This window comes from Podarcis tiliguerta, assembly GCF_965153285.1.
Source record: "Podarcis tiliguerta genome assembly, chromosome: 14".
NCBI classification, from domain to species: domain Eukaryota; kingdom Metazoa; phylum Chordata; class Lepidosauria; order Squamata; family Lacertidae; genus Podarcis; species Podarcis tiliguerta.
This window is the reverse complement of record NC_139547.1, coordinates 34,937,550-35,051,337: the sequence shown is the minus strand read 5'-3', so window position 1 is coordinate 35,051,337 and position 113,788 is coordinate 34,937,550. Positions and strand designations below refer to the sequence as shown.

Below are 113,788 nucleotides of genomic sequence, written 5' to 3'. Positions count from 1 at the left end.
GACAGTTAAATGCTACACAGAAATTCAAGAGCCAAAAGCCCTTTTTTAATGGATTCATAGAATTGTAGCGTTGGAAAGGTCCCCAAGGGTTATCTAGTCCAACCCCCCACAATGCAGGATTCTTCTGCCCAGCATGGAGCTTGAATCCGTAACCCTGAGATTAAGAGTCTCATGCTCTACCAACTGAGCTATCCCATGGAGTCTTGTGTGAAAACCTCATAGGCCAAATTTAACTCAAAGGCACAGGAACCCTTGCAAGTTGGCATCCTTGCTTATCCCCCACTTTGCTGGCTTTTTAAACCTCTTCTGCTCCTGTGCATACATTTAAATGCAATCCCGTGGTGAGAAATTTCTTTGGCAAATTTCTACAGACCAGACTGCTGTTGTTGCTGCTGCTAAAAGCAGAAGAGCAGGCCATTTCATTTTCTGGTCAGATGGCAACAATGGGGCATTGCATGGCAGCCTTCCCCAACCTCATGCTTTCCAGGGCTGGTGGGACTTGCAGTCCAAAATAGGGCACCAAATTGTGGAAAGAAGGCTCTCCACCCTGGTTTTGACACTTGAGCTGCATATTTTTGGGACCCACCTTCTTTCTGTGATTGTAAGGACCTGGCACACACGGTTCCTCATCTGCTTTTTTCCCCTTGACAGCTTGCCAAACACAGCACCCTGAGAGAGCTTTTGTGGAAGAACACCGCCAGTACAAATCTGTTTACAAGGACAGCAGTGCTGCTTAGTGAAATTCTGACACCTTGGGCACAGGGAGGGGGCAGCCACCAGGATTGGCAGAGAGGCAAAGAGAGGAGAGAAGGCTGGCGTGCCTGGCAAGTGTGAAGGATTTAATTTGGAGGCGTGAGTGGCTGCATCTGGAACTTACCAGGAGGAAGAAAAAAGAGAAGAGGCCCTGGGAAATGTACTGGAAAAGGGGCTATTAGCTATGAGGGCTATGCTCTTGCCTCCACAGCTGGAGGCAGCAATCTTTCTGAATATCAGTTGCGGGAAACCACAGGAAGGGCGAGCGTTGCTCTTGTGCTCAAACCTTGCCTGTTGGCATCTGGTTGGCTACTGTGAGAATAGGATGCTGGACTAGGTGGGTCACTGGCCTGATAAAGCAAGCTCTTCTTATCTTGTGAAGCGCCCTGAGATCTTCAGATGAAGGGCAGTATATACCGTACTTTTCCATGTATAAGACAAGGTTTACCCCCCTTAAAAATCATGCAAAGAAGTGGAGTTCGTCTTATACATGGGTAGCATAGGGTGGACGTTTGAATGGTTTCTCCTGCGGCTGTCAACAGCTATTGTGCGTGTTATTGGTTGCTGCCTCAATGGGTAGAATTGATTGGCCTACGCTGCAGCAATTGGGCGGGTGATTGGCAAGTTCTCTTGGTGAGGGGACAGACCGGAGATGGATTTTGCGATGCATTTGTTGCATCCCCCCCTGAAAAAAAAGCTCAACAACCCTTGGTGATCCCCCCCCCAAAAAAACTCATTAACTCTGGGCCATTCTCTGGGGGGGGGGGGGAAGCACAACAACTTTTTGCCATCTCCTCCCATTTTCTGAAAATTCGGTCCCCAAAAATAGGGGGCATCTTATACATGGGGGCATCTTATAGGTGGAAAGGTACGGTAATTCTTCTTCTTCTTCTTCTTCTTCTTCTTCATCTTCATCATCATCATCATCTTATGGAATAAAAGAATTTTTAAAAGCATTGCTTATCAGATCCTAATAAATCAGTTCAGAAGCATCTGGCTGCATCATTGCAAGGCCCAGGTTACTGACCGTTCTTTTCCTGACCCCACTTGAGACAGCATGCATGGTGGGAGAAAAGAGAGGAGATGTTTTGACATTTAGAATTACGAAGGAAGTGCATTTAGGTTTCACTGAGATTGCTGTGTGTACGTGCAGATTCAGTCAGGGGTGGAGGAGAAATTCAATTCATTTTACATTTAACGATGAACTTACTGAATTAGCAGATTGTGAAACAAGATGGGAACAAAAATTCAGCCGTCCTTTGAAATTCACACTTTTTCAGTTTTTGCAATGAAGTGCTCGGATAGCTTAGTCAGTAGAGCATAAGACTCTTAATCTCAGGGTTGTGGGTTTGAGCCCCACGTTCAGCAAAAGATTCCTGAATTGCAGCAAGTTGGACTCGTGACCCCTTCCAGCTCTACAATTCAACAATTCTATGATTCAGGTAATGAGTACAAAAATGCACTTACTAGGGTAAAGCGTACATAAAAGGGCATATGCTGGTGAAAATAACTCACATAAATGCATTCTTTTTAGGAAAACTACATTGCAAAATTGTCTGCATGAGGCAAAATTACATACAAAAATGTGTCTATTAGGAGAAATTCACACTCGGGGTGCAACATGGAGATGTCATAGAAGAAGAAGAGTTTGGATTTGATATCCCGCTTTATCACTACCCGAAGGAGTCTCAAAGTGGCTAACATTCTCCTTTCCCCTCCTCCCCCACAACAAACACTCTGTGAGGTGCGTGGGGCTGAGAGACTTCAGAGAAGTGTGACTGGCCCAAGGTCACTCAGCAGCTGCATGTGGAGGAGCAGAGACGTGAACCCAGTTCCCCAGATTACGAATCTACCACTCTTAACCACTACACCACACTGTCATAGGACACTTTGGTGCTCACAGGTTCCATGTTACTAACCTCAGCATTAAAGGTACCCCTAAACAGAGGTCCATCCTCTGTATATTGGGACATGTGGCTACCCTAATTCCTAGTTTTCTGTGTAGTGGAATCTTTAGTCTTATGGGACATTTAATGGAAGCCCTGCTTCTTGTTTGTGGTGGTGCTGGCCAGATGCAGCTTTGCCATGTCACTGAAAGACCAGCGTTCCTATCCTATTGTGGGAAAGACCAGCGTTCCTATCCCTCACGAGCCCCAATGGCTCGCTACCATTTCTCTGCCTAACCTACCTCACAGGGTTGTTACATTGTTTCCTCAAAGGAAAGGTGGGTGAAAATCAAAGCTGTAAATCAAAATGCTTTCATTTCATAAAATATATATGCCACCAGATTGTAAAAAAACATTTTCATTAAGATCATAATGACACGAATGAGGTGAATGATCAAGCAGAGGCTAGGTACTTCTGTCCTTTCCTTTGATGGGGTTTCTACTTCATGCTAACAGTTTAAATGGCGAGCCTTCATTGCAATATGGTTTTCACTTCTAAATTAAAAGCTAAGGCTTGCGTTTCAGCCAGCCAAAGATCTTTTGTTAAGGCTCAAGGTATTTTTCAAGTTGGTGATGTGGCCTCTTTCTCTGTCATTGTTATTATAGTGAGAGCCTTTGAAGCAGAGGTTTTTAGCTGTCACCTGTGTTTGCAGTGGCTTACCACAGGATCTAGTTTCGCAACGAATAATGTTTTGATAAACAAGTCTCTTCTCCAAACATTTGAAGATGGAGAAACTGGGCTGGAGGTTACTTCAGTTTGAGTGCAGGGAGCGGTCAGCCTTTATGTCAACTGACCTCAGGATCCAGCAGGAATTTCCATCATCTCCCAGCCCTCCATTACCACGGCCAGAAAATATTGCATCTATTATTTTGCTATTAGAGAAGAGTGAGAAGCAGACCTGCTCCACCTGGCGGTGAACAGAACTCTTGCATGTGATAGAACCATTAAGAAAAAGATGCTCCATTTGTGGGAAGGTATCTTTCGCTTGTTGAAACTTAAACTCAGGATCATGCAGCACAAAGGTGGGGAACTTTTTTCAGTTCAAGCTCCAGATTCCATTCTGAGAAACCTTCCAGTAGCCACATTTATCAACTTGTAAAATACACTGAGCTTTAACAAAGGATCTTCAGATGCCTATCATATCTCCGCTCAGTCTTCTCTTTATCGGGAAAAACATACCCATCTCCTTCAAGGCTTGGTTTCCAGACCCTTGGTCATCTTCATTGCCCTCCTCTGCACATATTCCAGCTTGTCAACATCCTTCTTATCACCAGTCCTGCTTTGATAAGACAAGAAAAACTTGGTGGAGCAGACCAGTGGTCCATCTATTCCAGCATCCTGTTCTCACAGCGGCCATATAGTAGATTTCCTTGTTTTTTTCTAAGAACTTGTTATGTACTGAGTTGAATAGGATCCAAACTGCAGCAGTCTGATTGGTCCTAGAACAATAGGATCCAAATTGCAGCAGTCTGATTGGTCCTAGAACAATAGGATTCAGAATGCAGCAGTCTGATTGGTCCTAGAACAATGCAGCAGTATGATTGGTTGGCAGGAACCACCCAATCCAGCTCCAGATATAAGTGAATCCACAACCTGATTGGCTTACAGTAGAATTCCAGAATTAGCCAATCATGTGCAGCCCATTGTGTAAATAATGTATATAAAGCAGATACCTTGAGGGGACATTCATTCATTCCTCCTCACCACCATGAGCTGAATAAAGAGCATGAAATCACTTTGAGACTCTGAGTATATTTCAGAACTGTTCAGGAATCATGGCTGACTGGAATGTGTTTTTGTGCTCTGATGGTGACTCTTGCTTGTCTGATTGGAGGGCAGAGAATTGTGTTTGTGTGTGTGCATGTAGAAACTAGCTTACTATACAAAAATGAAGTTGATGGTCATAGGGGTCAGCAAGCTTTTTCAGCAGGGGGCCGGTCCACAGTCCCTCAGACCTTGTGGGGGGCTGGACTATATTGGGGGGGGAATGAATTCCTATGCCCCACAAATAACCCAGAGATGCATTTTAAATAAAAGCACACATTTTACACATGTAAAAACATGCTGATTCCAGATTTAGAAGATGATTGGGCCAGATCCGGCCGCTGGGCCTTAGTTTGCCTACCCATGATCATAACTCTATCTACTTCTGGCCCCACCCACCACTAGCATGTGGCCCCTAAAAGGTTGTCCAGAAAGGAATGCGTCTGTCAGGCTGTAGAAGGTTTCCCACTCCCGATGGAGGTGCATAATAACATTAAAATAGAGGTACTTCGATGAATCAGGAACTGGCAAGATGCCCAGTATTTATTTAGGCCAAGTGTACTCTGAATTTGGAAACCGCCAGCCAATTGCCTAAAACAATGAGAAGGTACAAAATGGAAGTGAAAGCAGACCCCATGAGGAAAGGATGGCGTAACAGCGACATAAACATGGAAGCACCATCCCCTGTAGGAAGGAGGAGAAATGGCAGCAGGACCAAAACCAGAAGAGAAGAAAGCAGGAGCACATCAAACAAATACTCTGTGAGGTAAAAAGCCCCAGGCCTAGATAGTTTTGCTGGGGAGATTTACAAGCCACATCAGGCTGCTCTGTCCCCTCACTTTGTGCCTCCTTTGGATAATCTACTTAATAGCAGTTCTGCCCGAGGTGAATGCCTTCAAGCCAGGCTCAGGGTGTTAGCCAAGCCAGAGCAAAGAGCCCACCTGGGTTCAGCTACTGATTCATTGCTCTGCAGTGCCTGCATCCCTAAACTCACTTAACCTCAGAGTAAACCCCATTGGAATCCACAGGATTTACTGATGAATAGACAAGATTAAGCTTGTGTAAATCAAGACACAAAGCTCTTCTCTCCTGGCCGTCCACAGATATCTCCTTGTGTCAAGGAAGATGAAACAGAATTTATACTGTTTGCTTCAACCAGGGTCACCACCAGTAGCACCATCAGGGAAGGACTTTAGGGCAAACGCCTTGAGGAAAAGCACAAGAGGCCTCTCAAGTATAATGGGTTTTACTATTTAAAGAACCCTCTTCTATACAACTACTTAAGTGTGAAGTAAAAAAACCCACACACAACCTAACCTGTCCCCTGTTTCCTGGCCATCCTCCTTTTTTTTTTTTTTGGTCCCTTTGCCTGGAAAATTACCGTATTTTTCGCCCATAGGACGCATCTAGTTTTTTGGGGGGGAAATAAAGAGAAAAAAAATTATTTCCCCCCCAGGTGCGGGGCTGGGGCAGGGGAAGCCCAAGCTTCCCCCGACCCCAGCCCCCAGAACAGGCTGCTATCCGCTAGCCGTGGGAGAGCCGCGTGACTTCGGGTGGCTCTTCCACGGCTAGCGGAGTGCTGCACGAAGCCCGAAGCTTGGGGCGTGCTGAGCTCAGCACGCCCCAAGCTTCTGGGTGCCGGCAAGCTCTCCGCTAGCAGCGGAGAGCTTCCTGAAGCCTGCATTCGCCCCATAGGACGCACACACATTTCCCCTTCATTTTTGGAGGGGGAAAAGTGTGTCCTATAGGGCGAAAAATACGGTAACCATCTTGGATAGTTTGTCACTAGGTGGCGCAAGTTGCATATAGGTGGAGTCAGGCGTTTCCTGTCAGTGTTCTGGAGACAATGAAGTTATTGTGTTAGCTTCTTGATCAGTGTATCCTGCAAGCCTTCCATGAAAACCACTCTATGACTAAGCTGGCACCCTCCATCTTGGATGGGGCTGGTGGGAATTGTAGTCGAAAACGCCTGGAGGGCACCAGCTTGGCATAGGCTGCTCTATGTGTTCTTGGGTTGAAGCCTGTAGCTGAGAGGTAGAGCATCTGCTTTGCATGCAGAAGGTCCCAGGGTCTATCCTCAACACTCCAGGTAGGGTTGGCAATGCCTCTTGTCTGAAATAATGCACTGCCGTTCAGTGTGGACAATAATGAGATAGATGGAGCAAGGGTCTGATTCAGTATCGTGCTGCTTCCTATGTTTGGGGGAAAGACTGGATCTCGGTCTTAAGGTTTGTGGTCGATGCCCATCCATGTCACGAGCTTCCCCTGCTGAGCCTTAAGACATTTAAGGTTGTGGCCCATCTTGCATTATTTTGGGAGTTGTGGACAAAGGCAAGATGCTTCCTTCTCTCACCAGCAGCCTGGTTTGCATGGGGAACGTTCCCCAATTGTTGTGCTTTGCAGAGGAGGATGAAGATGATAAATTTAGCCTGCATCTTTCCAGGGAAGATGTGCCAATGAATGAAACATGATGGGTATCAGCTTTCCTCGTGGCAAACGTGTGCCGGTATAAATAGAAAGTGCAGGGGTGCTGAGGAGAGGAGCTGCCAATTTAGGCATTCAGCCGTGGAAAGGTGGGAGTATAGAGCAGCAACAAAGGAACACAGGAAGATGTCTTATGATGAGTCCACCTAGCTCAGTATTGCCTACACTGACTGGCAGCAGCTCTCCAGGTATTCTAACAGGGCTTTCTCCCAGCTCCAGCCTGGAGATGCTGTGGATTGAATTGGGGACCTTCAGCTTGCATCTCAGGTGCTCTGCCACTGAGCTATGACCCTCCCAGTTTATGTGCCCTTTGTTTTTTGTATACAGTGGTACTTCGGTTTAAGAACTTAATTCGTTCTGGAGGTCCGTTCTTAACCTGAAGCTTTTCTTAACCTGAAGCACCACTTTAGCTAATGCGGTCTCCTGCTGCCGCTGCGCCACTGCTGTGCAATTTCTGTTCTCATCCTGAAGCAAAGTTCTTAACCCGAGGTACTATTTCTGGGTTAGTTGAGTCTGTAACCTGAAGTGTCTGTAACCTGAGGTACCACTGTACTGGTTTCACTCATATCCACATTATTTGGGCATCCTAATGTAATATGTTCTCTTTTTTGGGGGTACATTTTTTGATCTGTATCCAGATCAAGGGAAGTAATAGTACCATTCTATTCTGCCTTGATCAGACCATACCTGGAATATGAGGTCCAATTCTGGGCACCACAGTCTAAGAGGGATGTTGACAAGCTGGAAGGTGTGCAGAGGAGGGCAACCAAGAGGATCAAGGGTCTGGAAACTAAGCCTTACGAGGAGTGCTTGAAGGAGCTGGATGTGTCTAGCCTGGAAAAGAGGAGTCTGAGAGGAGATATGATAGCCATCTTCAAACATCTTAAGGGCTGTCACATGGAGGAGGGAACATGCTTGTTTTCTCCTGCTCTTGAGGGTAAGACTCGAGGCAACGGCTTCAAGTTACAAGAAAGGAGATTCCCACTAAACATTCGAAAAAACTTTATGACAGTAAGAGCTGTTTGGCAGTGGAACAGACTCCCGCAAGAGGTGGTGGACTCTCCTTCCTTGGAGGTTTTTAAGCAGTGGTTGGATGGCCATGTGTCACAGATGCTTTAGTTGAGATTCCTGCATTGCAGAGAGTTGATCTAGAGGATCCTTGGGGCGAAAATGCAAAAAGAAGGAATTCCTGCCCTGTCCTTACAATACCGTATGCTTCAGCTTTCAGCTCTCTGCCTGTTCCAAATTGGCTTCTCTTCATTATCCATCCTCATGGCTACTGAAGGTTCTACCTCCGCTGTTGAAGGCAATAATACTTTTGAGTACCAGTTGCTGAAACTGCAGGGGGAGAGAGGGCTCTTGTGCTCAGGTCCTGCTTGAGAGTTTTCCACAGGGATCTGGTTGGCTAGATGAGAACAGAATTGCAGAATTGATGAGTTACACAGAATTGATGAGTTACGTTTTGGAGGGTGGCTCTGAGGGAAAGTTTGGAAAAATGAGCTTCAGTAATTCTAAAGAGAGTGTGGAGTACGCTTTGGATTATTTTCTGGCCTATAAGTTGAAATATGGAGTCTGGGCAAGCGTGCTGAAGAGGAAAAAAGGGGACGTTGGGGAAAAAGCTCTCTGGGACTCCATTTCAGGCTGGAAAAAGAACTTGCAGACAGCCCAGGGAGATGATTTGAAAGCCTCGGACATAAGAGAACCGGGATGAGAGAACTATCTTGTTGACAGGAAAGACTCTAGAATTTGTAAAAAGGATTGGCAGAACCTGGAACCGGGGGGAAGAGATGGTGGGATAAATTGGGAATCTTTTAAGTAATATTTTACCGTAACATTGTTTGATTAAGAACCTTTGGGAGATGGTGGAGGGATGTTATCTGGTTCTAGTGAAATAAGATAAAGAATTAAGACTCTAGGATATAAGGGTATATGATATTAGGATTTAAGAGTATAAGATTTAAGGTTATTTCTTTCTTTTTCTTTGCTATCTAGTGAATTAGGGTTTGGATAATCTCATTATTTTTTTTAGAGGTTTATCTACTTGGTGATGTTGATGAGGAAATAAGGTTTAAAGAGACTAAGGTAAATAAGTATAAACAGTGAAAGTTGGAAGGAATTTGTTGACTCGATTAACAACTGGAATACAAAGAGGGAGGTGGGAGGAAGCCGAGAAAGTAAGTTATGAAAGATGGATTTGGAAAGGTGGAATTCTTCTTTGTTTTATTTTGAATGTTTTTGTTTTTTGCCTAATTTTTGGTGTTGGTGGGATCGGGAAGGGGGTTTTTTATTATGTATTGTGGGGTATTTTTTTTCTTTTTTTCTTTTTTTCTTTCTTTTCATCATTTCTACCTTTTTGTTTTTGCAGTTTGGCTTTTGTATTTGTGGAAAACTTAATAAATATTATTTAAAACAAACCAAAAAAAGAGAACAGGATGCTGAACTAGATGTGCCACTGGCCTGATCCAGGATGTCGTCCTCACGTTCTTGTGTTCTCATTTATTTCAACATTCGCCATCCTCATTCTGTTTGTACTGCACTGTTCCTTCCAAAAGGAAGCCCAGGCAGCCATCATTTTTACAAAAAACAAATGCAGAAGCAAAAGCCAAAAAGGATGAAGCTTTGGGAGGAAAAGCTGTGACTTAGTGGTATGTAAAAGACATTAGGTTCAACCCCCGGCCTCGCCTGGTATTGGCTAGGAGAGATCCCTGTCTGAAACCCTGGAGATCAGCTGCCAATTAGTGTGGACAGTGTTGGACTAGATGGGCCAATGGCCTGGTTCTTAGGTTCCTTGCCTGACAATTCCTGCCTTTCCCAACCCAGTGCCCTCCAAATGTTGTTGGACTCCAATTCCTGTCAGCCCCAATCAGCACAGCCAATGATCAGGGATGATGGGAATTGTAGTCCAAAAAATGCTTGGAGGGCACCAGGTTTGGTAGGTCTGACCAGCAGCAGCTCTGCAGGGCAATAGTGCTTCCCATTAATTGCTACCTGGTTGTTATTTTTAATTTGGGAAATGCCAGGAACGGAACCTGGGATTTTCTGCCTGCAAAGCAGGTGCCTCCTCACCAACTCTGCCAGCCCATTCCCTCCTTATAATTGCCTATCCACAGCATTGTTCATTGTGTCTGAGTTGTAGTAGCTGTTATCTTGTGCAATATTAAATACCAGTGTAATCTGTTGGTTGCTGGGTCTTTCCCCCTCTCAATGGGAAACTGTTACAGCAAGTTTACTTAAGGCACACCCTGTTTCAGATATGCATTGTGTACAGGGGCGGGGGAAAGCCTCAGCCTTTGCAAGAGTCTCAAGCTGCAATGAGGTTTGTCTAATTGCGCAAAGGAGAGGATTTGTCCCAAAGGAAGCAGGTGGCAACTTGGAACAGAATGTGCAGTAGCATGGCAAAGTATCCTACTTTCTAGAGAACTGAAGGCAGTGAGCAGACAGTCCCTTCTTGGAAGGCATCCTCTCCGGAAGAGGTGTCCGGTCCGAGTCAGTTAAAAGATAAAAGGGTAATAAGAACAGAGGGAGGCCTGTGATTCACCCATCAACAGCTTTACACCTGGGCAGGAGAATAAGCAGGTGCACAGGGGCACTGCCTGTCCCACTAGGGCAAGATGTATTATATTTCTGTTTAAATTAATTATTTCTAATTGTGTGTGTGTGTGTGTGTGTGTGTGTGTGTGTGGAGGTGTATTTACATAGTGTGGATGTGTGCTTTATGTATGCATTGCACATATACTTCCAATGCACGTTATGAACATACTTTTTAATGCATACTAATTAGGATATGTGCGAAACATGCTGCTATTTGGAATTCTTACTAACTTTTCAGCTTTAAGTGAGACTATCATAATAAGGCATCAAGGCCAATATCCTGATACTTATAAAACAAAACAAATCTGTTGTAAAATATTGCTACCCCCTCCCAACCCCCAAAATACTTATTATTTAAGAAAAAGAGACAAGAAGAGCTTGCATAGCATGGAATTTGCCTTTTCCACAGTGGCTGCACACCGGGTCAACATCTTCATTGAGCTATCCACTATGACCCTCAGGTCTCGTTCCTCATGGGGTCTGAACTGGCAGTGAAATTAAGGGTTTGGTTTTTGTCCCCCCCCCCCCCCAGTGCATCACCTTTACACTTGGCAACTGGATATTGAGGGGAGTTACCCTTGCTTTTAGGGATGGAGATGAAATCAGAAGCATAGTACTGTACACGGTCAATTCTTAGTGCTCACACTTACTACACCTTTCCAGAGATGTTACGATTGCTGTTAAGAAGCGCAATCCATTTCTCAGCAGCGACAGTCGAGAGCAGAGAGGATGCAGTAGCAGCCGGAGAACATTTGACTTGCTAAACAGAGCCCAAAATAGAGACATCTGAAGGGGAGAGGCTGCTTTTTATAGCTGCATATCAATTTGGAGAGAAGCTGCTTCAGTTGAGCATGGCTCCCCTACAGACACAGAAACAAGGGGCAGCTTTTCCAGGGCACAGGGCTGTTACCAGAGGAAGGCATTCAGGGACATTCAGGCCTGTCCTGCCCTAACCGAGTACCTTTGACAACAGCAGAGTGTACAAAAAACCCCACCTGTTTGTGAAGCTTTTCAGAGCAGACCGTGGTTCTCTGCACCATTGGTGCGATGTTAAAAGCAGGGACAGGTTGGAAAGTTGGCAATCTCAAGGGCTGTCACAAGCACAATTATTCCATCTTACCCTCTCCTGCATTAAATCACTGCACTGTAAATCAGAGAAAGGAATTTTAAAGGTTATATCTTGATTCATGGCAATAGGCCACAAATATTTCAGTCGTAATAAATGTGTTCGGTTCTTGAAGGTGCCACAGGATTCTTTTTTTTGTTTTGGCTGCAACATTCATGGGCTCCTCAGTTCCATCAGGATGTGGAATGACTGGAGGAGGAGGAGGAGGAGGAGGAGGAGGAGGAGGAAGGAACAGGTGTGGGAGGTGCTGGAAGGCTGGCACCCAAGGAGGGAGGGAGGAGGTCCCCCCCCCCTGTCCCACTCAGAGAGAGGGAAGGAGATCTGCTGGCTCTCCCTTTCACCCCTCCTGTGAAGTGCAGAATCTTATCAGAGAAGGGAGAGGACTTCCATGATTAGTTCATGTTTTGGGGAAACCTTGCTACCTTGCCCGCCTATACACAGTCACCTTCTGTAGATAAGAAAGAGCGAAGGCATGCCCTGGTCATGACCAGACTCTTTCTGCATGCTGCTTTGCAAAAGCATGCACCTCTGAGGCAGATCCACAGGAAGAAATCATTAGGTGCAAAGGGTGGCATCCAGAATTCCATCCAAATACAGGGGAATGAAACAGTTGCATACAAGCCGGCCAGCTGTCTCTCTCTCCTCCCTCTGCCACTACAGATACCCGGGTTAGACAAAAGGAGAGTCTGCTGGGGGCAACCGGTGGGGATGTTTCTCTGTGCTGGTACAAGAATATTGAGACTCAAGCTCCAGGGGTGAATGCGAATTGAAAAGCTTGTATGTAGTCAATCAGAGCCCAGGCTGTTTTATTAACCCTCCTTGATTGCAAACATCAAGTTTTAGAGCCTGTGATCTTGGGCTGAATTTAAGTGAGAAGCAGCTTTGGAAAAAAAAGCAATAGGCCATGAAGATGCTCCAAGGCTCTGTCTGTGTTTACAAAAATACTTAAATACTGTTGTATCATAAAAAATACATCATGGTAGTTTACAAAAATTTAAAAACATAAAACCAAACAATAAAATAAAGCAAAAATAAGTTAAAAATGAAACCTCTATAGACCATTGCGGGTTAATTGTCTGCACAGGCCTGGCAGAATAGAAAAGTTTTCAGCCGGCATTTGAAAGCTGACACAGAAGGTACCCCACTGAATCTCTAGTAGCAGGGCGTTCCACAGGACTGGGACAATGACACCAAAGGCTTGGTTTCTTGTTGTCATCAAACGAGCCTCACCAACTCGGGGGACAATCAAAGTCACTCCTGCAGATGATCTCAGTGATCGAGCTGGAATATAAGGTTTCGGGCGTTTCCTGAGGTATCCTGCACCCATGTTGTCCTGGGCTTTGTATATCAATAGAAGAACTTTGAGTCTGGCTCGGCAGCAGATGGTCAGCCAGTGCGGCTTAAAAGGTGCCATTTAAAAGGCACTTAGCACATCAGCCGCCGGGCCCAGGAGGATCTGCTCCTTCTCTCCCGGAAGGGAACACGGAAAGCTTCTTCTTCTGTTCAGTCTCGGTTATTTAATTATGTCAGCTCATTTGTATTCAGATCACAACAGAAGAAGGGAAGAGAAATTGAGTAGAGAACAGTTTTTTCACCCTTTCTCATAACATGAGGCAACTTACAGGCAAGGAAGGTGGATGTTGGAGAACTGGAGACAGGCAAATGGGAAGATTTCTTCCTGTGATGCATCATTAAGGTATGGCATTCATTCCCACAAGAGGCAGTGATAACTACCAACCTGCATGGCTTTAAAGGAGGATTAGGCAAATTCTTGGAAGACACGGTTATCAGTGGCCACTAAACAGGACAGCTATGTTGTACTTCCATGGCTGGAGGCCATATGCCTCTGAGCACCAGTTGCTGGAAATTGCAGGAGGGGAGAGTGCTCTTGTACTATGGTCCTCCTTGCAGGTTTTCTACAGGCCTTTGGTTGGCCACTATGAGAATAGAATGTTGCTTTAGATGGGCCTCGTTTGGTCTTATCCAGCAGGCTCTTCTACTACCAGTTCAGGCCAGTGGCCCAACTAGTCCAACCTATTGTTCTTCTCATTCTGTTTCTGGAGTCCACCTCTCATCAGCCCCAGCATGAAGGACCAAGGGTCAGGTGTGATGGGAGGGAATCAGAGTGCAGCAGCATCTGGAGGGCTCACCAGTTTCAACGGGCGATGCCAGGGATGGATCTGGGTACCATCTGCATGCAAAGCATGTACTCTTCCAATGAACTCTTGACTCCAAAGGATGAATATAAGAAGTCAGAGTGGTGTAGGAGTTACAGTGTTGGACTAGGACCTGGGAGACCAGAGTTATTACCCACCTTGGTCAAAGAGCTCTCTGGATGATCTTGGGCCAGGCACTGCCTCCCAGCCTCACCTACCTCACAGGGTAAAGGTAAAGGTAAAGGGACGCCTGACCATTAGGTCCAATCGTGACCAACTCTGGGGTTGCGGCACTCATCTCACTTTATTGGCCAAGGGAGCCGGCGTACAGCTTCTGGGTCATGTGGCCAGCACAACTAATCTGCTTCTGGCGAACCAGAGCAGTGCACGGAAACACCGTTTACCTTCCTGCCGGAGCGGTACATATTTATCTACTTGCACTTTGACGTGCTTTTGAACTGCTTTTGATCAGAAGGTTGGCAGCAGCAGGGACCGAGCAATGGGAGCTCACCCTGTCACAGGGATTCGAACCACCAACCTTCTGATCGGCAAGTCCTAGGCTCTGTGGTTTAACCCACAGCACCACATGTGATTAAATGTGGAACGGGATAACCACGTATGCCATCTTGAGATCCTTGGAAGAAAAGGTGAGATATAAATGAAACCAACCAACCATGTCTATCAAGGGACACTGGCAGAAGTCTTTTTTCATATTTGGAAGAAGGCATGCATAGAGTATTTGGGTGTCAGAGACCAGGCTGAGGAGAGCTACCTTGATGAGAAATGGTGGGGGCTTCCCCCTCCCCCTCCCCCTGCTCCTGACCAGAATCCTGAAGCTGCCCAGGAGCAGTGGAGCAGTATAGATTGGGAGCGATGGTTTGCAGAGGGGAATAGTTCTGAAGACAACAGCTGGGCAGAACTGAGTGGGGAATAGCTAGGGCAGGCTTCCTCAAACTTGGCCCTCCAGATGTTTTTGGCCTATAACTCCCATGATCCATTGCTAGCAGGACCAGTGGTCAGGGATGATGGGAATAGTAGTCTCAAAACATCTGGAGGACCAAGTTTGAGGAAGCCTGAGCTAGGAGAAGAAGAACAGGGAGAGAGAGAGACTCCCTTTTGCTGGAAAGTGTTCCACAGATCAGTCCAAGGTCAAGGAGAGCAGATAAGGCCCAATTGTTGTGAGATCAGGTTGCCAGACAAGGAAATGATGGGGGTGGCTTGGGGAGAAGTGGGTGGAAACCTTAATTGGGAGCACCTTTCCTCTGAGAATGGAGTCTTTGTTCTTTTGCTGTGAACATTAAAAATCTCTTTAACTGGTAAGGGACTATTTTTGCTTTGTTCCGCTCATCCACGGCCAAAGGGAGGGAGGAAGCCGTTTTCCCGAAGCCTGACATTGGACAAGGGAAGTGGTCCTATATGGAGTCAGGCCATTGGACGGAGGCAGTCTTTCTGATCACCTGATAACAGCCACCCTGAGATCCACAGATGAAGGGCAGTATACAAGAGGAGAACCTTTTTAATGTCTCACTGGGCATATGGCCAAATAATTTCCAGGCACCGGTGCCAGATTCCAATCATCCCTTTAAAAAGAGAAAGTTTAAGTAAAATTATTTGCACTATTCAGTTTAAAAAATATATATTTACAAATCCACACATCACATCATCATACAATACATAGCCAGAACAATGCAGTGCATAGCATTTTACTACATGTTGGAAGTGGAAATTCAAAAGCACACTAAATCCATCCACTACGCAATGACCATCAGTGACTGCTTAGCAGGGGAGGTCTCTCAGTAATAAATGTAACTTGAAAGTTTTTATTGAGAGGTGGTGGTTGCACTATAAGGCCGACTCTGGGGTTGCAGCACTCATCTCGCTTTATTGGCCGAGGGAGCCGGTGTACAGCTTCCGGGTCATGTGGCCAGCATGACTAAGCCGCTTCTGGTGAACCAGAGCAGTGCACGGAAACGCCAGTTACCGTCCCGCCTGAGCAGTACCTATTTATCTACTTGCACTTTGACGTGCTTTCGAACTGCTAGGTTGGCAGGAGCAGGGACCAAGCAACGGGAGCTCACCGCCTCGCGGGGATTTGAACCGCTGACCTTCTGAACACCACAAAAGGCAAGAAGAAGTCTCATGTACCTGCAACCTGGTCCCTCCTGCTTTCACCCCTCGTTACCCTATCCCTTGGCATAATTTTTTCAACTAGGGCGAGAGGCCAGACTTTGGACCATCATGCCTGCAAGGAGAACTATGTGGAGAATTGTCAAAGATGCGCTATCTCTTGCCAGGCAGCTGCAAGATTAGTACAAGATTAGAACTTCGTGCAATAAGGCATTCACACTTTCCAGAAGTATTGCGAGAAGGGCTAAACTGAGGTCAGGGCAGATAAATCTGGTTAACAATTGTTGCAATCTCCTGAAATACTCGAACCCACCACACCTGTACCACAGGCCAGGACCACCTGGAACATCATGCCAACCTGGTTGCGCTCTCTCCAAAAGAGCATACTCTGAGCTGGATTCATGTGACAGAACTTAAGAGATGGTAGACCATTTAAAGGCTTGTCCCTTGCGGTCTCACCGAGATCCAATTTCCTTGGGCGTTTCAACTGCATTACGTTCCATGCATTCTCAGGAATTTTTCTTCCTAGATCCCCTTCCCTTAATCTATATTCATATGCCATAGATAAAAGGGCTTGATGAAGCACTGTTAGCGCACCTTTCAAATTTGGACCTGCAGCAGTGTTCAGAAAAAGCTAAGCTCCCTGGATGCAGCTCTCTAGAGTGAACTTTGCAAAGGTCCGTCTCTTGATTAATTGCAGTCGGTTATGACACATTCTGGGACACGGGGGGCGCTGTAGGTTAAACCACAGAGCCTAGGACTTGCCGATCAGAAGGTCGGTGGTTCGAATCCCCGCGACAGGGTGAGCTCCCATTGTTCGGTCCCTGCTTCTGCCAACCTAGCAGTTCGAAAGCACGTCAAAGTACAAGTAGATAAATAGGCGGGAAGGTAAATGGCGTTTCCGTGCACTGCTCTGGTTTGCCAGAAGCGGCTTAGTCATGCTGGCCACATGACCCAGAAGCTCTACCCCGGCTCCCTTGGCCAATAAAGCGAGATGAGAGCCGCAACCCCAGAGTCGGTCACGACTGGACCTAATGGCCAGGGGTCCCTTTACCTTTACCTTTACGATACGTTCTCTCCAGCGTAGCTCTCAACTGAATGCTACCTAGGAACTGACCAGCCGCAAACAAGTCATTTATGCTCTGCAGCCCCTTTGTCTTCCCCCCTCCCTCCCTCTCTCTGTCTTGCTGTGCTTTCGTCTAAGATCTCGAAACACTGGTGAAACTAGAAGTGCAGCAGTGGCAACAGGATGGTACCAGATGTGTGCCAACTTCTGCCAAGTTTTCAACGTCATTCTCAAAAATGGATTCAGGACCTCTTTACATTTGCCTGAAGAAATCATTCTTAGCTAAACGTAAAGAGGTCCTGAATCCACTTTTCAGACAACATTGGCCTGGAGGGCCATCTTAGCACAATTAAAGCAAGACCCAGGGTCTACCTCTACTCCCCTATGGGATGCAAATTAATTGCCACAACTGGCATGGATCATGGTTTACTTATAAATTTAGAATCATGGGTCACTGGCAGCCCTCATACTATACAGAATCCTTTTGCTGACTGTGCCTATTATTAACAGGGCTGTTTGCAGTATAAAAACATAAAAATACACCACATAATAGCAAACAAAACAATACCCCTGCCCAGTTCAAAAGGCCACAGATTTTATTATTTTCTTAGCTAAAATCCTGGGATACAAGGAATGTTTGAATAAGAGCTCTGTTGCCCCACCCCCAGCAATTAAAGAAAGCTTGGTAGATTAATCAAATTAATTCTGAATAATCAACTGGGAGGAAAAAACATTAGTTTTGGAAGAAAAACACATACAGCCTTTGTTCTTAGACACCGGATGCGTGTGTTGCAGGGAGAGGTAAAGTAAGCTGTGTTTGTGCAAATAGTATCATACGCATCACCACCTTCGTACAAAGGTGAAATATTAGTTCCTCTTGCCAAGGTGCCAGATTCAGCTGTGATAGGATTCTGCACCCGGTGCCCTTCTCAGTTTTTTCACGCCCAAGTTCTTCTTCCCCTTCCTGCAAACACCTCCCTTCCTCTTACCAGATAGCTGCCTTATTGGGGGGGGGGGGGGAGGGAAGCAGCTGATACAGAATCACTGACCCGGCTTTTACAAACCCTTTCTCTTTCCACGAAGAAACTCTCAGCAAGACTTGGCAGGATATCTCTAATAGCTGCACATAAAACATATAAAATGATGTGCTGTGGTGTTTGCTCCGTCAGGAAGCAGGGTTCGGCAGGAGAGGTTCAATCCATGCATGGAATAGTTCTAAAATGAAAACTAGTATTAAAAAGAGATGAACAAACAAAAACCACCCAATAAAAGAATCCAGCAAAGTCTTGGGGTGGCCTCTCTGTCTTACACATTATGAACGCCATCGACATTCCTAAGCGGTTTCGGTCCTACCCAGGTGAGCCCGCTTAAGCTGGTGTGGTAAAGAAAACCATTTTGGTGGAGAAGACGAGGTCCACAATGTAGGCAATGAGGTTGAAGATGGTCAGAAAGGTCACCCCGAGCTTATTGTTCCATTTGATACACTGCGGGTTAGTCCTGAAACATGTCGAAGGCCTAGAGGAACCCTCGAAGGCATATATGGGCCATACAACGGCCGCCGTGAGGTACAGGAGCACAGCCAAGCTGTTAAAGCCCACCAGAGATTTCTCCAAGGGGATGGGCAGGGTGGCAAGGCAACGGCCGATGGTGAGGATGACAATGAGCAACGTGACGATGAAGCAGATGCAGTAGACAGCCAGGCACCACTGCAGGCCGGGCTTCTCTGCATAGATTTGGTAGCTGGCCACCAAGGAGAAGATGAGGCAAGCCAGGTAGGTCTCAAAGACTTTCAGGAGGCCGGGGATGGTGGACAGGAAGGTGCTGACTTCTCCGACTTTGGCCTGGGTCAGTCTCACTTCGATGGCGTAGGTGATGAAGCAGAGGCAAGACGCGGCAGTGGCGATCCCTTCATAGCTGCAGTCACCCGTGCACCGGTCCGGGATGAAGACCGACGGGTACAGGATGGAGGTGGTGAAGATCATGAGAGCAGCCAACATGGAGAAGGCAGAGGTGAAGTCCTGCCAGGACAGAGGCAGCGACTGGGCCATGCCGATGAACTCGACGACCACAACGAAGACGGAGAGGCTGAAACAGAAGCACCAGGTAAACATGGACCAGGCGCCTTCAGAGCCAGCATAGTTCCTGTGGACAGACACCAAGCTGAAGGCCGTGCAAGAGAAGAAGATCTCAAATATCCGGACAATCCCCAGCGGAGAGATCAGCGACCTGGCATTGAGTGTCGGCATGGCACGCCCGACGCAGAAGAGCTGGCCCACCAAGCGTGTTGACACACGGCCAAGGAGACGGCGGAAAGAAAGAGCTTTGCTTGGCGTGGGGGCAAGGCTGCAAAGCTGGTGACGGAGCGCAGCATGTGTGTGCGTGTGGCACCAAGTCTGGGTGCAGCCTCGAGGAGCCGGAACACCCAGCTGGAGTGGATGGGCTTGGCTATCCCTCCTTCCAGGGGGAGGGAACCTGGCGGTGCAATGGGCAAAACAACCTGAGTCTCGCAGCTCCTGAGTGAAAGGTCTCTGCTGAAATCGGAGGGAGAAGCCAGGAAGCCCTAGAAGAACAGCCGCAGCATTATTCCTGCAATGTCGCGTCTACTTAACTTTCCAAAAAATGAAAACAATGACACCAAAACAAAAGCTGTCTCTCAAAGCAGAAAGCAGTTCCTGGAAGATGATGGCATCATAGGGTGTGTCAGGCTAAGAGAAAGCCCCAGGGCAGGCCAGGAGGAGGAGGGAGAGCGGTTGGATCTCTGAGCCCTCGGTTTTATACTTCTCTGGCTCAGAGCAGGAAACCTGTTCAGGAAGTGAGAGGCAGGTGGATGATTAATGACAGAGGATTAAAAAGTAACCGTGTCCAAGCCCTCATTTCCTAGCTGGTTGTGTGCTTTACCCAGGGCTTTTTTTAAAGACGGAACTCAGTGTCGGCACCTCTCAGGTGGGCGCCATTGCCATTATAAGAAAACAAGAGAGGAATTCATGGTGACTTATGGTCTAGAAAAATAGCACTGGGTTTACTTGCCCCCACCCCAGGACTATAGGTAACAAGGGATTTCTGCAGGTGAAACTGGGAACAATCCACATCTAAAACTATGGGATTTTTGTTGTTGTTGTTACAGTGGTGGCTCAGAGTAGGTTTCTAACCAATGAAGATGTAAAGAAAAAGCAACCAGGTGTTCTGCTCCGCAATAAGTATACCTGCTTCTGCCTTCTAGTCAATAAGGCAAAAGCACTGGAGTGACAGACGCACCTTTGGGCACTTTTGAAATTTGATTAGAAGCACATTCTAGGGAAAAAATGCAATAAATTCAGGAACTTTGAAAATGGGGATATATGTTGGCTTTGCAGGTTTGCAAGATTCTCGTCAATCAGGTTTGCTAGAGCTAACATAATGCACCAGTGTGTGCATGCTTATGTTCACTTTCATCGTACAGATGCATTATTGCAAAATTGCAAAAAATAAAATAAAATGGAACAATAGCTGTGCTTCTGTGAGAAACATTTCATGCACAGTGGCTTTTTTCTTTCTTTCCTGCATACAGGTTGGAGTCTAACAATATCTGGAGGGCTACAGGCCCCGCCAGCCCTGGTTTAGTGGAATATCTAATCTCATATACTGGATCTCGGCTTGCTTATTGCAAAACAGACGAAACTCCAATGCATTATCTGAACGTTCAGTTATTTAGGAACACCACACCCAAAACATGCAAAATAGGGCCATTGATTTCCATGAGATATAGTTAACATAAAACAGAGACAATCTCTGCTAAAGAGGCACAATTGACACTTCTGCTGTGCCCATTGCAGTCTCACGGGACAAGATCAACTTCTTGTTCCCCATATATTGCTCCACTGATAAGATAGGTTTTAATTTGCACAAGCCACGAGTCTTGGCAAAATGTGTACAAAGTACAAACATGCTACAAATGCAGCTAAGCAGTACAAGGGGGAAAAAATAATGAGACTATTTAAAATGTAGGGAGCACCACCAGGACGCTTATTTTAATGGCAGTTCCTAAAATCTTTGTAGTCTTTGGTGCCACCAACTTCCCTTGCTCCATATACCCCCCTGCAACTTTGTGGCTGAGACCATTTGCACTTTGGCTGGGTCTGCGAGCCAAGGTAGGAAGAGCACACATCACACAAAGGCCTCCATTACCAGGACAGCTCAGTCCAAAGGTGTGTTGTTTTTTTTGCAAGGCCTTTGGAAGGAAAACGAAGAGCCTTTGGACAAATCAAAGCTGGGAGGGAATCCAGCACCTGGGATGGTCCAGACTCAGCCCCAAAGACTCCTTTGTTCTCAGAGCAAATGGGGTGACTTGCAATTGCCAAGACCAGGTCTGGCAAAACAAAGACACCAGTTTATTCTACGTGATTCAAAATACACCCTGAAATTGCAAACAAAACAAATTGAAAAGATTAAGGTAGTTCCAAATTAGTAATAATTAAGGGACACTGTTCTTGGATCCTCTCTATAACTTTTTTAACAACAACAAAAACAATAGTAGCAGCAGTAGGTTACTCGCTTAAATATTGCACCATGAACATAAAAGGCACACATTTTAATGGCCCCCCAGAATTCGATGTCCGGGTGCCCAGCACCCCTTGCACCTCCGGGTAAAGACGGCCCTGCTGCCAAATATTCCCCGATTTCAGTACAGTAGTACCTTGGGTTAAGTACTTAATTCGTTCCGGAGGTCCATTCTTAACCTGAAACTGTTCTTAACCTGAAGCACCACTTTATCTAATGGGGCCTCCTGCTGCTGCCGCGCTGCTGGAGCACGATTTCTGTTCTCATCCTGAAGCAAAGTTCTTAACCTGAAGCACTATTTCTGGGTTAGCGGAGTCTGTAACCTGAAGCGTATGTAACCTGAAGCGTATGTAACCTGAAGTACCACTGTATTGTGCTATGTACTGCTGTCTCTTTGAGTGTAATACTGAACCAACATACCTGCCTACACTGTCTGATTTCTTGGGGGACGTGTGGCTGTGGGCTGTCATGATGAGCTCATGTCCTTCAAAATCACACCACCAGGCCACTGGTCCTGGGTGAAACAGCCCCTCTGTAAAGTAGGAGACACAGCCACCTTTCGTGAGAATAAATATTTAAACTACACTCCCTCTTTGGTTATTTAACTTATACAGTGGTACCTTGGGTTAAGTACTTAATTCGTTCTGGAGGTCCCTTCTTAACCTGAAACTGTTCTTAACCTGAAGCACCACTTTAGTTAATGGGGCCTCCCGCTGCTGCGTTGCCACCGGAGAACGATTTCTGTTCTCATCCTAAAGCAAAGTTCTTAACCTGAAGCACTATTTCTGGGTTAGTGGAGTCTGTAACCTGAAGCGTATGTAACCCAAGGTACCACTGTATTTGCTTCAAAAGCAGCATGTTTGACGTAGTCGTAGAAATGGAGGCCTGTGTGGGGTTATTTTTTCTGTTTCCCATCATGCCGTTATTCCTCTGATTACAGACTCTTGTTGACACCATCTTCCTTTATGGCTGCCCTCATTTGCCCTCTTCTTTTAACTTCCAAGTTGGCTGTGGGACCCACTCTGTGGATTTGTTTATGAAAGTTTAAGAAAGACCTAATCTCATAGCTCAACTATTGTTTGTAGCAACACATTTCATTGGATTCAACAGCAAAGTACACTTCTGAGCAATTGTCACCCCCCTTCCAAACCACCCCTCCCCATGCCACGAGAAGGGGGATGGGCAATGCCACTGAGAACAGGCACTTGCGGGGAAGTGGCTGTCAATGCTTTTCATCTGGAGAGAGAGGGTGAGGTGGAGCAGTTAGGGTGCAAAGCCTGACATGGAGAGACCAAGGTTCAAATCCCCAATCGGCTGTGAAGCAACCAGTGGACAATCATTAACTACCTTGCAAGGTTGTTGTGAAGAGGAAACCATACACGGTACCCTGAGCAAATTTCTTACTATGCAAATAATGGGTTTTTAAAATGTTTGTACCTTTGAATAAAAAGGGATCTCATTTTATAGACACGCCTCCCTTCCAGGAGGTCTTGGAAATGGGTCCGTTTTCTTCTTGCTGATCTCCCTTTTTGGCTCAGATCCAGCAAAATCAGAACTCCAACCCTTAGCTGAGGCTCAGAGAGGAATCCCAGCTGCTTTGCCTTGATGGATGCATCTGTGGATACAATTTCTAGCCATAACAACTCAGGCTGTCCCCCAACCCCACCCCTTTCTCTGTGCTGACACCCCCCTCTCCAGCCACTGCAGAAAAACAAACTGAAAACATTTGCACAAAGCATGATGTAATCTTTTAGGCTATGTATTGAGCAAGCTCCTTGAAGTCACTGGTAGGTCTCTGGATGTCTCCCAGATGCCGTGGATGTCCAAGGGATCTGTCCATGGAATGAAGGAAGTCAGTGCAGGCCAAAAACCCGAGGCCAAAGGAGAAATGTGGGTGGAAATTTGTGGGGGTTTCAACATGGGACTGCCTGACTCACCAAGAAAGAAGTTCCACAGAGTGGAGGATTTTATTTTGGAGTTGAGTTGCACTGGCTGATGAATAGAAACTCTTGAATCTGAGGCTGTTGAACAGAAAATCCTAGAGGATCATATCACCCCACCAGGATCTGTCAGACCACAGCCCGGACCCTCACAGGCACCCTTCTCTGAGCAACCAGACCCTTCCCAATGCTCACAACCAGTGCAGGCAGTGCAGCAGAAGGAAGGCTGTGGAACACAGGAATGCCCATCTTCAGGTCAGAGGCTCTGAAGTCATGGACCAGGGGATGGAGCCTGCAGGACAGAGACTGGAGGCAGAGGCTTAAAGGGTCTTGGTTGACTCTCAACCATTGTCAGAGCAAGTGGCTCACTCGGAGCTGTCCGTGGTCCTTCAGTTTTGCCTCCACCATTCACCCATTATTGTGTTGATAGCAGTAGACCAGGGGTCGGCAACCTAAGGCCCATGGGCCACAAGCGGCCCATGGGGGTCGTTTAACCAGCCCATGAGCTGCCCCCGAACCGAGCCGCCTACTCGGTGAGTCCCCGCGCGCTGAGCTAAAGCGGTGCAGTGCGGCACAGGGACTCGCTACTGCATCACCGGAAATAGTGTCTGTGCAGATGCTGGAAATCGTGTCTGTGCAGACGCCGGAAAGAGCGCCCGCGTGATCTGGCTCACGGAGAGATCTCCGCTGGAGTGAACCAGCCCAGGCGAGGTAAACCTTGCTGACCCCTGCAGTAGACCTCTCTTTCATTGCCTAACAACCTTGTACCTGGCAGTGATTGGGATGTCTAAGAAACCAACAAAATTAGAAGGTTCAGCATGCCATATTGATTCACAATGGCATCCAACAGAGATGGGAACCTACTCCTCAGGAACCATAGTGAAAAATTTACTTTTTTCACCACTATCACCAGAGAACAACAGGAGAGGGAGACATTTGGCTGCCTGAGCAAATGCTGTCCAGTTGGTGCCTACTCAGCCTCCCCCATTCAACTCCCTATGGTGGATCAGCAGCTAAGGATAGGCAAATATGTCCACTGAGCGTTTCTCTCTGTTTCGTCTTCTTCCAGTCTTAAGTCCAGTTCTCCCCATTTGCACATCATTTCCCAACTTTATTTAACATCCTCATGAAAATTCATCAGCATTTTGTGCAAATTTCTCCTAGCATATCTCTTGGCAAAATTCTGACTATTCTGCACATTTTGTCAAATAACGTGCCCCAATATAATGCATTTTTAACCCCCCCCCCCCCAGGAATATATGCACTCATATGCACTTTAGTATATAATATGCATTTTTGTGCACAGTACTTGGCTGGTGAACTGCATTGCAAAATTTGGAGACGCGTCAGTTCTGAGGGGTGGCTGTGTACTGAAAGTGTGAATTAAATGGGTTTGCCTTTAAATGCAAACTGAATCCAATTTCTTCCCTTACCTGCCCCTCCTCTCTACCCCCCACAATCCCCCTCAGCACAACTTCCTTCCAGTACATGAGGGAACAAGACCGAACCCGAGAACCTGTAGAAGCATCTGTGCCACTGCTACAATTTTGCTGTGGCAGCAAAAACTGTTTGAAGCTTAAACCCATTCAGCAGGTACCCAGAGAATCACAGAATTGTAGAGTTGGAAGGGACCACGAGGGTCATCTAGTCCAACCCCCTGCAATGCAGGAATATTTTGCCCAATATGGGGTTCAAACCCACGACCCTGAGATTAACCATCTCATGCTCTACCAACTGAGCTACTCGATATCACCTGGCTTTCTTTCTTAAGTGGGCAGGTGGCACGGGGGCCTGTAGTGGACAGCAGCAGCAACTGGGGTGGGGGAACAGCCTTGTGGGGCAGCCAATAGTAAAAAGTGTGTGCATGATCTGCCACCTCTCCTGCTGCCCTGCTTGAACCAAACATCTTATACTGGCTCACTGAAAGGCAAGCCCTGAGCCGAGAGAGGTCCCCAGCTTCACCCTCGAGAAGGACTCAAAGCAACCAGGCAAAACAAAACCAAAGAACCCAACAACCTTCTACAGTTGCTCTTTAATGGATTAACTGGAGAAGCACAATCTGCCCACAGGCCCCCTGCCCAAGAGTATAAAAGTAGAAGGATGAAAACGTGAGCCTGGGCAGGCTGACCTCCTTCCAGGAGATGGCGCTGTTCTCCTGTACTGCTCCTGCTTCAACAAGGGACCAGCTGGAAAATGGTCTTCTCTTAATTCCCAACCCCAGACTCTTCTCTGGGGCAAGAAATATGAAGAGGGAGTTTTGCTCCAATCAGCACAGATGCTTTTATTGTACAAGCCAGTTACTGGCCTCTTGGCTTGATGCAGATCAAATGATGCCCCCTCCTTGGTTCTGACAAACTGAGGGTGGTCCAAAGAGCCAGTCTGAAGTCCTGCACTGGAACACTGGGAGGCGGAAACTTCTCCAGAAGATTCTCTTTGCTTTTGCATGTGGGCTATGACAGTTGCTAGAACCCCAGCCTGGGAGGGTCTGAAATGGGGCTCCCTCTTTGCCCTCAGGGATGGTGGGCTTAACCTTTCATGCATTATGGGCCCTTCAAAAAGCTCTCTGCTACCGGCCTTCCCCCCTCCCCGCGCCCCCTCTGCCAACCAACGAATACGAAGGGGAACTGTCCTAGTATTGCCAGCGTATTGGAGATAAAAATGTCATAGAAGAAACGCACATGGGTGTGGTGTCATTTAAGGTTTAAGGAAAGAAATTGGCCGGCTCTGCCAGGGCCTGTTGGGACAAGTGGGTTGCCTGCCAGAGCAGTGGAGTCTGGAAGGGGGCAAGGACAGCCTCAACAGGCGGCAAGGCTGTCTCCCCAAGGCCACATGCACTGCTTGGCTCAGAAGCAGAGGCTGAGCCAAGGCAAAGGACGGTGTCCCACGTGAGATGCCAAGGGTAGAGAGGCGGAAGGTGGGCTGCTGGGCTCTCTCGCCCTCCCAGTGTCCTTCTGCTCTGAGGTGTGAGGCTGAGCAGGAGGCAGACGGAAAGGAAGGGGCAGGAAGGCGCCCGGCAGCCAAGTTGAGATTTCCCAGTCAAGAGCTGCTTCTTGTGCTCAGAGGAGATGGGGGCTCAGGAACTCTGCTCCAGCTGTTCCCGGAAGAGGGGGTTCGGGGGGAGGGAGAGGGGAATCAGTCCACTGAAGCTATTGGTGGAGGGTGTCTGTTGAGGGTGGAGAGGAGGAAGAGGGGCCAGGCTGTCCCTGCAGCTCAAAGTTGGCTCTCCAACTCCCCATTGAGGCAGCTCAGGGCCAGCTGCTTGCCGCCCGTGGCCAGGAGGTTGTTCTCGTTGAGGCGCTGGGCGCGGTACTGCTCGTAATGGACGCTGTGGGTGATGTCCTTGAGGTCCTGCAGGTGGGATCTGGGAAGGGAGAGGAAAAGAGGCAGGTGAAGTTGGAGCCGCCTGGCGGGTCAAGGTTTCCAATGACCCTTCCCTCCTGGCCAGATAGATGGATGGGGAGGGTGCTTCTTACAGAATCACAGAATCATAGAACTGTAGAGTTGGAAGGGACCCTGAGGATCATCTAGCCAACCCCCTGCAATGCAGGAATATGCAGCTCGTCCATACAGGGATCGAACCTGCAACCTTGAGTGTTATCAGCACCATGGTCTAACCAACTGAGCTATCCAGGCTCATTCTTCTTCTTCCTCCTCCTCCTTCCCCATCTGTCAGACCCTCTGTCCTGAACCCAACAAAGAAGGTCTACAATGGTCACATTCCTGTTCCAGACTCCTGGAGAGCCCTGAGAAAACATGGTCATCTTGGTTGACCCCTTCTATGCCCATTCAACCCTTTTGATCTGCAGAGCTGATCCTTTGGTGCAGTGACACCTGTATCTTTGGAATTCCCTGCCCATTGGTATGAGCCAAGTTGTTTTTGGCAACTGCTAAAAACTTTGTTGTTGTTGTTGAAGGAAGCATACCAAGGCATGGACACTTTGACCTGTATATTAATAGGCCATGCTGTTTTATGAGACAGGGGTACCTTGGGTTAAGTACTTAATTTGTTCCGGAGGTCCGTTCTTAACCTGAAACTGTTCTTAACCTGAAGCACCACTTTAGCTAATGGGGTCTCCTGCTGCCGCTGCGCCACTGCTGTGTGATTTCTGTTCTCATCCTGAAGCAAAGTTCTTAACCCGAGGTACTATTTCTGGGCTAACGGAGTCTGTAACCTGAAGCGTATGTAACCCGAGGTACCACTGTACAGTCAAACCGCGGTTGTCGAATGTAATCCATTCCAGAAGACCATTTGAATTCCAAAACATTCAACAACCAAGGATCAAAGGGCGGTCAGCAAAGTCAATGGAGGAAAAAAGAAAAAAACTCCCCGGAAGTCGTTCGGCTTCTGAATAATGTTTGAAAACCAGAACATTTACTTCCAAGGTTTTGGTGTTCGAGAGCCGAAATGTTCCAAAACGGAGCCTTTTGGGAACCGAGGTTTGACTGTATACATATTTAAAACTGCTGGTTTTATTTACATATTTCACCCCCATTGCCCTGTCAGGCAGACATGCTCAAAAGCTTCCACAGGGAGCCCTTCCTTCAAAGTAAAAAGAGTAGTAAGACTTCCAACTCCCACAACTCACCGGATGAGGAGGTCCCGCAGCAGAGGAAACTCACAGTGGGCCGGGTTTTCCACTGAAAGGAAAGCGCAGATGACAGCTGAACATTTTCAGGGACAGCGAGGCCAATGTGTCAGAAGGGGACAAGGATGGACTGAGCCAGGTGTCTCTGCTGCTCGCCCCACCCAAAGCTTGAAAGAGCAGTCCCATGCCATCTCATAGCAGACTTCCCTAAGCAGGGGCTCCAGATGTTTGTGGCCTACAACTCCCATCATTCCCAGCCAGCATGTCCATTTTGGAGTACAACTCCCATGAGGCCCAAACAGCATGGGCTGATGGGAGTTGTAGTCCAAGACAGCTGGGTTGAGGAAGGCTGCCTTGTAGGAACATGAGCTAAGAAGAGCCTTGCTGGATCAGACAAAGTGTCCCTCTCCCCTGCTTTCAGAATCACCCCCAGCTCTCCAGCTGCTGAGCCGGGTCTAATCGGGAGATCATAATGCAATGCTTTGGAACAGGGGTCAGCAAACTGACCTTGTGGGGGGGGGGCAGACTATATTTTGGAAAAAAAAATGAACAAATTCCTATGCCCCACAAATAACCCAGAGATGCATTTTAAATAAAAGGACACATTCTCCTCATGTAAAAGCACCAGGCAGGCCCCACAAATAACTAAGAGATGCATTTTAAATAAAAGGGCACATTCTACTCATGTAAAAACTCGCTGATTCCCGGACCGTCTGCAGGCCGGATTTAGAAGGCGATTGGGCTGGATCCGGCCCCCCGGCCTTAGTTTGCCTACCCATGCTTTGGAAGGTCCAGGCTCCCTAGAGGTACGCCTGCAAGGAGACTGCTGAACACCAGAGGGCAGTAGATTTCTAAATACAAGCCAGTGGAGAGTGTTTGTGGTGGTGTTGAGGGATGGGGAGAGGCAGCTGGAAAGTATGAAGGCAGTTCTGGTCAGGAACTTCACTTAGCCCTTAAGATACTCCTTAGGATACTCCTCTGCAAGCCACAGCAGAGCTGGGCCAGTCCCTGAGCCCCGATCCCCACTAGTGGCACACTGGGAAATCAGCAGAGCAAGCTCAGATGCCACCACCCAAACGATGAGGCCTGCAGTGTAGAACCCACAACTGCAACTTTTAGCAAGTTAAAACTAAACTTGGTGAAGCAACACCAAAATTTAACCTGGTGGACCGACAACATGTCTGCAACTCAGTGGCAGATGACATGCTTGGCATGGTCACAGGAACCTATACAGGATCAGACCAATTGGCCTCTCTCTGTCTATACTGTCTACACTGACTGGAAGCATCTTCCCAGGGTTTCAGGCAGGGGACATTCCCAGCCCTACCTGGAGTTGCCGGGGATTGAACCTGAGGCCTTCTGTCTGCAAGGCAGATGCTCTACCGGTGAGCTATGGCCCTTCCCCAGAATTCTCGCAATCTGTGCAACTCTTCAAGGCATGAGCCCTCCAAGGCAAAGGAAGCTGCCTTAGAGCAACACTCCATCTAGCTCAGTGTTGTCCTCACAGACTGGCAGGGGCGTTCTGGGATTTCAGACTGAGGGCATTCCTAGCCTTACCTGGAGATGCTGGGAACTGAACCCAACACTTCCTTTGTGCAAGCCATATGTTCTGTCACTGAGCTGTGGCCTTTCCCCTTGGATCTCTAGGTAGGGAGATCTCACTCCTTGGGGCCACCAGGTAGGAACGGGAAAGACCCTGGAGAAATTCTGGTGAACTGCTGTCACTCAGGACTCATGCGTAGAAATCACGAATCCAACCACTTTTGCTTTCACCCCACTGCTTCTCCCCAGAAAACCTGCTCTTTAGCGCTAAATCAGAGCAAACATCAATCTGGAGAAAACCTGGCTGACATTTGCTCCAATTCAGCAGTAAAGATTGGCTTCCCAGGAGAAAAATAAAATGGACCCCTGACCATTAGGTCCAGTCGTGGCCGACTCTGGGGTTGTGGCACTCATCTCGCTTTCTTGGCCGAGGGAGCCGGCATACAGCTTCCGGGTCATGTGGCCAGCATGATTAAGCCGCTTCTGGCAAACCAGAGCAGCGCACGGTAACACTGTTTTCCTTCCCACCGGAGTGGTGCCTATTTATCTACTTGCACTTTGATGTGCTTTTGAACTGCTAGGTTGGCAGGAGCAGGGACCGAGCAACGGGAGCTCACCCCTTTGCGGGGATTCGAACCGCCGACCTTCTGATCAGCAAGTCCTAGGCTCTGTGGTTTAACCCACAGCGCCACCCGCGTCCCTATCCCAGGGGGAAAGCAGGGGGTAAATGCAGGTGTGGGTCAGCCCTTAGTGTTGACAATACTGAACGAGATAGACCAATGGCTTGACTTGGTACTATAAGGGAGCTTCCTATGTCCCTGTGGATTGCAATGCATTCTGCGTGGGGCTGCCCTTGAAGATGGTTTGGAAAACTTCCACTGGGGCAGAATCTGTCAGCTAGAACAGTTTTGGGGGCGAGGCATTTGGGTCAGATCACAGTATTGCAAGCCAGTCAACAGGATCTAGCGCTATTGCAGGCAGTTCACACAAGCATTTATTTCGATGTGCCAAACAAGATTAATTTGGGGCGAGGTTTCTGGGCGTCTCTGGGAAACAGGGGTGCTTCCGTGCACGAGAGCACGGCACTCTGACAATACAGCTCAAAGGCAGGAAAAAACTTCCCCTGCTTGATTCTTGTTCCCCCAAAGCACCTCTCCCTCTGCTTTTGGCCAGCATCCCCCCCCCCCCAGGTGGGAGTACCAGGACTATCCTGGCCCATGGATGGGGCAGATTGCTGCTGTCAGTGTGGAATGCACCGTGGGGTGGTGGGGAGGAGAGTGGAAAGCCATGCTCTGCAGGTTGAACTCTGCGCCTAAGATTAGAGAGGAAGCAGAGCAAGACTCCCCCAGATGCCTCTCTCCTGGGTGAGCAGTTGGCAGGAGGACCCAAAGCCGCAGAAGCTGTCTTATACCAAGCCAGAGCATTGGGCCGTCTAGCTCAGTATATTCCTTACACTGACTGGGAGCAGCTCTGCAGGGTTTTAGGCAGGGGGTTTCTCTCTCCCTTCCCCAGCCCTACCTGGAGATGCTGGGGATTGCACCTGGGACCTCCTGCAGGTAAAGCAGATGCTTTGGCACTGAGCTATATGATCCTTCCTTGGAAGTAAGTTTCTAGTCCTCATGATCTGGACTAAAGAGCTGATTTAAATAGGAACATAGGAAGCTGCCCTTATGCTGAGTCAGAACATTGGTCCTCCTAGCTCAGTATTGTCTATACCAGGGGTCAGCAAACTTTTTCAGCAGGGGGCCGGTCCCCTGTCCCTCAGACCTTGTGGGGGGCTGGACTATATTTTGAAAAATAGAAATGAACGAATTCCTATGCCCCACAAATAACCCAAAGATGCATTTTAAATAAAAGGGCACATTCTACTCATGTAAAAACAGGCTGATTCCTGGACCATCTGTGGCCAGATTGAGAAGGCAATTGAGCCGGATCCGGTCCCCGGGCCTTAGGTTGCCTACCCATGGTCATACTGACTGACAGCAGCTCTCCAGAATTTCAGGAAGCAGTCCCTCCCAGCCCTACCTGGAGAGCCTGGGGATTGAACCTGGGACCTTCTGCATGTAAAGTAAGATGCTCTACCACTGAACTACAGCCCTTCCCTCCAACGTGGACAAGTTCTCCTCCAGGGCTTCCCCAGTCCAGAAGGGTTTACCTTCGATGATCCCCCACTTGGTCTTGCGGCCCAGGACTTTCTTCCCGTTCACCTGGTGCTCCTTGTCGGCTCCCACCACAGCAAAGGGGATTTTCTCCTGATTAAGAGAATGAGAGGGGCATCAGTCCAGGGAAAAACAAGGGTGTTCCCCCCCACCCCCTTCTTGGAAAGCACTTGAAGTGGAAAAAGTGTAGATGCTGTTAAAGGAGCAGAACACCATCTTCCCTGCCTTGTTAGTGAACAACTGGTACTTGCAGACTGTGGATGGTGCCGATAATGGGTTGGTTCCATTATCTTTGCGTTGTTTTTTTTAAGCAATACAGTGGTGCCCCACAAGACGAATGCCTCGCAAGACGAAAAACTCGCTAGACGAAAGAGTTTTCCGTTTTTTGAGTCGTTCCGCAAGACGAATTTCCCTATGGGCTTGCTTCGCAAGACGAAACGTCTTGCGAGTTCTTGCAAGTTTGTTTCCTTTTTCTTAAAGCCGCTAAGCCGTTAATAGCCGCTAAGCCGCTAATAGCCGTGCTTCGCAAGACGAAAAAACCGCAAGACGAAGAGACTCGCAGAACGGATTAATTTTGTCTTGTGAGGCACCACTGTATGTAATTTTTGTGAAATGAAATAAATAATAATAAATAAATTAGTGCAACATGGCTAGCACCACCACCACGCCTAAACACTAGGTTTTTGTTTTTTTTAAGAACACAGAACTCCAGCTGAACTAAAGCACACGTCCATTTCCTACTGGAATCCTCAAAAATGGTTTTTTTTTAAAAAAAACAATTTCTTTTCTTTTAATTTGCTTTTGGAGGGACACTTCAAAGCCTGGGCCCTCTGATAGACCTCAAGGCAACCAATGTTTCCCTCCTTCTGTTTACCGAACTGCCTTTATCCTGGATGAGACCCGGCCAATCAGGGATTGAGTCGTTGATAGGGAGTGTGTCAGAATACCACACAATCCTTTACATTTTGCTTTCACTGAGAGCAAACTGAATGTATCTGAGAGTGAGGACCCTGCTCCCTAGACTTGGTCTATGAATAATCCCAGTCAATCAGAGATCACATAGCAAAAGGAAGTAGGCCGCAATGCTATATAGCCAATCAGAATGGCCATGTTTGAAGGCACATAATGCTGATTCAAACAGAGGGCACTGTTTTCCGAAAAGGCAAATATTTCAAACGCAATATTATAAAAGAAACAAATCACCTGTTTTTATGTGTGTGTGTGTGTGTGTGTGTGTGTGTGTATAAAGAGACAAGAGAGAATACAGTCGTACCTTGGTTTTCAAACAGCTTAGTTCCCGAACGTTTTGGCTCCCGAACATTGCAAACTCGGAAGTGACTATTCTGGTTTGCGAACTATTTTTGGAATCAGAGCTTTCTGCAGCCAATCAGAAGCCGCGCTTTGGTTTTCAAACATTTTGAAAGTTGAACAGACTTCCGGAACGGATTCTGTTCGACTTCCAAGGTATGGCTGTAGTGTCAACAATGTATTAAAGAGAAAAAGCACAAAGCAACTCTTAGTCAATTTCTCCCTTTCTAGATTGCCACCACTTACCCGTATTTTGTCGTTCAAAAGCCTGTCATCGGGGTCACTATCCAAGTCCTCTTGGGGGTAAACGTGGATTCCGTGGGCCTTCAAGTCATCCTGAATCTGCAAAGAGAAAAGTTTTTGGCACTGAGACCAGAACTCCTCCTTGCTGACTTGGAAATGTACCTTCTTCATGGCCAGGGCAAAGGAAAGTTTGCGAGCAAAGCAAATTCAAGCCCAGTGTGTGGGGATACTCATGAGGAGCCTGCAGGGTGCCAGGGTCTCTCTCCCGCTTTCCGCCTTGACTTTGCACCACTTTGCACAAACAGCAGAGGAGCTCCTTCTGGCTTGCACCATGTCAGAGTGCAGGTGGGCAAAGAGATGCTTGCTGAGGGCTACAGACACTTGAGGGTTTCGTTCCACCTGCATTTTAAAGCAAACTAACATGTTTTCACATTACCTGGACTGACATGCAGATCGGAAGGGCCGTCAGGGACCGTGAGCAGGGCTGCCGAGAGTGGACTTGGGTGCCAGTGAAAAAATGTTTTTGGCCCCCCCAGCAAGAGTGGACCAGCTAAAAATCTTTACATAGGATATAAAATCAAAGTGTGACCTTGATTTTATGTCAACAATAAATACGACAATGTTCATACTTGCTGAGACTATTACGACCGTAACAACTAATATAAGTGAGATATACCCACACGATTGTTGCTGAACTAAGGATGCACTTCAAACATTACCCTTGTGTGTGTAACACAACATGTGTCTCACACAACAACTTGGTTGTACAGTATTCACATGGTGTTCTCTTACAAAAACACACAAATGCAACTGCAGCATTGTACTGTCAAAGTGCAGAAGCGAATGTTTAGTCAGAAATGCCATTATTTGGAATTGGGTATGCGTTGAACATGAAATATATATTTTGTTAAGAATGAAATGACTGTGTCATGTACTGTCCCTGGAAAGGGCAGGGCAAAAGGTTAAGTGTGGATTTAAGTCCAGTTTTGCAATTAAGCTGTCTATAGATCTTTCTAACTAAATTAAAAAAAAAAAAACAGCGCAATTCTAATCATGGGTGCTTCCAGACCATCGATATTTTGGGGGAAGGATTCATCACATAATAGCAAAGTCAGGCTGCACAATTAGCAGATGATTGGGAGGTCTTGCACCACAAACCCACTTCCTGAAAAAGGTCAGACTTTGCATAGTAAGGAGAGCGACGGAAAGCTGCCCCGGGAAGCATGTGGGATAACATTTGCTTTGACACAACGTAGTCTAACCACCCTGCAAACAGACCAGAATGGGAATTCATTAAAAAGCCAATGCTCTCTTATCTCCCTACAAGCAAATCAGGATGAATGATCAATAAATAGGTGGTCTGGAAGCACCCTTGTGTCTACTGAGATGCAAATCCCATTGGATTCAATGGGGCTTACTCCCAGATATACAGGGCTAGGATTGCAACCCAAATTTGAGGAAACTTTGCCACTGCCTCCTGCTGCCACCAATGCTCTTCTTACCCTCCGTTTGAACTCTGCGCGTTCCTCTAAGGTCAGAGTGTCGGCCTTGGCGATCACAGGCACAACGTTGGTGATCTTGCTGAGCCGCCTCATGAACTCCAGATCCAAGGGGCGCAACCTGACGGGAGAGATACAGGAAGTCTCTTGCAGCAGTGCTGTAAAGGGCCAGCTCAAGACGTTACATTCTATTGCCATATTGACTGCATTTATATATATTGATATATTTATTGCATTTATAGTGCACTTGAACCGTGATCTCCTCCCTAACCACTTCACTTCCACTGGCTCATTTTGCAGCCTGGGGTGATGGGGAATATGCTCCCCACCTCCAACCAATTCATGCAATGAAACTGACTAGGCTAAGCACTTGAAAACTGCTCTGCTGGATCAGACCAAAGACTCATCTTGTTCAGGGTCCTGTTTTGAGCATCAACGGAGGATCACACTCCTTGCACCTGAAGAAGTGGGGCTCTGCTCTTTGAAAGTTTACACATGATAACATTCCTCAGTTCTACAATACTCCTTGATTATAATGCCCTATAGAAGTTACCCCTTAAAAATAAAATAAAATAAAATAATTGCAAGTTTAACCTAACAAAAAAAGGGGGGAAAAGGAAAAATAAACCATCAGCCCACATTAATAATACAATGGCCATCAATAAATCTATCTCAGTAGATATTAGCTATCCAAATGTCCCAATAAATATTAAAACAAATTTGATGTTGGAATATGTTTAATTGTAGGAGAGGCAGTAAGGTCCTTCAACCCTGCATAATTGATGGTGGGTATTAGTCCTTCTAGGCTTGAAGTATAAGGTCAGATCCTTACCATACAATTACCACACTTTGAGAGTCATGTCTTCCCCCCTGAGAATCCTGGGAACTGTAGTTTGTTGAGGGTGCTGAGAGCTGCAATTCCTCTCCCAGAGCTACAATTCCCAGAGTGGTTAAACCACCAATCCTTCTTCCCCAGCAACTCTGGGAATTGCAGCTCCATGAGGGGAATTGGGGTCTCCTTAAGAGCAATCACCACCTTTAATAAACTACAGTTCCCAGGATTCTCTGGGGGAAGCCAGAGTGGTATGATACTACTTTAAATACATTATGCGGATGGAGCCAATGTCTCGGCTGCCAGAAAGGCTCAGAAGCTTCCCATCTTGCTTGCGGAAAGATTTATAGGATGCTGGGAGTGTGTTTGTGGCATGTTACCTGGTCTTACTACCCAGCCACCCCATTACTTGAGGAAGCTGAAAGTTTCCATCACACTCACAGGGTCTGTTGTGTCATTTAATCCAAGTATTTAAGTCTGAAGTTGCTTTGACTCGGCGAAATCTCCCTGCCAGCCCAAGAGAGATTATTCTGTCCGTTTGTGTGCAAAAGCCCACGTGTTGAGAAACTGGAGATCCATTTTCTGGCAAACAACTAAACAAGAGTGGCTGCTACTGATGGGATTTATTAGGAAAAGCGCCACTTTCTGCTTCTGAGCTGCGGCTTAATCTGAAGGTGGATAAATCAAGACGGGCTGCATGCTTTTCTTCAATCGCGACCATTTGCTAATCAGTGTTCTCTGAACGGATTGCTCTTTCCCGTAAACTCATGTAACTAATTTTAATGGGGAGCCTAAAATTGCCGAAGAATTGATGCTTTTGAATTATGGTGCTGGAGGAGACTCTTGAGAGTCCCATGGACTGCAAGAAAATCAAACCTCTCCATTCTGAAGGAAATCAGCCCTGAGTGCTCACTGGAAGGACAGATCCTAAAGCTGAGGCTCCAATACTTTGGCCACCTCATGAGAAGAGAAGACTCCCTGGAAAAGACCCTGATGTTGGGAAAGATGGAGGGCACAAGGAGAAGGGGACGACAGAGGACGAGATGGTTGGATAGTGTTCGCGAAGCTACCAGCATGAGTCTGACCAAACTGCAGGAGGCAGTGGAAGACAGAAGTGCTTGGCGTGCTCTCGTCCATGGGGTCACAGGAGACGGACACAACTAAACGACTAAACAAAAACAACAAAAATCTGATACAGAAGGTCTTGCCACTGACACAGAAGAGTCAGCCTTGACTCCTTCCCAATATCATGCTATGAAGAAATCTGAGCAAGGGCTTCTTTGTACCATTGGAAGCCTCAGTCTACTGGCCTGCATGCTTGGTGTTTGCAAAAGAGTTGTGCCCTGGGCTCTTGCGATCTAAGGCAAGGGGTGGCAGGGGGCCTTTGGAATTGGGAGCGTGGAAGGCAGGGAGCCCAACAATAGGTGCAGCCAGAGCCAATGACAGGTGGAGCCAACTAATTCTAGTTTGGCCCCTGTTCATGTCACTCCTGATGAACTCTACAAGGGCAACAACCAAGACTGAGAAAGGAAGCAGCCAAGGCTGTAAATGAGCAGGAAGGGAGGTGAAGGCTGGCTGAAGGCAGACTGAGGTTGGTGGGGCATTAGGAAACAGGCCAGTCTCCGCAGGGCAGGGATGAGGAACTGGATCCGGCTACTGGGCTGGTCCCTCCCCTCCTCGAACCCTGCAGGTCCCTCTGGTAGGTAGCCACCCACCTGCCAATCGCCTGATGTCATCAAGTGTTTTTCCTTCCTCCTGCATGGTTTATTTTATTAAAGTTTTTCTTGATTTACAAGAGTGTGTGCAATGTCTCTCTCTCGCATCCCCCCCCCCATGTAATATTTTTACAAATCAGTTTCATTTGTTGACACAGCCAACCACAAATGAACAACCACACCCTAGGCCAACCCCAACCTTTCTCACCACCAAAGGAACACAAGTGAACTCCAAAGAACCTGCACAAGCAACGCTGACACCAAACCAAACCCTACATATAGTAAGTAAAATAGAAACATCGCCACCCGACCTCACCCCCACCCATCTTTCCCCCCTCCACCTCTTTCCTCCTTTTCTTCCTCCTGCATGGTTTGAAATCAAACTGTGTGGGGATCTGTGGATACTGCTGATCACCTCATCATGGCGCTTGCAAACCCCGCTTTTGGCAGGAAGCCACATTCTGACAGAAGCAAGGGGCCCACAGCACAGAGAAGGCACAACGTCTCATTGGAATCACCTCTAGAGAAAACCTAAGCTTTGGAGTGTGGCGGCAGCTGGCTGCAGGGCGTTCAGTGGGGCTGTGCTGGGAGGAATGGCCATTTATTTTGCCCCCCAGCCAGTGATGAGGTCATGGGAAGCTCAAGACCCATTACTATTTTTGTAGTAGGATCCCTGTCTCCAGTGCCCCAGAGCTGCCCAATCAGCATGAAAGGAGGGCTTCTTCTTCTTTTTTTTTTTAGCCACTGAGAAGAAGTCATGTCAACCTTTGTGCTGATGAGAGCCAATCAGAGTGAAAGGAGTTGATTTGGTCACAGCGGATTGGCTCCTAGGGTCACTCTGGAGAAGCTGTCAGGAAGAACGCCAAGGAGTTGTCCTGTATGCTCCAAAGCCAAGCACTTAGGGACACTGAAAACACAAGGGGTGCTCCAGATTCAAGACCACAGTGTGCATGTTCTGTTTCATACAACAGAACATCAAAGTCGCGCCGAAAGAAGATATCGGAGCACTCCAAATCAGTTGCCCATGCAGGTGCTGAAAGGCAACTGTTATGTACTGAGTTGAATGGGATCCAAAAGGCAGCAGTCTGATTGGTCCTAGAACAAAAGGATTAAGAATGCAGCAGTCTGATTTGTCCTAGAACAATAGGGTCCAGAATGCAGCAGTCTGATTGGTCCTAGAACAATAGGGTCCAGAATGCAGCAGTCTGATTGGTCCACAGGAGCCACCCAATCCAGCTCCAGGTGGAAGTGAATCCGCAACCTGATTGGCCTACAGGTGAATCCCGGAATCAGCCAACCATGTGGGGCCCATTGTGTAAATAATGTATATAAAGCAGACATTCTGGGGGAACTTCCATTCCTCCTCACCACTATGAGCTGAATAAAGAGCATGAAATCCACTCTCGACTCCGAGTACATTTCAGCAACACACGGAGATCTGCACTGATTGTTGCAATGCATCCCTCATGGCTATTATTTAATAATTATGTAATTATTATATAATCTTAGAAGGGGCATGCTGTGAGGGGGCATGGCTGTGACTATCAGAAGTACACATCCTTCTGGATTTGCCACTACACCACGGCTCTCAGACCACGCCCACTGCAAGAGCAAGGTGTCCTGGGAGCGTTCTCACCTCCCTCAGTGACTGAGAGCACTCCCTGCCCCACCCTCCAGCAGCCCACTCCTCTCTCTCGGAAGCCAATGGATTCTTGGCCTCAATGCAACTTTCTCCTCCCACCTATGCTGGGTGGAGCAGGGAGAATGGCGAAGAAGCAGCTGTGGGACAGATGTTGGGAAAGGAGCGATGGGGCCAACGGTACCCACACACGGAGGGAGAGGAGGGGATGGGGGACAAGGAGCCTGGCAGACATTTTTATGAGTTTGTTTTAACTGAAAGTGACAGGCATTCCTGGCAGGTACGAAGGTATGCCCAAGTCAGCCCCGGGGGTGCTTCTCTGTGGTGCCCGCAGGCTCAGCTGATGGACATTATTATGATTATTTATTATATTTCCTGCAATTATTATTTTTTTTGCACCAAGGGGTCTCAAAGCAACTTACAGAATGGAAGTAGAAAAAGCAAAGACTTTCAAACCAGACACACCAAGGGGCAGGGTGAGGCCTAATATAAATTTCCAAGAGCAGAATTCATAGTGTCTACACTGTGTTTTTTCTCGACTCAGGGGGCAAATGGGGAAGCTGTGGCCTTGCAAATACCCACCAGCCCCAGCCAGCATCGCCGGAGACAGGCTCCCACAACCTCTGGAGGGCCCCAGGACCCCAGTCGTGCCCTACACTCTGTTGCAAGGAAAGTGACAACACATGCAAGATGTTACCTGAACCGATGGAGGGTGGGTGTGAGAGACAGAAAGGCAGCCTACTCTTCCCTGGCTGACTCCTTCCTGAGTAACTTTGTCTGTGGGTTTTCTCTCGGGCTTTTCATATTCTTGCCATGGGCCATCCTTTTGTTAACCTCTTGACTCCATGACGGCTACATGTAAGCTTGTGGTTGCTTGCTACGAGTACTAAGACTTAAGTTTCTTTATCCTTAAGGAATAACATCAACTCCTGATAGCCGGAACATGGGAAGTCATTCAAAAATATCCGATTAATTGGCTTTTTTGATTGTATTATGATTTGGTATTGTATTCACGTGGCCTCCGTTGGATTTTTATTAATGAAAAATAAATTATTATTTTTTTAAAAAGTTTCTTTATCCTTTCCACCAGCTGTTTTTACTAAACTACTTATTTATCTTCTCTCTCTCTCTCTCTAATTCCAACACACCCAAGTATGCCTGATGATAACGAAATAAGAGTATCTTTAATGCAAGATCTTCACCATCATAGATAAAGTGGGTGAGGTCAGGGAGAAAACGATGACTCTTATCACCTGTACTCCCGCCTGCAAGAAGGGCTTACCAGTGGCCCGTAGGTGGCACAAAATATACACAGGCGTGGACTCGGGTGTCGGGGATCTTCCGTTTGCGGTTGATGAGGATCTCTTCTCTCAGGTATCGCTCGTACTGGTCGTTGATATATTCGATGATTGGGTCCCAGCTATGAGGAAGGAGAGAGGGTGATTCTTATGCTCAAAGGAAATGCTCAATTGGGTCCCAGCTATGAGGAAGGAGAGAGGGTGATTCTTATGCTCAAAGGAAATGCTCAAAGTCGCTCCTCTCTTAGCATGTGAGAGAGGAAAACCATGTCTGGGAACTCTGGAGGAAGGAGAACAGGCAGTGGTGTGGGGAATGATTTGGAGGAGAGAAACTCTGCAGTATAAATGAGGTTAAGCACACCCTTCCGCCATCATCTCTCTGTTCAGAACAGGGGTCAGCAACCTTTTTCAGCTGTGGGCCAGTCCACTGTCCCTCAGACCATGTGGTGGGCCGGACTATATTTTGAAGAGAAAAAGAACAAATTCTTATGCCCCACAAATAATCCAGAGATTCATTTCAAATAAAAGCACACATTCTCCTCATGTAAAAACACCAGGCAGGCCCCACAAATAACCCAGAGATGCATTTTAAATAAAAGCGCACATTCTACTCATGTAAAAACATGCTGATTCCTGGACTATCCGCGGGCCGGATTGAGAAGGCTACTGGGCCGCATATGGCCCATGAGCCTTAGGTTGCCTACCCCTGGTTCAGAATCACCCCTAAGAAAAGAAAGTTTCACATGCACATATCCCCGTAGCAACAGTTTTGGAGTAGAAGGCTCTGGTTTGTGCATTTACTCAGAAATCAGGTGTGTTGTGCTCACACAGTGGCAAATTCAGGTTGTATGGCTCTAGTCAATTGGGAAGACTTGTGCATCTGCACCCCCCCCAAAAAAGATGGGACTTTGTGCACTAAGGAAAGTGGGGGGGGGGATGCACTGGAAAGTGTGTGATGATGACACTTGCTTGAGGCAATGCTGTATTACAAAGAAATCTGAACGAATGCTCAAAAATAGCGGACAGCGTCCCATCTCCCTGGAAACAAACCAGGAAGAATGTTTGATAAACAGTTTGTCCGGAAGCAAACCCCAATTTATAAAAGGCAAACATAGAAGTCCCACCAATGTTTCACCACCACCTTAGAAACACTTTTAACGGTTGTGTTGTTTCCACTCCTAGTGCAGCCCCTTTCCCCAAGAGAGAGAAGTGAAGCAGCAATCAGGTCTCTCTCATACCAGTTTTGATTGTTAATCTGATCCCCAAATCCTGGCGTGTCTGTCACCGTCAGCTTCATCTTCACACCCTTCTCTTCAACAACTGTTGGGAAACAGAGCGAAACGGTGTTAGTTCACTGCCTCCGAGAGGCCCTTCTCATCCCAAAGGAAAGCTCGCCCGCTTCCTTCTCGCAAAATGTGGCGAACTGAAGTTAAAATTTGGAATATGAAAAACAGAGAGCAAAACTGATGGATTTATCCTGCCTTCTCTCACACAGAGGTCTCTCTCACATACACGCCTTCCATAGAGCTGCTCAGAGACTCTCTGCGCCACCCTCATGTCCTCTTCCCCTCCCTCCCTCGAGTAAGAGAGGATTCTTCCCTGTTTTGCCTGCCCAACTTGACTGCAGACACTTTGGGCTCGCCTAAACCTGTTCCGTGCCTAGAAAACATCGGACTGAGTGGTTTTCTGCTTGTCCTTTGCTTTTTATAGTTTACAGCATAAATAAATTTTGTTTTTGTTGTTGTTTTAAAAAAATAAGAAGACAGGTTTGCATGAGATGCACATGTGCTAATTTATATGCACAGATGCAAAGGAGGCATAGAATTTAAACAGAGCGGCAATTCATCTCACCAGAACAGCCAGGTGACCCTGTCTTCCTTCTCTCATGCTAATCAATTCCATCAGCTTATGTGCTTTCCAAATTTTTGTTAGCCATTATTTCACTGTTGGTGGCGACCTACCCCCCCCCCCATTTTGCACCACAAGTATGTGAGCAGCTGCTATTAAATTCCACATTAAGTCTTTATGTTTTATTTGTGGATCTAACTAGCCTAATAAAATTACCAGGGAATCCAATGTAAGATGTTATTAATGACTTTTGTCTTTACTACCTCTCCCTAAAAGACTGATTTATTCATTGCATTGCATTTTACTCAGAATATTTATACAATGGCCTTCAGCAGAGCTTCTAAGACTGAGATGGGGTTCTCAGGGCTAGGAGACAAATGTGGCCCCAAAGGCCTTTCCATCTGGTCCCAGCATTCAAAACTCCCATTGTTCTAGGTGCGTTTTGCGACAGGGAATTTCCTTAATGCAAGCAGTATCTGAGCTCTGGGCGTAGTGCAGTGGTACCTTGGTTTAAGAAGAGCTTAGTTTATGAATGTTATGTACTGAGTTGAATAGGATCCAAACTGCAGCAGTCTGATTGGTCCTAGAACAATAGGATCCAAATCGCAGCAGTCTGATTGGTCCTAGAACAATAGGATTCAGAATGCATCAGTCTGATTGGTCCTAGAACAATGCAGCAGTCTGATTGGTTGGCAGGAAACACCCAATCATGCTCCAGAGATAAGTGAATCCACAACCTGATTGGCTTACAGTAGAATTCCAGAATTAGCCAATCATGTGCAGCCCATTGTGTAAATAATGTATATAAAGCAGATACTTTGAGGGGACATTCATTCATTCCTCCTCACCACTATGAGCTGAATAAAGAGCATGAAATCACTTTGCGACTCTGAGTATATTTCACTGGCGACGAAGGTGGGATCCCGCTGAGCTGACTGCCACACACCGCACCGCAGCACCGCCACCTGCCGCACCGCTGCCTCGCACCGTGTATCCAGGCTTCAGCTCCGGGACACAAGGAACTCAGAATGGCAACCGACAGCAGCTTCTCGCCGTTCAACCCAGCATCTGGAGACTGGGAAGCGTACGCCTCTCGTTTCACCTTCCTCCTAGAAGCCAAAGGGGTCACCGATGAAGAAGACGCCAAGAAGAGGGCAATATTCTTCAGCGTCTGCGGAGAGGAGACGTTTGAAATCGCCCGGGCTCTCCTTGCGCCTGAAGACGTCGCTACAGTTCCATACAAAACAATAATGGAGCAGCTGAAGGGGCACTTTTCGCCACAGCCCTCAGTGGTGGCTCGCCGAAACGCCTTCTACGCAAAGCGGCAAGCCCCTGGGGAAACCATAACTGGGTTTGTGACCTCTCTCCGCCAAGCCGCCCGGTTCTGCAACTTCTCAGAGCTGGAGAACATGCTTCGTGACCGCCTCGTCGGTGGCCTGAGGGATGAGAAGCTGCAACGACGCCTCTACGCTAAGAAGAACCTAACGTTCCAGGTCGCTCTGGAGGAGGCCCTGGCAACGGAAGCTGCGGAGAAGTCGACGCAAGAGGCACGGCCGAGCCAGCCATCCCAACCGAGGGTCCACCACGAAGACCTCACCGACGACTCAGGATCCAACAGGGAGGAGGTGCACCGAGTACAGCAGCGCACTCAAGCAGCCCACATACCACAGCTGCCTCGACGAGAAGGAGGGAACTGCGCTAGCTGTGGAGAAAGTCACGAGAGGAGGACCTGCCGTTTCCGCAATGCAGAGTGCAGGCAGTGCAGAAAATCGGGGCACATCGCCCGGGTGTGTCGGGCTCGGCCCACCCGACGCCAGGCATCAGATGACCAATCCAAGAGCCCCAGGTCCCGGGGCCCAACGCACCAAGGCAACTCAACGGAGCTCACGGACTTCCAGGTATACCAGTTGCCCCACCCCAACGTAGAGAAAATTTATGTAGAGGTACAGATAGAGGGGGCCCCATGCCGCATGGAGCTTGACACGGGTTCAAATCTATCCATAATCTCGGCAAGGACGTTAAGGAAACTGTGTCCTACTGGGGGTCCCAAACTCAGGCCGGCCCCATTCACCCTCCGGGACTTCCAGAAACGTAAGGTCCCCACAATGGGGGTGGGGACCTTCAGGGTGCAATACCGAGGGCGGACGCGGCAACTGGACTTGCTTGTGGTCAAGGGCCCCTACATTAGCTTACTGGGATTGGCATGGTTTGGACCACTGGGGCTAGCCGTCACCGGGGTGAACAACACTAGCTTACAAGTGGACGTGGACGCCATATGCAAGGAATTTCCGGGGGTTTTTGATGGGAAATTGGGACAGTATACGGGCCCCCCCATTGCTCTACAGCTTGACCCCGCAGTACGACCAGTCAGGCTCAAGGCCCGCCGGGTCCCGTTCGCCCTGAAACCCCGTATAGACGAGGAATTGGACCGGCTCGTGGAGCAAGGAGTGCTGGAGCCGGTGCCTAATGCCCCCTGGGAAACCCCAATCGTCACACCCGTCAAGCCTAATGGTTCGGTCCGCATCTGCGCAGACTACAAATGTACCATAAACAAGGCCCTCACGGCCCATGCATACCCAGTGCCAGTGGTCAGCCATGTCCTTGCCACCCTGGCTGGGTCGAAAATTTTTGGCAAGCTGGACTTGGCCCAAGCATATCAACAGCTACCAGTGGATGAGGCCACAGCAGAGGCACAGACGATTGTGACGCACAGAGGAGCGTTCAGGGTAAAGCGGCTGCAATTCGGCGTCAGCGTGGCACCAGGCATATTCCAGAACCTGATGGACTCTCTCCTTAAAGGAATTCCTGGAGTCACCCCCTTCTTCGATGATGTGTTGATTGCCGGGCCCACACCAGAGGAGTTTGAGGACCGCCTCCGCACCGTTCTGCACCGTTTCCAGACGGCGGGTCTCAAGGTGAAGCGGGAAAAATGTCTACTAGGAGTGCCTCAGGTGGACTTTCTGGGATTTATGGTGGACGCAGAAGGGGTACACCCGACTGGGGACAAGGTACGGGCCATTTGTGATGCCCCAGCGCCCAAGAACAAGACTGAACTTCAGGCCTTCTTGGGACTATTGAACTTTTACCATTCCTTCCTTCCCCACAAAGCGGCGGTAGCAGAACCCCTACACAGACTTCTGGACAAGCGGGCCCCTTGGGTGTGGGGCCAGCGCCAGGAGGCTGCATTCCAGGCAGTCAAGGACTTGCTTGTCTCAAACTCGGTCTTGGCACACTTCGACGAGAGGCTGCCGGTGGTGCTAGCATGCGACGCCTCACCCTATGGCATTGGCGCGGTCCTGGGACACCAACTCCCGGATGGAAGAGAGGTACCAGTAGCATACTTTTCCCAGACACTCAGCGCAACCGAACGGAACTACTCACAAATAGACAAGGAGGGGCTGGCAATTGTGAAGGGAGTAAAAAAATTCCATGATTTCTTGTACGGGCGGCCCTTCACCGTGGTGACTGACCACAAGCCGCCGCTTGGCTTGTTTGCCCCTGAAAAGCAGACCCCCCAAGTGCTGTCTCCTCGCGTCCTCAGGTGGTCAATTTTCCTTGCCAGCTACCAGTACGCACTGATTCACCGACCTGGGAAGGCGATGGGCCATGCGGACGCCCTCAGCAGGCTACCACTACCGGAAACAGGCCCCGACCCAGCACCTGCACAAGAGGTTATGAGCCTGGAGCTGCTTCCCGACCGCCCCATTCAGGCACAAGAAGTTGCACACCATTCCAAGAAAGACAGGGTCATCTCCCGGGTCCTGGACTGGGTGTGGAGGGGATGGCCCAGCAACAGCCCTGGGCCAGAAACCCGCAAACATGAACTGTCGGCCCACAAGGGGTGCCTGTTATGGGGAAGCAGGGTCGTTGTTCCCCAGCCCCTCCGCAAAAGGGTCCTCACAGCCCTACACGAGACACACCCAGGGGTAGTAAGAATGAAGGCCCTGGCCAGGAGTTATGTGTGGTGGCCGGGGATCGACGGAGAGATAGAGGCCTGGGTCAAACACTGCCAGGCCTGCCAAGAATCCCGCCCAGATCCCCCAAGGGCCCCAGTCCAGTCCTGGGAGTCCGCCCGAGCACCATGGTCACGCCTGCATGTGGACTTCGCTGGCCCCTTTCAGGGGAAAACATTCTTCATAGTGGTGGACTCCTACACCAAATGGCTGGAAGTCGCACTGGTACCGTCCACTTCTACATCCGCAGCCATCCGGGTACTACGCAGGCTGTTTGCAACCCACGGGCTCCCTGACACTCTCGTCTCAGACAACGGGACTGCATTCACGTCAGGAGAATTCCAAACCTTCACAGCGCAGAACGCCATCCGCCACATCCGTTCGGCGCCATTCCACCCTGCCACCAATGGCCAAGCAGAACGCATGGTGCGGACCACCAAGGACACCCTTCGCCGCATGACGCAAGGGGATTGGGAGTACCGTCTTGCCACATTCCTCCTAGCACAGCACAGCACCCCCAGCTCAACGACTGGCCGGAGCCCCGCTGAACTACTAATGGGTCGGCGCCTTGCAATCAGATTGGACCGCCTTCACCCCGATAGAGCTCAGGATGAAGTAGTGGTGGGGGAAGGCAGGAACCCCCGGACCTTCGAGGCCCAAGACCCAGTGTACGCAAAGAATTTTGGGGCAGGCCCAGCATGGGTACCCGCCACAGTCACCAGGGTCACTGGCCCCGTGTCATACGAGGTCCTAACGGATGGGGGGCAATGCTGGCGCCGCCACTGCGACCAGATACGGCGGCGATTCCCGGGAGAAAACCAGGAGGAGGAAAGGTCAGAGGAGTCCCAAGGGAACAGAGCGGCAGTGAGGCCCATAGAGCAGGAGGGGCCAGCAGGAGAGGCAGAATCAGTAAATACAGAGAGGACCCGCGAGGCCGAAAGGACACCGGAACCAGAACCACGACTGAGCGAGCTGGTTGCGCCAGACCAAACAGGCCCATCACAGCCAGCATCCTTGGAACACGAGCCAGAACCTGAACCCCGGACCAGGGAACACCACAGGCCGCAACGCACACGTAGGCCGCCGGCGTACCTCGAGGACTATGAATGTGACCTCCCGGGCAGGACTGGAACTTAGAGGGGAGGGGTGTTATGTACTGAGTTGAATAGGATCCAAACTGCAGCAGTCTGATTGGTCCTAGAACAATAGGATCCAAATCGCAGCAGTCTGATTGGTCCTAGAACAATAGGATTCAGAATGCATCAGTCTGATTGGTCCTAGAACAATGCAGCAGTCTGATTGGTTGGCAGGAAACACCCAATCATGCTCCAGAGATAAGTGAATCCACAACCTGATTGGCTTACAGTAGAATTCCAGAATTAGCCAATCATGTGCAGCCCATTGTGTAAATAATGTATATAAAGCAGATACTTTGAGGGGACATTCATTCATTCCTCCTCACCACTATGAGCTGAATAAAGAGCATGAAATCACTTTGCGACTCTGAGTATATTTCAATGAACAAGTTGAATTAAGAACGCTGCGAACCTGGAAGTAGGTGTTTTGGTTTGTGAACTTTGCCTTGGAAACATGTTTCGCTTCCTGTTGAGTGTGTTCCGTTTGTAAATTGAGTCCCCCGCTGCTATGGGAAAGCACGCCTTGGTTTAAGAACGCTTTGGTTTAAGAATGGACTTCCGGAACGGATTAAGTTCGTAAACCAAGGTGCCACTGTACTGCGCCTAAGATTTCAGATTAAAAGTGCCACTGTGTGAAGGAAAGAAGGACCTTTTTCTGCCTCCCCACTTCCAGCTGCTCTCTGAAGACTGGAGGGAGACCCTCTTAAGAATATTAGGGGCGTAGGCAGGGGAAATATGGCTTTGTATTTTGCAGGCTTAAGATGAGGACTAGACCATGTGAAAAATGAACATAATATTTTAGCTGCAGTTCATTCATTTTCAGCTTAGTATTCTTATTATAAAAAAGCGCGCCTAGACAATCCGTTGTTGTGCCCATAACCTTGGTTTAAGGTGCCATTTAGCTCCTTGTTTTCATCTCTCAGCTTCTAACACTTTCTGGCCCTCAGAGCTCTCCTTAGGCCACGCCCCTCCTAAGCCACACCCCTCAAGGCTTGATTGGCACCCCCCAAAAAATCCTCAAGTGATTTTGCTAGGCTGGAACGTGTCCTTGAACCCTGAGAGTTATTCTTGCTTGCCTCAATGGAGGACAGAGAAGGGGGAGTGTGAAATGTGAACTAGCCTAGTGTAAAAAAAGGTGAAAAATTATGGGAATGAGGGCTGATAGTAGGACAAAAGGAGCCACACTAGGTAAATTATGAGTTCATTAGGATTGTGGCTGGCAAGTACAGGAGAGAAGGGGAAGCAGATGTTTCCCTCAGAACACTGAAAGTGCAAAAGAGGAGGCAGTGTGGTATACTGGTCACAGTGTTGGACTAGGAACTGGGAGTAAAGGTAAAAGGTAAAGGTACCCCTGCCTGTACGGGCCAGTCTTGACAGACTCTAGGGTTGTGCGCCCATCTCACTCAAGAGGCCGGGGGCCAGCGCTGTCCGCAGACACTTCCGGGTCATGTGGCCAGCGTGACATCACTGCTCTGGCGAGCCAGAGCCGCACACGGAAACGCCGTTTACCTTCCCGCTAGTAAGCGGTCCCTATTTATCTACTTGCACCCGAGAGTGCTTTCGAACTGCTAGGTTGGCAGGCGCTGGGACCGAGCGACGGGAGCGCACCCCGCCGCGGGGATTCGAACCGCTGACCTTTCGATCGGCAAGCCCTAGGCGCTGAGGCTTTAACCCACAGCGCCACCCACGTCCCTATAGGAACTGGGAGACCAGGGTTCAAATCCACACTCAGCCATGAAGCTCACTGTGTGATCTTGAGCCAGTCACACACTCTCAGCCTGCGTCACAGGGTCGTTAGGAAGATAAAATGGGAAGGGGGAGATTCATGGATGCTGGCTTGAGTTCCTTGGAAGGGAGGTGCGATATAAATGTAATAACGATAATAATTCCGCCAGGGTCCTCACCGCGAGTGACGGAGAGCAGCTGCAAGGTCTTGGGAATGCATTCCTCGTAACCGGAGCCTGTCGGTTTCCGGCTGACCTTGGATTTGAAGAGCGTGTTCACCATGGTGGACTTGCCGAGGCCACTTTGACCTGCGGGTAAAAGGGGAGAGGAAGAGAAAGCCGTGAAACCAAACCTAATACATTGGCAGCCTTCAGATCTCAGAAGGGCTCTTGCACGGGAGAAGATGGAACAAGCATGTTCTTCATTGCTCCAGGGAGGCGGGATTAGAGCAGAGATGGCTAAGAGACCAATTTCAGTGAAATCAGAGACCCTTATTCGCCTCCCAGAGCGACAATCCCCCAGAAACTCTGGAAATTGTAGCTCTCTGAGAGGAACAGAGGAGTCTCCTTAAAACTCTCAGCTCCCTTAACAAACTACAGCTCCCATAATTCTTTGGGGGAGGCCCCGGCTGCTTAAAATGGCATCATAGGGCTTTAAATGTTTGGCGTGGGTGTGGCCTTGCTTGTCTTGGGCTCTGGCTCCACCTAGTGTTGATCTCCCTGCCGTCTGCCCTACAAGTCTCAACTGGCACATTTCAAGGGCAAGGAGCCACAGGGATGAACAGAAAACTGTAAGCTATGGGGCACAATCCCATCCGGCCAGGACCCCAGGGAGACCTCCTTGGAGGAAGACCCATGAGAAGAACCTGGGTACCAGGAAAAACCCGCTGCAGTCCTAAGGCAACTTGGAGTACTTTGGCCAACCTGCTGCCCTCCAGATGTTGTTGGACTACAACTCCCATAATCCCTTGCCATTGGTCATGCTGGCTGGGGCTAATCAGATGGAGTCCAGCATCTGGAGTGCCACAACTTCAGGGACACTAGTCTAATGGGCATCTTGTCTGCCCCCCTGATGACACCTTCAAATACATACCAAAACCCTGATATGTCTTTGTTATGTACTGAAGTTCTCACCCTGGGCCAGCAGGGGGATACTGTAGATAGTTATGCAAATGAAGGATCGAAAGTGACGTTCAGTGATTGGATAGTTTGTATGCAAATGAAGGATCGAAAGTGACGTTCAGTGATTGGATAGAAAATGGCAACAGTTACATTGTTCTGGAGCTCTATATAAGCAGGCTGACTGAGCTCCTCAGTCAGTTCTGTTCCAGCTTACAAATAAAGAGCTGCTTTGGAAGAATCGCTGTGTCGTCTGCTATGTCTACCCTCAACTTAACAGTCTTGACCCTTGATTTCCGCCATGGCCCCGACTTCAAAAGTTGAAGGAAATTAACAGCGGCAAAAAGCTGGGTCTTCTGCCTCATTCTGTGACCCTGATCCAAATCCCTCATTTCTCCACAGCTGCTTTTGGGGGACCTGGCTGGCTGAGACTGTGCCCCATAGTTTACAGTTTTCTGTTCATCCCCGTGGCTCCTTGCCTTTGAAATGTGCTGGTTTTATCATCATGTCTTATCACCACCACCATCATCATTCTGTTATTCCATTGCACATATCTGTGTAGGAGGAAGGAAGCTCTGGAATGATGTCAAAACATCTTTCATCAAGTGGAAGGGAAAGGGAGGAGAATCTCCCATTAGTTTGCCTGATGATGGATGCAGTGGAACCCAGAAGCTTGCATACTCTGCAACCAACCTCAGCTGTTCACACCTAAGATGCTAAAATGTTACTACAAATGTTTGAGAGCCATCTTTATCAACTATGCATGAAACACAACGGCGTTGCTGGTTTTGTCTCTCTCACTTCTTTTAAAAACCCAAATGTTGACTGGGCCTCTCCTTGTCTCTTGTTTACTTCAAGCTCTCCCTGGAGAGGGCTTATCTGGCTTGATAGGGCTTTCCTCTCCCTGTCACAGGCAGCTCCAATCTGCACCCCCATGCTGCCCCCTCCACAAGCACAAACACACCCCTTTTAAGTTCAAAAATGTCAAGCTTCTCCGCACGGAAAAAAAATGTTTCCCAGGATTGATTGAAACCAGATGTGCAGCCTCCAGAAAGGGTCGGAGGAGTCACAGCTGGAACAGCTTTTTGCTTTCCTGGTCCTCTATTCCAATTGCCCATCGTGGCTGGATTGCTTTGGCATGGCAGGAAGGGCGCTTGGGCAGACGTCCAGCCGTGATGCCCTACTGATGGGGCAAGGACAAGATCAGGACAGAGAGGGGGTGAAGGAAGAGGCTCCCTCTTTTAGTTATGATGGGGAAGAACTGTGGCAGAGCATCTCTCAGTTCCCAGCATCTCCACATTAAGACTGGGAGAGACTCTTGTCTGAAACCCTGAAGAGTCACTGCCAGCAAGAGTAGTTCAGAGGTGGGGAACTTTAGCCATTCAGTCTAATTCGGCCGAGCATGGGTCCCAGTTTGGCCCAGGAAGTCACCCCCCAAACCCGCGCCCAAGAGCTGCCTCAAGGTGTGCTACTGACTGTCCATTGGCAAGTGTTATGTACTGTTGAATAAGATACAAAATGCAGCAGTCTGACTGGTCCTAGAACAATAGGATTCAGAATGCAGCAGTCTGATTGGTCCTAGAACAATGCAGCAGTATGATTGGTCTGCAGGAGCCACCCAATCCAGCTCCAGATGGAAGTGAATCCACAACCTGATTGGCCTACAGGAGAATTCCGGAATTAGCCAATCACGTGCAGCCCTCACGTGTAAATAATGTATATAAAGCAGATACTTTGGGGAAACATTCATTCCTCCTCACCACTATGAGCTGAATAAAGAGCATGAAATCCACTCTCGACTCTGAGTATATGAGGCTGTCACTACCCATAAGCTGACTGGCACTGAGAGTACACCTGTGGGGACTGGCTGTATGTACTGTGGAGCTTGCCTAGGGGAACCCAATAGCACAGCCAACCCCCGCAGAAAGCAGGTGGGAAGTTATTGCTGATCAGCCGATAGGCAGCAACTTCAACCCTTCAGTATTTTGTAGGAGGGATTCAAGCACATCCTGGAAATTTAGGTTTCTGAAACTAAAGTGGACTAATGTGCTGGTGCAACAAACCCACTTGACAACAGGCTTTTTGCAGTTAGGAAAGTGATGGTGAAAAGGAATGAAAATTGTGGGATGAACAAACAATTAAGAAGAAGATGCATTGTCGCTACCCAAGCAAATCAGGGTGAATTCAAGATGAATGCTCGTTGGCATGTAACCACCCTGTAAATAAATCAGAAGGAATGCGCCATGAAGACTGGATATAGACTAACCCGGGTGTATGTTTTGTGGAAGCAAATCAGGATGGATGCTCACTAAACAGGTCATCTGGAGAGTTGCTGGATAAGATCCAGAGGTGGTGTTGCCAGAGCTCTTTTCTTGTTGTGCCTTGCTGCAAATTGTGTGGATCTTTATTTATTTATTTTGGACATGGTTGTTTCTCATCTACATTTCTCCCACAGATGGAATGGTTGGTCTGGCTCTTAGATACTTTACCCTTCTTGGGAGAACTTTTAAATGAACAGGTGTGTTTATTAGGCAGTGCGGCAAAACTTCCTTCCTTCCTTCCTTCCTTCCTTCCTTCCTTCCTTCCTTCCTCTCTCTGCCTAACGTTAGGGCCAGTCCTGGGAAAGAGGGTGGCCCAGTGAAATGACTATAAGGTCCTTTAGGCAGCAAAATGTCTTGGGCTGGCCTTGCCTGCCTTGCCTGTTCCCCTGTTTCGGTGGGGTTGGTCAGGGAGGAGATCAGGGAGCCATGATGGAAATCCTCTTTAACCCCTTTCTGGCTTTCTGGGGTTTTGCTAGGTGTTCCCTGCACAGGTCCATGTCTCCTTTTGCAACCCTAAGAATGTGTGCACGTTTAAAAAAGTTGAAATTCTTTGAAAGTTGGAATCTGCCATTTTTCTGCGCTGATTCATGGGGCAGATGCCCACAGCCAAGGGGATGTTTCAGTGGTGAATGTGTGTCCTTTCCTCATCCTCTGTGGGATCAAAGAGATGATGCACACCTGTCCTAACTCATGAGCGAGGCATATATTCTTCCTAGCCAACCCCCTCTTATCCACTAGGGCCTACAGCCCCTGGCATCTCAGGCCCATCTATTTAGCAAGACAGCCAAGAGCCAAACCCATTTGTCTTGTAGCTGAAGTCCTTCCTCCTGGAAAAAAAAAAATCTCTCGAAAGCGTCTGTCTCCTTGCACCTGTTCTATCAGTTCCTCCTGGACAGGGAAATCCATGATGGGGATTTATCTGACATCTTGCGTGCTGCAGCATTTGCTCAGCACGTCTTCTTCTTCTTCTTTTTTAAAAAAATATCTTATCCCCATAATCCTCCCGACTTTCTTCCCTCGAGGATGTTTCAGGCCCCAAACAAAATCATTATTCTTATTTGGGATTTGCTTTTTTGGCATCTCTGTACTGGCTTCTGGCTTTTGATCTGGAAATATTTATTGCTGAGCGCATCGCAGGGTTGTGGTGGAGGGTGTGTGTGTGTGTGTGTGTCTTTGGAGGAGCACTCTGGACAAAGCCTTTGTCTGCATGGAGGCCAAGGAGAAGAAATTCCAGGAGGCTGGATGGTGGGAAAGGGCACGAGGTTGCTAGGAAAGAGTTAGAGGGTTTGCACGGCAGGCGAGGAGTCCCAGGGAAAAAAAATACACAAAAAGCCTCAGAGCGTCTCCCCCTCCCCACTAACCCAAAGGACGCTGCAGAACGCCAGCTGCAACACTAAAGGTAGTTCAAAGCTTCCATATTTGAGGGTAGCGACTCATGGCCTCTGGGGTAGCACAATGAAAGGGACTAGCAGCTTCTATGAAAGGGAACCGGACTATGTCCTCTCCAGATTCTGCCCTCCATCCATTTTTAGTGAGTGTTTTCTGCAACAAGCCACTTACGCAATAATAGTGATAGATTTATACTGGGCCATGGGGTGTATGGGGTGTTAGGGGAGGGGTAGTACCTCTGGTGGGTGACACGTCATGCTCCTCCTGGGGTAATTTGTTCACCTTTGGTCACCCCACCCAGGACTTAGCTCTCACTTGAAGCTGTCAGCATGTGACAGAGGCCACACCCTGGGAGACAGCTTTGACTGGCTGGCCAAACTAGGTGAGGGTAGCCGATGGGGCTCAACCTTGCAGGACATCTTGGGGAGAAGAAAAGGCCCAGGAGTAATCCCTACACAAATACCTGCCAAAGGTATTGCTCTGCTTTCCTTTGGACAACATCAGCAAGGCCAAAAGGGAGCCCAGGACCTCCATGCATGCTGCCCAGGCTTGTGTGCCAGGGAAGTCACTTTGGTGCTGTAAATGCAAAGTTCGACTTCACCCCCAGAGGCACGCTCCATTGTCTTTCGAGATAGATGGATGCCAACAAAAAAATTATTGTGCATTTTAAGACTCAGAGAAGTGCACATTTTTAAGGAGGGTTGTGTTCTGGTTCACATACCTTTTCTGGAACGTGCAAATTAGGTGGGTTCACCTTGAAATGCGAGCTGAATCAATTTTCTTCTGCTCCCTATTCCCAGACAAAGCCCCCTCCCCCTTTTTATCCTCCCTTTGGCTTTCTCCCAAATGCTGGTCTCTTCTTTATTCATCCTTTCACACATGAGCTCAGCTTTACAGCTGCAGGCACTCGGCCTGCCCTTTGCCCAGTTGCATCTCCAGGGATGCCAAATTCTGCCGTGTCAACAGATTTGCTGGGGAGGCCTGGAGACGGTGACCATGACGTGGGCAGAGGAGAAAGACGGTGCCTCCATTTCCTTGCCCACGCTCTCCCCTGCTGAGGGGAAACTACGAGGAAACTCAGCCTCCTGAGCTCTCGACACCTGTGATGCTCTAAAAGCCTTCCAGGGGAGGAAGTTCACAACACAGCCTTCATCCTGGCTTCAAGAGAGGGTTGGCTGTGGGTCCTGTGTTATGGAGCACAGCCCTCTATTTGAAGGCCTCCTGAAATGCTGCCTGGTCCAAGTCTGCCTTAAAGATCAGGCACTCGAAGAAGAAGAAGAAAATGAGTTTGGATTTGATATCCCGCTTTATCACTACCCGAAGGAGTCTCAAAGCGGCTAACATTCTTCTTTCCCTTCCTCCCCCACAACAAACACTCTGTGAGGTGAGTGGGGCTGAGAGATGTCAGAGAAGTGTGACTAGCCCAAGGTCACCCAGCAGCTGCATGTGGAGGAGCGGGGAAGCGAACCCTGTTCACCAGATTATGAGTCCACCGCTCTTAACCACTACACCACAAGTCACTTATCCACAGCATCTGGACCACAGACTTAGCAACTGCAAAGGTTCCCTGATCACAGTCTTTCCTCCTAAGATGAAATGCATTGCATTTCTATTTAAAGGGTGATAATTATTTCTAAATATGCACCCCCCCCCTCTCTCTGTGTGTTTTTAAAGACTTCCAGAATACAGGGAGGCTCTTCTAAGGAGAAAGAAGCTCTGGCATATATCTTAGGAATTAAGCCCTGTATCACCCCGACGCCAGGCCTTCCCATCTGACGAAGCCTGAGGGTGGCTCACAGCACCTGCTACTCACCTACAACCATGATGTTGAATTCGAAGCCAGTCTTCATGGTCTTGATCCGCATCTGGTCCATCACGGCCTCGATCCCCACATAGCCAAAGAGCTTCTGGTCTCCTGTGCTAACGGAAGGGCCATCCCGGGATAGCTGCTCTCTTGCCGGCTGCTCCTCCATGCTCCTCCGCTGAGGCTCAGGGCTACTCTCTGAAAGCGGAAGAGAGAAGGGAAACCTGAACCAGATACTCCAGGTGGGACAGAAGTTCCTCCACGCGACTTACTCTTCCCCTTCTTCTCGATCCGGTTGCCCTGCTGTACTTCTGAGAATGAGTATTGTGCACAGAACAGAAAGTCAGTTTAACTGACCAAAGTGCTTTATTTCTCTCAGTCCCTCAAAACAGAGGGGTCTGTGAGCCACCAGAGGTCTGTGAGCTTCATTCAGGCAGTCCATGGCGTGTCAACAGCAAGTATTCATATTTATTTCTATCTGTATTCCAAATGCTTTCTTTTGTTTCCTATATTGTATTTTATTGCACTACAGCGCAAATTGGAATACAATGCAAGAAAGAAAAGAAGCAACATGGATACAATTATACAATTAAACATCGCACAGCACATTGCAGGCAAATAATAAAGAGGCCCGACAAGACCGCCTGCAATTTTCTCGTGGTCCGTATGTGTGCGCGCATATGTGTGAGGTTTTTTGGGAACTATTGTCCTAAAAGAAGCAGGGGTGCAGCTTTCAAGGAGACAGGGAGCCCAATGCTGAGCCTGGGCTGCCTACTCTTCCTATGTTCACCTACGGAACTCAAGGCCACAATACGAGGTGATGGCCGCCAGCTGAAATGCTGTTCAAAGGGATTCAAATTCACGGAGGAGGAGGTTGAGGCTACATGCTGATGGCTGCTGGACACAATGGCAACAGGGAACCTCCGTGTTTGGGGTAGTCTATCTCTGAATATCTCTGAATGAGGGATGCGGGTGGCACTGTGGGTTAAACCACAGAGCCTAGGACTTGCTGATCAGAAGGTTGGCGGTTCGAATCCCCGCAATGGGGTGAGCTCCCGTTGCTCGGTCCCTGCTCCTGCCAACCTAGCAGTTTGAAAGCACATCAAAGTGCAAGTAGATACATAGGTACCGCTCCGGTGGGAAGGTAAACGGCGTTTCCGTGCGCTGCTCTGGTTCGCCAGAAGCGGCTTAGTCATGCTGGCCACATGACCTGGAAGCTGTATGCTGGCTCCCTCGGCCAATAAAGCGAGATGAGCACCGCAACCCCAGAGTTGGCCACGACTGGACCTATTGGTCAGGGGTCCCTTTACCTATCTCTGAATATCTGCTAGTGGGGAGCAACAGCTGGAGAAGGCCTTCTTGCCCTTTTCATGCACTTCCCAAAGGCATCAGGTTGGCAAGCACAGGAATCAGGGGCGCTGGACTTTGGTCTGTAGCCAGCAGGGCTCTTCTTTATATTCTCTTCCCCCTACAAGGTCTGTTTGCAGCATTTGGGACATTTTAGTTGAGAGAAAAGGCTAGTAAGAGGGGACATGACAGAGGCATATAAAATGGCACGAAGGAATGGGTAAAGTTTTTCTCACTCTCTTGTAACGCTTGTGGACGTCCAATGAAGCTACATGTTAGAAGATTCAGGACTGATGAAAGAAAGTCCTTCACAGAGCATGTATTGATGGCCACCAACTTGGATGGCTTTAAAAGAGGATTGCACAAATTCAGAGAGGAGAAAGCTACCAAGAGCTACCAGCCTCTGCTCCATGGACAGAGGCAAAAATTCTTCTTAATACCAGTTGCTGGAAATCACAGGAAGGGAGAGGGCTCCTGAGCTCAGGTCCTGCTTTAGAGTTCCCCACAGGCCTCTGGGTGGCTTCTGTGAGAACAGGATGCTGGACTAGGTGAGCCATTGGCCTGAAGATCCAACAGGGTCTTCTTATGTTCTTTCCCCACCACCTCCTATACTCATGTTTGCATGAGACCCGAGGAGAGAGAGCAGATTGTGTTTCAGTTCCACTGATTTAAATGTGTTTACTCTGAGTAGGCCTAGAATTGGATGCAGTCCCCCTGCTTCTTTTATCTCACTTCCAGAGAACCTCCAAAACTACCAGGGGAACTTTGCAAGGTAGGGATCTCTATTTGCCCCCTAGCCATGGGGTGAGGGGGAAAGGCCTTGAGAGCATCTGACAACTGCACTGCAGCAGGGCCTCAACCGCAGCCAAGGACACACCATCGCAATGTTCTGGAGTTGGAAAGGACCAAAGGAGTCATCTTCCAGCAATGCAGGAACCTTTTGCTCAACGTGGGGCTCGAACCCACAACCCTAAGATTCAGAGTCTCATGCTCTACTGACTGAACATCTAGCTTAGTGCTGTCTACACTGACTGGCAGAAACTCTCTAGGACTACTGGGAGATGCTGTAGACCAGGCATAGGCAAACTCAGCCCTCCTGATGTTTTGGGACTACAATTCCCATCACCCCTGACCACTGGTCTTGTTAGCTAGGGATGATGGGAGTTGTAGTCCCAAAACATCTGGAGGGCCGAGTTTGCCTATGCCTGCCGCAGATGGAACCTGGGGCCACTGCATGCAAAATAAAAACACTACCACTCTGCTTCTCTCTAGCAACAAAGGAAGCTGCCGTATACTGAGTCAGATCAAGTCTATCTAGCTCAGTATTGTCTATCTAGCTCAGTGTTGCTCTCCAAAGTTAAAGGCAGGGATCTCTTCCAGCCCTGCCAGGAGCCCCTAGGGATCGAAACTGGGACCTTCAGAAAATGCTCTACCATGCAGTGATGACATCTTCACTCTACTGAGTCAGACCTTTGCTACAACTAGCTCAATGTTGGTTATGCTAGCCACCCTCCAACCTTTTCAGGCCCACTTTTAGCCCCAAACGTGCATATGGCGAGCCAATTCTTAATTGCTTACCATATCGTTGCACAGCGGTAGTGCTGCTTTTGCGACCCAGTAGCGGATTCTGACTCCAACAGCTGGAGACCAATGGCCTGCCCTGACAGGCTGTGCTCCTACCCCAGGATTTCAGAAAGGGGTCCTATCTGGCGACGCCGGGGATTAAGACCTTTGCACGCAAAGCAGATTCTCTCCCATACAGCCCTTCCCTCTGCAGAGTCAAATCCCTGGTCCATCTAGCCTTAGTATACTACCTACACAAGCCGGCAGCAGCAATCCAGGGTTACAGGCAGGACTCTCCCAGTCCTACCAGGAGACTCCGGGGATTGAACCTGGGACCTTCCGTATGCAAGGCCGGTGCTCTCCCACTGAGCTAGGGCCCTTCCCCTGCAGCATGCTCATTGGGAAAGAGACCTAAAAGGGGAAGTGGAGGAATACACACAGCTCTGCAACTTCCCTGGCAACGGCAGACCCCGGGGCTCGGAAGAGAAGCTCAGCAAACAGATTGGAATATGTAGCCAGGAGGTGTCAGTGGTGGGGGGCAGGGGGGGGGGATCTCCACAGGGCTGTGCAGGGGGCTGGCAGTAAGCCAAGGGGTTTGGGAGCTCTGCCGAGGCAGCATCTTGCAGAGCAAGCGGAGATTTTCTCCCCCACCCCTCCAGGATGAGAGAGAGAGAGAGCGCTCTCCAGACAAGCAGACCTGCACAGCCTTTCTCAATCTGTGGGTCCCCAGATGTTGTTGAACTACAACTCCCATCACCCCTAGCTAGCAAGGCCACAGCTCAGGGATGATGGGAGTTGTAGTCCAACAACATCTGGGGACCCACAGGTTGACAACCACTGCGCTAGAAGTTCCTGTACCCTTTATGGGGAAGACACAACTCCAGCTGCAAATATAAAGCTACACATAGATATATGGGAAATGGGGGGGGGGGCACTGGCCCAGGGGCATAATACGGCCCTTGGTGACCCTCTCTCTGGCCCTTGGGACTCTTCCCATACCCCTTTCCCCCAGGCTGCACCCTTTGCCGGTCTTACTTCATGCCCTCGTTGGGTGTTTACGTTTGCCTGAAAATGTGTCCCTGAATTTGCCAGGATGGAGAATAGGGAGGGAGCAACCATCCCCTCCAACACGTCAAAGGGAAAAACCAGGACACCATCTTCCTGTTTTTTCTTGTGAGAGCACGGCAAGACATTTTGGGTGCCACCATTTTGTGCAATTCTGCCCCGCGATTTTGCCTCAAAAAAGGTGTTTTTTTCCCCAGGGGGAAATCACGTGAGATCACAGTGCCTCAAACGGCTGCCGTGCCCTCGCAAGGAAAAATGGGGCGTCCCATTTTTACCGGGACAGTTGAAGGATGCGAGGGAGGTGAGAGTATGTGTAGAAACCAGCCTGCTGTACAAAAGGCAGAATTCGCATTTGTGACTCTGGCTCCTTTTGCCTCTGGCCACATCCACTGCCACCAGCACATGGCCCTCAGAAGGTTGCTGGAAAGGGAACATGGCCCTCTGACTGAAAAGGCTTCCCTGCCCCTAGCCCAGGCCCTGAGATTGTGCGGAGCGTGAGATGGCATTTCTCAGCAGAGCTCACAGGATGGGTGTGAGGGGAAGGAGGAACTGAAGAAAGGAACACGCCGCTTCGCCCTGAAATCTGCACAGCATTTCTCAGCAATTAAAGCACAGCAATGTTTGGGCCAAACTTCCAGGGATGTCGCAAATTTGTCACTAGACTGTCACCAGAGGCAGCTGGGGAGAAACCCATTTAAAACAGGGCTGTGAGGCTGGAGTAGGGTGGGTTTAACGGTCCAGTGGTTCTCAACCTGTGGGTCCCCAGATGTTGTTGGACTACAACTCCCATCATCCCTGAGCTCTGGCCTTGCTAGCTAGGGGTGATGGGAGTTGTAGTCCAACAACATCTGGGGACCCACAGGTTGAGAAAGACTGGTTTAACCCTTTCCCCTCTGTGCTAACTCCCTGATTTGAATACAGCTGCTATTAATATTGTACCTGTCTTTTGGCCCTTTCTATAGCTTCTTCAGGGGGGATGATTCAAAGTTGGAAAAAAACAGCACTGGGGGAAGGAGTTAGGTCCTCTCCCCCAGCAAATGGCACTGATCCCACCCCTCCCCGCTCCTTTAGCTGCTTTCAATGGAAGTAAAAATCTGTTGTGAGTGCCAATCATCAATCTCTCACAACACATGCATTGAAGACTGGATAGCTCAGTTGGTTAGAGCATGGTGCTGATAATGCTCAGGTTGCAGGTTCAATTCTGGTATGGGACAGCTGCATATTCCTGCATTGCAGTGGGTTGGACGAGAAGATCCTCAGGGTCCCTTCCAACTCTATGACTCTAAGTAGTACTGAACTCTGCCCCTTTAGGAACCCCGCCGTTTATATCACCATTCTAGGGTCCTGATCTGAACCAGGTTCCCCTCGCTTAGAAATTTATGGGGCGGGGGGGGGGGGGAGAGAAGCAGAAGCAGCTTGCACTGCAAAGATGATACGTAGTTTGGCCGCGAAGCGGTCTGAGCCCCCACTGCCATACATGCGTGCTCATTGGGTACGTGACCTTGCAGCTGCTGTTCACGTGGAAAAGACAAAGCGGAAGAGAGGCATTTGTAATGCAGATGAGCATTCTTGGCCAATCGGAGGCTTTCCATTTGCACAACAACCCTGATTATGCACTTGCATTCACAGCAGGTGTAGGGCCCCCTCCGTCCAGCTAACTCTCCCTGCTCAACAAACACACACTCATCTGCCCTGGCACATAGTATCACAGACGAATTAAGCTTCTGAATTCCAGTTCCTGAGAACCACAAGCAGACAGAGCACTGTTGCACTTATGTCCTGCTTTTGAGTTTCCCAAAGGCCTCTGGGAGAAGAGGATGCTGGAATAGATGGGCTTTTGGCCTGATCCATCCAGCAGGGCTCTTCTTGCATTCAGCACAACTTCTTCTGACATCCTCACATTCTCTCGCTAAAGATCACGCTTTCCCCTCTCCAATAGACAATGCTGAAATTCCCTCCCACCCCCTTACTCTGCAAACAGAGTCTGCCTTGCATGTCTCAAGCAGGGTGTGTCTTAAGAAAACTCAGCATAACCATTTCCCTTAAGAAAAAAAACAAATAACCGAGTTTAATCTTGCAACAGAATAGTTACAACTCAAACATATTGAGCAACACTGGATGGGTGGTTAAGAGCTGGGAGGGCAGAGCGAAAGGAGAAGGTCCCTGTTTCAATCCACGGCGTCTCCTGTTTGAAGGATCCGATGATTCAAAGGATCAGAGGTGCCCCACAGGCCACTCCCTAACACCCCCCTCCCTGCTCCCTTGGTCATGAGGTGGTGAGTGGAGGGGTCACCTTCTCCTCCCTTGAAAAGGACACAGAGCTGGAGGAGGAAGTAGGGAGAGTGACACTCAATGTGCTTTTCAAAGACTCACAGCTCATCCTTTTCCTCCACACTTTCCAGGCACATGTCTTCGCTTTAAAGCTTTGCCTATAAACAGTTTTCTTTCTTTCTTTGTCCTGGTGCATTCCTTGCATTTTACAGCTAAATTGGAGCAAATGGCAACCCACAGAAAATTCAATTACCGACTGCTACAATTCCGCAGCAAAAAACAGATTTTTTTTTCAGGGAACCCCCCCCCCCAAAAAAACCCCCACCCTGCTTAGACACAGAGCTTTAAAAGCCAGAACTGTACTTGGAAATGAGGTACAAAGGGAAGTCTGGGTGAGCTGTCAAATAAATTCTGCTGGATCCACCTATAACCAAGAACTCTTAGAAAAGTTAAGTGCGGACACACTCCCTCTTTCTCTTTGTGGGGTGGGCAGAGGAAAGGGACAAGAGGGGGGTGCCCATGGCACGTCCTCAAAAATCAAAATGTGCCCATGAGCCTAAAAAGGCTGGCAATCCCTGAAGCAGCTGGCGGTAGCAGAGACTTTGGAGACTTGCTATCAGTCAGAGGAGTCAGTGCTGTTCTAGGTGGACCGGAGGCCTGCTTCAGAAGAGTGTTCAGACAACCCCACTGCACAAAAGGGATGCGACTTTATATACTGACATATGTACCTAGATTAGAGCAGGGTGCCCCACCCTCTTGCATGGTAGAGGTACACGTCTACATTGGTACGTACAAATAAACCATCTTCTTAATCATTGTCCTCAACTGACAGGTTTCCCAAGGACACATTTAGCATTACATGTAATTTGTCACTTCTGGAGACTCAAGGGGTTGTCTGAAGCCCTGAAAAAGGTCACCCTGGACAACGTGAGCACAAACTAATACCCACCCACACAAAAATCTCTATAAAGGGAAAATGAGGCCATATGGCATAACAAGAGCCCACTGGATCAAGCCAATGGCCCATCCTGTTCTCACAGTGGTAATTTCCTTTGGCAAATCCCAGCAGAACCTCAGCACAAGGGTACCATCCCCTGCTGTGATTTCTGGCAACCGGTATTACAGTGGTACCTCGGGATGTGAACGGGATCCGTTCTGGAGCCCCGTTCGCATCCTGAATAGAACATGCCCACGTAAGACACGGCGGTGCGTCTGCGCGTGCGCAGGTCGTGTTTTGCTGCTTCCGCGCATGCGCGTGATGTCATTTTGAGCGTCTGCACATGCGCGAGTGGTGAAACCCGGAAGTAACATGTTCTGTTACTTCTGGGCTGCCACAGAGCGCAACCCAAATGCACTCAACCTGAAGCACATTCAACCCGAGGTATGACTGTAATTTCTAACTGGTACATGGCTCAGTTGGTTAGAGCATGGTGTTGATAGTGACAAGGTTGCAGGTTTGATCCCCCTATGGGATAGAAGCATCTTCCTGTATTAGATGGTCCTCAGGGTCCATTCCGACTCTACAATTCTATATAATAATAATAATAATAATAATTTATTATTTATACCCTGCCCATCTGGCTGAGTTTCCCCAGCCACTCTGGGCGGCTTTCTGGTCCCAGAAAAACCAGGACTGCTGCCAGTCAGCCAGAGCAATTGCAACACACATTACTTTCCCTTGAAGGGTCGCTTGCTATTATTCCTTATCCTCCCTGTATGGAGATGCAAACAGTCTGAATCAACAAGGTTCCTTCTCGCCAACTTCCAGCAGGACAGGCGCTAGTTCAACTCCTCACCCACCACCCGCTTGGCCCTTACGGCTGGTTTCCACAGCAGCAGACGACCCAGGCCGAATCCAGTCAGTCCGGTTGTGCGCAGCGGGAAGAAAATAATTCGGCAAGAATGAAAACACGCAGACACACACACACAGAGCGCACGGCTCCGTAGCCAAGTAGAGATGGCAGGGAGCCCTCAAGCTGTCAGTGCCTTGAAGCTTTTCCACAAACAACGGCAAGTTCCAGGGGGAAAGGGACCTCTCACACCAACAACAGCTGGTGCCTGGGGAGGAGGAGGCTTGCCAGAGCTTCGTCATCTCAAAGAAAGAAGGAAAGAGAGGAGAAGGCTCAGTAGTTCTTTTACGGTTTCTGCCCAGAAAGCCTTGCCCCTTAATCCCAGACACGTGTGGTGGTTGCTTGTGGCCACTTAGTGGGAAACTAAAGAAAGCCTGCATCCACCAAAAAGTTCATGCAACTTTTGCCAAGGCTGTGTATGCACTGGGTGTGGAAAGATCTGCCCCTTTTTTGGGTCTCCCGCTTTCTCATTTCCACCCCTGGTCTTCATTCTTGCAGCAATCTGCAAATCTTACTTTGAAAAAAGTTTCCTTGTGGAAGTTCATCAGCATTTCAGCGCAGGTTTCTCTCCCAATATGCACTTTTGACTGATGGCTGTAAGCCATGCATCCTTCTGTGCCATTTTAATTAATATATGTGTTTTTATGCACAGTTTCTCCATATGTATGCATTTTTTAAAATAGATGGGTTGGCTGCGCACTGTGAAATTCAAAGAACTGCAAATTTCAAAGGATGGCTGTGCTTCGGTTCTCATATTGTTTCAGAAAGTGCAGATTTCATAGATTCACCTTTAAATGCAAACTGAAGCCATATTCTCCCCCTTCTTTAGTACACACAATACATTTAAAGCATCTTATTTCCCCCAAGGACGCGGGTGGTGCTGTGGGTTAAAGCCTCAGTGCCTAGGGCTTGCCGATCGAAAGGTCGGCGGTTCGAATCCCCGCGGCGGGGTGCGCTCCCGCTGCTCGGTCCCAGTGCCTGCCAACCTAGCAGTTCGAAAGCACCCCTGGGTGCAAGTAGATAAATAGGGACCGCTTACTAGCGGGAAGGTAAAACGGTGTTTCCGTGTGCGGCTCTGGCTCGCCAGAGCAGTGATGTCACGCTGGCCACGTGACCCAGAAGTGTCTTCGGACAGCGCTGGCCCTTGGCCTCTTTGAGTGAGATGGGCGCACAACCCTAGAGTCTGTCAAGACTGGCCCATACGGGCAGGGGTACCTTTACCTTTACCTTTTTATTTCCCCCAAAGAATCCCGGGAGCTGTGGTTTACGAGTACTGGGAACTGTAGTTTTGTGAGGGGTAAACTACAGTTTACCCCGCACATGCTTTAAATGTATGGTGTGTACACAATAAAAACTTTGGGCATAGAGAGGCAGCGGCTGATCCCAGGCAATGGTATGAATGCAGGCAAAAGCATTGCAGTTTTCAGATGCCTAAGTAGGCCTAAGTCTGGTCCGTTCCTGGATGGGATAACTTCCATGATGGAAGAAAGGTAGGAAATAAATGCAATGAAATAATAACAATACTGTCGCCTACACATCTTGCTTTCAGGCTTCCAAGAGGCAGCTGCCTGGCAACATTTGGGAACAGAATGTTAGGCTAGATCAGGGATGGAGAAAGTTGTATTTTTTTAGCCTTTAAGATCATGTTCTGTCACAGGCAACCTTTTGGGGCATCACTTGGCAGTGGTAAAGGTAAAGGGACCCCTGACCATTAGGTCCAGTTGTGGCCGACTCTGGGGTTGCGGCGCTCATCTCGCTTTATTGGCCAAGGGAGCCGGCGTACAGCTTCCGGGTCATGTGGCCAGCATGACTAAACTGCTTCTGGTGAACCAGAGCAGCACACGGAAACGCCGTTTACCTGCCCGCCGGAGCGGTACCTATTTATCTACTTGCACTTTGACGTGCTTTCAAACTGCTAGGTTGGCAGGAGCAGGGACCGAGCAACGGGAGCTCACTGCATCGCAGGGATTCGAACTGCCAACCTTCTGATCGGCAAGTCCTAGGCTCTGTGGTTTAACACACAGCGCCACCCGCATCCTTGGCAGTGGTAGGTGTGGTCAAAGACAAATATGTTGGAGATGTCATTCTCACATTTAGACAGTAAGATACACTGCAAAAATCAGATATTTCTAGACTCTCTCTCTCTCTCTCTCTCTCTCTCTCTCTCACACACACACACACCCTCTCCATCTTCCATCCATGGAAGCAGAAGACTTATTCACATTTCAGGGACAAACCACACTGGAGAAAGACAGTTTGAGCTTATTACACCGATCCTGGTCCGACTGCACTGGCTACCAATTAGTTTCCGGGCCCAATTCAAAGTGCTGGTTTTGACCTATAAAGCCTTAAACAGCTCAGGACCGCCTCTTTCCACATGAACCTACCTGGACCCTGAGATCATCTTCTGAAGCCCTCCTTTGTGTGCCTCCTCCTCAAGAGGTCTGGAGGGTGGCAACACGAGAACAGGGCCTTCTCTGTAGTGGCTCCCTGTCTGTGGAATGCTCTCCCCAGGGAAGTTCGCCTGGTGCCTTCATTATACACCTTTAGGCACCAGGCAAAAACATTCCTTTTTCACCAGGCCTTTGGTTGATTTGACTGACATCCTATGCCCTTTTAAAATGTGTGTGTGGGGGGGTTTTGGGAGGGGTTATGGGTTGTTGTTTTTATTTTTATTATGTATTTTGTGGTTTTACCTTTTGATTTTGTTCTGTGAACTGCCCTGAGACCTCTGGATATGGGGCGGTGTATAAAATCAAATAATAATAATAATAATAATAAGCAAAAGGGACTTAAGTAGGGCACAGAGAAGGGGTGTGGGGAGAGTTCAGAGGGCCAGTTTGAGAGGCCTTGAGGGCTATGTTTGATACCCCCCCCCCCGGCCTAAGATTCCTCACTTTTCAATAAGACAAACTTATGGTGTTTTTCAACAGGAATCATCTTGTGTTCCATAAACAACCAGGGCTGACCTGCTCAGGTTCCACTTTCTTAGGGAAATCCACATACCATTTTCCCACCAACAGCAGCTACAAGTCCAGAAGTGAAACAAGGAAGTTTTCCCCAGAGACTTTGGAACTGCTGCTGTTTTTATTTTACTGTTTCCAATATATATATATATATATACACGAAGCCAAGCCAGAGCACAACCAAGTGCAGTACAGCCATCTTCTCAGAAAAACTCTTCACAAAGTTCAAGAGTTCAAGACACGAAGGCTTTAGCAACTAATCCACACCTAATGACCCACCTAAGTGGGATTCAGGAAATCACTCAAGAAATCACTCAAGATATCCCTCAAGTAATTAAGGAACAAAAGAAGAAAAGGCACACCTGCCTGGGAACCTCCTCTCTGCCCAGAACATTGGAGGCTATACACCACACCTCCTCAACAGTATTTATAGGAACTCAAACACTGAGATCCTGCTCTGTTCCAGTAACAAGAAGCCGAAAGCACCAGCCTGAAGATGACGAGTGAGACCTCGTCGAAACGTCGCCTAGACACCCCAACTTTTACACGGGAAGACACCCGAGGACACCAAAACCTGCATTCCTGTACCCGTGAAAATCTACGAAAGCAAATATATATATATATATATATATATATATATGCAGCATACAGTATGCAATAGAAACGAAATATAAAACATAATATAATACCACCAAGCACATAATAAAAACAAGGAACAAAACAAAGCAGCGGAAATGCAAAGCAGTTGCCATTTCCTTCCGCCCTGATCCTGACAGCGTGTTTAGAATTACGGATGTGGATTTGTAGACCGACAGAATCCCATCTGGCTTGCAGGTGTCTGGCCTGGGAGGATGCCACTATATAGAGCCAGGGAAAGTGGACACTTAGAAGTCCTTATGGCTAAGGGGCCAGCAATCAGGAGCCTGGGAGCTGAATCTATCCACTGAAGGCTGCTGTCTGGCTTCCCACCGCTCCTTGAGCTATTGGCCCAGGGTGATAAGGAGAGGGAGGCACAGACACAGGAGTGTGAATGCTAAGAGGGTGGGATGCTCCCTTCCTCTTGCTGGTGCACAACCACTTCAAATCCCGCCCCCCCTGGTCCTCATTAGTCTATTTGCAGTGGAAGGCTGCAGAACTTTGGCAGAGATCCTTCCTGAGGTTAGTTCCCATACTGCTGCAACAACATATGAACAAAGGAACCACATGGTTGGGGCCAACGGTAACATTCTCACTCAGGCCAGGTGCCAGGTACCATTTGCATGGGAAGGAACCACGTCACTGGCACTGTCCAATCGGTGCTCTGCTGTGGCATAGGAAATACCTCTGCCCAGTCCTGCGCTTTGATGAGTTGGCCCCAAGCATTTCCACCACATCCTACCCCTAAGGAAGGTTGTGGACCAGACTTTCATAGCTCAAAGAACTGTTTTGCCTTTTAAGAAAGACGCAACCAAATGGATCAAAGAGGAATGGAGCAACTTCTCCCATGAGGAAAGACGACAATGCTTGGGGCATCATTCACAGTGTGGATTCTCCCTTTATCCATAGTATCAGAACTCGGGGATGCCAAATGGAGCTGGAGATTGGAAGATTCAGGACCAGGCAGCCTTTCAGAGGATGCCTTCAAACAGGGGACCATCCTCTGCAAAGATGGGCATGTTTTATGCCTGCTTCAGATAAAGGTGACCTAGTCTGCTTTAAAGATCAGGAGCCCTGAGAAGCAAAGGCTGGGTGGAGGATGCAGACATAAGTCAGTAAGAAGAGCCTGGCTGTAGCATCAGGTCAATGGCCCATCTAGTCTAGCATCTTGCACACAGTGGCTAACAAAATCTCTTGGTGGGAAACCTGCAGGCAGGACCTGAGGGCAACAGCAACTCTCCCCACTTGTAATCTCAAGCAACTGGTATTCAGAAATTGAGGGGGGGGGCATTGGGTGAACAGCAAGACTGAGCAGGTTATCCCCTGCCCACACCCTTCCTCACTAAGTTGAGATATACAGTGGTACTGCCAGGTGCCATAAGAAAGCGGCACAGATAGCGCAGGATAGTACGCACCCCGGAAATGATCTCTTTGAGCTTCTGCCTTCTGGAAGAAGGTATAGGGTTATAAAGGCCAGGACTAGCCGCCTGAGAAACAGTTTCTACGCAAAAGCAATTCTGGTTCTAAACGCAGCATAAGGAGTCTCTATAGTATAGTGTATTTTAAAATGGGGTTTCAGGGTTTTTAGGGGGTTTTGAATGTTTTATGTAGTTTTTCAATTTCACTGTTCTGCATGGGACAATGACAATAAAGATATTGTATCATATCGTATCATATTGTATCGTACCTTGGGTTACATTCGCTTCAGGTTACATACGATTCAGGTTACAGACTCCTCTAACCCAGAAATAGTACCTCGGGTTAAGAACTTTGCTTCAGGATGAGAACAGAAATCGTGCTCTGGTGGCGCAGTGGCAGCAGGAGGCCCCATTAGCTAAAGTGGTGCTTCAGGTTAAGAACAGTTTCAGGTTAAGAACGGACCTCCAGAACGAATTAAGTACTTAACCTGAGGTACCACTGTATTTTATTTCTGGTCAAATTGTAAATGATAATACAGTAATTATTTCTAAAATTGCATCTATCTCTATAGATGAGCACATGCATGTTTCATGGTCCTCCTTTGTCCTCTTTTTCAACAAGAAATAGAATGAATGAACATGCATGGAATCCTCCTCATGCCCTATGCAGTCAGCTGATGTCAGCACCCCTCAGATATGTAAGGGTCCTCCCCCACTTTATATATTCACTTACATTTTTATTCCACCATTCAGGTCACACTGCCTTGGCAAGCTCGCAAGGCTCTGAAAACAGGGTGGGGAAACCCATGGCTCTTTCATTGGTTCTGGAACTACAACTCCCATCATGCTGACTGGGGTTGTTGTAGTCCAGTGACATCTGGAGGACCACAGGTTTATCACCCCTTCTCTATAACATATGAAAATGCAGTTATAACCTGTGCACAAACAACAAAATCTAAGAGGTTTCTGCCCTGACTACAGCAAAATTCCTTGAATGGAAAAGGCCATAGCTAAGTGGTAAAACATCTGTTTTGCATGCAGAAGGTCCTAGGTTCACTCCCAGGCATCTCCAGGCAGGGCTGGAAGAGACTCTTGCCTGAAACCCAGGAATGCTGCTGCCATTCAGTGTAGACAATATTAAGCTAGGTGGACCACTAGATTCAGTATAAGACAGCTTCCTAAGTTCCAAACGACAGATTTGGAAGAGTTGTCCAGAACTGTGCACCTGCCCACTGCCTCAGATGCCACCACCTGTTTCCTTCTGGTAAGGGAATGAGGCCTGCCTTCGTCTTGGCTGCCGTTCCAGAAGGGCAGCTTAGTAGAACCTCCCGGCTTGTGGCTCACCCACGATGCTGCCAATTGTAAGGGCCAAAACAGCTACCCTAGCTGCTAATCTGGCACTCTTGACGTCTGAGCTGTGTCACCTGCCCAGGCTCAGTGTACTCACCTGTGCTCTAAAGAGGGGGTCCAGCTCTTGCCAGGAAGGATGGAGTGGGAGCTAGAGATACTTGGGCTGGTCCAAGAATTGCCCTGGCAACACTGGAATTCTCTGCTACGGGAGGACCAAGAACATCAACTGCCTCAGGAATTCCTAACTGAAGGAGAAGAGGCTCCTTTGCCTGACACTCAGACATGGGGAATATTTCTTTAGTTTTCTTGCTTATAATGCAAGCACTTCTGTCCTGTTTTCCAACCATCCTTTCACACTGCAGCACCTGCTACTGTCTGACCAATAAACTGCCAGTACACACTCAATTTCATTCACGCCAAGTGTGCGTGGTGTGGCACAACAACAAACGTCGCTGGACAACATTGCTACTCCCCACCTTTTCCACACATGTCTGCGGCTCTTCTCCCATGAATACAGCAGGAAATAACTGCATGCATGCTGGCCCACCGCCCCAATTTCGTCACTTCATACCTGCAATTTTCTGGGTTAAAGGGGTTGCAAATGGATTTCCCCTGGAAGCAATTAACAAGGAAATGAGCACTAAACTTCCACGAGATTTTCCGCTAGATTTCCGCAAGTGGCTTTCACTTTGTGCAAAAGCTCAAATGTAATGCACAATTTAAGCTTAAGAAATGCCAGGAAAACAGAATAAACTGTCACGGGGAGGCAAGCCTTATTCTCACAGCATCCCTTTGGCTAACTATTCCTAAATATGATTTACACGTGTAACATCACCAAGCCTATGGAGCCTACCAGACGTATGGTTTGTGGCTTGAAAGCCAAAGGAAACCCCCAGTTTTTGTAGCCAGAGGCAGCCAGCCAATGCAGGATTGCTGTTGTCCTCAACTATCAATCAATTGAATGTGTTAGCTACCTAGCACAGGATAGGGTCTAGGCCAGGAGTGGGGAACATTTTTTTTCCCATCCCAAGGGCCACATTCCTCTCTATGCAACTATCTTAGGGCCACATGCCAGTCACGGGTGGGGCCAGGTGCAAAAGTGGGCGGAGCAACAAATGCCAATCTTACCTTTGTGCAGTAAGCTAGCAGATTCCATGCACACTCGCACACCCCTATCCAGGCAAGCAGGAGCCATCATCACATTAAATACCGCTATGGTGCCATTTTAAACCATCATGGCTTCCCCCAAAGAATTCTGGGAGCTGTAGTTTCTTAAGAGTGCCGACAGTTATTAGGAGAACTCTCTAGCCTTCCCTTCCCAGAGCTACAGTTGTCAGAGTAGTTTAACAAACAACTCTTCCTTGAGAATTGTAGCTCTGTGAGAGGACTAAAGGTCTCCTAAGAGCTTCCAGCAAACTTGAACAAACTACAGCTCCCAGAATTCTTTGGGGGAAGCCATGGCTGTTTAAAGTGGTATCACAGCTGTTAAGTGTGCACTGAATGTGTGGGAAAGAACCAAAATGTTAAACCACTTTAAGCAAGGAGGGGACAAAATATTTGAAGGTAGGGTAGGGATGGGGAACCTGTGCCCCTCCTCCGACGTTATTTTCTTTGAACTGGGGAGCATTCCATTCTAAAATTAAAAATCCCTCTATAAAGAAACTGGGGCTGCATAAACACCATACGTTTAAAGCACATTAACAGAACATCCCTGCCAACACCAAAGAAACCTGGGAATTGTAGATTGGTAGCGGTGCTGGGAACAACAGCTTTGTGAGGAGGTAAGCTACAATTCCCAAGATTCTTTTTTTGGGGTGTGTGTGGGGGGTGTGCTTTCAATGTATGGTGCTGATACAGAATCCTACACTTAGAAACCTTCCCCCGACACACACATTTTGCATGTGGCTGTAACGTTGCAGGAGGTCGCATCTCAAGATTCGGATCTGAAAGCGAGAGGGTTCCAAGGCCACCTCCTCAGCCACCAACTCGCTGTGTGGTTTGCAGCAAGTGACTCTCTCCAGTGGCGTAGCGTGGGGGGTGCAGGGGGGGCCGGCCGCACCGGGCACAACATCTGGGGGGTAGGGTTAGGGGGCACAAATCCACAGGTTAGGGGGCGCAAATCCAGGGGTTAGGGGGTGCAAATTACTTGCCTTGCCCCGGGTGCTGACAACCCATGCTACACCACTGACTCTCTCCAAGCTTTTGTTCTCCAACTGCTTAAGGAGAAGAGCACCCTGCCACCTCTCTGTGCACACTAGCAAGGACAAACAGAAACAGCAAAAAACTTGCCCACGATTTTTTAAAAAGGACTATATAAATGATGTGTGTGTGTGTGAGAGAGAGAGAGAGAGAGAGAGAACTGAAGACCTGTGACTGCCCAGCAGGAGAGAGAGATGGAGAAAAACACCACAGCTGAAAGAGAGGACTGGCTTTTCCAGAAGAACTACACACCCACCCAGCCCTTGCACTGCCTGCAACATACAGATGGGGGAAGCGAGTTGCTCTGCAGTTTAAACCGTGATCACTGAAGGGGAAAGGATGTCCAGGGATGTGCGATGGCCTCTGTCAGGGCGCCTGCACCCTGGAACCAGAATACCACCCAAAAACCCCTTCTAGCTGGGCCTGAGCATCACGGCACATGCTGCATCCCTGCTTTCTGGTCCCCAAGGATGCTGGCGAGGACCGCATTGAGATGCTCACAAGGGCTTCACAGGTCCCACGGTGGCCATGTGACTGCAGACACACCCACCCCCCTGGATGGTTCCTGGGAGGAGACCCATCTTGCCTCCTGGAGCGCCAAGCTGCCACCGAAAAAGCAGGGACCTTGGGAGACAAAGGAGAAGCAGGCATTTGTCCTCAAGCGCCTCGAGTTCTTTGTCTGCCAGGTCCCAGCCCCCCGCCTTCCTTCACAGAGGCCCCTCCAAAAGCACATCCATTGCCCAGTTTCCTACCTCCTCTCTTATCAGCCCAGAAGAAGGCTGCAGGGACTCCAGCGAAGGGTCCCCCCTCTGCTCCCCAATTCCATAAGCAGAGCGCCCAGGATCTGCACCTCTTTTTCCTCCTCCTTTGCCTTCAGCTCCCAATCATCCTCATGCTTGTCAGAGCCAGAGAAGGAGTCCCCTCCCCTCTGTCAGCTCCCCTATTGGGATCAAACAAGAGCGGGAGCCAGGCTGCCTGGAACACATGACCAGAATGGTAATCATCCTTCCTGCTCCCCCCTCCCTCCCCTTTCCTGGGATCCCCGCTCTCATTCAAGGAGAACAAGCCCTTGCAGGATGTCTGCCCATTTGTGTGGGCATATAATTGGTGCAAGCCAGCCTGTCTCCTCGTCTGCATTTTGAAGAAAAGGGAAAGGGAAAGAATCAGCCCAGATGATCATCATGTTGTTCTCGTTGCCCTGGCCCACTTTTAGGTGAAGAAAGGGCTGGGGGAGGTCTGCCCACAAGCATTATGCGGGAGGTGCCAAGGTTCACATTGCAATGTGCTTTGTGGCTCTCTTGTGCATGTGGGTTTTTTTAAAAAAAAAAATCAAATGCATCTAATCCACTGTGTGCCATTTTTTTAAAAAAAAATAAATAAATTATGAAAACATGATCGCAGAAAATCTGCAATTGTGCATGTTGAATAAGCTGGTTCTGCAACTGCATTTTATTATTATTTGAAAATAATGAATCCCTTGTGTGTTTTGAATATTTTGTTGGGAGCTGCCCAGAAGGGGCTGGAGCAACCCAGTTAGATGGGCGGCATATAAATAATAAAACTATTATTACTACTAATAATCAGCCCTGAAATGAGATGGGAGGAGAACACTGAAAACACTGGATGGGAACAATTTGATGAAGATGACATAAAGATTCTCTGCAAGGAGACAAAGAGGATGACAATTCCAGAGGGGGAAAAAGTACTGTCAGAGTTCAAGGATCCAGCAGACAGAAATATTAAAGGGAAGGGGCAAAGCAGGGCCAGCGAGGAGAATGGTCTGGAGAGAGGATTTGTGACTGTGTATGTGTGGTGGCGAGAGTCCCGAGGGCCACATAGAGAGGTTTGGAGGGCCACATTTGATCTCTGGAACTAAGCCCCGCCCCCCAGCCCTACACCCTCTTGCAATTAAGCCAAAAGTGTGCATAACTGAAGCAAATCACCTATTATTCCCTACCCACACCTGCCTGCATTCCCCCTACCACGCTTTGTCATTTTCAGACTGAAGGCTCCTTGGGGCAGGGACCTGCCGTACCTGTCCTTTGTAGCGCCACAAAGTCGATGGTGCTGGGTAAATGAGACTAATCCTGCTCCTGCTTCCTCCGGAGGCAGAAGCTGCGAGAGTGACTCTGGCAGCCACCTCTTGTGGCAATCTGTAGAGCTGGCCCCTCAGTGGGAGCCAAGAGTCGTCCCAAGAGGGAAATACACCCAGGCTATTCCTCCCCCCCCCTTTCCGTGGGCAGGGCGCAAGTCACAAGGAGCTTCCTGCCTTGCGGTTTCTTTTTCCTATTGCGAGTGCTGAGCTGTATCTTGCTAGGAGAACGCGAGAACAGAGAGAACATAGGGGGGAAGGGGGCACTCCAAGGAGGTCCTCAAGGAGGAGAAGGCTATTCATGGCCGCTAGCCACAATAGCCACATTCCACCTCCACTGTCAGAACCAGGATGCCTCTAAATGCCATTGGCCAGGAGTCACAAGTGGGCAGACCGCTGCCAAGCCCTTCTTGTGGTCTTCTCATAGGACATGTCAAGAGCAGGATGCTGGACTTGATGGGCTACTGGGTTGACCCAGCAGGCTCTTATTGCACCAAGCGGGAGCCCTACTGGTTTGCCGAAGTTGGTGGGCAAATGCTTAGGAGGGCAAAATTATGCATCATGTGGACACTGTGGACTGAGCAAAGTTTCTTTCTCCCTTGCTCATGGTCCTGGAACTCGGGGTTATCCGATGAAGCTGAATTTTGGAAGATTTGGCGAAAGGCTTCTTCCCACATATGGAATTTGCTCCCACAAGAGGCAGTGATGGCCACTAACTTGGGTGGCTTTAAAAGAGGATTGGACACATTCATCAGTGGCTCCTAGCCCTGGGGGCTAAATGTTCTACCTCCACTGCTGGAGGCAGCAAGCCTCTGAATGCCAGTTGCTGGAAACCAAAGGAGGGGAGAGTTCTGCTTCCCTCAAGTCCTGCCTGGGAGCTTCCTGTGTGCATCTCATTAGTCACAGGACGTTGAAGCCTGATCCTGCAAGAAACTTCTTATGCTCTTAGACCAGGCAAACTAAGGCCCAGGGGCCAGATGCAACCCAATCGCCTTCTCAATCCGGCCTGTGGACAGTCTGGGAATCAGCACAGGAATTCGTTCATTATTCCTGGGGGCACAGGAATCCATTCATTATTTTTTTCCCCAAAATACAGTTCGGCCCCCCCACATAGTCTGAGGGATGGTGGACCGGCTCATGGCTGAAAAAGGTTGCTGACCTCTGTCTTTGACCCAATACCATGGGCATCTACGGGAGGCAGCAAGTGTGGGGGGGGGGGCAGTCTGAGTAAACCATAATCTTCAGATTCCCAGCTTTAACATATTTTTAAGAGTTAAGCTGTTAACGTTATTAGAACCTAATAATAATAATGGCAGGATAAAGGTAAAGGTAAAGGTACCCCTGCCCATACGGGCCAGTCTTGACAGACTCTAGGGTTGTGCGCTCATCTCACTCTAGAGGCCGGGAGCCAGCACTGTCCGCAGACACTTCCGGGTCACGTGGCCAGCATGATGAAGCTGCTCTGGCGAACCAGCACCAGAGCAGCACACGGAACGCTGTTTACCTTCCCACTATAAAGCGGTCCCTATTTATCTACTTGCATCCGGGGGTGCTTTCGAACTGCTAGGTTGGCAGGCGCTGGGACCAAGCAACGGGAGCGCACCCCACTGCGGGGATTCGAACCGCCGACCTGACAATCGGCAAGTCCTAGGCGCTGAGATTTTACCCACAGCGCCACCCACGGATGGCAGGATTTAAATCACCATTCGCATCATTATCATTAGAAAATGTGTGGAAGATAGAGAAATAGGATGGTGTATTTTATTTTTATGTTTTAAGTTTTACGGTTTTAAGGTTTGATGTTGTTATTAGTATTATTTTCTTTTAGGAAGCAGCCAAGTGGGTGAAAGGAGAAACAAACCAGAAATGGAAGTTGGGGGAAGCCCAGAAGGGGAGGGAGGGAAAATGTTATGGATATGAGATGTATGTAATGAATGAAAAACGAAAATGAATAAAAATAAATAGAACCTGACAGATGAGGCAAAATGTGCAAGCACTCTCCTCAATTTTTGATTTTTTTAAATGACAAAACAGCCTGCTCCCACTTCTCAGTGCCTTTAGCCCATGAATGAAGTCAAGGCAACGGCTGACTTGGCCAACTAGACAAAGAAAACACCCACTATCCACACCACTGGCCTTAAAGTGGCGAGCCAGGGACCCAATGCTCTCCCAGCTCCTGGTCTAATACTCTAACCCAGTGTTTCCCAAACCGGGGTCTCCAGCTGTTTTTGGACTACCACCATCCCTAGCTAGCAGGACCAGAGAAGCGGACACGGAGCAATGGATCCAAACTACAAGAAAGAAGATTCCACCTAAACATTAGGAAGAACTTCCTGACAGTAAGAACTGTTCAACCGTTGGATTTGCTGCCAAGGAGTGTGGTGGAGTCTCCTTCTTTGGAGGTCTTTAAGCAGAGGCTTGACAACCATATGTCAGGAGTGCTCTGATGGTGTTTCCTGCTTGGCAGGGGGTTGGACTCGATGGCCCTTGTGGTCTCTTCCAACTCTATGATTCTATGATTCAGTGGTTAGTGACGATGGGAACTGTAGTTCAGAAACAGCTGGAGACCCAAGTTTGGGAAACACTGCTCTAACCATTATGCCAACCCATAATGGTGACAGCAGGGGTGGCTAATCTGTGGCCCTCCAGATGTTGCTGGGCTCCCGTCACCCCCTGACCACTGGCCAAGATGGTTGGGGGCTGATGGAGCCCATCAGTTTCTGGAGAGCCGCAGGTTCCCCAATCCCTGGCTTAGAGCAAACTGCTAGGAGGAAGGATGGGTGGTTGGGAGAGGGGCCCTGTTTTAAATCCTGTCTTCCACAAAGTCTGCTGGGTGACCTCAGCCCACTCACTGTCTCGGCATAGCCTAGCCCAGGGGTCAGCAAACTTTTTCAGCAGGGGGCCGGTCCACTGTCCCTCAGACCTTGTGGGGAGCCGGACTATATTTTTTGGGGGGAAATGAACAAATTCCTATGCCCCACAAATAACCCAGAGATGCATTTTAAATAAAAGCACACATTCTACTCATGTAAAAACACCAGGCAGGCCCCACAAATAACCCAGAGATGCATTTTAAATAAAAGGACACATTCTACTCATGTAAAAACACCAGGCAGGCCCCACAAATCACCCAGAGATGCATTTTAAATAAAAGCATTGTAAAAAGACACTGATTCCCGGACTGTCCGCGGGCTAGATTTAGAAGGCAATTGGGCCGGATCTGGCCCCTGGGCCTTAGTTTGCCTACCCATGGCCTAGCTTACCTGACATGGTTGTCATGAGGATAAAAATGGAAGGGGTGGCAATCATAGATGACTGGAGCCTGGAGGACTGGCATCGACCTGAGACATCACCTGGCTCTTTCCGCTCCCTGCTGAAGACCCGACTTCCTACCTTCCTTCATGCCATCTTCCCCACACAGCTCCAGCAGGACCATGTCCTTCATTCCTCAGACACCCTGTTCCTTCCTTGCGTCTGCTACTAAATCAACTCTGCCAAGAGGAGGCTGCGGAGGTGAATCACAACGCAGGTGTGATGCAACACGGTTGCTAGGAATCTCTGAGACCATGACCGGTTGTTCCTCTTAAAGGGAGACCGCCTGGCCCCAGGCCCTACGGGTGTCTTTGGAGCAGACTTGGAAAGCTATAGCGGCTCTGACTGTTTCCTCCTAGGTAACTCCCTTGGCATTAGGCACATCCTCTGTCTGAAGCTCCAGGCTGGGGCTGTTTGTGTATGTCATTCATTAAATAATAATAAAAAAACACACACAGACACACCACACATTTAAGATGATGGATGTACTCAGGCAAGCTGCGGGGGATGCTGTGTGCACTTAGAACTGTGTTTTTCACCCTTGGGTGCCCAGATGTTGATGGACTCCAATTCTCAAGAGAATGTTCTTCCCTCCCTGTGACAGTGTGCACACCATGCATTTAAAGTAATCTCCCACACCCCAGCAAATAATCCTGGGAATTATAGTTTGTTAAGTGCACTGGGGATCGCAGCTCCATGAAGGGTGAACTACAGTTCCCAGTGGGGAGAATATGCTTTAAACGTATGGTGTTTACATAGCCCATTCATAGTAATGAATGGAGGAGCAAAACAAAAAGTCAAGCTGGCCTACAAATAAAAGGTAAGCCTGTGACATGCATACAGCAACTTACAATAAAACTTTTTTTTAAAGAGTATTGTAATCAAATGGACAATAACATTCCCACATTTGATAATATTGACAAAAAAACCAGAAGCCAATGATCTGAGCCAGAGGCATTTGGATTCTGCAGGTGAGTTAACAGGCTTGCTGGCATTCTGAAGGGGTAGTCCAGGTGTTTAGGGACAGACACAGGATTGAAAGGATCTGCCTAGGAGCTTCCACAAGCTGAGGGTAAAATCCACCAGCCTGCCAAGAATATAAATCTGCGTATGAACACATGAGTCATGCTCCTTTCCATTATCATTCCCAGGAATTTGCTGAGGCATACTCATGGCCTCTTGTTCCCAGGAAAGATGATTCATATCTATGTGAAATCCCACAGCGTGCATGCGGAACAAGTGTTGGTGCTGGGCATCATTTCCCCATTTATCAAGCACCTGTGACACTGCCTCCTCCCTTGCAGCAAAGGTGCTGATTACAGCATCAAAGCTCTTGGTTCTTGCCAAACTGTGATTGACAGGAAGTATCACCAGCACCTGAAGGGGGCGTGGCACCTGTCGAATCTGTAGGGTTGGCAGAGTTTGACACACCCACAGGGATTCTTCCGCAACAGAGAAGGGTGGTAGTTCAGTGATAAGAGCATCTGCTTTGCCTGCTCCCTTAGTACCCTTGAAAAAATAGGAAGAATCCTGCAAACCTCATAACTGCCCCAAGCATAAAGACCCCTCCTCTTGTTCCTTGGTAACCCTGCTTTGGCTGCATTTCTGTTGGCACTCAACCACTTGAGTTCACTATTAGTGGGATTGAGGTCGTTTGGAGCTCTATGGGTTTTCCCCAACAACCAAGTATGCATTTTGGCCAGGATAACCTTCCCAGGAGGCCTGAGGTGCCTGGTCAATTATGAAACACCTGGTTGTCCTGAATAATCCCAAGCAGTAATGTCCAGAGGTGCCCACAGGGACTGGTAGGGTGGCAGGCAGGGAGCCCAACAGTAGGTGGCGCCACAGTCAGTGACAGGCAAAGCCAACTAATTCTAACTTTGTCCGCACCTTCCTCCTCCCTGCCGAGCTCTACAAGGGGCAACACGGAGAGTAAGGAGGAGGAGGAGGAGGAGGAGGAGGAGGAGGAGGGCAGGCAGTACCACCATTCCCTGGGCTGGATATTTGTAAGAAGGCAAGCAGGTGGGGTCTGGCTGAGGGCAGACTGAGGTTGGTGGGGCAGCATCCCAATCACCCTCACAGTCCAGCCCTCACCCTGCTTTGTAAACTTTAAAGTGGATTGGTGGCATATTTTAAACAAATATTTAGATGCTAGGCACTTGGCATTTCTTGGGTTGTGCTCAGCTCTAGGAAGAGCATGAGACTCTATCTCAGGGCTGTGGGTTCAAGCCCCACATTGGGCAAAACCTTCTTGCATTGCAGGGGGTTGGACTAGAAGGCCCTTGTGGTCCCTTCGAACTCTACAATCCTCAGGGAAGATATCTGACTCCAAGCTTTAGTTAAACAAATGGTAGGAGGGGTGCGGTGGGGGAATCAGCAAACACAGGGCTGTGGTTCCACTCTTCTTCCGCCTGCCTGCCTGCCAGCTCCTGCCTGGAAAGGGAAGCCCAGTCAAGAGGTGGGTTATTAAAAGCATAACCACAATGAAGCAGAAACAGCTGGGCCATGCCAGTGTGCCCACATTAAAAGGCAACTTATTAAGAGAGGACGTCGCAGGTTAATGGTCCCCTGCAGACAGGGAGTAATTGGAGATGGTTTGTTTCCCAAGCAGCCAAGGAGTAATCCCAGGGCTGTGCTCAATTAACAAAGATTTAATCACTGATGCAGGCTTAATCAGAGCGCTCCCCACAGAAGGCCATGGGGATGCTTTGCTGAGACATTCTTTCTCGCTGTCTGTCTTCCTCAGAGACACAAGGAAGCTGAGAGCTCCTTGCCTCGCATTCCCTAGATTGTGTTTACGGGCTCCTGCTTTTCCTCCACATCCAAGGTTTAGTCCAGCGGTCTGGAAATCTGTGGCCCTCCACATGTTGGTGGACATCTCCTGCCATCCCTCACCATTGGCTGCAACTGCAAACTCTTTCTTAGTTCCTAACTTCTCCCATCTTAATTATGGCTCACTCTGTTTCAGTGCGAGGGATGCAGGTGGCGCTGTGGGTTAAACCACAGAACCTGTTAGCTAGGGATCATGGAAGGCCAAGAACACCTGGAGGGCCGAGTTTGCCTTTGCCTGCTCTATCAGAACTACTCCCGTTGTTCTGTCCCTGCTCCTGCCAACCTAGCAGTTCAAAAGCACGGCAAAGTGCAAGTAGATAAATAGGTACCACTCTAGCGGGAAGGTAAACGGCATTTCCGTGCACTGCTCTGGTTCGCCAGAAGTGGCTTAGTCATGCTGGCCACATGACCCGGAAGCTGTACACCGGCTCCCTCGGCCAATAAAGCGAGATGAGCATGACTAAGCCACTTCTGGCGAACCAGAGCAGCGCACGGAAACACCATTTACCTTCCCGCTGGAGTGGTACCTATTTATTTACTTGCACTTTGACGTGGTTTCGAACTGCTAGGTTGGCAGGAGCTGGGACCAAGCAAAGGGAGCTCACCCCGTCGTGGGGATTTAAACCGCTGACCTTCTGATCGGCAAGTCCTAGGCTCTGTTAATAGCAAGTTTTATTGTACATGGGGGGTGCTGGAAGGGGGTCCCTCCCCACATCTGCACACTGGGAACATGTCTGGAGGAGCCCATTGTCAATAAAGAATGAAATTTCCACCCACTCCCTGCCCAACTTCACCTTGAGTGAGTACACAGCTGTTCCCTTCTGTTGCTTAGGTAGGTGTTAAAACATCTTAAGAAATACTATTTGGACATCTGCCACCTCCTCTAGTTGCAGGGTGGAGTAAAAAAAAGACTTCAGAACTTGTCCCCAAGCCAAGGAAACCAGGAGAATCAAGAAAAATGGTGTTTGTGTGTATTGGAGAGAGAGGGAGAGAGAACACACACAATCAGAGCTGGCATCGGTACAAAATCATTGTGTCCCAAACAACAGCCCAGCCTGAGGATCAGCAAAAGAAACAAGCGGTTTTTTTTGTCCTAACCTGCCTCATCTGGGCAAACAAACAGTTACGATAAAGAGCTCGTTTGAGGATGAAGACAGATGATAAGTTGCTGAAGGCGGGTTGAAGCAGAGAGCTCGGCGCTTGATCTGACTCATCCCACCATTACCCCTGATAAACTCTAGTTTTCCAGGTGTGTGTCTTTGTGTACTGTACTGTTTCCCACGGATCAGGCGTCGCCGCTTGTCACGCTTGGGCACTTGGAGGTCCAGCCAGTGGTGGTTGTGGGGCCAGTGGCAGAACTCTCAGATTTCAGCAATGCCTTCTGTGACGCCAAAATCCTGTGCCCCCTGCCTCTCGCCTTCCATTGGATGTCATAGCTGCGGTGTCCCTGGTGTGGCTGTGCTGGTCACACGCTCCCTCAGATCCACCTTTTGGTGGGGCCTGCCAAGATCTTTCCACCCTGGACACCACCATAAGGTAAAGGGATCCCTGACCATTAGGTCCAGTCGTGACCGACTCTGGGGTTGCGGCGCTCATCTCACTTTATTGGCCAAGGGAGCCGGCGTACAGCTTCTGGGTCATGTGGCCAGCATGACTAAGCCACTTCTGGCGAACCAGAGCAGTGCACGGAAACATCATTTACCTTCCTGCCTAAGCAGTACCTATTTATCTACTTGCACTTTGACGTGCTTTCGAACTGCTAGGTTGGCAAGAGCAGGGACCGAGCAACGGGAGCTCACCCCGTCGCGGGGATTCGAACCACCAACCTTCTGATCGGCAAGTCCTAGGCTCAGTGGTTTAAGCCACAGTGCCACCCGCATCCCCTTGGACGCCATAGTTTTCCCAAAATGCAATGCTCTGGAACTTCTGCCACTGAGGTATTGTGGGTAAGAAATAAATAAACTGGGTGGCCAGAAGGGTTTAACCAACCTGTGTGGGGAAGGGGGAGCTCTAGGGGATAATGTGGGTGGGCGGGGGAGACAAACAGAGCAAGCAGGGTGGCACAGACCTTGAGACAGAGAAACGCCTACCAGCCAGGCTGTGTGAATGGAGCAGTCCCATTTGGAACACTGTGGGTTGTATCCTAGTTTTGTTCTACTCAGAGTAAACACATTTAAGGTACTTGACTTAAATGAGCTACAGCCATTTGTTTCAATAGGGCTACTCTGAGTAGGACCAGCACTGGCCACAACCCCATATGTGCAGTTCAGGGTTGACTCCATCTTCAAATAGATATATTGGGGAACTGGAAAAGGGCGAGCAAAATGATCTAAGGTAAGGCATTTGAGCACCTGCCTTGTGGTAAAAGGACAAAGTATTTGAGCCTTTTTTAAAAAAAGTTTATAAAAATAAAGGTGTAAAAAGGCACATTACTGAAGTTGATTATGCAGGCATGGACGAAGTAGATAGAGCAGGCAAAGGCAAACTCGGCCCTCCAGGTGTTCTTGGCCTTCCATGATCCCTAGCTAACAGGACCAGTGGTCAGGGATGATGGGAATTGTAGTCCCAAAACATCTGGAGGGCTGAGTTTGCCTATGCCTGAGACAGAGTGACATTTCCCCTCCTCCCCTAACTAGATTTTAGGGCCATCTAATGCAACTGATTTGCAGGAGACTCAGGGTGGGCAAAAGGAAGAACGTTTTCAGTAAATAACTTATGGAACTCTGGGCCACAAGATGTAGTGATGACCACATTGCTTAGACAGCTCTAGAAGAGGGCTGGATAAAATCATGGAGGACACATAGGAAACCTAGGGAGCTACCTTATACAGAGTCTGACCACTGGTCTTTCTAGCTCAGTATTGTCCACACTGACAGGCAGCTAATCTCTTTTGGTGTGAGGGCAGCATTCAGTCTTTGTCATCCGCCCATTGGCTGCTTGATGATGATGATAGGTGTAGCCAAAAGTGGGTGTGTCCACCCACACTCTCTCACATGATGGACGCACAAAGGAACCCCAACTATTGCCTCCTCTCCACTCATCAAACGATCATTCTGATGACTGATGAAGGGGCACTTTGCATCCTTAGCAGAGTACTGACTTCTACCCACCATGGCACTGGGTCTGCTGCTAATTTGATTTACCGTATTTTTTCGCTTTATAGGATGCACTTTTTCCCCTCCAAAAATTAAGGGGAAATGTGTGTGCATCCTATGGAGCGAATGCAGGCTCCTTGGCTTCAGCGACAGCAACATGAAGCCTCCAAAGCGCAGAGGGAGCGCTCCCTCCACGCTCCTTGGCTTCGCGTTGCTTTCGCTGAAGCCTGGAGAGCAAGAGGGGTCGGTGCGCACTGACCCCTCTCGCTCTCCAGGCTTCAGGGATAGCCACCTGAAGCCTTCGGAGCGCAGCGCGAATTCCCGCTGCACTCCACAGGCTTCAGCTTCCTTTTGCTGAAGCCAGGAGAGCAAGACTCTCCTGGCTTCAGCAGAGAGGGAGAGCTGCGCAGCGCCCCTTCAGCCAAGCGGGAGGAGAAATGGAAGGGGCTCAGTTTCTCCTGCTGCTTCACTGAAGGGGCACTGAGCAGAGAGGGGGAGATTTCCTCTCCCCTTGTTCTCCCCCTCTAAAACAAGGTGCGTCCTATGGTCGGGTGCGTCCTATAGAGTGAAAAATACGGTAATTCCACTGCTGCCAAAAACAGTGGAGGCTTGGAAATGAAATTTTGCTTGGGGCTCTGGATCATGCCTAACAATTAGATGGAACCTCCAGCTCCAGGGACAGTCTCCACTGACTATTGGGCTTCCCCAAGGCATTGTGCTGACCACTGTGGGAAAACAGGATACCAGACTAGGCTGATTTTTTTGGGTCGGTTCCTATCTGAGCAGTCTGTGAGGGGAGAGACCCAGCACATTCCAAAACTCAAGAGACAAGAGGCTGTGCAGCCAACATGACACAGAAGAAACTGGAACAGAGAACCGCTTTGTCCTCCTAATGCCTCAAATATGAGGAAGCTCTGGAAAGTAAACTTCCTCCAGTTTCCATCCAGACACTGACCGAGATCTGCCTCATCGAAAAGCTATGAGCAGAAACTATGGCTGACCCCGAGGGAAGGGAGAGCAGACTTTAAAAGTGGCCCAAGGCCTGGCCTTCTCTCCAAGTGACCCAGTGTCCTCTCTAGTGATGGGGAGAAAGTCATTCAGTCTGCATCTAAATGCGAACCTCCCTAACCCACCCTTTCCAAAAACAATATGCAAAGCGAAACAAGGCTGTCTTCCAAAATTCGCACTTCTCCAAATCTTGCAATGCATTTCTGCGGCCTGCGGCCATGTAATGCATTGCCAAAATATCCGTATATGTGGGTAAACTGTGAATAAAACACATATATATTGGCGGACATAACATACAAAGAAAAGCATTGCACGAGGGGAAACAGCTTGCAGAAATGTGCACATGAAGCAAAAAATGTGTATGTTGGGAGAAAATCACATGAAGATGCTGATGAATTTTCATGATGGTGGTGTGGGTGTGGGTGTGTGATGTAGAAATGTGAAGAAGTGAACATTGGAAACATAAGAAACTGAGCGAAGCTGAAATTGACAGATTCCCCCTACGTAGTGTCCTCTGAAGAGAGAGGAAGCCTAGAGCGGCCCTGAGATGAATAATGGGTTTGGGGGAAAGTCTGACATTCTGGAGACGAAGGCTCCTCAGTGACTTGCAAGCAACTTTGATAGTCCAGCTGCACCCCTCATTCCTGCAGGGGAAACAGCTGGGTGGCTCGTCTTAAAAGCAGTGGCTTCCAAACTTCCTGCCCTTTGGGGGAACCCCTTTCATGTCTGTCTGCTGGAGAAACCCTGCCTCTGGCCACAGAGGCTGGCGTATCACAGCGGATCGGGACAGGGAACACCTCAGCACTCAGCATCCTCGCAGGAACTTTGGAAGCTGCATACGACTTGGTGGAACGCTCTGCCACAAGAGACCAGGGCCCTGCAGGACTTGACATCTTTCCGCAGGGCCTGCAAGACAGATCTGTTCTGCCTGGCCTTTGGTTTGGACTCAGTCCGATCCTTATGTCCCCCCCACCCTATGGTTTTGATCTATGGGCTGCTTTTAAAATGAGGCTGCATTTTAAATTGCATTTTTAACCTGTATTTTAAACTGTCCCCCCCCCCATTATGTTTTTATTGTAATTTTACTGGTGTTAGCCGCCCTGAGCCCGGCTCTAGCTGGGGAGGGCGGGGTATAAATAAAATAAAATAATAATAATAATAATAATAATAATAATAATAATAATAATAATAATAATAATAATATATTTATACCCCGCCCATCTGGCTGGGTTTCCCCAGCCACTCTGGACGGCTTCCAACAAAACACTAAAATACAATAACCCATTAAGCATTAAAAGCTTCCCTAAACAGGGCTGCCTTTAGATGTCTTCTAAAAGTTTGGTAGTTATTTTTCTCTTTGACATCTGGTGGGAGGGTGTTCCACAGGGCGGGCGCCACTACCGAGAAGGCCCTCTGCCTGGTTCCCTGTAACTTGGCTTCTCACAGTGAGGGAACCGCCAGAAGGCCCTCGGTGCTGGACCTCAGTGTCCGGGCAGAATGATGGAGGTGGAGACGCTCCTTCAGGTATACTGGACCGAGGCCGTTTAGGGCTTTAAAGGTCAGCACCAACACGTTGAATTGTGCTCGGAAATGTACTGGGAGCCAGTGTAGGTCTTTCATATTATTTTTAGTTCAGTAGTGCTGGCATTGCCTGGCAGTGGCTCTTCAGGCAGCAGCCTTTGTTCCCGTCACTATCTAGATAGGCTGGTGATTTTCTGCAAGCAACACATGTGCTCCACCATGGGGTTACAGCCCTCCCCCTAAAAAGAAATCACGTCTTCAGGGTTCTGAACAAAGGGCTGATTTAAATAGGAACATGTTCAGCTGTCTTGTAGCGAGTCAGGCCATTGGGCCCAGACTAGCTCACTATTGAGTCTTCTTTCCCATCCCTATCTGGAGATGCTGGGAATTGAACCTGGGTCCTTCGGCAGGCAAAGGAGATGCTCCACCTCTGAACTTTTGGGGATTGGTGTGTATGGAGGTGGGCGGCTTGGAGCCAAGGGCTATGGAGGTTATGTCTCAAGTGGTAGCAGAAGAGAAGGTGGCCTTCCATCAACACAAGAAAGATGGGAAGTTCTCTGATACACAGACTCCTTATTTGCTTGAATGTTCAAGCACTGGGTTGGTCTGTGCTACCAGACATTTCCCCCTTCCCCTTCTCCCCCTTTCCTGCACATAATACATTGCCTTGACTGATTATGACTTAGTTTGTATTGATCGGTCGTATTTCTTGTTTTCTTTTTAGAAAACTCAATGGAAAAAATATTAACAATGGACGGGAGTGGGAAGCTCAAGTTGCACCGATGCAACAGGAACCAGCCGCTGCTGAGTTCCAGCGGCAATTACGCCCAGAGAAATATGCGTAAGGATTGCAGTCATGCTAGTCTTAATAAATTAGGTATTGTGCTACGTACTGCTGTCTCTTTGTGTGTAATACTGAACCAACATACCTGCCTACACGGTCTGATTTCTTGTGGGACGCATGGCTGTGGGCTGTCATGATGAACTCATGTCCTTCAAAACCACACTACCAGGCCACTGGTCCTGGGTGAAACAGCCCCTCTCTCCCCCACTCTCTCAAGACCACTGGAAGTGAGACACTTTGCAGCCAGAGGGGTTGGGGCAAGGAGGTAAAGACTGACAAGCGCTGCTGATGGTCTCTTTCCAGAAGCAATGGTTGCTTGAAATCAAATCCATATGCCACAGACAGAGCCAAGAACAGAGAGCGAGGAACGGACAGAGAGCGAGAAACGTGTGACTTTTTGTTCCCTTTCCTTGGGTGGGGCTCATACCAGGTACCTCTTCTGCAGGTTTTGGAGAGAGAGAGACGTTAAATGCGATGTTGGGTTAAAAATTCATTGCCTGGGGCAAAGGAGGATGTGAGAAGATGAAACTGCAAAGGAATCTCTCTGTGTGTACTATAAATGGCAGGTTCTGGAGTGAGGCTATGCTACATAGCTCAGCTTTCTGAAATGGGGGAAACAGAAAAGGAAGTAAAGTGCCCCGGGGCACATACAGAGCATGTCCCCTTTGTCACCAACAACCAGCAGCCTGTCCCCACACAGCTGGACCTAGACAGCAGGTGTCAGCACTGAGATGCCAGCACCAGGCATCACTAGTCAGGGCCACCACCATCACTAATTTTTGCTTTGATCCCTCATTTTCTCTCACTGATGCAGCCCCATTCACACCATGCATTTAAACCACTATGCTACCACTTTAAAGAGCCATGGCTTCCCCTAAAGCAGGCACGGCCGCTTGGCCCTCCAGATGTTTTGGGACTACAACTCCCATCATCCCTAGCTAACAGGATCAGTGGTCAGGGATGATGGGAGTTGTAGTCCCCAAAACATATGGAGGGCCAAGTTTGGCCATGCCTGCCCTAAAGTATCCCCAGAGTTGTAGTTTGTTAAGGGTGCTGATGCTTGCTAGGCCCCTATTTCCCTCATAGAGCTACAATTTCTAGAGTTTCCTGAGAAGAGGAATTGACTGTAAAGCCGCTCTGTGAATAGCAGCTCTGCGAGGGACACTGCAGTCTCCTAAAAACCCTCAGCACCTTTTAACAAACTGCAGCTCTCAGAATTGTTTGGGGGAAGCCATGGCAGTTTAAAGTGGTATCACAGTGGTTTGAAAAGTATGGCGTGAGGGTGGCCTTTAATTCCACAGCGACCTCAACATACCACTGCAGAAATTAAAGCCGCAACTGGGAGGCACCAAATAAGCTCTCCCGAAACCACCGAACCTCTTTTGGAGGCTCTCAAAATCCCTGAACAGTTTTTACCAGAGGAAGAACATTAGGGATTTATTTGTTTTTTAATCCAGGCAAAACATATGCAGTGACTTCACTTACCTTCCTTCAATATGTCTTGTAAATCCTTCTTCTCCAGGGACACCTCTAGAGGCCTGTTTGTTCCCACAAGGAGACCTTCCCTTGTGCAAGACGACGACGGCAGAGTCTGAAGCTTGGAGGCCTCTTGGGAGAAAGTTGAGTCGATCCTCTCGGCCGGGGCACCGCTGCATTCTCTCAGGATGGGTACAGCTGAGATACCTTGCAGAGGCACCGTCGCTTGGTACCCGAGAGAGGAGGGCTGAGAAGTGACCTGGGCTATGCGAGGCTCTGACACCAGCCGGAAGGAAGCAGCCTGAGGCGCTACTGCCAAACCCTCACTGCCTCCTATCCCTGAAACTGTTCCAGAAAATGGCGGCAGGGAAACACTGTCCTTGATGACAGCTTTATCCTCCCCGGCTACTTCTTGGGGTTGGTGGGACAGTCCGGGGCTGGTGCCAAGACTCACCTGAAGCTGTGCCTTAGATAACGGTCTGGACCTAGAGTCAGTCACCACTGCTGGGACGATACTCTCCGGAGTCTTCCCAATCAACCCATCCAGGCTGATGGGAAATTTCTGCAACTTCGTCGTCTGCCTGGGGACCACACCAGGAGGGCTCCCAGCTGCCAACTGGCTTACCTCCAATGGAGGAACGGGGGACTCCTTTCTTATCAGAAGGCTGTTCTTCGGCAGTGGGGAGATGCAGTTGTGTTTTCCGGAGCTCCGAAGGATGGCAGGATCCATGTTTGGCGTGGAGCAGAGCGCCGGGCTGGGTCCCTGGTCTTCGGCAATGTGCAGGTCAAGCGACGGCAACGAGCTGTGGTTGGCGGTGGCCTTGGAGACCTGCTGGATGGGTCGGCCCAGCTCGGCATGGAAGACGTTGCCGTAAGAGGAGAACTTCTTTAGGATGGGACTAGGGAGGTGGGAGGCCCCGATTCCCAGAGATTCGGATTGCTGGGTGCTGCTCCGGGGGTCTTTAGAGGCCACAGGGCACTCCAAGCTGGAGGAAGAGCTGTGGAGGCTCTCGTTGTCGCTTTCTGGCCCCAAGGATGAAGAGAGCCCATTGGGGTTTAGCCGTGTTTGGAAGGACGAGACCCTGTTGAGGTTGGTGCCATTGGCCCGAGGCGGGTGGGTGGTGCCTCGGTTGAAAGAGAGACTGCTCCCAATTCTTGACTTGAGAATGGGTCTGTGGGCTGGGCTGGGGCTGGAGCTCAGGCTGATGTGGGCTTGGTACATGGGCTGGATAGGGGCCCCCAGCCTTTTCCCTTCTCCATTGCCTGTGGAGTGGATGACACCAGGTGGGCTTGGGCCGAGGGGCGACCTAGGTGGGGAGGAAGGTGGGAAAGCCTTCACCTCTTCAGCATCTTCCATATCAAAGGACCTCTTGAGGGCTGCAGAAGATAAGAAGAAGTTACCCATTAGGCAGACAAGCAGGCAGAATGCAAAGAACCTTGTTCTTTTTTCAGCCCTAAGGGCTGCAAATCCTTCTGAGGGCCAAATGACAGCGGTGGCTGGAGCCCAGAGATAAAAGCGACGGAACAACACATGCAGATTTCACCTTCTTCCCTGGTGGAGAAGTGATTGCTGCTCCATAGAAAACAGTTCAGGTACCCAAGGTTTCAGTGCAGCTGTGACTGGAGCGCAGAGTGTCAACTCAAGAACCTTTCGGAGGGTCGCATGCCTCTTTCCTAGTCTGTCAGGACATTGGGGTCCAGCACCGAGGGCCTTCTGGCGGTTCCCTCGTTGCGAGAAGCCAAGTTACAGGGAACCAGGCAGAGGGCCTTCTTGGTAGTGGCACCCGCCCGGTGGAACGCCCTCCCACCAGATGTCAAAGAGAAAAATAACTACCAAACTTTTAGAAGACATCTAAAGGCAGCCCTGTTTAGGGAAGCTTTTAATGTTTAATAGGTTATTGTATTTTAGTGTTTTGTTGGAAGCCACCCAGAGTGGCTGGGGGGACCCAGCCAGATGGGCGGGGTATAAATAATAAATTATTATTATTATTATTATTATTATTATTATTATTATTATTATTATTATTATTATTGTCTTGCAGGCTTTTGGACTCATGCAGAAACTTAAGAGGCCAGAAAGCATCCCACACTCACACCTGGAGCAGTAGATCCCTCTTCTAAAGAGCATTTGAGTCACTGGCAAGGAAAAGAAAAGCTGTCATCTGGCTGCAGCTCTTGAACAGCCAAAGCTCCCCCAAAGAACCCTGTGAACTGCAGTTTGTTAAGAGTTGATGAGAGTTGTTATGAGACCACTCATGGAACTACAGTTCCCAGGACCCTTAGCAATATTCTTTTGGGGAAGTCATGACTATTCAAGGATTATAAGAGAGTTTTAAATGTGTGCTGTGGGTGTGACCTTAACTGGATATCCCCCATCTTTTATCTCTGTGTGTATGTAGGGGAGCAGCATTGCACTGAATCAGGCCATTGGTCCATCTAGCTCAGTATTGTCTACACTGACTGGCAGCAGCTCTCCAGGGTTTCAAGGCTGGAAATCACTCCCCGCTCTATCCAGAGCGGCTGGAGATTGTACCTGGGATCTTCTGCATGCAAAGCAAACACTCTAGCACTTTGAGCCTTTGCTCAAAGTAAAGTAAGAATCTAGTCTTCATGGTTCTGGATCAAGGGCTATATTAATTCAGAAGCTGCCTTATACTGAGACAAACCAGCAATAGATCTAGCTCATTATTTTCCACACTGACTGGCAGTGGCTCCCCGGGGTTTCGGAGAGGGAAGATTCCCAGCCCTGCCTGGAGATGCTGGGAATTGATTCTGGGACCCTCTGCAAGCAGGTGCTCTCTCAGCGAACTAGAGGGAGGAAGGGAGAGCTGGCAAGAGGCAGGCAGGCTCCCCTATTGGCTGCCTCCTTCAAACAGACGGTTTTGTTAGCATCTCCCAAAGGGGAAACCAGAGTCGACTCTTGGATCTACTCCTGAGGCCTCTAATCTCCTGCATCTAATTGTTTCTGTGTTTTATCTCCCCTGCGATACCGTATCTGTGTCATCTGCTTAAAAATGCCTCCCGGGGGCAGGGGGAGCAACAACACAGTAACCGCTTTATTCACCTCCAGCCGCAGCATGTAAAGGATCCTGCCTGAGGCATCCCCGAGTAATCAGATCTGGCTCCCTGAACTGTTTCCCTCCTCGCTCCTTTGGTGGCTGCCCCAGTTTAACCAGGGCAACCGGGGCAAACAAGAGTTCGCAGTTTGCGAGAGGAGAGGCCAAAAATGCATGTGGCGATTGGGATGGCTAAGGTCTAGGTTCCTATCTTTTTCACCAGGGATGGGGAACCCTCTGGCAGACGGAGGGGGAATATGCATTTTTTTGGTAAAAAATAAAATAAAAATTGGCTGCGTATGTACTACGTAAGAACCACCTGCTGGATCAGGCCAGTGGTCCATCTAGTCCATAGCTGTCAAGCGTCCCTTATTTGGCGGGACAGTCCCTTATCCCAGCGCCATGTCCCGCTGTTGTCCCTTACTGATGAGGCTTCGTTTGGCTGATGGCTGGGCTTTCTGCCTTTGGCTCGGAGGGGCTCAGAAGTCGAACATACATGTGCCCGGAAAATCCCTTATTTTGGCTGCTGATCCCTTATTTTTGAGGCTGCTGGTCCCTTATTTTCAAATCTGTAAGTTGACAGCTATGATCTAGTCCAGCATGCAGTTCTCACTGTGGCCAACCAGATGCCTGTAGGAAACCCTCAAGCACAAGAGCCCCCTCCCCACCTGCTGGGATGCAAAAGCATTTCTGTCTCTGACTGCAGAGGCAAAGCATCGCAATCATATCTGGCAGCCATTGAGAGCCTTCTCCTCCATGAATTTGTCTAATCCTCTTCTAAAGCCATCCAAGTTGGTGACCATCCCTGTGTCCTGTGGGAGGGAGTTCCAAAGGCTAACTCTGCGCTGCAGGAAGAAGGGCTTTTCCTTTGTCTGGCCTGAATCTTCCAACATACTCTTCATTGGGTGCCCATGAGTTCTAGTGCTGTGAGAGAGGGAGAAAAACTTTACTCTGCCTGCTTCCTCCATGCCAGGCATAATTCTATAATCGTCCATCACGTCGCCTCTCCCTGCCCTTTTCTCTAAGCTAAAGAGCCCCATTTGCTGCCCTCTCGGTATGCACTTTCCAATTACAAGCCACCCAGAGCCTCAGGGACGGAGAGGGCTACACACTCAAAGCGCCAGGGCTTCCCGGGCGCAGTGTTTGAAGCGCCAGCTGGTGTCCGGCGATGCCAGCATCCTAGCCCAAGGGGACTCCAGCCATCCGTCAGCGCCGCTGACAGCTTCTGAAATGTGATGCTGCCTTTTTTTGCCAGGCTGTTTGAATTCTCCCTGGTGGGGATGGGAACGCCACTGCCTGCTGGAAGCAGGAGAGACAGGACCGCATACCCTAAACAAACAATGGATTGGAAAAAATGCAGCTAAACTTCAATAAAGCCAGCAATGTATTTCCTCCTAGCCTCCTAGGCTGTGGAAGGCAGTGGCACCATCAGGGCCGGACTTGGGGGGCAGCTGTATTGGTCCCATTCAGCAGTAGGAACAGAGGGATTCCCCAAGGCAGCAGGGTTGGTTAAGAACATTTCAGAGAGACGTTAGGCTGTGTATACACTACAGTTTATTGGGTATCCAGTGAGCTGCATGGACGGAGGTGGTTTTAACACTGCAACTCTTTTGAGTTTTTTTCCTGTTTTACATTCAAGCGGTGTATAAATTTTATAAAATAAATTGTGCTAAAGGAATGGCAAGCACTCAACACTGGACTTTTCTGCGATAGACTTTTTAGAAGTCAGAACCAGCACTGATGGCAGAAGCTGGAAACAGCAGCTGGCAGGCCCCACAGTCCTTCAGGTTACAGACTCCGCTAACCCAGAAATATTACCTCAGGTTAAGAACTTTACCTCAGGATGAGAACAGAAATTGCGCGGGGGCAGCGGGAGGCCCCATTAGCTAAAGTGGTACCTCAGGTTAAGAACAGTTTCAGGTTAAGAACGGACCTCCAGAACGAATTAACCTGAGGTACCACTGTACTCTCCCCCACTTTCTGGCTTGATAGGACAGATACTCCTCATTCCCAACACACTCCCAGCTCTGGAGCAATCTCTGCCCTAGAGAATCCCCTCTGCCCCAATTCATCAGCCACATGGGATCAATTATATGCTGGAGGGATCTCTGGCCTGACAGGCTCACAGAGGTACATGCCGGTGTCTCTGCAGCTGATCTACTTCCTTGCCAGCCCTGTGGCTTTTGGAGGTGAAAGTGGATCTTCCAAGCTAATCAAAGAGGAGGTGAGGTTCCACCTGGAAGGAAGGGCACAAGAGGGGTTTCCTATTGGAGTCGAGCAGGCGTGAGAGCTTGCTCCAACAAGCCCAAGGCGCTGCTAAATGAATACTGGCTGGGCCTGGAATGTGTGCTGCCAGGTCTCATCTAGGAACCAGCCACCTGGGGAGGAGGGAAGGAGCTTTGCTCACGCAGGAAGGCAAAGCAAACTTAAGAGCATGCTGGCCTATCTAGTCCAGCATCTCACAATGGCCACCCAGATGCCTGTGGGCTACGAGCAAGCAGGATCTGAGCACTGAGGCTTCCTGCAACTGGCATTCAGAAGCATTTCTGCCTTCGATAAGCCCTCTCCTCCATGAATTTGGCTAACCCTCTTTTAAAGCCATCCAAGTTGGTGACCACCACTGCCTCCTGTGGCAGAGAGTTCCATAGATTAACTATACATTGCATGATGAAAGTTTTTCTTTTATCTGTCCCGATGGATCGCCACAAGATCCAGGCTTATCGGAGAGGGAGCAAAACTCTTCTCCATGCTATGTGTACATTTCATAAATTTCTACCGTGTCTCCTCTTAACTTGCTTTTTCTCTAAGCTAAAATGTCCCAAGCTGATGCTTGACTATTCCAATTTATTCGCACCACCCATTGATTTCCTCCACCTTCCACAATCCCCCACCACAACAACCCAACCCCAAGCAAGAAATATTGTCCATATCTATGAGCTGAATTAGTCTTGCTCCCAGGCCAGCATGTGTAGAATTGTAGCCTTGGCTTTGCAAAAAATAAGAAAGACCCAGATAAATCTCAAAGACAACAACAAATGTCTGAAGCAAGTTTATGTTAGTGATTTGTAATAGATTTTTTTTTTAAAAAAAAGCTCCTCTCTCCTCTCTAACTTCTACTCAAGACTAGACCCAGTTAATCTAATTAACAAGTTTAATGGGCCTACTCTGAGTAGGACTAACATTGGAAACAACCCTGTGTGTCTGGTGGTCTGGAGGAGATTCCTACTTACCTAGCAGCATAGGAACACCAGAGACCTTCTGCATGCAAAGCAGGTGTCCTACCACTCAGCTGCAGCCCTCTAGTATGCTGAATAACACCAATGGTGCATCTACCCCAATATTGTCTATACTGACTGGCAGCAGCTCCCCAGGGTCTCAGGTAGGGAGTCTCTCCTGGCCCTACCTGGAGATGCTGGGGATTGAACCTGAGACCTTCTGCACCCAAAGCAGATGCTCTTACCATTGCGTTACAAGCCTTCTCCTGTAGGAATGTCAAGAAAACCATTTCTTTCTTTTTGTTCCCCTCCTCTAGCCGCCTTTGCCTCTACCTGCTCGGCTGGAGTGTCCATCACAAGCTATAACATTTACTACCTCCCTCGGGGCGAGGAGAGGAATCCATTTCTGCACTTTGCCCTGCGCTGCCCTCAGAGGTCGAACCCCTGGCGACTCTGCGCTGACCCCTGAACTAGGCAGAGGGGGTGGCACAAAACACTTTGTCATTGTCAACACAGAATCAAAAGGCCGACTTGGAGGGCCAGGGGGCTCCTCAAGCTCTCGTGCCGGACACTCACGCAGCGTGCGTGTCAATCCAGCCGCCTCTCAGGACTGGCTGCCAACCAAATCAGCCTTTCTAAACCCTGCCACCGCCCGGCTCCATTGCAGGGTGGGGAAGAGCCAAGGCTCAGGGACAGAGCATCTGTTTGGCATGCAGAAGGACCCAGGTCCAATCCCTGGCCTATCCAAGTTGGGCTTGGAGAGATTCCAGTCTGAATCCCCAGAGAGCTGCTACCAGTCAGCGCAAGCAATAATGAACTAGATGGACCAGTGATCTCACTCAATATAAAGGCACCGTTCTATGTTCCTAACTGCAGAGTTAAATGAATATAGAATCATAGAATCATAGAGTTGGAAGAGACCACAAGGGTCATCGAGTCCAACCCCCTGCCAAGCAGGAAACACCATCAGAGCACTCCTGACATACGGTTGTCAAGCCTCTGCTTAAAGACCTCCAAGGAAGGAGACTCCACCACACTCCTTGGCAGCAAATTCCACTGTCAAACAGCTCTTACTGTCAGGAAGTTCTTCCTAATGTTTAGGTGGAATCTTCTTTCTTGTAGTTTGGATCCATTGCTCCGTGTCCGCTTCTCTGGAGCAGCAGAAAACAACCTTTCTCCCTCCTCTATGTGACATCCTTTTATATATTTGAACATGGCTATCATATCACCCCTTAACCTCCTCTTCTAATCTGTGAGTCAGTGAAGAAAAGCAGAGGGAAGCAAAGCAGGCCGAGAGCTGAGATGTGGGTATTTGGGGTGTTACAGGAGTGTTCCTGTTTTATTTATTTGTGACATACTCCAACGGGAACCTCAGATCCAGGAGCTGAATGCTCCTGGGATTATTCCCAGTCTGCGTCCAATTTATCCAGGTCACATTGCTCACCAGCCCTGCTTTGCACCTTCTTCAAGTGTCGTTTTGCACCTCCACTGCATTGGAGGTTAGTCCATGAGGGCAAATGGGGCCAGCACCCCATCAGCTTTAGCCTCTTCCCACCTCCCTGCCTTTTTGCTTGCAACCAGTCAGGGGCTGCTTCTGCTGGTTATTGGCTCTGGCTTTCCCTCCTCTTGAACTCTCTGCCTTCTGCCCTCGTATTCCCAATGGCCACCAGCCACTGCTGCTCCACTGTCAGAGGCCAGATGTTTCTGCCACTGTGCTCTCAAACCACCCCCCCCCCACGGACAAACAACACAGCTGCTTTTCTCTCTTTCTCTCCATGCAATCCTTCCCGACCATCTTCAGGAAGAGAACTGGGGTGCAGAAAAGTAATGGTTGGTCTGTCCCTACATTGATGACTACTGCTGCTGCTTGTGTGGCGACAGAGGCTGTTTCTGGAGCTGATACAGGTAGGGCAAAGAAAGCCTAGCCAGATGGGCAGGGTATAAATAATAAATTATTATTATTATTATTATTATTATTATTATTATTATTATTATTAATTATCAGTAGCAGTAATCTGGCCCCAAGAAATTGCGCATTTAACAGCAGCTATTCCTCTACTCCTCTGCAACCCATCCAGAAGTGAGATTTGTTGTTGTTGTTGTTGTTTTGTACTCGTTCTGGCCTGACCCAGTGAATGCAACCCAATCTCTGGAATGTGTCTTCCCTAGCAATGGAGAGGACTGATGGCTGAAAGGTTAATGTCAGTAATTATAGGTGTGGGTGCATTCCTTTGGAAGCAATAACAGTATTGCACACAGTTGCTCGCGCTTGGTGAGCAAAGGATTTCTAGATGGGATGGCTTCCCCCAACCCGTCTCCTTTTCCGTGATCCACAGCAGCCAGGGGGAAAGGAAGTCTGTTCATCAGCTCAACAGGATCGCCCACATACACGCTCCTTGAAACTCATGGCAAAGTGTGTTCACAGTTCTCCAGGAGCAGAGGAAAATGCAGAATAAGAATGCAGTGGGTGCAGAACTCAGCTTCTTGAGAAGAAAGGTTTTTTAGTCCTAAGGGCTATGGCTTCTAGCCTTCTCAAAGTGTGTGGGCAATGCCTAGTGAAAACTCACATACTTTCAAACACACCTTTACAGCCAAAGACTAAAATCTTGCATTAAAAAAAAATTAGGGGAGAGAAAGGTGGCTCCATTTAAAGCACTTTGCACTCCACTAACTCATAGCCAGAAGCTATCTAAGAGTGGTACTTCTGACACCATATCACACATTTGTGGAAGGGGAAGGCTGAGAAAACACCATTCTATACCGCCACGCAAACCCCTGCAGTGTGGGGCCACAAGACTCAGGCAGAGCAACAGCCTCCCATGCAGAAGGTCCCAGATGCAACCCCCAGCACTTCCAGGTTGGGCTGGGAGAGATTCCTGTCTAAAACCATCCACTACCAATCAGTGTAGAGGATACTGAAACTAGATGAACCAATGTTCTGACTCAATGTAAGGCTGCTTCCTCTCTTCCCATACTCTTCCATGGAGCCCTGTGTTTGGGGGAAATGGCAGTCAGCTGTTTCCTCCAGCAGATCCCAGATTAGATCAGAGCCTTTTGGGCACAGCCTGTCCTCTTTTGTCTTTCATGTGGACACAGTGAAAACCAAAGATTAATACAAGAAGAGCTCTACTAGAGCCACCTAGTCCAACATCCTGTTCTCACAGCGGCCAGTCAGGAGCTCCAAAGGGAAGCCTCTCTCCACTTGTGATTCCCAACAACTGGTATTCAGAGGCAAATGACCTCTGGCAATGGAGGAAGCTTCAAGGAAAGACAGCAGGCAGGATATGAGCAGAACAGTCCACTTTTCTGGTTGTTCAGCAGCAGCTGATATTTAGAGGCATGCCGCCTCTGATCTTGGACATAGGATGTAGGCATGGTGACTAGTAGCCATGGGCAGCCTTATTCTCCGTGAATTTGTCTCGCCACTCTCTTAAAGCCATCCAAGTTGGTGACCATGGCTATGGGCTTATCCATACTTCCTCTTAACCCAGGCCTTTGGGCTGATTAATATTCCACAGCCTTTTAAAATGTGTTTGTGGGAAGAGGGGGGTTGAGTTCCTCCATTCCTCTGATCTTTGGGGTTGGTTTGCCCATCGCTTGCTCAATGTCAGGAAAAACGGCTACCTTTTGGAGCACCTGCCTGCTGATAAAGGCACAGGAGCAGGGCCAGAAAATAAAGGCGGCAAGACTGGACTTTTTGTGCGCATGTAAGATCATAAGAAGAGCCCATCTAGTCCAGTTCTCACAGTGGCCAAGAAGATGCCTTTTCTGGGAAGTCCACAGAAAGGACCTGAGCACAAGATAATGGTCATAGCTGATACCCACTGGTAGACTTGCACACCTCCCCAGATCCTTTTTTGCCTCCTGTTTATTTCCACAATTTTTGATACTGTGTGAAAACCTCAGGAGTTCCCTCCCAACCATTTTGTCTAGCCATGCTCCCCATGAGTCTGCCCCCATCATCCTAACCCACGGATCCCCTCTCAAAGAGGGCTTGCTGTTCTGTGCTTTGCCATGTCCTGAACAATTCTTGTAATCTAAGCACCGCAGAAGCCCTGCCTGCAAGCCTCCGCTCTCTCCCCGCTCCAAAACTTTCCTTAATTACAATCTGTGAAATGCTGAAGTGGAGACACTGCGACAGCAACAGCTGGTAATTGGAAGCCGCTTGTTCTTTTGCTTTTCTGCCTTCTCTCTCCCTAACCCACTCCTTCCCTCTCGCCCCCCTTCCTGTCTTAACAGAGACAAGCTGGTTATTGTAGGCTCTCTGTGAGCACACACAAGCCGGTCTCCCCCTCCTCCCAACACACACTGTGGAGACTCTTCAGGATAATTCGGTATCTTAATGCTATGGTGGGGCTGGGTTAATTACCTGCGTTTCAAGCCAGTGTGTGCAAACAGCTGCTCTCCAGAGTGGCTGCCTGCCAAACACACCACTGTTGCTCACTGCCAACAACCCAGACCAGAATCCTCCGCTCTGTGCAAGGGTTTTCGTAGAATTATGTGGTTGGAAGGGATCTTGCGAGTCATTTGGGTTGTGTACACACCAGCCATCTAAAGCAAGCATGCAGTAACGCTAGAAATGGTAGTTTTATTGCTTGCGGAGCTACAATTCCCAGCAGCCTTAAACTATAGTTCCCAGGATTATGGGGGTTTTTTTTGGGTGCTTTAAATGTATGGTGTATGTGCAGCCCTAGTCTAATTGTTGTGTTACTTTTATTGTCGTTAGCCCTTCTGAGCCCGGCTTCGGCTGGGGAGGGCGGGATATAAATAAAATTTTATTATTATTTATTATTATTGTGCCGAGCAGTATTTATTTCCCCCAAGGAGCTATAGGCCGTATATATGGCTCTCCCTCTCCCAGTTTAACTCCCACAACAACTCTGCGAGGTAGGTTAGGCTGAGAGGCCCAAGGTTACCCAGTGAATTTCATGGCGAAGTGAGGGTTTGAACCCTGGTCTCCCAGGTCCTAGTCTGACAATCAAACCACTACACCATGCTGGCTCTTGAGGTTCCATTCCATCCCATTCATAGCTATATCAGGGTAGGGAAGTTCAGTCCTGGGAGCTGAATACAACCCTCTAGACCTTCCTATCTGGCCCTCAGAACTCTCTCTAGGCTACACTTGTTCCTGCTTCACGGAGACCTAAAGTCCATCTAGTTACACATATCTTGTCTCCCAAAGTAGACAACCAGATGATTCCAGAGATCAAACAGGCACAGCATGAAGGTAGCCGGTCTACCTGGTTTCGGGAACTCAAAGATATACTGCCTTGAAATGAGGAGGTTCTACTTAATTATCACATCTAGAAAATGCCTTGCACCAAGTTAGGGATGGGGGAGAAATTTGATTCCGCTCGTTTATAAAGGAGAACGTACCTAATTTGCACTTTCCAAAATGAGACACGAAACCTAAACTCAGCTATCTTTTGAAATTCATACTCCTCCAAATTTTGCAATGCAGCTCTCCAGCAATGTATACAAATATGCATATGCTAAGGTAAAACGTGCACAGAACATGCACATAGTTCTGAAACTAACATACAAAAATGAATTATATTAGGGGGAATTGCTTTGCAGGTATTTGGGCTTATCCATACTCTTTTCCGCACTCTTTTCAGGCAGAGGTTTAATGCTTTGTGTTTCAGTGGGGTTGTCCCCCACAACCGAGCTTTCCCCACAAAAACCTGCCCAGTAAAGCTGAATTGGAGCAAATGTAAATTCAGCTTTTCTGCAGATTGCTGTTTGTTCTGATTAAGCTCTAAAGAGCAGGTTTTTGCAAGGAAAGCTTCGGAGAAAAAAAGCGCACTCACACAGAGATATAACTTGAGGACCATGCCTGGAAAAAGTGGGGGGGGGGGGGGGGAAGTAATTGTGGATAAGCACTTAGTCAAAACTGCATATACAAATGGGTGTATTAAAAGAAGTCCGCAATGAAGTGCTGATTAATTTTCATTAGAACTTTATAAAAATAAATAAATTTCAAACTGCTGTGGAAATGTGGAAAACTGAATTTAAGATTGGGAAAAAGGTGAGGAACCAAAATGGGCTGATTCACCAAGTCTCTACACAGAGTCCAACTGTTCATCTGCCTCCCTCGGTTCTGCCTGCACTGACTAGCATGGTTTTATATCTCAGAGCCAGCAGGATCAGGCCAATGGGGCATAAAACCCAGCATCCTGTTTTCATGGTGATGCCTATGGGGAGTCTGCAAGCAGGACCTGAAAGGACAACTCTCTCCACTTGTGGTTCCCAGTAAATGGCATTTCGGAGTGCCTCTGAAAGGGGAGAAAGAACATTTAGCCACCATGACCAGTAACCCCTGATAGACTAGGCTCTACAGCTTCATCTAATCCTCTTAGAAGCCATCCAGGTGAGTAGCCATCACTCCTGGTGGGATTGAATTCCAGAGTCCAGCTATGTGCTGTGTGAAGAAGTCCTTTCACCCAACTCATGCGGGTGTTTCCAACACAGGTGCCCAAATATCTGATGGATCAAGATGGGCAGAGGGTGATGGTCCCTGATATTTGGGTTGGGCAGAGCTCATTTTCATCTGGGCCAAAGAGAGGTGGGGTGAATATATTTCTTTCAGAAACGGTGGAAGCAAGAAAACGGAGGTGGTTGGGGGTGGGATTCTACTGCAGGAGTTTTTCACAAATTCCATCTTTAAAGTACACACCCAAAGGGCCCTTGGCATATCGAAATCCCTTATACAAACACATTAAAGTACACAGAGGCATCATATATTTCACACACTCACCAGGTCAAATTTTCTTCTGATTAACGCGCACTCACTCTATATTTGCAGAGGTTTAAGCCTGACTTTGCTGCTTTCGACAAAGCCAAAGGCTCGGCTGAGATCACGACAAGGGATGAGACAGCCCTGGGGATCATCATCATTTAGGGAATCATAATCATTATCTTCATCATCCAGTTATGGGAGAGGCCATAGCTCAATGGTGGAGACTCTGCTTTGCAAGCAGAAGACTCAAAGTTCATGGCTGAATCAAACTAAGGCATACTCAAGAGTAGACCTGCTGAAACTAATGAGCTGAAAAGTGTCAGGCCCATCTGATCCAGCATCCTGATCTCAGTGGCCAATGGGAAGCCTGCAAACTGGACCTGGGCAGAGGAACAGTGTCTCCCCACTTGTGAATTCCAGCAACTGGTACCCAGAGGTGCACTGCCTCCAACAGTGGAGGTAGAGCATAGCTAGCTATCAGTGAATTAATTCCAATGGATCTATACTGAGTATTATGCAGTTTAGGTGGGGAGGGTAGAACCTCTGACCCAGGGGCTGGATTCAGCCATTTGTATCTGGTTCTTGGGAGTCTCCCACAGGTCACACCCATCTCTGCTCATGGTCCACCCCTTCCTTGAGTGGCAAGCTGGGACAATGTCTCTCGCTTGCCTGGGTAGAGAAGCAAGTGCATGTAGAGGAACCTCTTGACATTTGCATGGCTGAATGTAGCATACTGTACAGACGGAAGAGTTGTCTCAACTAGGGCCAGGGCCTTTTCAGTAGTGGCCCCGACTTGGTGGAATGCTCTGTCACAAGAGACCAGGGCCCTGAGGGACTTGACATCTTTCCGCAGGGCCTGCAAGACAGAGCTGTTCCACCTGGCCTTTGGTTTGGACTCAGTCTGACCCTTACGTTATCCCTATGGCACTCTGTATGTGCATGGTGCTTTAGCTAGCATGGGAAGACAAGGTCCCTGCCTACAAGAAGCTTTCAATCTAGACACCTGGTGCTGGGCCAAGTCAAGCTGTGGGAAGGGGAGCGAGATGGTACAAGGGCAGATGGGAGGAAGACCACCAGAAGAACCTGGTTGCCAGATCAGGCCAAAGGCCCTCTAGTCCAGCACTCTGTTCTCACAGTGGCCAACCAGATACCCCAATGAGTAGTCTACAAGTAGGACGTGAGCACAACCAGATCTAGGGAAGAAATTCAATTCAGTTCACATTTAAAGGCTGCTTCCATTCCTCTGAAGCTTGGCTTCCAACAAAAGCTGCACTACTCATCTTACTGTCTGCTGTGGCAGAATTTTATGTAATTAATTCCATTCTTATGCCACACTGTTCATTCTAGCGCAATGCAATAATTACGTATCTGTTGCAGATCGACAACAACAACAGAGACTACCAATCGTTTTCACTGGCCTGATCTCCATTTCAGTCATGGGCTGAATAAGCAAATACCGGCAGCTTTCGCTTCCATTTCCATCAAAATTCTCCAGCATCCCTCCCTATAGTCTCAGAGGACAAAGGCTGCGTCCAGAAGCGATTCCCAGACTGACTGCCTGCTCCTTCAGGAGAAGGTACAACCCTGTTCAGAGCAAGCAACTGGCCAACTTCTTAGACACAAACACAAACGTAAAAATTAACATCCATTGCTCCGCCTACTTTGCCTTTAGCCCCACCCACCACTGGTATGAAGCCCTGGGGAGGTTGTCCAGAAAGGAATGTCACCTTCAGCTGAAATAGGTTCCTCAACCTTGGTCTGTCTCTAAAAGAGGGTTCACCTACATGCACATTGGAATTGACATAAATGATGGAAAATTCCAGCCTCCTGATCCTCTTCCTGATTAATATAAAATATGTTCAGAGGAATCTGCCTCTGCCTCTCTCTGCTTGGAATCTGTTCAGTTCTTCTTCATGTGATTCCCCCACCCCACCCCCCAGCTGGCTGGCTGGGTAACCATGAACTTTATTCCAAAACTCTAAGTATGTTGCAAAACACAGAAATGAGAATATACTACAGAACGTAGAAATTCTATGACACAGTGGGATGGGCTAGAGAACATCAGGGGTCCAAATCTTCAGTTAGGATAGCAGATAGCAGTCTGGTGGATTGTTTTGTTAGCGCTACTATAATGCTATTCTCATGCAATCCCAACTCTATATTGCATTATGTGGTTCTATCTGATTCAGAGTTCAGAATGTCATTATCTTCCATGTGAAGATAAGATGCTTTGAATGAAGCACCGCACATCAATAAACTGACTGATTCGTTTCAACTGCAATCTTGAGTCCGTGGTGTTTATCACTGGTTCTGTCCCTGTTTCACTGGCTTGCTACATGAGCAAATCTGAACTCTGACTGGAGTACCCAAATTACCTTTTTTTTTTACATAGTTCCCGCAGGGAAAGCCCCATCCTCTGTTGGAGACGCTAGAGAGCTGCTGCCAGTCAGTGTAGAGAATATTGGCTCAGTAGAGGGCAGCTTTGGATTTTGACCAGGAGACCGTGCACTCTACATTTAAAACATATGAACTCTGTATCCAAATTCTACACCAAGAAAGCTGAAACTTGTATCCTACACAATTTATGCAATTTGCATCTTGGGGTAATGTATACTGATTTGCTTAATTTAGTCTGATTTTGTAAGCACCAGGTGGAGAGGGGAGGGGAGGGTCTATAAAGGGCTCCAAAGCACACACCCACCCACTTGAAATATTATTCTATCCACACACTTTCAATGATATCTTTGCAGGCATGAGGACTAGAAACCTTCTAGAATATGGAGATGCACAGGTAACTGTTTCCAGCACCCAATACGGCATTCTGCACTCCTGCAAAATCATGGTTACACACAGCCCAGGGTGTGACTGTGCAGTCAACTTTCACCTGACTTTTTTCTTTTTAAAAATAAATTAAGCACCGAACTCCAGCAGGTTTGCTTTGGTAATTTCCTCCTCTGAGAAGAGGATTGGAAATAGCACTAAGTTTATAGCAGTTTCCTGGATTTCACAGACCCAGATCTGCCACCACCCACACTTTAACATTTGGTGCATCTCTCTCTCTTGCAAATTTTCCAGGAAAGCGAGGCAGCCCCCTGCCTTCTGGAACTGTAACCCGCCCCCTCTTAGCAGAAACCATATGGATGGGGAGGGCGAGAGCGTGACACTTCTTTGCCCGGACGCCTGGGTCCCTTGGCCCTACCTTCAAAGTCAGAGAGAATCCCATCCAGATGTTCCTTGACAGACAGCTGGGACATCTTGCCTTCAGGCGGCTTGGTCCTGAGACGAGGAGGGTGGCCGGCTCAGTCCTCGTGTGTAGCCAGAATTGCCTCCTCTCTGCAAAGAAAAAGAAGAAAGATCTGGGATCGTGGGGAAAGGGGTGTGTGTTGGGGCAGCATTGTTATTATTGTTATTATTTCTTCCCCAGTTCTCGGGCTTTGCGGCACCAACACTCACCTCCAGACTCTGAGCTTCTACTTCGGAAAGAGAGTGCAAGAGGAAAGAGACTGACTTTCCTTCTCTCTCTCCACCCCCCACCCCAGAAAGCCCCCTCCCCACCCCACCCCCAGCTAAACCCTTCCGGGGATCACATTGGCTGAACGGGCTTGGCTGTGCTTTCCTTGTGGGGGAAAGAGGAGACGAGGGGAGGGGAGAAAGTGGAGAAGGGAGGGAGGGGACGGGCTGGGGTGGAGGGGACGCCAGCCTCGACTCCGAGCTGCTTTTGGCAGGCAAGGAAGAAGACAGAGGGAGAGAGGAAAGGGGTGGCGAGGGGGGGAGAAGGAGGTGGGTCTACCGCTTTAGAGAAGCTGCAAAAGGCAGCTGCGCTGGGCCAGAGCACTCCCTGTTTGCTTATTTTTATAGGGTTCACCAGCCTCAGCCACTGAGGCCACCAGCTTCTCCAGCTGCAGCTGCACACGACTGGCCCGTTTCCAACAAAGGTTGCCAATTTTTTCTTATGAGCTCCGCTCCTGCGCTTTTAAGCAGCAGGCCTACAAAAGAGAAGTTGAGCAGGTGACACTTTTACGCATAGAGGGAGAATGCCAGAGAGCGAGTTTGCAGAGCTGTGTGCCAGGGCAGCTCTTAAAAGCAGAGGAGCAGGGCCAGAGAGGAAACGTGGCAACCCTAATTAACGCACACCCACACCGTGATAGGGGCGACTGGGTCACATGTCCCGTGACAGGCAGCTAAAGGTGTGAGTAGGCACCATTGAGAAAAGCATCCTCTCCCAGAAATATAGAAGAGTTTTATTTTGGAGGGTGGCAGCTCAGAGCTCAAACCACCTAAATGCTGATCACCACTTAGGACTGAAGTCAAAGGATGAGCATGCATGTGCAAACAAAGCCCTGGGCATGTTCACTATTTTCTGGATGTGTCCCCAGAAGCACATGCACAAGGAACAACACACACCTTTGCAGAAAAATTAGGGCTGCACTGTTTAAAATCAGTTAGACAAATCAGTTTAAAACTTTTGGTCTATCAAAGCAGATGACATCTTGGAATCGGATGAAAGTGAATGGGATAAAGCACTGGGAGCAGAACATGGCTTTGAAAAATGAAGTCTGCTTGTTCACTGTGGGAATGAAAAATCCCAAGACAAAGTTCAACCTTAGATATGATTTTCAATCATATAATTAGACATTCTGCTTAAAACAAAATAGAATCATAGGAGCCAAGGACACCTAATATGTATACAATGCCCTTTAACTCATAATTGACTTTTCCCCGTGCAGATACGTATTATGACACTATATTTCATGTTTACGTATACAGTATAGAGGAACTATTTTGTTTCTGTTGTGATTATTTTATTATTTTATTTTATTTTAAAAAAAACCACCCCAACGCCTTTTAACCTGCGGTAAAATGATTATTTTTTATACAAGCGCTTACAAAAAGGTAGGATGCCTCTCTTTAAGACAATGGGCTGTATACCGTGTTAAGCCTACTCAGAGTAGATGCATTGAAAGTAATGGGCAGGATTAACTTAAAGGACCATTAGGTCCAGTCCTGACCAACTCTGGGGTTGTTGCACTCATCTCGCTTTATTGGCCAAGGGAGCTGGCGTACAGCTTCTGGGTCATGTGGCCAGCATGACTAAGCCGCTTCTGGCGAACCAGAGCAGTGCATGGAAACGCGTTTACCTTCCCGCCGGAGTGGTACCTATTGATCTTTGCACTTTGACGTGCTTTCGAACTGCTGGGTTGGCGGCAGCAGGGACCGAGCAACGGAAGCTCACCCCGTCACAGGGATTTGAACCGCCGACCTTCTGATCGGCAAGTCCTAGGCTCTGTGGTTTAACACACAGCGCCACCCGCATCCCAGGATTAACTTAGGTCCCTTTATTTCAGTGGTTGTACTCTGAGCCGGACTTAGCTGAAGACAGCACAATACTTATGACTCTGCATGCTCACTTCATCCAAAACAAGAACAGTGATGTTACTGGATTCCACCAGCCCTGACCAAACACAGCTAGTCGTCAGGTTCATGATGCAAGTTGCAGTCCAACAGCATCTTAAGAGACAGAGGTTCCCTACCCCTGCCCTAAAACCATAGAAAACCTGCTTCTGGGTTGGTTTTGCTATTTTGTAAACTGATGCACAATGAATTGACTTATTATTATTATTTAAGTAGATGCTTTATTTCTTCTTTTTTTTCAGTCAATTGCTATTCCACAAAATTATTCCGCAAACAGAAAACTGCAGGAGCATTCCTCGTGCAGACTATAAATTGTTTCTGTGCTGCGACTTAACTGATTATCTAATAGATGGGCTGAAACTGGCATGATGAATTGATTAATATGTCTCCACTCAATCTGCAACACCCTTATCAAAATCCATGCATGAAAAGACTCCTTTGAGCACAGTTAGATCAGAGGTTCCATGATCAGGATTCCTGATGGAACAACAACAACAAAAGAAAATAAACACCCGCACAGAAACATACTGTATTGGTTTCACTCGCTTGCCAGACGAACTCAGAGGCTGTTAAAAACCAATGAAGGATTAACATTGGATTGATTTATTGGAACTACCTGGACTAATTAAGAGAAGCAGCACAAATGTGAAATGATCATCACTCCCCAACCTCATAGCATGGGAAGCCAACCAAAGATTTCTAATTTGGCATAATATTTGGATTGTTTGATTATTTTATAATTTGGAATGTTTTAAATGTGGTTTTTATTGGATTGTTAAAATGGAAAACTTAATAAATATTATTATTAACAACAACAACAACTTCAAGGGCCGCAAATCACAACAATGCAATGCAATGTAGGAAGGTTTTTAAAAGAACATTTCCTCCTGATTAAATCTCCCAAGCCACTAATTGCTGGGGTGCTTTTAACAGCAGCTCAGAGCTCATCCGCACTTCCTTTTGTGCTGTTTCTAGGCACAAGTCAGGGCTTTCCAGGTCTCTCTTTTTTCTTTTTCTTTTTGTCCCAGCACTTTCCAGGGGAAAACCCACGTTTTACAAGTGAATCATAGCAAATGGTAATCCATGAAAAACTCAACTGCCATTTGCTTTGATTCACCTGCAAAATGTGGGTTTTTATAGAATCCTAGAATCATAGTTGGAAGGGACCCCAGGGCTCATCTAGTCCAACCTCCTGCAATGCAGGAATCTCAGCTAAAGCATCCGTGACAGATGGCCATCCAACCTCTGTTTAAAAACCTCCAGGGAAGGAGAGTCCACCACCTCTTGTGGGAGTTTGTTCCATGGCTGATCAGCTGTTACTGTCAGAAAGCTTTTCTGAATGTTTTGTGGGAATCTCCTTTCTTGCAACTTGAAGCCATTGGTTCGAGTCCTACCCTCCAGAGCAGGAGAAAACAAGCATGCTCCCTCCCTACCTGGACAGCCCTGAAGATATTTGAAGATGGCTATCATATCTCCTCTCAGTGTCCTCTTTTCCAGGCTAAACATACCCAGCTCCTTCAAGCACTCCTCGTAAGGCTTAGTTTCCAGACCCTTGATAATGGATAGGCAAACTAAGGCCCGGGGGCTGGATCTGGCCCAATCGCTTTCTCAATCCGGTCCGCGGACGGTCCGGGAATCAGCGTGTTTTTACATGAGTAGAATGTGTCCTTTTATTTAAAATCCATCTCTGGGTTATTTGTGGGGTCTGCCTGGTGTTTTTACATGAGTAGAATGTGTGCTTTTATTTAAAATGTACCTCTGGGTTATTTGTGGGGCATAGGAATTCATTCGTTTCTCCCCCCCAAATATAGTCTGGCCCCCCATAAGGTCTGAGGGACAGCGGACCGGCCCCCTGCTGAAAAAGTTTGCTGACCCCTGCTTGATCATCTTGGTTGCCCTTCTCTGCACACATTCCAGCTTGTCAACATCCTTCTTAAATTGTGGTGCCCAGAATTGGGCTCAGTATTCCAAGCGTGGCCTGACTAAGGCAGAATAGAGTGGTACTATTATTTCCCTTGATCTGGACACTATACTTCTGTTGATGCAGCCTAGAATAGCATTAGGGGTTTTTTGCTGCTGCATCACACTGTTGACTCATGTTAAGCTTGTGGTCCACCCAGAGCCCTAGATACTTTTCACATGTACTGCTAGTAAGCCAGGTGTTCCCCATCCTATATTTGTGCATCTGGTTCTTCCTGCCTGAGTGCAGAACCTTACATTTGTCCCTATTGAAATTCATTTTGTTAGCTTGCACCCCGTTCTCCAATCTGTTAAGGTCATTTTGAATTCTGATTCTGTCTTCTGTGGCATTAGCTACCCCTACCAGTTTGGTGTCATCTGCTAGTTTGATGAGCATCCCCTCAATTCCTTCATCCAAGTACCGTATTTTTCGCTCTATAAGACGCACCAGACCACAAGACGCACCTAGTTTTTGGAGGAGGAAAAGAAGAAGAAAAAAATTCTGAATCTCAGGAGCCAGAACAGCAAGAGGGATCGCTGCGCAGTGAAAGCAGCAATCCCTCTTGCTGTTCTGGCTTCTGGGATAGCTGCGCAGCCTGCATTCGCTCCATAAGACGCACACACATTTCCCCTTACTTTTTAGGAGGGAAAAAGTGAGTCTTATAGAGCAAAAAATACGGTAATTTATAAAGATGTTAAACAACAACGGGCCCAGGACGCAACCCTGCGGCACCCCACTTGCCATTTTTCCCCAGGAAGACAAGGAACCATTAATGAGTACTCTTTGGGTTCGGTCAGTGAACCAGCTGCAAATCTACCTAACAGTTACCTTGTTCAACCCACATTTTACCAGCTTCCTTGCGAGAATATCATGGGGGACGTCGTCAAAAGCCTTTTTGAAATCAAGATACACTGTGTCCACAGCATTTCCCTGATCCACCAAGTTTGTAATTCCATAAAAAAAGAAAGAAATCAGATTGGTCTGGCATGACTTATTTTTGAGAAACCCATGCTGGGGCTTAGTAATCACAGCATCCTTTCCTAAATGCTCACAGACCGACTATTGGATTATCTGTTCTAGGACCTTCCCTGGTATCGATGTCAAGCTCACCGTTCGGTAGTTACCTGGGTCTTGTTTTTGAAGATGGGGACAACATCTGCCTGCCTCCAGTCTGTAGGGGTCTTACTTGTTCTCCAAGAATTTTCAGAGATAATAGACAAGGGTTCTGAAATTACATCCGCAAGCTCCTTTAGTACCCTTGGATGCAGCTCATCAGGCCCTGGAGATTTTTCCCCAGGGAAATTTCTGGGACCAGGACCAGGACCTGAAAAGTCTGGATCTGTGCCTTGAAAGCACAGCGCAAAGGTTGTGTGGATAAGCCTTCACTCTGCACCATCAGCATGTGGCAATGCTCCCCTCTTTGTCGTGAAAAGTTTTGCTTGCCAATGGTTGCAGGTCAAGCTGTTGCTAAAGGCAGAAAAGCAGTACAAGCTGGGTTTTGTTGGGTCGGTTGGCAACCCTAGCTGGATTTCCACACAGCAGGCACTCCAGGAAAAACTCAACCATGTTCCGTCATAAAACAACAACACAACAGCCTTTTTTTGCAGCTAGGAAAATGACAAGGCAACGCACAGAAAATTGCCGGGTGGACAAACAATTAATGGGAAGATATGTAAACACCCCACAAGCAAGTCAGGATCTATGCTCATTGTCGTATCACTGCCTTGAAAACAAGTCACAACAAATGCTCCATAAGGAGAAAACATAGTCTGACATCCGCATAAACTTTGGGTAAGCCAATCATGATGAATAAACAGGTTTCCTGGAGGAGCCCCCTAACATGAATTCCAATCATAGTCATCATTCTGGCTTCACCCCACTTCCAACAGCCTCCAGAAGCTAAATCTTGGAGCAATAAACTAGAGGGAGCCTTAATGCCATAAATGGATTTCTTGGCCTCTTTTTATTTTTAACAAAAGGCAGCTGTAAGGTGAGGGGGAAAGCTATATGGGTTGGGACCATAGCAGAAGGGAAAGGGGGTTCAGCCTCCTCTGCACCATTTTATTGCCAAATGCCCCCCCCACAAGCTGCTATTCAGGACGAACCCAATATATTTTGCTACCTGAGACAGAACAGCGAAGGAGGACCGCTCCTGCCCCCGCCCCCCACTCGAGGAAGGTGCACGTTACCCAAGACAGGTCAGCCAAGTTATTTTGGCAACAGAGGCAGAAAAATCTCACAAGCACCTCTTCCATTCCTTGGCAGTAAAAATGTAAACAATGCTTTAAAAAAAACCCAAACAGCCATTAGATGCCCTTTCTTGACACCCCAGATGAGTGCTGGGGAACCTGTGGCTCCCAAGATATTTCTGGTAACCCCCCCCCCCCAATTAAATGCTCCTATTATTGTGTCAATAACTTGTTACACAATGAACCCTAGTCAGGGTGGGGGGCACAGTTCAAGGAATTGCTCAAGCATATGTGCTTTTGGAAACACTAAAAGCATAATAAGTGGCATACCTACATTATATTTCTTATTTCCACATTTCTTTTGTTTTGAAGATTAATGTGACTATTGGCTGAATATATATATATATATTCAGGGAGGTTATATGAAGAAATACACACATGGTTGGCATGGGTGCAATTGGCATAGACAAGCCATGTGTTGATGGAGTTACAGTTGATGGGTTGGGTTTACAGATACATGCATTAATGTGGGAGGCGTTTGTTTTGTTTTCAAATGGGCTTGCTGTAAAATCATTCCCCGAGGCTTTCCCAATGGTTAAACAATATAAATGTAACAGGAAACTGGTGTGATCTTGCTGACGTGGCATCGCAACATATGCACACCCACCCACACCTCTCCCTTCTATATCAAAGGGTGGTCTAGGCTCCCTCCAGCTGTATATTTTACCTAATTACACCTCTGGCTCTGAAGGTGACTTGCGTGCATTCCTCTTAACAGCGGTTTCTGCAGAGACACTTATATCAAACTTTTAAGAGCTCGTAATCTAAACAGGAGGCAGTTTGGCCCAGAAATCAAACCTCAACATTCCTTCTTTAGCTTAAGGACCACGTAGCAGCCACAGATCGGAGACAGCCAACTCCACCCCCACCCTTCTCATGCCTCAGATCCCTCTCAGATTCCCACAAATGGCACAGCACCTTTACAGATCCCACACCAATTGCCTGGGGGTCGGGGAGGGGGGGGATTGGGATCAAGGGGTCATTAGAAGGGAACATCTGAAGTAGCTTTACAGATTGTCAGGAATGACCTTCACTAGGATGTGGGACATAATCTATTAATGACGGATTGGGAAGGGGCCACCAGGGGGCGCATTGGAAGATGGCCGACAATAACATCTCTCTGACCCACACAAGGTAATTAAGAGGTTGCTATGGGAATTATGCAGCCTTGCTTGCCCCCCCCCCAAGGGGATGGGGGGGGACTGCCTTGCCAGCGGTGTCCATAATTCACCCCCGGATTCGAAAGAAGGGGGTGTGGACACTTGGCACAAGCCCTCGAGTGAAGCCGGCTCTTCCTGAACGCTATCTCCAATTAGCGCACTGGTTCGCATTAGCTCGAAATATATAATTGGAAATTTATAATTGGAAAGAAGCTAATTGCACATACATCAAGTGGAGATCGGGAGTAAAGACTGCTGAATAATGTGATCTCTGTGAGCGGAGCAACGGGCGGGACAATAAATCAAGTGAAGAATCATCATCAAAAGACTGGTATGTTGGAGTTAAACGGAACGAGGGGGGAGGAAAAACTTTTCTTTTTTTGCCTTATGTGAGTACCAATAATCCTCGCCTCTAGAGAGAAGAAACGTTGTCATTACTAATCACAAGCAGGAGACTAAGAACTGTGTGGGAGATAATTATTGACTAAAGAAAGGACTGGTGGATGGAAGGAAAACTTTATGACGCAGTTATAAATCGAGTCTCGAGAAGACAGGCTTGCCTAAGGAGGACGAGAGCACGAGAGGGAGGAGGTCCAGGGTCATTGGAATGCGAATGTATGGTTATCGGAACGTTGTCTTGACTTGGCAGAACCCTCTGAATTATAGATTGGCAAACCTGTGAATCAGTGGACAGACTGTGGGAATGTTTCTAACGGAGGTGTGGAAATGGCGTCTGTCCTTTATGTGATATGACTTTTGGAGAGTGTAAAACCCACGCAGGAGATGTTTGTCTTTCACCCGCTTGTGAAGATTATCAGAGATCATAAAGAAAGGAATATATGATAACAACAAGAAGATGAAGAAAATAATAAAAAGACTGGATAGTATGGGTACCCCCAACAAAAATTTTAAAAATCTGGCTGTATAATTTGAAATTGATGTGATTTAGAATTAATGTGATTTGATTGGCCTGTTAATAAAAATTATATATAAAAAAAAATGACGGATTGGGAAAGGCTTTGGAAGATAGATTTGAAATTTACTGCAGGTACAGTGGTACCTCAGGTTACAGATGCTTCAGGTAACAGACGCTTCAGGTTACAGACTCTGCTAACCCAGAAATAGTACCTCAGGTTAAGAACTTTGCTTCGTGATGAGAACGGAAATTGTGTGGCGGTGGCGCAGCGGCAGCGGGAGGCCCCATTACCTAAAGTGGTACCTCAGGTTAAGAACAGTTTCAGGTTAAGAATGGACCTCCAGAAAAATTAAGTTCTCAATCTGAGGTACCACTGTACTTTACTGAAAGAGGATTACAAGAAAATGATGTATCAGTGGTATTTACCCCCGGTTAAATTAGCAAAAATGTACAGAGCAAGTTCTAATAGGTTTTGGAAATGTAGAGAAACAGAGGGTACATTTTATCATACCTGGTGGGAATGTAGGAAGGTCCAAAACTATTGGGAAATGATTTATAATGAAATGAAAAAGAATGTTTAGAGTTACCTTTGTTAAAAAACCAGAAGCCTTTTTATTAGGTATTGTAGGAG

The 113,788-nt window shown here is 48.3% G+C and overlaps 2 protein-coding genes across 2 annotated transcripts; both read right to left on the bottom strand.

The window, feature by feature from the left end:
- Positions 1-17,592: 17,592 nt before the first annotated feature.
- Positions 17,593-19,853, bottom strand: LOC310664732 (myeloid-associated differentiation marker homolog). Its single transcript, XM_083414277.1, has one exon. It carries the CDS (start codon positions 19,258-19,260, stop codon positions 18,382-18,384), a length of 879 nt encoding a protein of 292 aa, XP_083270403.1. The 5' UTR covers positions 19,261-19,853; the 3' UTR covers positions 17,593-18,381.
- Positions 19,854-25,503: 5,650 nt separating this feature from the next.
- SEPTIN12 (septin 12) lies at positions 25,504-105,606 on the bottom strand. Its single transcript, XM_083414105.1, has 12 exons — positions 104,914-105,606; positions 104,660-104,793; positions 88,460-89,827; positions 55,615-55,803; positions 49,153-49,281; positions 41,550-41,631; positions 40,296-40,433; positions 34,831-34,948; positions 33,332-33,427; positions 31,774-31,870; positions 28,077-28,128; positions 25,504-26,851 (listed from the first exon to the last, which is right to left on the bottom strand). Exons 2-12 carry the CDS (start codon positions 104,712-104,714, stop codon positions 26,701-26,703), a joined length of 2,475 nt encoding a protein of 824 aa, XP_083270231.1. The 5' UTR covers positions 104,715-104,793; positions 104,914-105,606; the 3' UTR covers positions 25,504-26,700.
- Positions 105,607-113,788: the final 8,182 nt, after the last annotated feature.

Excerpts from the sequence above, each read along its gene's own strand:
- LOC310664732 (XM_083414277.1), bottom strand. The coding sequence starts at position 19,260 with ATGCCGACACTCAATGCCAGGTCGCTGATCTCTCCGCTGGGGATTGTC.
- SEPTIN12 (XM_083414105.1), bottom strand. The coding sequence starts at position 104,714 with ATGTCCCAGCTGTCTGTCAAGGAACATCTGGATGGGATTCTCTCTGAC. Across the intron at positions 33,428-34,830 it reads GCGCAGAGTTCAAACGGAGG|ATTCAGGATGACTTGAAGGC; the intron begins GTAAGAAGAGCA and ends TTCTCTTTGCAG. Across the intron at positions 31,871-33,331 it reads TTTTGAACGACAAAATACGG|GAGAAAATCCCCTTTGCTGT; the intron begins GTAAGTGGTGGC and ends TCTCTTAATCAG.